Here is a 144,179-nt window from a genome sequence, read left to right on the forward strand (position 1 = left end):
ACCCCCTACTTAAAAAATTCGCTTCCATCGATAAAACTGGAGAACACAAAAATACGCTTCCAACGAAATTACCCCAGAACACAAAAAATTCGCTTGCAACGAAATCTCCTGAGAACACAAATATTCGCTTCCAAAGAAATCACCCCAGAGCACAAAAAATTCGCTTTCAACGAAATCTCCTGAGAACACAAATATTCGCTTCCAAAGAAATCGTCCCAGAGCACAAAAGATTCGCTTCCAACGAAATCACCCTAGAACGCAAAAATTCCCTTTCAATGAAATCACCCGAGAACACAAAAAATTCGCTTCCTACGAAATCACCCCAGAACACAAATGTTCCCTTCCAACGAAAGGACTCCAGAGCACAGAAAACACGATTCCAACGAAATGTCCCCCTATTTCATATATTTGCTTCCATCGAAATCACCCAAGAACACAAAAAATTCACTTCCAACGAAATTACCCCAGAAGACAAAAATTTCTTTTCAAACGAAACTTCCTGAGAACACAAATATTCGCTTCCAACGAACTCACCCCAGAGCACAAAAAACTTGCTTCCAAAGAAATCACCCTAGAATAAAAAGATTCGATTTCAACGATATCACCTGAGAACACAAAAAATTCGCTTCCAATGAAATTACCCCAGAACACAAAAAATTCGCCTGCAACGAAATCTTCTGAGAACACATATAATCGCTTCCAACGAAATCACCCCAGAACACAAAAAATTCGCTTCCAATGAAATGACTACAGATCACAGAAAACACGCTTCCAATGAAATGACCCCCTATTTCAATAATTTGCTTCCATTGAAAAAACCGGAGAACACAAAACATTAGCTTCCAACGAAATTACCCCAGAACACAAAAATTTCGCTTGCAACGAAATTTTCTGAGAACACAAATATTCGCTTCCAACGAAATCACTCCAGAACAAAAAAAATTCACTTCCAGCGAAATTACTCCAGAGCACAGAAAAGATGCTTTCAACAAAATGATCTCATACTTCAAAAATTTGCTTCCATCGAAATCACCAGAGAACACAAAAAATTCGCTTCCAATGAAATGACTCCAGAGCACAGAAAACACGCTTCCAACGAAATGACCCCCTACTTAAAAAATTCGCTTCCATCGAAAAAACCGGAGAACACAAAAATACGCTTCCAACGAAATTACCCCAGAACACAAAAAATTCGCTTCCAATGAAATGACTCAAGATCACAGAAAACACGCTTCCAAAGAAACGACCCCCTAATTCAAAAATTTGCTTCCATCGAAAAAACCGGAGAACATAAAAAATTCGCTTCCAAAGAAGTGACTCCAGAGCACAGAAAACACGCTTCCAATGAAATGACCCCAGAAAACGAAAATTAAACTTCCAACGAAATCACCCTAGAACACAAAAAATTCGCATCCAACGAAATGTCTCCAGAGCACAGAAAGCACGCTTCCAATGAAATGACCCCAGAAAACAAAAATTTCGCTTCCATCGTAATCACCGCAAAACACAAAAATTCACATCCAACGAAAAGACTCCAGAGCACAGAAAATATGCTTTCAACGAAATGACCCCCTATTTCAAAAATTTGCTTCATTCAAAAAAACCGGAGACACAAAGAATTCGCCTCCAACGAAATCACCCCAGAACACAAAAAATTTGCTTCCAAAAAATTACTCTAGAGAACGGAAAACACCCTACCTACGAAAGAAACCCATACTTCAAAAAAATTCGCTTCCAACAAAATCACCCCAGAACAAAATCTTTTCCTTTCAACGAGATCACCCCAGAGCACAAAAAATTCAATTACAACGAAATTACCCCAGAACACAAGAAACACTCTTCCAACAAAATCACCCCAGAGCACAAAAAATTCGTTTCCAACGAAATTACCCCAGAACACAAAAAATTCGCTTCCAACGAAATCACCCCAGAGCACAAAAAATTTGCTTCCAACGAAATGACTCCATAGCTAGAAAACACGCTTCGAACAAAATGACCCCCTACTTCAAACATTTGCTTCCATCGAAATCACCCGAGAACACAAAAAATTCGCTTCCAATGAAATCTCCCCAGAACATAAAACATTCGCTTCCAACGAAATGACTCCTGAGCACAGAAAACACGCTTCTAACGAAATCACCCCATACTTAAAAATATTCTCGTCCAACGAAATTATCCCAGAGCAGAAAACATTTGCTTCCAACGAAATCACCCCAGAGTACAAAAAATTCGCTTGCAACGAAATCACCCTAAAGCACAAAAAATTCGATATCAACGAAATTACCCCAGGATAGAAAAAATTTGCTTCTATCGTAGTCACCACAGAGCACGAAATATTCATTCCCAATGTAATCACACGAGAGCACAAAAAATTCACTTCCAACGAAATCACGCTAGAACACAAAAAATTAGCTTTTTCAACGAAATCACCCGAGAACACAAAAAATTCGCTTCCAATGAAATCACCCCAGAGCACAAAAAATTCGCTTGCAATGAAATCTCCTGAGAACATAAATGTTCGCTTCCAACGAAAGGACTCCAGAGCACAGAAAACACGCTTCCAACGAAATCACCCCAAAACACAAAACATTGTCTTCTAACGGAATTACATCAGAACACAAACATTCGCTTCCAAAGATATCATCCCAGAGCACAAAACATTCGCTTCCAACGAAATTACCCCAGAACACAAAAAATTCTTTTCAACAAAATCTCCTGAGAACACAAATATTCGCTTTCAAGGAAATCATCCCAGAGCACAAAAAAATTCGCTTTCTACGAAATCAACCTAGAACACAAAAAATTCCCTTTCAACGAAATCATCTGATAACACAAAAATTCATGTCCAGCGAAATTATCACAGAACAGAAAAAATTCTCTTCCAACGAAAATTAGCTTTCAATGAAATCACCCCAGAGCACAAAAAATTCCCTTCGAACGAAATGACTCCATCGAAAAACCGGAGAACATAAAAAATTCGCTTCCCACGAAATTACCCCAGAACACAAAAAATTCGCTTGCAACGAAATCTTCTGAGAACACATATATTTGCTTCCAACGAAATCACCCCAGAACATAAAAAATTCGCTTCCAATAAAATGACTCCAGAGCACAGAAAACACGCTTCCAACGAAATGACCCCCTAATTCCAAAATTTGCTTCCATCGAAAAAACCGGAGAACATAAAAAATTCGCTTCCAACGAAATGACTCCAGAGCACAGAAAACACGCTTCCAATGAAATGACCCCAGAAAACAAAAATTTCGTTTCCAACGAAATCACCCTAGCACATAAAAAATTCGCTTCCATTGAAATCACCGCAAAACACAAAAATTCACCTCCAATGAAAAGACTCCAAAGCACAGAAAACACGCTTCCAACGAAATGACCGCCTACTTGAAAAATTTTCTTCCATCGAAACAACCAGCGAACACAAAAAATTAGCTTCCAATGAAATTACACCAAAACACAGAAAATTAGCTTGCAACGAAATCTCCTGAGAACACAAATATTCGCTTCCGACGAAAACCGAAGAACACAAAAAATTCGCATCCAAAAAAATTAACCCAGAATAGAAAAAAATTACTTCCAACCGAATCAACCCAGAGCACAAAAAATTCCCTTCCAACAAAATCACCCAAGAACACAAATATTGGCTTCCAACGAAATTACCCCAGAACTGAATAAAATCACCTGAGTACGCATATATTTGCTAACAACGAAATTACCCCAGAACAGAAAAAATTTGCTTCCATCGAAATCACCCCAGAACACAAAAATTTCGCTTCCATCGAAATCACCCCAGAACACAAAACTTTGCTTCCAAAGAAATCACCCCAGAACACAAAAATTCGCTTCCAACAAAATCACCCCAGAACACAAAAAATTTGCTCCCAAAGAAATCACCGCAGAACACAAAAATTTCGCTTCCAACGAAATGACTCCAGAACACAGAAAAAACGCTACCAACGGAATCACTCGAGAACACAAATAATTCGCTTCCAACGAAATCATCCTAGAACACAAAAAATTCGCATCCAACGAAATGACTCCAGAGCACAGAAAACACACTTCCAATGAAATGACCCCAGAAAACAAAAATTTCGCTTCCATCGAAATCACCGCAAAACACAAAAATTCACATCGAACGAAAAGACTCCAGAACACAGAAAAAACGCTACCAACGAACTCACCCGAGAACACAAAAAATTTGCTTCCAACGAAATCATCCTAGAACACAAAAAATTCGCATCCAACGAAATGACTCCAGAGCACAGAAAACACGCTTCCAGTGAAATGACCCTAGAAAACAAAAATTTCGCTTCCATCGAAATCACCGAAAAACACAAAAATTCACGTCCAACCAAAAGACTCCAGAGCACGTAAAAAAACACGCTTCCAACGAAATGACCCCCTATTTCAAAAATTTGCTTCATTCGAAAAAACCGGAGACACAAAGAATTCGCCTTCCACGAAATCACCCCAGAACACAAAAAATTCGCTTCCAACGATATTACCCCAGAAGAAAAAAAAATTGCTTCCAACGAAATCTCCTAAGAACACAAATATTCGCTTCCAAAGAAATCACCCTTAGCACAAAAAATTTGCTTCCAAAGAAATCACCCCAGAGTACAAAAATTCCCTTCCAACAAAATCACCCAAGAACACAAATATTGGCTTCCAACGAAATCACCCCAGAACACAAAAAATTCGCTTCTAACGAAATCACCCTAGAACACAAAAATTCCCTTTCAAAGAAATCACCAGAGAACAAAAAAAAAATTCGCTTCCAACGAAATCACCCCAGAGAACAAAAATTTCGCTTCCAAAGAGTTGACTCCAGAGCACAGAAAACACGCTTCCAAAGAAATGATCCCCAACTTCAAAAATTTGCTTCCATTAAAAAGACAGGAGAACACAAAAAATTCTCTTCCAACAATATTACCCCAGAGACAAAAAAATTCTTTTCCAACGAAATCTCGTGAGAACACAAATATTCGCTTCCAAAGATATCATCCCAGAGAACAAAAAATTCGCTTCCAACGAAATTACCCCAGAGCACAAAACATTCGCTTCCAACGAAATCAACCCAGAATACAAAAAAATTCGCTTCCAAAGGAATAACCCAAGAACATAAAAAATTCGCTTCCAAAGAAATAATCCAAGAATATAAAAAATTCGCTTCGATCAAAATCACCCGAGAACACAAAAAATTCGATTCCAACGAAATTACCCCAGATTAAAAGAAATTCCTTCCAACGAAATCACCCCAGAGCACAAAAAAGTCGTTTCCAACGAAATGACTCCAGGGCACAGAAAGCACGCTTCCAACGAAATTACCCCGTACTTCAAAAATTTGTTTCCATCGAAATCACCTGAGAACACAAAAAATTCACTTCCAACGAAATCACCCCAGAACACAAAAAATTCGCTTGCAACGAAATCTCCTGAGAACACAAATATTCGCTTCCAGCGAAATCACACCAAAGCACAAAAAATTCGCATCCAACGAAATGACTCCAGAGCACAGAAAACACGCTTGCAACGAAAAGACCCCCTACCTCAAAAATTTGCTTCCTTCGAATAAACCGGAGAACACAAAAAATTCTCTTCCAACGAGATTACCCCAGAAGACAAAAAATTCTTTTCCAATGAGATCTCCTGAGAACACAAATATTCGCTTCCAAAGAAATCATCCCAGAGCACAAAAAAAATTCGCTTCCAACGAAAGCACCCGATAACACAAAAAATTCACGTCCAACGAAATTATCACAGAACAGAAAAAAATTTGCTTCCATCGAAATCACCCCAGAATAAAAAAAATTTGCTTCCAACGAAATGACGCTAGAACACAAAAAATTAGCTTTTTCAACGAAATCACCCGAAAACACAAAATTTCCTTTCAAAGAAATCACCCGAGAACACAAAAAATTCGCTTCCAATGAAATCACACCAGAACACAAAAAATTTGCTTGCAATGAAATCTCCTGAGAACACAAATATTCGCTTCCAACGAAATCGTCCCAGAGCACAAAAAATTCGCTTCCAACGAAATTACCCTAGAACACAAAAATTCCCTTTCAATGAAATCACCCAAGAACACAAAAAATTCGCTTCCAACGAAAACACCATAGAACAAAAAAAAATCGCTTCCATCGAATTCACCACAGAAGACAAAAATTCTCTTCCAATGATATTACCCCAGAAGACAAAAACTTCTTTTCAAACGAAATCTCGTGAGAACACAAATATTCGCTTCCAAAGATATCATCCCAGAGCACAAAAAATTCCCTTCGAACGAAATCACCCAAGAGCACGAAAAATTCGCTTCCAAAGAAATGACTCCAGAGCACAGAAAACACGCTTCCAATGATATGACCCCATACTTCAAAAATTTGCTTCCATCGAAATCACCCCTGAACACAAAAAATTCGCTGCCAACGAAATCACCCTAGAACACAAAACATTCCCTTTCAACGAAATCACCCGAGAACACAAAAAATTAGCTTCTAACGAAATGACTCCAGAGCACAGAAAATTCGCTTCCAACGAAAACACCCTAGAACACAAATAATTTCCTTTCAACAAAATCACCTGAGAACACAAAAAAGTCACGTCCAACGAAATTACCACAGAACAGAAAAAATTTGCTTCCATCGAAATCACCCGAGAACACAAAAAATTCTCTTCCAACGAAATCACGCTAGAACCCAAAAAATTAGCGTTCAATGAAATCACCCCTGAGCACAAAAAATTCTCTTCCAACGAAATGACTCCAGAGCACATAAAACACGAATCCAACGAAATGACCCCCTACTTAAAAAATTTGCTTCCATCGAAAAACCGGAGAACATAAAAAATTCGCTTACAACGAAATTACCCCAGAACATAAAAAAATCGCTTGCAACGAAATTTTCTGAGAACACAAATATTCGCTTCCAATGAAATCACACCAGAACACAAAAAATTCGCTTCCAACGAAATGACTCCAGAGCACAGAAAACACGCTTCCAACGAAATGACCCCCTACTTAAAAAATTCGCTTCCATCGAAAAAACCGGAGAACACAAAAATACGCTTCCAACGAAATTACCCCAGAACACAAAAAATTCGCTTGCAACGAAATCTCCTGAGAACACAAATATTCGCTTCCAAAGCAATCACCCCAGAGCACAAAAAATTCGCTTTCAACGAAATCTTCTGAGAACACATATATTCGCTTCCAAAGAAATCACCCCAGAACAGAAAAAATTCGCTTCCAATGAAATGACTCCAGATCACAGAAAACACGCTTCCAATGAAATGACCCCATATTTCAATAATTTGCTTCCATTGAAAAAACCGGAGAACACAAAAAATTAGCTTCCAACAAAATTACCCCAGAACACAAAAAATTCGCATCCAACGAAATTTTCTGAGAACACAAATATTTGCTTCCAACGAAATCACTCCAGAACAAAAAAAAATTCGCTTCCAGCGAAATTACTCCAGAGCACAGAAAATATGCTTTCAACAAAATGATCTCATACTTCAAAAATTTGCTTCCTTCGAAATCACCAGAGAACACAAAAAATTCGCTTCCAACGAAATGACTCCAGAGCACAGAAAACACGCTTCCAACGAAATGACCCCCTACTTAAAAAATTCGCTTCCATCGAAAAAACCGGAGAACACAAAAATACGCTTCCAACGAAATTACCCCAGAACACAAAAAATTCGCTTGCAACGAAATCTCCTGAGAACACAAATATTCGCTTCCAAAGCAATCACCCCAGAGCACAAAAAATTCGCTTTCAATGAAATCTTCTGAGAACACATATATTCGCTTCCAACGAAATCACCCCAGAACACAAAAAATTTGCTTCCAAAGAAATGAATCCAGATCACAGAAAACACGCTTCCAATGAAATGACCCCCTATTTCAATAATTTGCTTCCATTGAAAAAACCAGAGAACACAAAAAATTAGCTTCCTTCGAAATTACCCCAGAACACAAAAAATAGGCTTCCAACGAAATGAATCCAGAGCACAGAAAACAAGCTTCCAAAGAAATGATTTCATACTTCAAAAATTTGCTTCCTTTGAAATAATCTGAGAAGACAAAAAATTCGCTTCCAACGAAATTACCTCAGAAGACAAAAATTTCTTTTCCAACGAAATCTCCTGAGGACACAAATATTTGTTTCCAATGAAATCACCCCAGAGCACAAAAAACTCGTTTCCAATGAAATGATTCCAGGGCTCAGAAAACACGCTTCCAACGAAATGACCCCCTACTTCAAAAATTTGCTTCCATCGAATAAACCAGAGAACACAAAAAATTCTCTTCCAACGAGATTACCCCAGAAGACAAAAAATTCTTTTCCAACAAAATCTCCTGAGAACACAAATATTCGCTTCCAAAGAAACCATCCCAGAGCACAAAAAAATTCGCTTCCAACAAAAGCCCCCGATAACACAAAAAATTCACGTCCAACGAAATTATCACAGAACAGAAAAAAATTTGCTTCCATCGAAATCACCCCAGAATAAAAAAAATTTGCTTCCAATGAAATCACGCTACACCACAAAAAATTAGCTTTTTCAACGAAATCACCCGAAAACACAAAATTTGCTTTCAAAGAAATCACCCGAGAACACAAAAAATTCGTTTCCAATGAAATCACCCCAGAACACAAAAAATTCGCTTGCAATGAAATCTCCTGAGAACACAAATATTCTCTTCCAAAGAAATCATCCCAGAGCACAAAAGATTCGCTTCCAACGAAATCACCCTAGAACGCAAAAATTCCCTTTCAATGAAATCACCCGAGAACACAAAAAATTCGCTTCCTACAAAATCACCCCAGAACACAAAAAGTTCCCTTCCAACGAAAGGACTCCAGAGCACAGAAAACAAGGTTCCAACGAAATGACCCCCTACTTCAAAAATTTGCTTCCATCGAAAAACCGGAGAAGATAAAAAATTCGCTTCCAAAGAAATTACCGCAGAACACAAAAAATTCGCTTCCAACGAAATTTTCTGAGAACACAAATATTCGCTTCCAACGAAATCACTCCAGAACAAAAAAAATTCGCTTCCAGCGAAATTACTCCAGAGCACAGAAAACATGCTTTCAACAAAATGATCTCATACTTCAAAAATTTGCTTCCTTTGAAATCACCAGAGAACACAAAAAATTCGCTTCCAGCGAAATTACTCCAGAGCACAGAAAACATGCTTTCAACAAAATGATCTCATACTTCAAAAATTCGCTTCCATCGAAAAAACCAGAGAACACAAAAATAGGCTTCCAACGAAATAACCCCAGAACACAAAAAATTCGCTTTCAACGAAGTCTCCTGAGAACACAAATATTCGCTTCCAAAGCAATCACCCCAGAGCACAAAAAATTCGCTTTCAAAGAAATCACCCGAGAACACAAAAAATTCGCTTCCAACGAAATCACACCAGAACACAAAAAATTCGCTTGCAATGAAATCTCCAGAGAACACAAATATTCGCTTCCAACGAAATCGTCCCAGAGCACAAAAGATTCGCTTCCAACGAAATCACCCTAGAACACAAAAATTCCCTTTCAATGAAATCACCCGAGAACACAAAAAATTCGCTTCCTACGAAATCACCCCAGAACACAAAAAGTTCCCTTCCAACGAAAGGACTCCAGAGCACAGAAAATAAGCTTCCAACGAAATGATCCCCTACTTAAAAAATTTGCTTCCATCGAAAAACCGGAGATCATAAAAAATTCGCTTCCAAAGAAATTACCCCAGAACACAAAAAATTCGCTTGCAACGAAATTTTCTGAGAACACAAATATTCGCTTCCAACGAAATCACCCCAGAACAAAAAAATTCGCTTGCAACGAAATTTTCTGAGAACACAAATATTCGCTTCCAACGAAATCACCCCAGAACACAAAAAATTCGCTTCCAACGAAATTACTCCAGAGCACAGAAAACATGCTTTCAACAAAATGATCTCATACTTCAAAAATTTGCTTCCATCGAAATCACCAGAGAACACAAAAAATTCGCTACCAACGAAATGACTCCAGAGCACAGACAACACGCTTCAAACGAAATTACCCCCTACTTAAAAAATTCGCTTCCATCGATAAAACTGGAGAACACAAAAATACGCTTCCAACGAAATTACCCCAGAACACAAAAAATTCGCTTGCAACGAAATCTCCTGAGAACACAAATATTCGCTTCCAAAGAAATCACCCCAGAGCACAAAAAATTCGCTTTCAACGAAATCTCCTGAGAACACAAATATTCGCTTCCAAAGAAATCGTCCCAGAGCACAAAAGATTCGCTTCCAACGAAATCACCCTAAAACGCAAAAATTCCCTTTCAAAGAAATCACCCGAGAACACAAAAAATTCGCTTCCTACGAAATCACCCCAGAACACAAATGTTCCCTTCCAACGAAAGGACTCCAGAGCACAGAAAACACGATTCCAACGAAATGTCTCCCTATTTCATATATTTGCTTCCATCGAAATCACCCAAGAACACAAAAAATTCACTTCCAACGAAATTACCCCAGAAGACAAAAATTTCTTTTCAAACGAAACTTCCTGAGAACACAAATATTCGCTTCCAACGAACTCACCCCAGAGCACAAAAAACTTGCTTCCAAAGAAATCACCCTAGAATAAAAAGATTCGATTTCAACGATATCACCTGAGAACACAAAAAATTCGCTTCCAATGAAATTACCCCAGAACACAAAAAATTCGCCTGCAACGAAATCTTCTGAGAACACATATAATCGCTTCCAACGAAATCACCCCAGAACACAAAAAATTCGCTTCCAATGAAATGACTACAGATCACAGAAAACACGCTTCCAATGAAATGACCCCCTATTTCAATAATTTGCTTCCATTGAAAAAACCGGAGAACACAAAAAATTAGCTTCCAACGAAATTACCCCAGAACACAAAAAATTCGCTTGCAACGAAATTTTCTGAGAACACAAATATTCGCTTCCAACGAAATCACTCCAGAACAAAAAAAATTCGCTTCCAGCGAAATTACTCCAGAGCACAGAAAAGATGCTTTCAACAAAATGATCTCATACTTCAAAAATTTGCTTCCATCGAAATCACCAGAGAACACAAAAAATTCGCTTCCAATGAAATGACTCCAGAGCACAGAAAACACGCTTCCAACGAAATGACCCCCTACTTAAAAAATTCGCTTCCATCGAAAAAACCGGAGAACACAAAAATACGCTTCCAACGAAAATACCCCAGAACACAAAAAATTCGCTTGCAACGAAATCTCCTGAGAACACAAATATTCGCTTCCAAAGCAATCACCCCAGAGCACAAAAAATTCGCTTTCAACGAAATCTTCTGAGAACACATATATTCGCTTCCAACGAAATCACCCCAGAACACAAAAAATTCGCTTCCAATCAAATGACTCCAGATCACAGAAAACACGCTTCCAATGAAATGACCCCCTATTTCAATAATTTGCTTCCATTGACAAAACAAGAGAACACAAAAAATTAGCTTCCATCGAAATTACCCCAGAACACAAAAAATAGGCTTCCAACGAAATGAATCCAGAGCACAGAAAACAAGCTTCCAACGAAATGATCCCATACTTCAAAATTTGCTTCCATTGAAATAATCTGAGAACACAAAAAATTCGCTTCCAACGAAATTACCTCAGAAGACAAAAATTTCTTTTCCAACGAAATCTCCTGAGGACACAAATATTTGTTTCCAATGAAATCACCCCAGAGCACAAAAAACTCGTTTCCAACGAAATGATTCCAGGGCTCAGAAAACACGCTTCCAACGAAATGACCCCCTACTTCAAAAATTTGCTTCCATCGAATAAACCGGAGAACACAAAAAATTCTCTTCCAACGAGATTACCCCAGAAGACAAATAATTCTTTTCCAACGAAATCTCCTGAGAACACAAACATTCGTTTCCAAAGAAACCATCCCAGAGCACAAAAAAATTCGCCTCCAACAAAAGCCCCCGATAACACAAAAAATTCAAGTCCAAAGAAATTATCACAGAACAGAAAAAAATTTGCTTCCATCGAAATCACCCCAGAATAAAAAAAATTGCTTCCAACGAAATCACGCTACAACACAAAAAATTAGCTCTTTCAACGAAATCACCCGAAAACACAAAATTTCCTTTCAAAGAAATGACAAGAGAACACAAAAATTCGCTTCCAACGAAATCACCCCAGAGTACAAAAAATTCGCTTCCAACGATATGACCCCATACTTCAAAAATTTGCTTCCATCAAAATCACCCGAGAACAGAAAAAATTCGCTTCCAACGAAATCACCCCACAGCACAAAAAATTCGCTTCCTACGAAATGAATCCAGAGTACAGAAAACCCGCTTACAACGAAATGACCACCACTTCAAAAATTTTTTTCCATCGAAATCAACCCAGAACACAAAAAATTCGCTTCCAACGAATTTATCCCAGAACACAAAAAATTCTTTTCCAATGAAATCTCCTGAGAGCACAAATATTCGCTTCCAAAAATATCATCCCAGAGCATAAAAAATTCGCTTCCAACGAAATCACCGTAGAACATAAAATATTCGCTTCCATTGAAATCACCACAGAAGACAAAAAATTCGCTTCCAACCAAATCACCCCAGAGCAAAAAAATTCGCTGCCAACGAAATGACTCCAGAGCACCGAAAACACAGTCCCAACGAAATGACCGCCTACTTAAAAAATTTGCTTCCATCGAAAAACCCGTAGAATACAAAAAATTCGCTTCTGACGAAATTGACCCAAAACACAAAAAAATTGCTTCCAACGAAATCTCCTGGGAACACAAATATTCGCTTCCAAAGAAATCATCCCAAAACACAAAAAATTCCCTTTCAACGAAATCACTCGAGAACACAAAAAATTCACGTCCAACGAAATTACCACAGATCAGAAAATATTTGCTTAAATCGAAATAACCCCAGAACACAAAAAATTCGCTTCCAACGAAATCACGCTAGAACACAAAAAAATTAGCTTAAAATGAAATCACCCCAGAGCACAAAAAATTCCCTTCCAAGGAAATGACTCCAGAGCACATAAACCATGATTCCAACGAAATGACCCTCTACTTAAAAAATTTGCTGCCATCGAAAAACCGGAGAACATAAAAAATTCGCTTCCAAAGAAATTACCCCAGAACACAAAAAAATTCACTTGCAACGAAATTTTCTGAGAACACACATATTCGCTTTCAACGAAAGCACACCAGAACACAAAAAATTCGCTTCCAACGAAATGACTCCAGGGCACAGAAAACACGCTTACAATGAATTGACCCCATATTTGAAAAATTTGCTTCCATCGAAATCACCCGAGAACACAAAAAATTCGCTTCCAACGAAATTACCCCAGAACAGAATGAATTCGCTTCCAACGAAATCTCCTGGGAACACAAATATTCGCTTCCAAAGAAATCATCCTAGAGCACAAAAAAATTCGCTTCCCACGAAATCACACTAGAACACAAAAATTAGCTTTCAATGAAATCACCCGAGAACACAAAAAATTGGCTTCCAACAAAATCCCCCCAGAGCACAAAAAATTCCCTTCCAACGAAATGACTCCAGAGCACAGAAAACACGATCCCAACGAAATGACCCCCTACTTCAAAAATTTGCTTCTATCGAAAAACCAGAGAACATAAAAAAGTTGCTTCCAAAGAAATAACCCCAGAACACTAAAAATTTACTTGCAACGAAATTTCCTGAGAACACAAATATTCGCTTCCAACGAAATCACCCCAGAACACAAAAACTTCGCTTCCAACGAAATTACTCCTGAGCACAGAAAACACGCTTCCAACGAAATAACCCCTTACTTCAAAAATTTGCTACCATCGATATCACCCGAGAACACAAAAAATTCGCTTCCAACGAAATGACTCCAGAGCACAGAAAACACACTTCCAACGAAATGACCCCCTACTTAAAAAATTCGCTTCCATCGAAAAAACCGGAGAACACAAAAATACGCTTCCAACGAAATTACCCCAGAACACAAAAATTCACTTTCAACGAAATCACCCGAGAACACAAAAAATTCGCTTCCAACGAAATCACCCCAGAGCACAAAAAATCGCTTCCAACGAAAACACCCTAGAACATAAAAATTCGCTTCCATCGAAATCACTACAGAAGCCAAAAAACTCGCTTCCAACCAAATCACCCCAGAGCAGAAAAATATTCACTTCCAACGAAATCACCCTAGAACACAAAAAATTCGCTTCCAACAAAATCACCCCAGGGCACGAAAAATTCGCTTCCAAAGAAATCACTCCTGAGCACAGAAAACACGCTTCCAACGATATGACCCCATACTTCAAAAATTTGCTTCCATCGAAATCACCTGAGAACACAAAAAATTCTCTTTCAAAGATATTACCCCAGAAGACAAAAAATTCTGAGAACACAAATATTCTCTTCCAAAGATATCCTCCTAGAGCACAAAAAATTCGCTTCCAACAATAACACGCCAGAGCACAAAAAATTCGCTTCGAACGAAATGACTCCAGAGCACAGAAAACACGCTTCCAACAAAATGACCCCCTATTTCAAAAATTTGCTTCCATCGAAATCAACCGAGAACACAAAAAATTCTCTTCCAACGATATTACCCCAGAAGACAAAAAATTCTTTTCCAACAAAATCTCCTGAGAGCACAAATATTTGCTTCCAAAGATATCATTCAAGAGCACAAAAAATTCGCTTTGAACGAAATCACCCTAGAGTACGAAAAATTCACTTCCAAAGAAATGACTCCAGAGCACCAAAAACATGCTTCCAACGATATGACCCCATATTTCAAAAATTTGCTTCCATCGAAATCACCCGAGAACACAAAAATTTCGCTTCCAACGAAATTACCCAGAACACAAAAAATCGCTTCCGACGAAATTTCCTGGGAACACAATATCTGCTTCCAAAGAAATCATCACAGAGCACAAAAAAATTCGCTTCCAACGAAATCACCATAGAACACAAAATATTCCCTTTCAACGAAATCACCCGAGAACACAAAAAATTCACGTCCAACGAAATTACCACAGAACAGAAATAATTTGCTTCCATCGAAATCACCCCAGAACACAAAAAATTCGCTTCTAATGAAATCATGCTAGAACACAAAAATTAGCTTTCAATGAAATCACCCGAGAATACAAAAAATAGGCTTCCAACGAAATCACCCCAGAGCACGAAAAATTCCCTTCCAACGAAATGACTCCAGAGCACAGAAAACACGATTCCAACGAAATGACCCCCTACTTCAAAAACTTGCTTCCATCGAAAAACCGGAGAATATAAAAAATTCGCTTCCAACGAAATAACCCCAGAACACAAAAAATTTGCTTGCAACGAAATTATCCCAGAGCACAAAAAATTAGCTTCCAACGAAATTACCCCAGAGCACAGAAAACATGCTTCCAACGAAATGAACCCTTACTTCAAATATTTGCTTCCATCGAAATCACCCGAGAACACAAAAAATTCGCTTCCAACGAAATGACTCCAGAGCACAGAAAACACACTTCCAACGAAATGACCCCCTACTTAAAAAATTCGCTTCCATCGAAAAAACCGGAGAACACAAAAATATGCTTCCAACGAAATTACCCCAGAACACAAAAATTCCCTTTAAACGAAATCACACGAGAACAGAAAAAATTCGCTTCCAACTAAATCACCCCAGAGCACAAAAAATTCGCTTCCAACGAAATCACCCTAGAACATAAAAAATTCGCGTCCATCGAAATCACCACAGAAGACAAAAAATTCGCTTCCAACCAAATCACCCCAGAGCAGAAAAAACTTCACTTCCAAGGAAATCACCCTAGAACACAAAAAATTCCCTTTCAAATAAATCACCAAAGAACACAAAAAATACACGTCCAATGAAATTCCCACAGAACAGAAAAAATTTGCTTCCAACGAAATCAACCCAGAACACAAAAACTTCGCTTCCAACGAAACAACGCTAAAACACAAAAAATTAGCTTTCAAAGAAATCACCCGAGAAGACAAAAAATTGGCTTCCAACGAAATCACCCCAGAGCAAAAAAAATTCACTTCCAATGAAATGACTCCACAACACAGACAACATGCTTCCAATGAAATGACCCTAGAACACAAAAAAAATTGCTTCCAATGAAATCACCCTAGAACATAAAAAATTCCTTTTCAACGAAATCACACGAGAACACAAAAAATTCGCTTCCAACGAAATTACCCAAGAACACAACAAATTCGCTTGTAATGAAATCTCCCGAGAACACAAATATTCGATTCCAAGGAAATCACCCCAGAGCACAAAAAATTCACTTCCAAAGAAATGACTCCAGATCATAGAAAACACGCTTCCAACGAAATGACCTCGTACTTCAAAAATTTGCTACCATCGAAATCACCCCAGAACACAAAAAATTCGCTTCCAACAAAATCACCCCAGAACACAAAAAATTCGCTTCCATGAAATCACCCCAGAACACAAAAAATTCGCTTCCAACGAAATGATTCCAGAGCACAGAAAACACACTTCCAATGAAATGACCCCCTGCTTCAAAAATTTGCTTCCATCGAAAAAACCGGAGAAAACAAAATATTCGCTTCCAACGAAATTACCCGAGAACACAAAAAAATTCGCTTGCAACGAAATCTTCTGAGAACACGAATATTCGCTTCCAACGAAATCTCCCCAGAACACAAAAAATTTGCTTCCAACGAAATTGCTCCAAGGCACAGAAAAAACGCTTCCAATGAAATGATCCCTTACTTCAAAAATTTGCTTCAATCGAAATCACCCGAGAACACAAAAAATTCGATTCCAACCATAGCACCCCAGAGCACAAAAAATTTGCTTCCAACGAAATGACTCCAGAGCACAGAAAACACGCATACAAAGAAATGACCCCCTACATCAAAAATTTGCTTACATCGAAAAAACCGAACAACATAAAAAATTCTCTTCCAATGATATTACCCCAGAGGACAAAAAAATTCTTTTCCAACGAAATCTCCTGAGAACAAAAAAATCGCTTACAACGAAATCTCCTGGGAACACAAATATTCGCTTCCAAAGAAATCATCCCAGAGCACAAAAAATTCCCTTTCAATGAAATCACCTGAGAACACAAAAAATTCACGTCCAACGAAATTACCACAGAAGAGAAAATATTTGCTTCCATCGAAATAACCCCACAACACAAAAAATTCGCTTCCAACGAAATCACGCTAGAACCCCAAAAAATTCGCTTTCAATGAAATCACCCCAGAGCACAAAAAATTCCCTTCCAAGGAAATGACTCCAGAGCACATAAAACACGATTCCAACGAAATGACCCCCTACTTAAAAAATTTGCTGCCATCGAAAAACCGGAGAACATAAAAAATTCACTTCCAACAAAATTACCACAGAACACAAAAAATTCACTTGCAACGAAATTTTCTGAGAAAACAAATATTCGCTTCCAACGAAATCACCCCAGAACACAAAAAAATCCCTTCCAACGAAATGACTCCAGAGCACAGAAAACACGCTTCCAATGAAATGACCCCCTACTTAAAAAAATTCCCTTCCATCAAAAAAAACGAAGAACACAAAAATACGCTTCCAACGAAATTACCCCAGAACACAAAAAATTCGCTTGCAACGAAATCTCCTGAGAACACAAATATTTGCTTCCAACGAAATCACCCCAGAGCACAAAAAATTCGCTACCAAAGAAATGACTCCAGAGCACAGAAAACACGCTTCCAACGAAATGACCCTCTACTTAAAAAATTTGCTTCCATCGAAAAAACCGGAGAACACAAAAAATTCGCTTACAAAGAATTACCGCAGAACCCAAAAAATTCGATTGCAATGAAATGTCCTGAGAACTCAAATATTAGCTTCCAAAGAAATCACCCCAGAGCACAAAAATTTGCTTCCAAAGAAATGACTCCAAAGCATAGAAAACATGCTTCCAGGGAAATGACCCCATATTTCAAAAATTTGCTTCCATCGAAATCACTTGAGAATACAAAAAATTAGCTTCCAACGAAATTACCCCAGAACAAAATAAATTCGCTTGCAACGAAATCTCCTGAGAACACAGATATTTGCTTCCAAAGAAATCATCCCAGAGCAAAAAATTTCGCTTCCAACGAAATCACCCTAGAACACAAAAAATTCCCTTTCGATGAAATCACCCGAGAACAAAAAAATTCATTTCCAACGAAATCACCCTAGAACACAAAAAATTTCCTTTCAACGAAATCACACTAGAACACAAAAAATTCGCTTCCAACGAAATCACCCCAAAGCACAAAAAATTCCCTTCCAAAGATCTGACTCCAGAGCACAGAAAACAAGCTTCCAACGAAAAGTCCCCCTATTTCAAAAATTTGCTTCCATCGAAATGACCCCAGAACACAAAAAATTCGCTTCCAACGAAATTACACCAGAACACAAAAAATTTGCTTCCAACGAAATCACCCCAGAAAACAAAAAATTCGCTTCCAACGAAATGACTCCAGAGCACAGAAAACACGCTTCCAACGAAATGACCCCCTGCTTCAAAAATTTGCTTCCATCAAAAAAACCGAAGAAAACAAAAAATTCGCTTGCAACGAAATCATCTTAGAACACAAATATTCGCTTCCAACAAAATGACTCCAGAGCATAGAAAACACGCTTCGAACGAAATGATACCATACTTCAAAAATTTGCTTCCATTGAAATGACCCGAGAACACAAAATATTCACTTCCAACGAAATTACCCCAGAACACAAAAAATTTACATCCAACGAAATGACCCCAGAACACAAAAAATTGCTTCCAACGAAATTACCACAGAACACAAAAAATTTGCTTCCATGAAATCACCCCAAAACACAAAAAATTCGCTTCCAACGAAATGACTCCAGAGCATAGAAAACACACTTCCAACGAAATGACCCCATATTTCAAAAATTTGCTTCCATTGAAAAAACCGGAGAAAACAAAAAATTCGCTTCCAACGAAATCTTCTGAGAACACGAATAATCGCTTCCAACGAAATCACCCCATTACACAAAAAATTCGCTTTTAAACGGAATGACTCCAGAGCACAGAATACACGCTCCCAAAGAAATGATCCCATACTTCAAAAATTTGCTTCCATTGAAATCACCCGGGAACACAAAAAATTTGCTTCCAACGAAATGACCCCAGAACACCAAAAATTCCCTTTCAACGAAATCACAGGAGAACACAAAAAATTCACTTCCAACGAAATCACCACAGAGTACAAAAAATTCCCTTCCAACAAAATGACTCCATAGCACAGAAAACACGATTCCAACGAAATGACCCGAGAACACAAAAAATTCCCTTTCAACGAAATCACCCTAGAACACAAAAAATTCCCTTTCAACGAAATCACCCTAGAACACAAAAAATTCACTTACGACGAAATCACCCGAGAACACAAAAAATTCATGTCCAACTAAATCACCCTAGAACACAAAAAATTCCCTTTCAACGAAATCACACTAGAACACAAAAAATTCGCTTCCAACGAAATCACCCCAAAGCATAAAATATTCCCTTCCAAAGATATGACTCCAGAGCACAGAAAACAAGCTTCCAACGAAATGTCCCCCTACTTCAACAATTTGCTTCCTTCGAAATCCCCCGAGAAGACAAAAAATTCGTTTCCTACGAAATCACCCCAGAACACAAAAAATTTGCTTCCAAAGAAATCACACCAGAACACAAAAAATTCTCTTCCAACAAAATGACCCCAGAGACAAAAAAAATCGCTTCTATCGAAATTACCCCAGAACTCACAAAATTCGCTTCCAACGAAATCACTCCAGAGCACCAAAAATTCTCTTCCAACCAAGTGACTCCAGAGCACAGAAAACACGCTCCCAACGAAATGATCCCATACTTCAAAAATTTGCTTCCATCGAAATCACCCGAGAAAACAAAAAATTCGCTTCCAACGAAATTACGCCAGAACACAAAAAATTTGCTTGCAACACAATCTTCTGAGAACAATATATTCTCTTCCAACGAAATTACCCCAGAATACAAAAAATTAGCTTCCAACATAATGACTCCAGAGCAGAGAAAACACGGTTCCAACGAAATGACCCCATATTTCAAAAACTTGCTAACATAGAAATCACCCGAAAACACAAAAAATTCACTTCCAACGAAATTACCCCAGAACACAATAAATTTGCTTCCAACGATACCTCCTAAGAACACAAATATTTGCATCCAAGGAAATCATCCCAGAGCACAAAAAAAATCGCTTCCAATGAAATCACCCTGGAACACAAAAAATTCCCTTTCAACCAAATCACCCGACAACACAAAAAATTCACGTCCAACGAAATTACCACAGAACAGAAAAATTTTGCTTCCATCAAAATCACCCCTGAACACAAAAAATTCGCTGCCAACGAAATCACCCCAGAACATAAAAAATTAGCTTTAAAGGAAATCACCTGAGAACACAAAAAATTCGCTTCCAATGAAATCACACCAGAGCACAAAAAATTCGCTTCCAACGAACTGACTCCAGAGCACAGAAAACACGCTTCCGACGAAATGACCCCAGAACAAAAAAAATTCGCTTCCAACGAAATCTCCTGAGAACACAGATATTCGCTTCCAAAGAAATCATCCCAGAGCAAAAAAAAGTTCGATTCCAACGAAATCACCCTAGAACACAAAAAATTCCCTTTCGATGAAATCACCCGAGAACAAAAAAATTCATTTCCAACGAAATCACCCTAGAACACAAAAAATTTCCTTTCAACGAAATCACACTAGAACACAAAAAATTCGCTTCCAACGAAATCACCCCAAAGCACAAAAAATTCCCTTCCAAAGATCTGACTCCAAAGCACAGAAAACAAGCTTCCAACGAAAAGTCCCCCTATTTCAAAAATTTGCTTCCATCGAAATGACCCCAGAACACAAAAAATTGGCTTCCAACGAAATTACACCAGAACACAAAAAATTTGCTTCCAACGAAATCACCCCAGAAAACAAAAAATTCGCTTCCAACGAAATGACTCCAGAGCACAGAAAACATGCTTCCAACGAAATGACCCCCTGCTTCAAAAATTTGCTTCCATCAAAAAAACCGAAGAAAACAAAAAATTCAGGTCCAACAAAATTACCACAGAACAGAAAAAATTTGCTTCCATCGAAATCACCACAGAGCACAAAAAATTTGCTTCCAACAAAATCACCCTAGAACACAAAAAATTCCCTTTCAACGAAATCACACTAGAACACAAAAAATTCGCTTCCAAAGAAATCAGCCCAAAGCACAAAAAATTCCGTTCCAATGAAATTACTCCAAAGCATAGAAAACAAGCTTCCAGCGAAATGACCCCCTACTTCAAAAATTTGCTTCCATCGAAAAAACCTGAGAACACAAAAAATTCGCTTGCAACGAAATCATCTTAGAACACAAATATTCGCTTCCAACAAAAGGACTCCAGAGCATAGAAAACACGCTTCGAACGAAATGATACCATACTTCAAAAATTTGCTTCCATTGAAATGACCCGAGAACACAAAAAATTCACTTCCAACGAAATTACCCCAGAACACAAAAAATTTACATCCAACGAAATGACCCCAGAACACAAAAAATTGCTTCCAACGAAATTACCACAGAACACAAAAAATTTGCTTCCATGAAAGCACCCCAAAACACAAAAAATTCGCTTCCAACAAAATGACTCCAGAGCATAGAAAACACACTTCCAACGAAATGACCCCATATTTCAAAAATTTGCATCCATTGAAAAAACCGGAGAAAACAAAAAATTCGCTTCCAACAAAAACTTCTGAGAACACGAATATTCGCTTCCAACAAAATCACCCCAGAACACAAAAAATTTGCTTTTAAACGGAATGACTCCAGAGCACAGAATACACGCTCCCAAAGAAATGATCCCATACTTCAAAAATTTGCTTCCATTGAAATCACCCGGGAACACAAAAAATTTGCTTCCAACGAAATCACCCCAGAACACAAAAAATTAGTTTCCAACATAATGACTCCAGAACAGAGAAAACATGGTTCCAACGAAATGACCCCATATTTCAAAAATTTGCTTCCATCGAAATCACCCGAAAACACAAAAAATTCGCTTCCAACGAAATTACCCCAGAACACAATAAATTCGCTTAAAACAATCTCTCCTGAGAACACAAATATTTGCTTCCAAAGAAATCATCCCAGAGCACAAAAAAATTCGCTTCCAACGAAATCACCCTGGAACACAAAAATTCCCTTTCGACAAAATCACCCGAGAACACAAAAAATTAGCTTCCAACGAAATCACAGCAGAACACAAAAAATTCGCTTCCAATCAAATGACTCTAGAGCCCAGAAAACAGGCTTCCAAAGAAATGACCCCAGAACACCAAAAATTCCCTTTCAACGAAATCACAGGAGAACACAAAAAATTGACTTCCAACGAAATCACCACAGAGTACAAAAAATTCCCTTCCAACAAAATGACTCCATAGCACAGAAAACACGATTCCAACGAAATGACCCGAGAACACAAAAAATTCCCTTCCAAGGAAATGACTCCAGAGCACAGAAAACAAGCTTCCAACGAAATGTCCCCCTACTTCAAAAATTTGCTTCCTTCGAAATCCCCCGAGAAGACAAAAAATTCGCTTCCTACGAAATTACCCCAGAACACAAAAAATTTGCTCCCAACGAAATCACACCAGAACACAAAAAATTCTCTTCCAACAAAATGACCCCAGAGACAAAAAAATCGCTTCTATCGAAATTACCCCAGAACTCACAAAATTCGCTTCCAACGAAATCACTCCAGAGCACCAAAAATTCTCTTCCAACCAAGTGACTCCAGAGCACAGAAAACACGCTCCCAACGAAATGATCCCATACTTCAAAAATTTGCTTCCATCGAAATCACCCGAGAAAACAAAAAATTCGCTTCCAACGAAATTACGCCAGAACACAAAAAATTTGCTTGCAACACAATCTTCTGAGAACAATATATTCTCTTCCAACAAAATTACCCCAGAACACAAAAAATTAGCTTCCAACATAATGACTCCAGAGCAGAGAAAACACGGTTCCAACGAAATGACCCCATATTTCAAAAACTTGCTTACATAGAAATCACCCGAAAACACAAAAAATTCACTTCCAACGAAATTACCCCAGAACACAATAAATTTGCTTCCAACGATACCTCCTAAGAACACAAATATTTGCTTCCAAGGAAATCATCCCAGAGCACAAAAAAAATCGCTTCCAATGAAATCACCCTGGAACACAAAAAATTCCCTTTCAACCAAATCACCCGAGAACACAAAAAATTCACGTCCAACGAAATTACCACAGAACAGAAAAATTTTGCTTCCATCAAAATCACCCCTGAACACAAAAAATTCGCTGCCAACGAAATCACCCTAGAACATAAAAAATTAGCTTTAAAAGAAATCACCTGAGAACACAAAAAATTCGCTTCCAATGAAATCACACCAGAGCACAAAAAATTCGCTTCCAACGAACTGACTCCAGAGCACAGAAAACACGCTTCCGACGAAATGACCCCAGAACAAAAAAAATTCGCTTCCAACGAAATCACCGAGAACACGAAAAATTCCCTTTAAACGAAATCATCTGAGAACACAAAAAATATGCTTCCAACGAAATCACCCCAGAGCACAAAAAATTCCCTTCCAATGAAATGACTACAGAGCACTCCAGAAAACACGCTTCCAATGAAATGACCCCCTACTTCAAAAATTTGCTTCCATCGAAAAACCGAAGAACACAATAAATTCGCTTCCAACGATACCTCCTAAGAACACAAATATTTGCTTCCAAGGAAATCATCCCACAGCACAAAAAAAATCGCTTCCAATGAAATCACCCTGGAACACAAAACATTCCCTTTCAACCAAATCACCCGAGAACACAAAAAATTCACATCCAACGAAATTACCACGGAATAGAAAAAAATTGCTTCCATCGAAATCACCCCTGAACACAAAAATTTCGCTTCCAACGAAATCACCCTAGAACACAAAAAATTAGCTTTAAAGGAAATCACATGAGAACACAAAAATTTCGCTTTCAACGAAATTACCCCAGAACACAAAATATTCGCTTCCAACGAAATCTCCTGAGAACACAAATATTCGCTTCGAAAGAAATCATCCCAGAGCACAAAAAAAATTCGCTTCCAACGAAATCACCCTAGAACATAAAAATAATTCCCTTTCAAAGAAATCACCCGAGAACACAAAAAATTCGCTTCCAACGAAATCAACCCAGAGCACAAAAAATTCGCTTCCAACGAAATGACTCCAGAGCACTGAAAACACGCTTCCAACGAAATGACCTCCTACTACAAAAATTTACTTCCATCGAAAAAACCGGAGAACAGAAAAAATTCGATTGCAATGAAGTCTTCTGAGAACACAAATATTCACTTCCAACGAAATCTCCCCAGAACACAAAAAATTCGCTTCCAACGAAATGACTCCAGAGCACAGAAAAAACGCTTCGAACGAAATAATACCATACTTCAAAAATTTGTTTCCATTGAAATCACCCGAGAACAAAAAATATTCGCTTCCAACGAAATCACCCCAGAACACAAAAAATTGGCTTCCAACGAAATTACCCCAGAACACAAAAAATTCGCTTGCAAGGAAATCTTCTGAGAACACAAATATTTGCTTCCAAAGAAATCATCCCAGAGCACAAAAAAATTCGCTTCCAAGGAAATTACCCCAGAACACAAGAAAATCGCTTCCAACAAAATCACCCCAGAGCACAAAAAATTCGATTCCAACGAAATGACTCCAGAGCACAGAAAACACGCTTCCGAGGAAATGATCCAATACTTCAAAAATTGGCTTCCATCGAAATCACCCGAGAACACAAAAAATTCACTTCCAACGAAATTATCCCTGAACACAAAAAATGTGCTTCCAACGAAATCACCCCAGAGCACAAAAATTTTGCTTCCAACAAAGTGACTCCAGAGCACAGAAAACACGCTTCCAACGAAATGACTCTGTACTTCAAAAATTTGCTTCCATCGAAAAATCCTGAGAACACAAAAACTTCTCTTCCAACGAAATTACCCTAGAACATAAAAATTTCTCTTTCAAAGAAATTACCCAAGATCACAAAAATTCGCTTGCAATGAAATCTTCTGAGAACACATATATTCGCTTCCAACCAAATCACCCCAGAACAAAATAAAATTCGCTTCCAAAGAAATGCCTCTAGAGCACAGAAAACACTCTTCCAACGAAATGACCCCATATTTCAAAAATTTGCTTCCATTGAAATAATATAAGAGCACAGAAAATTCTCTTCCAAAGATATTACCCAAGAAGACAAAAAATTCTTTTCCCACGAAATCACCAAAGAACACAAAAAATTCGCTTCCAATGAAATCACCCTAGAACACAAAATATTCTCTTTTAAAGAAATCACCCGAGAACACAAAAAAAAGTGCTTCCAACGAAATCACCCCTGAGAACCAAAAATTCCCTTCCAAAGAAGTGACTCCAGAGCACAGAAAACAGGCTTCCAATGAAATGACCCCCTACTTCAAAAATTTGCTTCCATCAAAGAAAAAGGAGAACACAAAAAATTCACTTCCAACGATATTACCCCAGAAGAAAAAATTCTTTTCCAACGAAATCTCCTGAGAACACAAATATTCCCTTCCAAAGATATCATCCCAGAGCACAAAAAATTCGCTTCCAAAGAAATCATCCTAAAACATAAAAAATTCGCTTCCATCGAAATCACCACAGAAGACAAAAATTTCACTTCCAACAAAATCACTCCAGAGCACCAAAAATTCGCTTCCATCGAATTGACTCCAGAGCACAGAAAACACGCTTCCAACGAAATGACTCCCTACTTCAAAAATTTGCTTCCATCGAAAAATCCTGAGAGCACAAAAATTTCTATTCCAACGATATTACCCCAGAACACAAAAAATTAGCTTCCAACGAAATCACCTGAGAACAAAAATATTCGATTCCAAAGAAAACATTCAAGAGCACAAAAAATTCGCTTCCAACGAAATCACCCTCGAACACAAAAAATTCCCTTTCAACGAAATCACCCGAGAATACAAAAAATTCGCTTCCAACATAATCAACCCAGAGCACAAAAAATTCGCTTCCAACAAAATGATTCCAGAGCACAGAAAACACGCTTCCAATGAAATGACCCCAGAACACAAAAAATTCACTTTCAACCAAATCACCCTAGAAAATAAAATATTCGCTTCCATCGAAATCACCATAGAAGACAAAAAATTCGCTTCCAAGCAAATCACTCCTGAGCACAAAAAATTTGCTTTCAATGAAATCACCCTAGAACATAAAAAATTCCCTTTCAATGAAATTACCCCAGAACCCAAAAAATTAGCTTGCAATGAATTCTCCTGAGAACACAAATATTCGCTTCCAAAGAAAACATCCCAGAGCACAAAAAATTCGCTTCCAACGAAATCACCCCAGAACACCCAAAATTTCTTTTCAATGAAATCACCCCAGAACACAAAAAAATTCGCTTCCAACGAAATGACTCCAGAGCTCCGAAAATATGCTTCCAACGAAATGACCTCCTACTTCAAAAATTTACTTCCATCGAAAAAACCAGAGAACAGAAAAAATTCGCTTGCAACGAAATCTTCTGAGAACACAAATATTTGCTTCCAACGAAATCTCCCCAGAACACAAAATATTCGCTTCCAATGAAATCAGCACAGAACACAAAATATTCGCTTCCAACGAAATGACCTCCTACTTCAAAATTTACTTCCATCGAAAAAACCAGAGAACAGAAAAAATTTGCTTGCAACGAAATCTTCTGAGAACACAAATATTCGCTTCCAACGAAATCTCCCCAGAACACAAAATATTCGCTTCCAACGAAATCACCACAGAACACAAAAAATTTGCTTCCAACGAAATGACTCCAGAGCACAGAAAACACGCATCCAAGGAAATGATTCCATACTTCAAAAATTGGATTCCATCGAAATCACCTGAGAACAAAAAAAATTCACTTCCAACGAAATTATCCCAGAACACAGAACATGCGCTACCAACGAAATCACCCCAGAGCACAAAAAATTCGCTTCCAACGAAATGACTCCAGAGCACAGAAAACATGCTTCCAACGAAATGACTCCCTTCTTCAAAAATTTGCTTCCATCAAAAATCCTGAGAGCACAAATATTTCTATTCCAACGAAATTACACCAGAACACAAAAAATTCGCTTCCAACGAAATCTCCTGAGAACACAAATATTCACTTCCAAAGAAAACATCCCAGAGCACAAAAAATTCGCTTCCAACGAAATCACCCTCGAACACAAAAAATTCCCTTTCAACGAAATCACCCGAGAATACAAAAAGTTCGCTTCAAACATAATCAACCCAGAGCACAAAAAATTTGCTTCCAAAAAAATGACTCCAGAGCATAGAAAACACGCTTCCAATGAAATGACTCCAGAACACAAAAAATTTGCTTTCAACGAAATCACCCTAGAACATAAAAAATTCCCTTTCAATGAAATTAGCCCAGAACACAAAAAATTCGCTTCCAACGAAATCTCCTGAGAACACAAATATTCGCTTCCAAAGAAAACATCCCAGATCACAAAAAATTCGCTTCCAACGAAATCACCCCAGAACACCAAAAATACCCTTTCAACAAAATCACCCAAGAACACAAAAAATTCGCTTCCAACGAAATCAACCCAGAGCACAAAAAATTCGCTTCCAACGAAATGACTCCAGAGCTCCGAAAACATGCTTCCAACGAAATGACCTCCTACTTCAAAAATTTACTTCCATCGAAAAAACCGGAGAACAAAAAAAATTCGCTTGCAACGAAATCTACTGAGAACACAAATATTCGCTTCCAATGAAATCTCCCCAGAAAACAAAATATTCGCTTCCAACGAAATCACTCCAGAACACAAAAAATTCACTTCCAATGAAATGACCCCAGAACACAAAAAATTCCCTTTCAAGTAAATCACCCGAGAACACAAAAAATTCGCTTCCAACGAAATCACCCCAGAGGACAAAAAATTCGCTTCCAACGAAATGACTCCAGAGCACAGAAAACACGCTTCCAACGAAATGACCCCCTTTTTCAAAAATTTGTTTCCATCAAACAAACCGGAGAACACAAAAAATTCATTTCCAAAGAAATGACCCCAGAACACAAAAAAAATCCGCTTCCAATGAAATCTTTTGAGAACACAAATATTCACTTCTAAAGAAATCATCCCAGAGCACAAAAAAATTCGTTTCCAATAAAATCACCCTAGAACATAAAAAATTTCCTTTCAAAGAAATCACCCGAGAACACAAAAAATTCACGTCCAACGAAATTACCCTAGAACACAAAAATTTCGCTTCCAACAAAATCACCCCAGACCACAAAACATTCTCTTCCAACGAAATGACTCCAGAGCACAGAAAACACGCTTCCAAGGAAATGATCCCATACTTCAAATATTGGCTTCCATCAAAATCACCCCAGACCACAAAAAATTCACTTCCAACGAAATTATCCCAGAACACAGAAAATGCGCTACCAACGAAATCATATTAGAGCACAAAAAATTTGCTTCCAACGAAATGACTCCCTACTTCAAAAATTTGCATCCATCCAAAAGTCGTGAGAGCACAAAAATTTCTATTCCATCGAAATTACCCCAGAACACAACAAATTCGCTTCCAATGAAATCTCCTGAGACCAAAAATATTTGCTTCCAAAGAAAACATCCCAGAGCACAAAAAATTCGCTTCCAACAAAATGACTCCAGAGCACAGAAAACACGCTTCCAATGAAGTGACTCCAGAACACAAAAAATTCGCTTTCAACGAAATCACCCTAGAACATAAAAAATTCCCTTTCAATGAAATTACCCCAGAAGACAAAAATTTCGCTTGCAACAAAATCTCCTGAGTACACAAATATTCGCTTCCAAAGAAAACATCCCAGAGCACAAAAAATTCGCTTCCAACGAAATCACCCCAGAACACCAAAAATTCCCTTTCAACGAAATCACCCCAGAACACAAAAAATTTGCTTCCAACGAAATCAACCCAGAGCACAAAAAATTCGCTTCCAACGAAATGACTCCAGAGCTCCGAAAACATGCATCCAACAAAATGGCCTCCTACTTCAAAAATTTACTTCCATCGAAAAAACCGGAGAACAGAAAAATTTCGCTTGCAACGAAATCTTCTGAGAAGACCAATATTCGCTTCCATTGAAATCTCCCCAGAACACAAAATATTCGCTTCCAACGAAATCACCCCAGAACACAAAAAATTCCCTTTCAAGGAAATCACCCAAGGACACAAAAATTCACTTCCAACGAAATGACTCCAGAGCACAGAAAACACACTTCCAACGAAATGACCCACTCCTTCAAAAATTTGCTTCCATCAAAGAAACCGGAGAACACAAAAAATTCATTTCCAAAGAAATGACCCCAGAACACAAAAAAATTCGTTTCCAACGAAATCTTCTGAGAACACAAATACTCACTTCTAAAGAAATCATCCCAGAGCACAGAAAAATTCGCTTCCAACAAAATAACCCTAAATCATAAAAAAATTCCTTTCAAAGAAATCACCCGAGAACACAAAAAATTCACGTCCAACGAAATTACCCCAGAACACAAGAAATTCGCTTCCAACGAAATTACCCTAGAACACAAAAATTTTGCTTCCAACAAAATCACTCCAGACCACAAAAAATTCTCTTCCAAAGAAATGACTCCAGAGCACAGAAAACACGCTTCCAGGAAATGATCCCATACTTCAAAAATTGGCTTCCATTGAAATCACCCGAGAACACAAAAAATTCGCTTCCAATGAAATTATCCCAGAACACAGAAAATGCGCTACCAACGAAATCACCCCAGAGCACAAAAAATTCGCTTCCAACGAAATGACCCCAGAATACAAAAAATTCCCTTTCAAGGAAATCACCCGAGAACACAAATAATTCGCTTCCAAAATAATCAACCCAGAGCACAAAAAATTTGCTTCCAATGAAATCTTCTGAGAACACAAATATTCACTTCTAAAGAAATCATCCCAGAGCACAAAAAATTCGCTTCCAAAGAAATGACTCCAGAGCTCCGAAAACATGCTTCCAACGAAATGACCTCCTACTTCAAAAATTTACTTCCACCGAAAAAACCGGAAAACAGAAAAAATTCTCTTGCAACGAAATCTTCTGAGAACACAAATATTCGCTTCCAACGAAATCTCCCCAGAATACAAAAAATTCGCTTCCATCAAATTGAAACCAGAACACAAAAAAATTCGCTTCCAATGAAATCTTCTGAGAACACAAATATTCACTTCTAAAGAAATCATCCCAGAGCACAAAAAATTCGCTTCCAACAAAATCACCCTAGAACACAAAAAATTCCCTTTCAACGAAATCACCCGAGAATACAAAAAAATTCGCTTCCAACACAATCAACCCAGAGCATAAAAAATTCGCTTCCAACAAAATGACTCCAGAGCACAGAAAACACGCTTCCAATGAAATGACTCCAGAACACAAAAAATTTGCTTTCAACGAAATCACCATAGAACATAAAAAATTCGCTTCCATCGAAATCACCATAGAAGACAAAAAATTCGCTTCCAACCAAATCACTCCAGAGCACAAAACATTTGCTTCCAACGAAATCACCCTAGAACATAAAAAATTCCATTTCAATGAAATTACCCTAGAACACAAAAAATTCGCTTGCAACGAAATCTCCTGAGAACACAAATATTCGCATCCAAAGAAAACATCCCAGAGCACAAAAAATTCGCTTCCAACGAAATCACCCCAGAACACCAAAAATTCCCTTTCAACGAAATCACCCCAGAACACAAAAAATTCGCTTCTAACGAAATCACCCCAGAGAACAAAAAATTCGCTTCCAACGAAATCAACCCAGAGCACAAAAAATTCACGTCCAACGAAATGTCTCCAGAGCTCCGAAAACATGCTTCCAACGAAATGACCTCCTACTTCAAAAATTTACTTCCATCGATAAAACCGGAGAACAGAAAAAATTCGCTTGCAACAAAATCTTCTGAGAACACAAATATTCGCTTCCAACAAAATCTCCCCGGAACACAAAAAATTTGCTTCCAACGAAATGACCCCAGAACACATAAAATTCCCTTTCAAGGAAATCACCTGAGAACAAAAAAATTCGCTTCCAACGAAATCACCCCAGAGGACAAAAAATTCGCTTCCAACGAAATGACTCCAGAGCACAGAAAACACGCTTCCAACGAAATGACCCCTTCCTTCAAAAATTTGCTTCCATCAAACAAACCGGCGAACACAAAAAATTCATTTCCAAAGAAATGACCCCAGAACACAAAAAAATTCGCTTCCAACGAAATCTTCTGAGAACACAAATACTCACTTCTAAAGAAATCATCCCAGAGCACAAAAAAATTCGCTTCCAACAAAATAACCCTAGAATATAAAAAATTTCCTTTCAAAGAAATCACCCGAGAACACAAAAAATTCACGTCCAACGAAATTACCCCAGAACACAAGAAATTCGCTTCCAACGAAATTAACCTAGAACACAAAAATTTCGCTTCCAACAAAATCACCCCAAACCACAAAACATTCTCTTCCAACGAAATGACTCCAGAGCACAGAAAACACGCTTCCAAGGAAATGATCCCATACTTCAAAAATTGGCTTCCATCGAAATCACCCGAGAACACAAAAAATTCATTTCCAACGAAATTATCCCAGAACACAGAAAATGAGCTACCAACAAAATCACCCCAGAGCACAAAAAATTCACTTACAACAAAATGACTCCAGAGCACAGAAAACACGCTTCCAACAAAATGACTCCCTACTTCAAAAGTTTGCTTCCATCAAAAAATCCTGAGAGCACAAAAATTTCTATTCCATCGAAATTACTCCAGAACACAAAAAATTTGCTTCTAACGAAATCATTTGCTTCCAAAGAAAACATCCCAGAGCGAAAAAAATTCGCTTCCAACGAAATCACCCTCGAACAAAAAATTCCCTTTCAACGAAATCACCGAAAATACAAAAAATTCGCTTCCAACATAATCAACCCAGAGGACAAAAAATTTGCTTCCAAAAAAATGACTCCAGAGCACAGAAAACACGCTTCCAATGAAATGACTCCAGAACACAATAAATTTGCTTTCAACGAAATCACCCTAGAACATAAAAAATTCGCTTCCATCGAAATCACCATAGAAGACAAAAAATTCGCTTCCAACCAAATCACTCCAGAGCACAAAAAATTTGCTTCGAACGCAATCACCCTAGAACATAAAAAATTCCCTTTCAATGAAATTACCCCAGAACACAAAAAATTCGCTTCCAACGAAATCTCCTGAGAACACAAATATTCGCTTCCAAAAAAACATCCCAGAGCACAAAAAATTCACTTCCAACGAAATCACCCCAGAACACCAAAATTTCCCTTTCAAAGAAATCAACCCAGAGCAGAAAAAATTCGCTTCCAACGAAATTACTCCTGAGCTTCGAAAACATACTTCCAACCAAATGACCTCCTACTTCAAAAATTTACTTCCATCGAAAAAAACCGAGAACAGAAAAAATTCGCTTGCAACGAAATCTTCTGAGAACACAAATATTCACTTACAACAAAATCTCCCCAGAACACAAAATATTTACTTCCAACGAAATCACCCCAGAACACAAAAAATTCGCTTCCAACGAAATCAACCCAGAGCACAAAAAATTTGCTTCCAACGAAATTACTCCAGAGCTCCGAAAACATACTTCCAACCAAATGACCTCCTACTTCAAAAATTTACTTCCATCGAAAAAACCGGAGAACAGAAAAAATTTGCTTGCAACGAAATCTTCTGAGAACACAAATATTCACTTACAACGAAATCTCCCCAGAACACAAAATATTCGCTTCAAACGAAATCACTCCAGAACACAAAAAATTCGCTTCCAAAGAAATGACCTCCTACTTCAAAAATTTACTTCCATCGAAAAAACCGAGGAACAGCAAAAATTCGCTTGCTACGAAATCTTCTGAGAACACAAATATTCGCTTTCAACGAAATCTCCCCAGAACACAAAATATTCGCTTCCAACGAAATGACTCCAGAGCACAGAAAACACGCTTCAAACGAAATGATACCATACTTCAAAAATTTGTTTCCGTTGAAATCATCTGAGAACACAAAAAATTCGCTTCCAAAGAAATGACTCCAGAGCACAGAAAACTCGTTTCGAACGAAATGACCCCTTACTTCAAAAATTTGCTTCCATTGAAGAAACCGGAGAACACAAAAAATTCTCTTCCAACGCTATTACCCCAGAAGAGAAAAAATTCTTTTCCAACGAAATCTCCTGAGAACACAAATATTCGCTTCCAAAGATATCATCCCAGAGCACAAAAAATTCGCTTCCAACGAAATCACCCTAGAACACAAAAATTCCCTTTTAGAGAAATCACCCAAGAAAACAAAACATTCGCTTCCAACGAAATCACCCCAGAGCACAAAAAATTCGCTTCCAATGAAATGACTCCAGAGCACAGAAAACTCGTTTCGAACGAAATGACGCCTTACTTCAAATATTTGCTTCCATTGAAGAAACCGGGGAACACAAAAAATTCTCTTCCAAAGATATTACCCCAGAAGAGAAAAAATTCTTTTACAATGAAATCTCCTGAGAACACAAATATTCGCTTCCAAAGATATCATCCCAGAGCACAAAAAATTCCCTTCCAACGAAATCAACCTAGAACACAAAAATTCCCTTTTAGAGAAATCACCCTTGAACACAAAAAATTCCCTTTCAACGAAATCACCAGAGAACACAAAAAGTTTACGTCCAACGAATTTACCACAAAACTGAAAATATTTGCTTCCATTGAAATCAAAGCAGAACACAAAATATTTGATTCCACAGAAATCACCCTAGAACACAAAAAATTCCCTTTCAACGAAATCACCGGAGAACACAAAAAATTCGCTTCCAACGACATTACCCCAGAACACAAAAAATTCGCTTCCAACGAAATCACCCCAGAACACAAAAAATTTACTTCCAACGAAATGACTCCAAAACACAGAAAACACGCTTCCAACGAAATGACCCCCTACTTTAAAAATTTGCTTCCATCGAAAAATCCTGAGCACACAAAAATTTCTCTTCCAACGAAATTACCCCAGAACACAAAAAATTCGCTTCCAAAGAAATTTCCTGAGAACACAAATATTCGCTTCCAAAGAAAACATCCTGGAGCACAAAAAATTTGCTTCCAACGAAATCACCCCAGACACAAAAAATTCGCTTCCAACGAAACCAACCCAGAGCACAAAAAATTCGCTTCCAACGAAAAGACTCCAGAGCACAGAAAACATGCTTCCAACGAAATGACCACCTACTTCAAAAATTTACTCCCATTGATAAAAACGGAGAACACAAAAGTTCTCTTCCAACGATATTACCCCAGAACACAAAAAATTCACTTGCAATGAAATCTCCTGAGAACACCAATATTCGCTTCCAACGAAATCACCCCAGAGCACAAAAAATTCGCTTCCAACGAAATGACTCCAGAGCACAGAAAACACACTTCTAACGAAATGACCCCGTACTTCAAAAATTTGCTTCCATCGAAAAAACTGGAGAACACAAAAAATTCTCTTCCAATGATATTACCCCAGAAGACAAAAATTCTTTTCCAACGAAATCTCCTGAGAACACAAACATTCGCTTCCAAAGATATCATCCCAGAGCACAAAAAATTCGCTTCCAACGAAATCACCCTATACCACAAAAATTCCCTTCCAACGAAATCACCCGAGAACAAAAAAATTCGCTTCCAACGAAATCACCTCAGAACACAAAAAATTCGCATGCAACGTAATCTCCTGAGAACACAAATATTCGATTCCAACGAAATCACCCCAGAGCACAAAAAATTCGCATTCCAACGAAATGACTCGAGAGCACGGAAAACAAAATATCGTGAGAACACAAATATTTGCTTCAAAAGATATCATTCCAGAGTAGAAAAAATTCGCTTCCAACGAAATCACCCTAGAACATAAAAAATTCGCTTCCATCGAAATCACCAAAGAAGACAAAAAATTCGCTTCCAACCAAATCACCCCAGAGCACAAAAAATAAGCTTCGAACGAAATCAGCCTAGAACATAAAAAATTCACTTTCAACGAAATCACCCGAGAACACAAAAAATTCGCTTCCAACGAAATCACCCCAGAGCACAAAAAATTCCCTTCCAATGAAATGACTCCAGAGCACAGAAAACACACTTCCAATGAAATGACCCCAGAACACAAAAAATTCCCTTCCAACGAAATCACCCTACAACATAAAAAATCGCTTCCATCGAAATCACCACAGAAGACAAAAAAATTCGTTTGCAACAAAATCACCCCATAGCACAAAAAATTCGCTTCCAACGAAATCACCCCAGAACACAAAAAATTTGCTTCCAACGAAATGACCCCATACTTCAAAAATTCGCTTCCATCTAAATCACCCGAGAACACAAAAAATTCGCTTCCGAAGAAATCAACCCAGAGCACAAAAAATTCGCTTCCAACGAAATGACTCCAGGGCACAGAAAACAGGCTTCCAAAGAAATGACCCCCTACTTCAAAAATTTCTTTCCATCGAAATCACCTGAGAACACCAAAAATTCGCACCAACAAAATTAGCCCAGAAAACAAAAAATTAGCTTGCAACGAAATCTCCTGAGAACACAAATATTCGCTTCCAACGAAATCACCCCAGAGCACAAAAAATCACTTCCAACGAAAACACCATAGAACATAAAAAATTTGCTTCCATCGAAATCACCACAGAAGCCAAAAAATTCGCTTCCAACCAAATCACCCCAGAGCAGAAAAATATTCACTTCCAACGAAATCACCCTAGAACATAAAAAATTCGCTTTCAACGAAATCACCCGAGAACACAAAAAATTCGCTTCCAACAAAATCACCCCAGGGCAAGAAAAATTCGCTTCCAAAGAAATGATTCCAGAGCACAGAAAACACGCTTCCAACGATATGACCCCATACTTCAAAAATTTGCTTCCATCGAAATCACCTGAGAACACAAAAAATTCGCTTCCAACGAAATTAACCCTGAACACAAAAAATTTGCTTGCAACTAAATCACCCCAGAAGACAAAAAGCTCGCTTCCTACGAAATGACTCCCTAGCACAGAGAACACGCTTCCAATGAAATGACCCCCTACTTCAAATATTTGCTTCCACCGAAAAGACCGGAGAACACAAAAAATTCTCTTTCAAAGATATTACCCCAGAAGACAAAAAATTCTTTTCCAATGAAATCTCCTGAGAACACAAATATTCTCTTCCAAAGATATCCTCCTAGAGCACAAAAAATTCGCTTCCAACGAAAACACGCCAGAGCACAAAAAATTCGCTTCGAACGAAATGATTCCAGAGCACAGAAAACATGCTTCCAACGAAATGACCCCCTATTTCAAAAATTTGCTTCCATCGAAATCAACCGAGAACACAAAAAATTCTCTTCCAACGATATTACCCCAGAAGACAAAAAATTCTTTTCCAACAAAATCTCCTGAGAGCACACATATTCGCTTCCAAAGATATCATTCCAGAGCACAAAAAATTCGCTTCGAACGAAATCACCCTAGAGTACGAAAAATTCACTTCCAAAGAAATGACTCCAGAGCACTGAAAACATGCTTCCAACGATAAGACCCCATATTTCAAAAATTTGCTTCCATCGAAATCATCCGAGAACACAAAAATTTCGCTTCCAACGAAATTACCCCAGAACACAAAAAATTCGCTTGCAAAGAAGTCTCCTGAGAACACAAATATTCGCTTCCAAAGAAATAATCCCAGAGCACAAAAAATTCGCTTACAACGAAATCACCCTAGAACACAAAAAATCCCTTTCAACGAAATCACCTGATAACACAAAAAATTCACGTCCAACGAAATTACCACAGAAGAGAAAATATTTGCTTCCATCAAAATAACCCCACAACACAAAAAATTCGCTACCAAAGAAATCACGCTAGAACACAAAAGAGTTAGCTTTCAATGAAATCACCCCAGAGCACAAAAAATTCCCTTCCAACGAAATGACTCCAGAGCACATAAAACACGATTCCAACGAAATGACCCCCTACTTAAAAAATTTGTTGCCATCGAAAAACCGGAGAACATAAAAAATTCGCTTCCAACAAAATTACCACAGAACACAAAAAATTCGCTTGCAACGAAATTTTCTGAGAAAACAAATATTCGCTTCCAACGAAATCACCCCAGAACACAAAAAATTCCCTTCCAACGAAATGACTCCAGAGCACAGAAAACACGCTTCCTATGGAATGCCCCACTACTTAAAAAATTCGCTTCCATCAAAAAAACCGGAGAACACAAAAATACGCTTCCAACGAAATTACCCCAGAACACAAAAAATTCGCTTGCAATGAAATCTCCTGAGAACACAAATATTCGCTTCCAAAGAAATCACCCCAGAGCACAAAAAATTCGCTACCAAAGAAATGACTCCAGAGCACAGAAAACACGCTTCCAACGAAATGACCCTCTACTTAAAAAATTTGCTTCCATCGAAAAAACCGGAGAACACAAAAAATTCGCTTCCAAAGAAATTACCCCAGAACCCAAAAAATTCGCTTGCAACGAAATGTCCTGAGAACACAAATATTAGCTTCCAAAGAAATCACCCTAGAGCACAAAAAATTCGCTTCCAAAGAAATGACTCCAAAGCACAGAAAACATGCTTCCAGCGAAATGACCCCATATTTCAAAAATTTGCTTCCATTGAAATCACTTGAGAATACAAAAAATTAGCTTCCAACGAAATTACCCCAGAACAAAATAAATTCGCTTGCAACGAAATCTCCTGAGAACACAGATATTCGCTTCCAAAGAAATCATCCCAGAGCAAAAAAAAGTTCGCTTCCAACGAAATCACCCTAGAACACAAAAAATTCCCTTTCGATGAAAGCACCCGAGAACACAAAAAATTCATTTCCATCGAAATCACCCTAGAACACAAAAACTTCCCTTTCAACGAAATCACCTGAGATCACAAAAAATTCACGTCCAACGAAATTACCACAGAACAGAAAATATTTGTTTCCATCGAAATAACCCCACAACACAAAAAATTCGCTTCCAACGAAATCACGCTAGAACACAAAAAAGTTAGCTTTCAATGAAATCACCCCAGAGCACAAAAAATTCCCTTCCAACGAAATGCCTCCAGAGCACATAAAACACGAATCCAACGAAATGACCCCCTACTGAAAAAATTTGTTGCCATCGAAAAACCGGAGAACATAAAAAATTCGCTTCCAAAAAAATTACCACAGAACACAAAAAATTCGCATGCAACGAAATTTTCTGAGAAAACAAATATTCGCTTCCAACGAAATCACCCCAGAACACAAAAAATTCGCTTCCAAAGAAATGACTCCAAAGCACAGAAAACATGCTTCCAGCGAAATGACCCCATATTTCAAAAATTTGCTTCCAACGAAACCACTTGAGAATACAAAAAATTCGCTTCCAAAGAAATTACCCCAGAACAAAATAAATTCGCTTGCAACGAAATCTCCTGAGAACACAGATATTCGCTTCCAAAGAAATCATCCCAGAGCAAAAAAAAGTTCGCTTCCAACGAAATCACCCTAGAACACAAAAAATGCCCTTTCGATGAAATTACCCGAGAACACAAAAAATTCATGTCCAACGAAATCAACCTAGAACACAAAAAAATTTCCTTTCAACGAAATCACACTAGAACACAAAAAATTCGCTTCCAACGAAATCACCCCAAAAAACAAAAAATTCCCTTCCAACGATCTGACTCCAGAGCACAGAAAACAAGCTTCCAACGAAAAGTCCCCCTACTTCAAAAATTTGCTTCCATCGAAATGACCCCAGAACACAAAAAATTCGCTTCCAACGAAATTACACCAGAACACAAAAAATTTGCTTCCAATGAAATCACCCCAGAAAACCAAAAATTTGCTTCCAACGAAATGACTCCAGAGCACAGAAAACACGCTTCCAATGAAATGACCCCCTGCTTCAAAAATTTGCTTCCATCAAAAAAACCGAAGAAAACCAAAAATTCAGGTCCAACAAAATTACCACAGAACAGAAAAAATTTGCTTCCATCGAAATCACCACAGAGCACAAAAAATTTGCTTCCAACAAAATCACCCTAGAACACAAAAAATTCCCTTTCAACGAATTCACACTAGAACACAAAAAATTCGCTTCCAAAGAAATCAGCCCAAAGCACAAAAAAACGAAATTACCCAAGAACACAAAAAATTCTCTTCCAACGAAATGACCCCAGAAACAAAAAAATCGCTTCTATCAAATTACCCCAGAACTCACAAAATTTGCTTCCAACGAAATCACCCCAGAACACAAAAAATTCGTTTCCAACGAAATCACTCCAGAGCACCAAAAATTCTCTTCCAACCAAGTGACTCCAGAGCACAGAAAACACGCTTCCAACAAAATGACCCCATACTTCAAAAATTTGCTTCCATCGACAAAACCGGAGAACACAAAAAATTCGCTTCCAAAAAAATTTCCACAGAACACAAAAAATTCGCTTCCAACGAAATCACCAGAGAACACAAAAAATATGCTTCCAACGAAATGACTCCAGAGCACAGAAAACAGGCTTCCAAAGAGATGACCCCAGAACACAAAAAATTCCCTTTCAACGAAATCACCCGAGAACACAAAAAATTCACTTCCAACGATATCACCACAGAGTACAAAATATTCGCTTCCAACGAAATGACTCCAGAGCACAGAAAACATGCTTCCAACGAAATGACACACTATTTCAAAATTTGCTTCCATCGAAAAGACCAGAGAACACAAAAAATTCTCTTCCAAAGATATTACCCCAGAAGACAAAAAATTCTTTTCCAACAAAAACTCCTGAGCACACAAGTATTCGCTTCCAAAGATATCATCCCAGAGCACAAAAAATTCGCTTCAAACGAAATCACCCTAGAACGCAAAAATTCCCTTTCAACGAAATCACCCGAGAACACAAAAATTTCGCTTCCAACGAAATCACCCCAGAGCACAAAATATTCACTGCCATAGAAATGACTCCAGAGCACAGAAAACATGCTTCCAACAAAATGACCCTCTACTTAAAAAATTTGCTTCCATCGAAAAAACCGGAGAACACAAAAAATTCGCTTCCAACGAAATTACACCAGAACACAAAAAATTTGCTTGCAACGAAATATCCTGAGAACACAAATATTAGCTTCCAATCAAATCACCCCAGAGCACCAAAAATTCACTTCCAACGAAATCAACCCAGAACACAAAAAATTCGCTTCCTACGAAATGACTCCAGAGTACAGAAAGCACGCCCCCAACGAAATGACCCCCTGCTTCAAAAATTTGCTTCCTTCAAAAAAACAGGAGAAAACCAAAAATTCACATCCAACCAAATTACCACAGAACAGAAAAAAATTGCTTCTATGGAAATATCACCACAGAACACAAAAAATTCGCTTCCAACAAAATCACCCTAGAAGACAAAAAATTCCCTTTCAACGAAATCACACTAGAACACAAAAAATTCGCTTCCAACGAAATCAGCCCAAAGCACAAAAAATTCCCTTCCAACAAAATTACTCCAGAGCACAGAAAACGAGCTTCCAACAAAATGACCCCCTACTTCAAAAATTTTCTTCCATCGAAAAAACCGGAGAACACAAAAAATTTGCTTGCAACGAAATCGTCTGAGAACACAAATATTCGCTTCCAACGAAATGACTCCAGAGCACAGAAAACACGCTTCGAACGAAATGATACCATACTTCAAAAATTTGCTTCCATTGAAATGACCCGAGAACACAAAAAATTCCCTTCGAACGAAAATACCCCAGAACACAAAAAATTTGCTTCCAATGAAATGACCCCAGAACACAAAAAATTCACTTCCAACGAAATTACCCCAGAATACAAAAAATTTGCTTCAATGAAATCACCCCAGAACACAAAAAATTCGCTTCCAACGAAATGACTCCAGAGCACAGAAAACACGCTCCCAACGAAATGATCCCATACTTCAAATATTTGCTTCCATCGAAATCACCCGAGAACACAAAAAAATCGCTTCCAACGAAATTACGCCAGAACACAAAAAATTCGTTTGCAACAAAATCTTCTGAGAACAATATATTCGCTTCCAACGAAATCATCCCAGAACACAAAAAATTAGCTTCCAACATAATGACTCCAGAGCAGAGAAAACACGCTTTCAACGAAATGATCCCATACTTCAAAAATTTGCTTCCAACGAAATTACCCCAGAACGCAATAAATTCGCTTCCAACGATACCTCCTGAGAACACAAATATTTGCTTCCAAAGAAATCATCCCAGAGCACAAAAAAATTCGCTCCCAACGAAATGACTCCAGAGAACAGAAAACACGCTTCCAACGAAATGACCCCCTGCTTCAAAAATTTGCTTCCAGCAAAAAAACCAGAGAAAACAAAAAATTCACGTCCAACGAAATTACCACAGAACAGAAAAAATTTGCTTACATCGAAATCACCACAGAGCACAAAAAATTCCCTTCCAACGAAATGACTCCAAAGCACAGAAAACACGATTCTAATGAAATCACCCCCTACTTCGAAAAAACCGGAGAACACAAAAAATTCACTTCCATCGAAGTCACCCCATAACAGAGAAAATTCTCTTCCAACGAAATCACCCTAGAACACAAAAAATTCCCTTTCAACGAAATCACCTGAGAACACAAAAAATTCGCTTCCAACGAAATCACCCCAGAGCACAAAAAATTCCCTTCCAAAGAAATGACTCCAGAGCACAGAAAACACGCTTCCAACGAAATGACCCCAGAACACAAAAAATTCCCTTTCAACGGAATCACCCCAGAACACAAAAAATTCCCTTCCAACGAAATCACCCCAGAGCACAAAAAATTCGCTTGCAACGAAATCTCCTGAGAACACAAATATTCATTTCCAATGAAATCAACACAGAATACAAAATATTCGCTTCCATTGAAATCACCCCAGAACACAAAAAATTTGCTTCAAAAGAAATTACCCCTGAACACAAGAAATTCGCTTCCAACGAAATCACACCAAAGCACATAAATTAGCTTCCAACGAAATGTCCCCATACTTCGAAAATTTGCTTCCATCGAAATCACCTGAGAACACAAAATAATTTGCTTCCAACGAAATTACCCCAGAACACAAAACATTCGCTTCCAACGAAATCACCCCTGAACACAAAAAATTTCACTTCCAACGAGGTGACCCCCTACTTCAAAAATTTGCTTCCATCGAAAAAACCGGAGAACACAAAAAAAATCGCTTCCAACGAAAATACCCCAGAACACAAAAAATTTGCTTCCAATGAAATCAACTCAGAACACAAAAAATTTGCTTCCAAAGAAATGACTCCAGAGCAAAGAAAACACTCTTTCAACGAAATCACCCCATACTTCCAAAAAATTCCCTTTCAACGAAATTGCCCCAGAACACAAAAAATTCTCTTCCAAAAAACTCACCCCAGAACACAAAAAATTCGCGTCCAAAGAAATTACCCCAGAACAGAACAAATTCGCTTCCAAGGAAATCACCCCAGAACACAAAAAATTCGCTTCCAACGAAATGACTCCAGAGCACAGAAAACATGCTTCCAACGAAATGACCCCCTACATCAAAAATTTGCTTCCATCGAGAAAACCTGAGAACACAAAAAATACACTTCCAACGAAAATACCCTAGAACACAAAAAATTCGCCTCCACTGAAATCATCCCAGAACACAAAAAATTAGCTTCCAACGAAATCAACCCAGAACACAAAAAATTCGCTTCCAACGAAATCACCCTAGAAAACAAAACATTCCCTTTCAACGAAATCACCCGAGAACACAAAAAATTCGCTTCCAAAGAAATGACACCAGAGCACAGGAAACCCGCTTTGAACGAAATGATACCATATTTCAAAAATTTGCTTCCATCGAAATCATCCCAGAACACAAAAAATTCGCTTCCAACGAAATCACCACAGAGCACAAAAAATTTGCTTCCAACGAAATGACTCCAGAGCACAGAAAACACGCTTCCAACTAAATGACCCCAGACCACGAAAAATTCGCGGCCAACGAAATCACCCAAGAACACAAAATATTCGCTTCCAACGTAATTACCCCAGAACACAAAAAATTCGCTTCCAACGAAATCACCCTTGAACACAAAAAATTCCCTTTAAACGAAATCACCCGAGAACACATAAACTTCGCTTCCAACGAAATCACCCCAGAGCACAAAAAATTCCCTTCCAATGAAATGACTCCAGAGCACAGAAAACATGCTTCCAACGAAATGACCCCCTACTTCAAAAATTTGCTTCCATTGAAAAAACCGGAGAATACAAAAAATTCACTTCCATCGAAATCACCCCAAAACACAGAAAATTCTCTTCCAACGAATTGACCCCAGAACACAAAAAATTCCCTTTCAACAAAATCACCACAGAACACAAAAAATTTGTTTCCAACGAAATCACCCCAGAGCACAAAAAATTTGCTTCCAAAGAAATCACCCCAGAGCACCAAAAATTCCCTTCCAATGAAGTAACTCCAGAGCACAGAAAACACGCTTCCAACGAAATGACGCCAGAACACTAAAAATTCCCTTTCAACGAAATCACCCGAAGACGCAAAAAATTCGATTCCAACGAAATTACACCAGGACACAAAAAATTTGCTTCCAATAAAATCACCCCAGATCTCAAAAACTTCATTTCCAAAGAAATCACACCAGAACAGAGAAAAATTCGCTTCTAACAAAATGACTCCAAAGGACATAAAACCCGCTTCCAAGGATATTACCCCAGAAAACAAAAAATTCACTTCCAACTATATCACAACAGAACACAAAAAATTCGCTTCCAACAATATCACCCCAGAACACAAAAAATTCACTTCCAACGAAATCTCCTGAGAACACAAATATTCGCTTCAAAAGTAATCACCCCAGACCACAGAAAACACGTTTCCAACGAAATCACCCCAGACCACCAAAAATTCGCTTCCAACGAAATCACCCCAGAACACAAAAAATTCGCTTCCAAAGAAATGAATCCAGAGCACAGAAAACACACTTCCAACGAAATGACGCCAGAACACTAAAAATTCCCTTTCAACATAACCACCCGAGAACACAAAAAATTCGCTTCCAACGTAATTACCCCAGAAAACAAAAAATTTGCTTCCAAAGAAATCACCCCAGAGCACCAAAAATTCCCTTCCAATGAAGTAACTCCAGAGCACAGAAAACACGCTTCCAACGAAATGACCCCCTACTTTAAAAATTTGCTTTCATCGAAAAAACCGGAGAACACAAAAAATTCGCTTCCAACGAAATTACCCCAGAACACAAAAAAATTCGCTTGCAACGAAATCTTCTGAGAACACGTATATTCGCTTCCAACGAAATCACCCAAGAACACAAAAAATTCGCTTCCAACAAAATGACTCTAGAGCACAGAAAACACGCTTCCAACGAAATGATCCCATACTTCAAATATTTGCTTCCATCGAAAACACCCGAGAACACAAAAAATTCGCTTCCAACGAAATTACCCCAGAACACAAAAAATTTCCTTTCAAGTAAATCACCAAAGAACACAAAAAATTGGCTTCCAACGAAATCACCCGAGAACACAAAATATTCGCTTCCAACGCAATCGCCCCAGAGCACAAAAAATTAACTTCCAATGAAATTACTCCAGAGCACAGAAAACACGCTTCCAACAAAATGGCCCTCTACTTCAAAAATTTGCTTCCATCAAAATCACCCTAGAACACAAAAAATTTGCTTCCAACGAAATTACCCAAGAACACAAAAAATTCGCTTCCAAAGAAATATCCTGAGAACACAAATATTCGCTTCCAATGTAATCATCCCAGAGCACAAAAAAATTCGCTTCCAACGAAATCACCCTGGAACACAAAAAATTCGCTTCCAACTTAATGACTCCAGAGCACAGAAAACAAGCTTCGAACAAAATGATACCATACTTCAAAAATTTGCTTCCATCGAAATCAACCGAGAACACAAAAAATTCGCTTCCAACGAAATGACTCCTGAGCATAGAAAACACGCTACCAACGAAATGACCCCAGAACACAAAAAACTTGCTTCCATCAAATCACCCTAGAACACAAAAAGTTTGTTTCCAAAGAAATCACACCAGACCACAAAAAATTCGCTACCAACGAAATCACCCCAGATCACAAAAACTTCATTTCCAACGAAATCACACCAGAACAGAGAAAAATTCGCTTTTAACGAAATGACTCCAAAGGACATAAAACCCGCTTCCAACGAAATTACCCCAGATCACAAAAAATTCCCTTCCAATGAAATAACCCCAGAACACACACACAAAAAAAAATTCGCTTCCAATGAAATTACCCCAGAACACAAAACATTCTCTTACAACGAAAACATTCCAGAGCAAATAAAATGCGTTTCCAACAAAATCACACCAGAACAGAGAAAAATTCGCTTCCAATGAAATGACTACAAAGGACATAAAACCCTCTTCCAACAAAATTACCTCAGAACACCAAAAATTCGCTCCCACGGAAATCTCCCCAGAAAACAAAAAAATCGCTTCGATCGAAATCAACCCAGAACACAAAAAATTCGCTTCCATCAAAATGACTCCAGAGCACAGGAAACACGCTTCCAAATAAATCACCCCATACTTTAAAAAATTCGCTAACAACGATATCATCCCAGACCACAAAAAATTCGCATCCATCGAAATCACCCGAGAACACAAAAAATTCATTTCCAACGAAATCACCCCAGAGCACAGAAAACACGCTTCCAACGAAATCACCCCATACTTCAAAAAATTCGCTAACAACGAAATAAACCCAGACCACAAAAAATTCGCTTCCAACGAAATTACCCCAGAAAACAAAAAATTCACTTCCATCGAAATCACCAGAGGAACACAAAATATTCGCTTCCAACAAAATTACCCCAGAGCACAAAAAATTCGTTTTCAACGAAAACACCCTAGAACACGAAAAATTTGCTTCCAACGAAATCACCCGAGAATGCAAAAAATTTGCTTCCAAACAAATTACCCCAGAACACAAAAATTTGCTTCCAACGAAATCACCACAGAGGACAAAAAATTCGTTTCCAAAGAAATCACACCAGAACAGAGAAAAATTCGCTTCTAACGAAATGACTCCAAAGGACATAACACCTGCTTCCAAAGATATTAGCCCAGAACACAAAGAATTCGCTTCCAACAAAATCACCCCACAACACAAAAAAATTCACTTCGATCGAAATCAACCCAGAACATAAAAAGTTCGCTTCCAACAAAATTACCCCGATCACAAAAACATCATTTCCAAAAAAATCAACAAAGATCACAAAAAATTTGCTTCCATCGAAATCACCCGAGATCACAAAAAATTAGCTTACAAAGAAATCACGCGAGAACACAAAACATTCCCTTTCAACGAAATCACCCGAGAACACAAAAAATTCACTTCCAACAAAATCACCACAGAGAACAAAAAATTCGCTTCCACCGAATGCACCCTGGAACACAAAAAAAATCCCTTTCATGGTAATCACCCGAGAACACAAAAAATTCACTTCCAACAAAATCACCACAGAGAACAAAAAATTCGATTCAAACGAAATGACTCCAGAGCACAGAAAACACGCTTCCAACGAAGTGTCCCCCTACTTCAAAAATTTGCTACCATCGAAAAAACCGGAGAACACAAAAAATTCGCTTCCAATGAAATTACCTTAGAACACAAAAAATTCGCTTCCAACGAAATCACCCCAGAACACAAAAAAATTGCTTCCAACTAAATGACTCCAGAGCACAGAAAACAGGCTTCCAACGAAATGACCCCATATTTCAAAAATTTGCTTCCATTGAAATCACCCGAGAACACAAAAAATTCGCTTTGAACGAAATTACCCCAGAACACAAAATGTTCGCTTCCAACGAAATCTCCTGAGAACACAAATATTCGCTTTGAAAGAAATCATCCCAGAGCACAAAAAAATTCGCTTCCAAAGAAATCACCCTAGAACACAAATAATTCCCTTTCAAAGAAATCACCCGAGAACACAAAAAATTCGGTTACAACGAAATCAACCCAGAGCACAAAAAATTCGCTTGCAAGGAAATCTTCTGAGAAAACAAATATTCGCTTCCAAAGAAATCATCCCAGAGCCCAAAAAAATTCGCTTCCAAAAAAATCACCCTAGAACACAAAAAATTCACGTCCAACGAAATTACCCAAGAACACAAGAAAATCGCTTCCAACGAAATTACCAGAGAACACAAAAATTTAGCTTCCAACAAAATCACCCCAGAGCACAAAAAATTCGATTCCAACGAAATGACTCCAGAGCACAGAAAACACGCTTTCAAGGAAATGATCCAATACTTCAAAAATTGGCTTCCATCGAAATCACCCGAGAACACAAAAAATTCACTTCCAACGAAATTATCCCTGAACAGAAAAAAATGCGCCTCCAACGAAATCACCCCAGAGCACAAAAAATTTGCTTCGAACGAAGTGACGCCAGAGCACAGAAAACACGCTTCCAACGAAATGACTCCCTACTTCAAAAATTTGCTTCCATCGAAAAATCCTGAGAACACAAAAATTTCTATTCCAACGATATTACCCCAGAACAAAAAAAATTCGCTTCCAAAGAAATGCCTCTAGAGCACAGAAAACACTCTTCCAACGAAATGACCCCATATTTCAAAAATTTGCTTCCATTGAAATAATATAAGAACAAAGAAAATTCTCTTCCAAAGATATTACCCAAGAAGACAAAAAATTGTTTTCCCACAAAATCACCCGAGAACACAAAAAATTCGCTTCCAACGAAATCACCCTAGAACACAAAAAATCTCTTTAAAAGAAATCACCCGAGAACACAAAAAAATGTGCTTCCAACGAAATCACCCCTGAGCACCAAAAAATCCCTTCCAACGAAGTGACTCCAGAGCACAGAAAACACGCTTCCAACGAAATGACCCCCTACTTCAAAAATTTGCTTCCATCGAAGAAAAATAAGAACACAAAAATTCTCTTCCAACGATATTACACCAGAAGAAAAAATTCTTTTCCAACGAAATCCCTGAGAACACAAATATTCGCTTCCAAAGATATCATCCCAGAGCACAAAAAATTCGCTTCCAACGAAATCACCCTAAAACATAAAAAATTCGCTTCCATCGAAATCACCACAGAAGACAAAAATTTCGCTTCCAACAAAATCACCCCATAGCACGAAAAATTGTCTTCCAACGAAATGACTCCAGAGCACAGAAAACACGCTTACAAGGAAATGATCCCATACTTCAAAAATTGGCTTCCATCGAAATCACCCGAGAACACAAAAAATTCACTTCCAACGAAATTATCCCAGAACACAAAAAATGCGCTTCCAACGAAATAACCCCAGAGCAAAAAAAATTCGCTTCCAACGAAATCACCCTGGCACACAAAAATTCCCTTTCGACAAAATCACCCGAGAACACAAAAAATTAGCTTCCAACGAAATCACAGCAGAACACAAAAAATTCGCTTCCAATCAAATGACTCTAGAGCCCAGAAAACAGGCTTCCAACGAAATGACCCCAGAACACCAAAAATTCCCTTTCAACGAAATCACAGGAGAACACAAAAAATTGACTTCCAACGAAATCACCACAGAGTACAAAAAATTCCCTTCCAACAAAATGACTCCATAGCACAGAAAACACGATTCCAACGAAATGACCCGAGAACACAAAAAATTCCCTTCCAAGGAAATGACTCCAGAGCACAGAAAACAAGCTTCCAACGAAATGTCCCCCTACTTCAAAAATTTGCTTCCTTCGAAATCCCCCGAGAAGACAAAAAATTCGCTTCCTACGAAATTACCCCAGAACACAAAAAATTTGCTCCCAACGAAATCACACCAGAACACAAAAAATTCTCTTCCAACAAAATGACCCCAGAGACAAAAAAATCGCTTCTATCGAAATTACCCCAGAACTCACAAAATTCGCTTCCAACGAAATCACTCCAGAGCACCAAAAATTCTCTTCCAACCAAGTGACTCCAGAGCACAGAAAACACGCTCCCAACGAAATGATCCCATACTTCAAAAATTTGCTTCCATCGAAATCACCCGAGAAAACAAAAAATTCGCTTCCAACGAAATTACGCCAGAACACAAAAAATTTGCTTGCAACACAATCTTCTGAGAACAATATATTCTCTTCCAACAAAATTACCCCAGAACACAAAAAATTAGCTTCCAACATAATGACTCCAGAGCAGAGAAAACACGGTTCCAACGAAATGACCCCATATTTCAAAAACTTGCTTACATAGAAATCACCCGAAAACACAAAAAATTCACTTCCAACGAAATTACCCCAGAACACAATAAATTTGCTTCCAACGATACCTCCTAAGAACACAAATATTTGCTTCCAAGGAAATCATCCCAGAGCACAAAAAAAATCGCTTCCAATGAAATCACCCTGGAACACAAAAAATTCCCTTTCAACCAAATCACCCGAGAACACAAAAAATTCACGTCCAACGAAATTACCACAGAACAGAAAAATTTTGCTTCCATCAAAATCACCCCTGAACACAAAAAATTCGCTGCCAACGAAATCACCCTAGAACATAAAAAATTAGCTTTAAAAGAAATCACCTGAGAACACAAAAAATTCGCTTCCAATGAAATCACACCAGAGCACAAAAAATTCGCTTCCAACGAACTGACTCCAGAGCACAGAAAACACGCTTCCGACGAAATGACCCCAGAACAAAAAAAATTCGCTTCCAACGAAATCACCGAGAACACGAAAAATTCCCTTTAAACGAAATCATCTGAGAACACAAAAAATATGCTTCCAACGAAATCACCCCAGAGCACAAAAAATTCCCTTCCAATGAAATGACTACAGAGCACTCCAGAAAACACGCTTCCAATGAAATGACCCCCTACTTCAAAAATTTGCTTCCATCGAAAAACCGAAGAACACAATAAATTCGCTTCCAACGATACCTCCTAAGAACACAAATATTTGCTTCCAAGGAAATCATCCCAGAGCACAAAAAAAATCACTTCCAATGAAATCACCCTGGAACACAAAACATTCCCTTTCAACCAAATCACCCGAGAACACAAAAAATTCACATCCAACGAAATTACCACGGAATAGAAAAAAATTGCTTCCATCGAAATCACCCCTGAACACAAAAATTTCGCTTCCAACGAAATCACCCTAGAACACAAAAAATTAGCTTTAAAGGAAATCACATGAGAACACAAAAATTTCGCTTTCAACGAAATTACCCCAGAACACAAAATATTCGCTTCCAACGAAATCTCCTGAGAACACAAATATTCGCTTCGAAAGAAATCATCCCAGAGCACAAAAAAAATTCGCTTCCAACGAAATCACCCTAGAACATAAAAATAATTCCCTTTCAAAGAAATCACCCGAGAACACAAAAAATTCGCTTCCAACGAAATCAACCCAGAGCACAAAAAATTCGCTTCCAACGAAATGACTCCAGAGCACTGAAAACACGCTTCCAACGAAATGACCTCCTACTACAAAAATTTACTTCCATCGAAAAAACCGGAGAACAGAAAAAATTCGATTGCAATGAAGTCTTCTGAGAACACAAATATTCACTTCCAACGAAATCTCCCCAGAACACAAAAAATTCGCTTCCAACGAAATGACTCCAGAGCACAGAAAAAACGCTTCGAACGAAATAATACCATACTTCAAAAATTTGTTTCCATTGAAATCACCCGAGAACAAAAAATATTCGCTTCCAACGAAATCACCCCAGAACACAAAAAATTGGCTTCCAACGAAATTACCCCAGAACACAAAAAATTCGCTTGCAAGGAAATCTTCTGAGAACACAAATATTTGCTTCCAAAGAAATCATCCCAGAGCACAAAAAAATTCGCTTCCAAGGAAATTACCCCAGAACACAAGAAAATCGCTTCCAACAAAATCACCCCAGAGCACAAAAAATTCGATTCCAACGAAATGACTCCAGAGCACAGAAAACACGCTTCCGAGGAAATGATCCAATACTTCAAAAATTGGCTTCCATCGAAATCACCCGAGAACACAAAAAATTCACTTCCAACGAAATTATCCCTGAACACAAAAAATGTGCTTCCAACGAAATCACCCCAGAGCACAAAAATTTTGCTTCCAACAAAGTGACTCCAGAGCACAGAAAACACGCTTCCAACGAAATGACTCTGTACTTCAAAAATTTGCTTCCATCGAAAAATCCTGAGAACACAAAAACTTCTCTTCCAACGAAATTACCCTAGAACATAAAAATTTCTCTTTCAAAGAAATTACCCAAGATCACAAAAATTCGCTTGCAATGAAATCTTCTGAGAACACATATATTCGCTTCCAACCAAATCACCCCAGAACAAAATAAAATTCGCTTCCAAAGAAATGCCTCTAGAGCACAGAAAACACTCTTCCAACGAAATGACCCCATATTTCAAAAATTTGCTTCCATTGAAATAATATAAGAGCACAGAAAATTCTCTTCCAAAGATATTACCCAAGAAGACAAAAAATTCTTTTCCCACGAAATCACCAAAGAACACAAAAAATTCGCTTCCAATGAAATCACCCTAGAACACAAAATATTCTCTTTTAAAGAAATCACCCGAGAACACAAAAAAAAGTGCTTCCAACGAAATCACCCCTGAGAACCAAAAATTCCCTTCCAAAGAAGTGACTCCAGAGCACAGAAAACAGGCTTCCAATGAAATGACCCCCTACTTCAAAAATTTGCTTCCATCAAAGAAAAAGGAGAACACAAAAAATTCACTTCCAACGATATTACCCCAGAAGAAAAAATTCTTTTCCAACGAAATCTCCTGAGAACACAAATATTCCCTTCCAAAGATATCATCCCAGAGCACAAAAAATTCGCTTCCAAAGAAATCATCCTAAAACATAAAAAATTCGCTTCCATCGAAATCACCACAGAAGACAAAAATTTCACTTCCAACAAAATCACTCCAGAGCACCAAAAATTCGCTTCCATCGAATTGACTCCAGAGCACAGAAAACACGCTTCCAACGAAATGACTCCCTACTTCAAAAATTTGCTTCCATCGAAAAATCCTGAGAGCACAAAAATTTCTATTCCAACGATATTACCCCAGAACACAAAAAATTAGCTTCCAACGAAATCACCTGAGAACAAAAATATTCGATTCCAAAGAAAACATTCAAGAGCACAAAAAATTCGCTTCCAACGAAATCACCCTCGAACACAAAAAATTCCCTTTCAACGAAATCACCCGAGAATACAAAAAATTCGCTTCCAACATAATCAACCCAGAGCACAAAAAATTCGCTTCCAACAAAATGATTCCAGAGCACAGAAAACACGCTTCCAATGAAATGACCCCAGAACACAAAAAATTCACTTTCAACCAAATCACCCTAGAAAATAAAATATTCGCTTCCATCGAAATCACCATAGAAGACAAAAAATTCGCTTCCAAGCAAATCACTCCTGAGCACAAAAAATTTGCTTTCAATGAAATCACCCTAGAACATAAAAAATTCCCTTTCAATGAAATTACCCCAGAACCCAAAAAATTAGCTTGCAATGAATTCTCCTGAGAACACAAATATTCGCTTCCAAAGAAAACATCCCAGAGCACAAAAAATTCGCTTCCAATGAAATCACCCCAGAACACCCAAAATTTCTTTTCAATGAAATCACCCCAGAACACAAAAAAATTCGCTTCCAACGAAATGACTCCAGAGCTCCGAAAATATGCTTCCAACGAAATGACCTCCTACTTCAAAAATTTACTACCATCGAAAAAACCAGAGAACAGAAAAAATTCGCTTGCAACGAAATCTTCTGAGAACACAAATATTTGCTTCCAACGAAATCTCCCCAGAACACAAAATATTCGCTTCCAATGAAATCAGCACAGAACACAAAATATTCGCTTCCAACGAAATGACCTCCTACTTCAAAATTTACTTCCATCGAAAAAACCAGAGAACAGAAAAAATTTGCTTGCAACGAAATCTTCTGAGAACACAAATATTCGCTTCCAACGAAATCTCCCCAGAACACAAAATATTCGCTTCCAACGAAATCACCACAGAACACAAAAAATTTGCTTCCAACGAAATGACTCCAGAGCACAGAAAACATGCATCCAAGGAAATGATTCCATACTTCAAAAATTGGATTCCATCGAAATCACCTGAGAACAAAAAAAATTCACTTCCAACGAAATTATCCCAGAACACAGAACATGCGCTACCAACGAAATCACCCCAGAGCACAAAAAATTCGCTTCCAACGAAATGACTCCAGAGCACAGAAAACATGCTTCCAACGAAATGACTCCCTTCTTCAAAAATTTGCTTCCATCAAAAATCCTGAGAGCACAAATATTTCTATTCCAACGAAATTACACCAGAACACAAAAAATTCGCTTCCAACGAAATCTCCTGAGAACACAAATATTCACTTCCAAAGAAAACATCCCAGAGCACAAAAAATTCGCTTCCAACGAAATCACCCTCGAACACAAAAAATTCCCTTTCAACGAAATCACCCGAGAATACAAAAAGTTCGCTTCAAACATAATCAACCCAGAGCACAAAAAATTTGCTTCCAAAAAAATGACTCCAGAGCATAGAAAACACGCTTCCAATGAAATGACTCCAGAACACAAAAAATTTGCTTTCAACGAAATCACCCTAGAACATAAAAAATTCCCTTTCAATGAAATTAGCCCAGAACACAAAAAATTCGCTTCCAACGAAATCTCCTGAGAACACAAATATTCGCTTCCAAAGAAAACATCCCAGATCACAAAAAATTCGCTTCCAACGAAATCACCCCAGAACACCAAAAATACCCTTTCAACAAAATCACCCAAGAACACAAAAAATTCGCTTCCAACGAAATCAACCCAGAGCACAAAAAATTCGCTTCCAACGAAATGACTCCAGAGCTCCGAAAACATGCTTCCAACGAAATGACCTCCTACTTCAAAAATTTACTTCCATCGAAAACACCGGAGAACAAAAAAAATTCGCTTGCAACGAAATCTACTGAGAACACAAATATTCGCTTCCAATGAAATCTCCCCAGAAAACAAAATATTCGCTTCCAACGAAATCACTCCAGAACACAAAAAATTCACTTCCAACGAAATGACCCCAGAACACAAAAAATTCCCTTTCAAGTAAATCACCCGAGAACACAAAAAATTCGCTTCCAACGAAATCACCCCAGAGGACAAAAAATTCGCTTCCAACGAAATGACTCCAGAGCACAGAAAACACGCTTCCAACGAAATGACCCCCTTTTTCAAAAATTTGTTTCCATCAAACAAACCGGAGAACACAAAAAATTCATTTCCAAAGAAATGACCCCAGAACACAAAAAAAATCCGCTTCCAATGAAATCTTTTGAGAACACAAATATTCACTTCTAAAGAAATCATCCCAGAGCACAAAAAAATTCGTTTCCAATAAAATCACCCTAGAACATAAAAAATTTCCTTTCAAAGAAATCACCCGAGAACACAAAAAATTCACGTCCAACGAAATTACCCTAGAACACAAAAATTTCGCTTCCAACAAAATCACCCCAGACCACAAAACATTCTCTTCCAACGAAATGACTCCAGAGCACAGAAAACACGCTTCCAAGGAAATGATCCCATACTTCAAATATTGGCTTCCATCAAAATCACCCCAGACCACAAAAAATTCACTTCCAACGAAATTATCCCAGAACACAGAAAATGCGCTACCAACGAAATCATATTAGAGCACAAAAAATTTGCTTCCAACGAAATGACTCCCTACTTCAAAAATTTGCATCCATCCAAAAGTCGTGAGAGCACAAAAATTTCTATTCCATCGAAATTACCCCAGAACACAACAAATTCGCTTCCAATGAAATCTCCTGAGACCAAAAATATTTGCTTCCAAAGAAAACATCCCAGAGCACAAAAAATTCGCTTCCAACAAAATGACTCCAGAGCACAGAAAACACGCTTCCAATGAAGTGACTCCAGAACACAAAAAATTCGCTTTCAACGAAATCACCCTAGAACATAAAAAATTCCCTTTCAATGAAATTACCCCAGAAGACAAAAATTTCGCTTGCAACAAAATCTCCTGAATACACAAATATTCGCTTCCAAAGAAAACATCCCAGAGCACAAAAAATTCGCTTCCAACGAAATCACCCCAGAACACCAAAAATTCCCTTTCAACGAAATCACCCCAGAACACAAAAAATTTGCTTCCAACGAAATCTACCCAGAGCACAAAAAATTCGCTTCCAACGAAATGACTCCAGAGCTCCGAAAACATGCATCCAACAAAATGGCCTCCTACTTCAAAAATTTACTTCCATCGAAAAAACCGGAGAACAGAAAAATTTCGCTTGCAACGAAATCTTCTGAGAAGACCAATATTCGCTTCCATTGAAATCTCCCCAGAACACAAAATATTCGCTTCCAACGAAATCACCCCAGAACACAAAAAATTCCCTTTCAAGGAAATCACCCAAGGACACAAAAATTCACTTCCAACGAAATGACTCCAGAGCACAGAAAACACACTTCCAACGAAATGACCCACTCCTTCAAAAATTTGCTTCCATCAAAGAAACCGGAGAACACAAAAAATTCATTTCCAAAGAAATGACCCCAGAACACAAAAAAATTCGTTTCCAACGAAATCTTCTGAGAACACAAATACTCACTTCTAAAGAAATCATCCCAGAGCACAGAAAAATTCGCTTCCAACAAAATAACCCTAAATCATAAAAAAAATTCCTTTCAAAGAAATCACCCGAGAACACAAAAAATTCACGTCCAACGAAATTACCCCAGAACACAAGAAATTCGCTTCCAACGAAATTACCCTAGAACACAAAAATTTTGCTTCCAACAAAATCACTCCAGACCACAAAAAATTCTCTTCCAAAGAAATGACTCCAGAGCACAGAAAACACGCTTCCAGGAAATGATCCCATACTTCAAAAATTGGCTTCCATTGAAATCACCCGAGAACACAAAAAATTCGCTTCCAATGAAATTATCCCAGAACACAGAAAATGCGCTACCAACGAAATCACCCCAGAGCACAAAAAATTCGCTTCCAACGAAATGACCCCAGAATACAAAAAATTCCCTTTCAAGGAAATCACCCGAGAACACAAATAATTCGCTTCCAAAATAATCAACCCAGAGCACAAAAAATTTGCTTCCAATGAAATCTTCTGAGAACACAAATATTCACTTCTAAAGAAATCATCCCAGAGCACAAAAAATTCGCTTCCAAAGAAATGACTCCAGAGCTCCGAAAACATGCTTCCAACGAAATGACCTCCTACTTCAAAAATTTACTTCCACCGAAAAAACCGGAAAACAGAAAAAATTCTCTTGCAACGAAATCTTCTGAGAACACAAATATTCGCTTCCAACGAAATCTCCCCAGAATACAAAAAATTCGCTTCCATCAAATTGAAACCAGAACACAAAAAAATTCGCTTCCAATGAAATCTTCTGAGAACACAAATATTCACTTCTAAAGAAATCATCCCAGAGCACAAAAAATTCGCTTCCAACAAAATCACCCTAGAACACAAAAAATTCCCTTTCAACGAAATCACCCGAGAATACAAAAAAATTCGCTTCCAACACAATCAACCCAGAGCATAAAAAATTCGCTTCCAACAAAATGACTCCAGAGCACAGAAAACACGCTTCCAATGAAATGACTCCAGAACACAAAAAATTTGCTTTCAACGAAATCACCATAGAACATAAAAAATTCGCTTCCATCGAAATCACCATAGAAGACAAAAAATTCGCTTCCAACCAAATCACTCCAGAGCACAAAACATTTGCTTCCAACGAAATCACCCTAGAACATAAAAAATTCCATTTCAATGAAATTACCCTAGAACACAAAAAATTCGCTTGCAACGAAATCTCCTGAGAACACAAATATTCGCATCCAAAGAAAACATCCCAGAGCACAAAAAATTCGCTTCCAACGAAATCACCCCAGAACACCAAAAATTCCCTTTCAACGAAATCACCCCAGAACACAAAAAATTCGCTTCTAACGAAATCACCCCAGAGAACAAAAAATTCGCTTCCAACGAAATCAACCCAGAGCACAAAAAATTCACGTCCAACGAAATGTCTCCAGAGCTCCGAAAACATGCTTCCAACGAAATGACCTCCTACTTCAAAAATTTACTTCCATCGATAAAACCGGAGAACAGAAAAAATTCGCTTGCAACAAAATCTTCTGAGAACACAAATATTCGCTTCCAACAAAATCTCCCCGGAACACAAAAAATTTGCTTCCAACGAAATGACCCCAGAACACATAAAATTCCCTTTCAAGGAAATCACCTGAGAACAAAAAAATTCGCTTCCAACGAAATCACCCCAGAGGACAAAAAATTCGCTTCCAACGAAATGACTCCAGAGCACAGAAAACACGCTTCCAACGAAATGACCCCTTCCTTCAAAAATTTGCTTCCATCAAACAAACCGGCGAACACAAAAAATTCATTTCCAAAGAAATGACCCCAGAACACAAAAAAATTCGCTTCCAACGAAATCTTCTGAGAACACAAATACTCACTTCTAAAGAAATCATCCCAGAGCACAGAAAAATTCGCTTCCAACAAAATAACCCTAGAATATAAAAAATTTCCTTTCAAAGAAATCACCCGAGAACACAAAAAATTCACGTCCAACGAAATTACCCCAGAACACAAGAAATTCGCTTCCAACGAAATTAACCTAGAACACAAAAATTTCGCTTCCAACAAAATCACCCCAAACCACAAAACATTCTCTTCCAACGAAATGACTCCAGAGCACAGAAAACACGCTTCCAAGGAAATGATCCCATACTTCAAAAATTGGCTTCCATCGAAATCACCCGAGAACACAAAAAATTCATTTCCAACGAAATTATCCCAGAACACAGAAAATGAGCTACCAACAAAATCACCCCAGAGCACAAAAAATTCACTTACAACAAAATGACTCCAGAGCACAGAAAACACGCTTCCAACAAAATGACTCCCTACTTCAAAAGTTTGCTTCCATCAAAAAATCCTGAGAGCACAAAAATTTCTATTCCATCGAAATTACTCCAGAACACAAAAAATTTGCTTCTAACGAAATCATTTGCTTCCAAAGAAAACATCCCAGAGCGAAAAAAATTCGCTTCCAACGAAATCACCCTCGAACAAAAAATTCCCTTTCAACGAAATCACCGAAAATACAAAAAATTCGCTTCCAACATAATCAACCCAGAGGACAAAAAATTTGCTTCCAAAAAAATGACTCCAGAGCACAGAAAACACGCTTCCAATGAAATGACTCCAGAACACAATAAATTTGCTTTCAACGAAATCACCCTAGAACATAAAAAATTCGCTTCCATCGAAATCACCATAGAAGACAAAAAATTCGCTTCCAACCAAATCACTCCAGAGCACAAAAAATTTGCTTCGAACGCAATCACCCTAGAACATAAAAAATTCCCTTTCAATGAAATTACCCCAGAACACAAAAAATTCGCTTCCAACGAAATCTCCTGAGAACACAAATATTCGCTTCCAAAAAAACATCCCAGAGCACAAAAAATTCACTTCCAACGAAATCACCCCAGAACACCAAAATTTCCCTTTCAAAGAAATCAACCCAGAGCAGAAAAAATTCGCTTCCAACGAAATTACTCCTGAGCTTCGAAAACATACTTCCAACCAAATGACCTCCTACTTCAAAAATTTACTTCCATCGAAAAAAACCGAGAACAGAAAAAATTCGCTTGCAACGAAATCTTCTGAGAACACAAATATTCACTTACAACAAAATCTCCCCAGAACACAAAATATTTACTTCCAACGAAATCACCCCAGAACACAAAAAATTCGCTTCCAACGAAATCAACCCAGAGCACAAAAAATTTGCTTCCAACGAAATTACTCCAGAGCTCCGAAAACATACTTCCAACCAAATGACCTCCTACTTCAAAAATTTACTTCCATCGAAAAAACCGGAGAACAGAAAAAATTTGCTTGCAACGAAATCTTCTGAGAACACAAATATTCACTTACAACGAAATCTCCCCAGAACACAAAATATTCGCTTCAAACGAAATCACTCCAGAACACAAAAAATTCGCTTCCAAAGAAATGACCTCCTACTTCAAAAATTTACTTCCATCGAAAAAACCGAGGAACAGCAAAAATTCGCTTGCTACGAAATCTTCTGAGAACACAAATATTCGCTTTCAACGAAATCTCCCCAGAACACAAAATATTCGCTTCCAACGAAATGACTCCAGAGCACAGAAAACACGCTTCAAACGAAATGATACCATACTTCAAAAATTTGTTTCCGTTGAAATCATCTGAGAACACAAAAAATTCGCTTCCAAAGAAATGACTCCAGAGCACAGAAAACTCGTTTCGAACGAAATGACCCCTTACTTCAAAAATTTGCTTCCATTGAAGAAACCGGAGAACACAAAAAATTCTCTTCCAACGCTATTACCCCAGAAGAGAAAAAATTCTTTTCCAACGAAATCTCCTGAGAACACAAATATTCGCTTCCAAAGATATCATCCCAGAGCACAAAAAATTCGCTTCCAACGAAATCACCCTAGAACACAAAAATTCCCTTTTAGAGAAATCACCCAAGAAAACAAAACATTCGCTTCCAACGAAATCACCCCAGAGCACAAAAAATTCGCTTCCAATGAAATGACTCCAGAGCACAGAAAACTCGTTTCGAACGAAATGACGCCTTACTTCAAATATTTGCTTCCATTGAAGAAACCGGGGAACACAAAAAATTCTCTTCCAAAGATATTACCCCAGAAGAGAAAAAATTCTTTTACAATGAAATCTCCTGAGAACACAAATATTCGCTTCCAAAGATATCATCCCAGAGCACAAAAAATTCCCTTCCAACGAAATCAACCTAGAACACAAAAATTCCCTTTTAGAGAAATCACCCTTGAACACAAAAAATTCCCTTTCAACGAAATCACCAGAGAACACAAAAAGTTTACGTCCAACGAATTTACCACAAAACTGAAAATATTTGCTTCCATTGAAATCAAAGCAGAACACAAAATATTTGATTCCACAGAAATCACCCTAGAACACAAAAAATTCCCTTTCAACGAAATCACCGGAGAACACAAAAAATTCGCTTCCAACGACATTACCCCAGAACACAAAAAATTCGCTTCCAAAGAAATCACCCCAGAACACAAAAAATTTACTTCCAACGAAATGACTCCAAAACACAGAAAACACGCTTCCAACGAAATGACCCCCTACTTTAAAAATTTGCTTCCATCGAAAAATCCTGAGCACACAAAAATTTCTCTTCCAACGAAATTACCCCAGAACACAAAAAATTCGCTTCCAAAGAAATTTCCTGAGAACACAAATATTCGCTTCCAAAGAAAACATCCTGGAGCACAAAAAATTTGCTTCCAACGAAATCACCCCAGACACAAAAAATTCGCTTCCAACGAAACCAACCCAGAGCACAAAAAATTCGCTTCCAACGAAAAGACTCCAGAGCACAGAAAACATGCTTCCAATGAAATGACCACCTACTTCAAAAATTTACTCCCATTGATAAAAACAGAGAACACAAAAGTTCTCTTCCAACGATATTACCCCAGAACACAAAAAATTCACTTGCAACGAAATCTCCTGAGAACACCAATATTCGCTTCCAACGAAATCACCCCAGAGCACAAAAAATTCGCTTCCAACGAAATGACTCCAGAGCACAGAAAACACACTTCTAAGGAAATGACCCCGTACTTCAAAAATTTGCTTCCATCGAAAAAACTGGAGAACACAAAAAATTCTCTTCCAATGATATTACCCCAGAAGACAAAAATTCTTTTCCAACGAAATCTCCTGAGAACACAAACATTCGCTTCCAAAGATATCATCCCAGAGCACAAAAAATTCGCTTCCAACGAAATCACCCTATACCAGAAAAATTCCCTTCCAACGAAATCACCCGAGAACAAAAAAATTCGCTTCCAACGAAATCACCTCAGAACACAAAAAATTCGCATGCAACGTAATCTCCTGAGAACACAAATATTCGATTCCAACGAAATCACCCCAGAGCACAAAAAATTCGCATTCCAACGAAATGACTCGAGAGCACGGAAAACAAAATATCGTGAGAACACAAATATTTGCTTCAAAAGATATCATTCCAGAGTAGAAAAAATTCGCTTCCAACGAAATCACCCTAGAACATAAAAAATTCGCTTCCATCGAAATCACCAAAGAAGACAAAAAATTCGCTTCCAACCAAATCACCCCAGAGCACAAAAAATAAGCTTCGAACGAAATCAGCCTAGAACATAAAAAATTCACTTTCAACGAAATCACCCGAGAACACAAAAAATTCGCTTCCAACGAAATCACCCCAGAGCACAAAAAATTCCCTTCCAATGAAATGACTCCAGAGCACAGAAAACACACTTCCAATGAAATGACCCCAGAACACAAAAAATTCCCTTCCAACGAAATCACCCTACAACATAAAAAATCGCTTCCTTCGAAATCACCACAGAAGACAAAAAAATTCGTTTGCAACAAAATCACCCCATAGCACAAAAAATTCGCTTCCAACGAAATCACCCCAGAACACAAAAAATTTGCTTCCAACGAAATGACCCCATACTTCAAAAATTCGCTTCCATCTAAATCACCCGAGAACACAAAAAATTCGCTTCCGAAGAAATCAACCCAGAGCACAAAAAATTCGCTTCCAACGAAATGACTCCAGGGCACAGAAAACAGGCTTCCAAAGAAATGACCCCCTACTTCAAAAATTTCTTTCCATCGAAATCACCTGAGAACACCAAAAATTCGCACCAACAAAATTAGCCCAGAAAACAAAAAATTAGCTTGCAACGAAATCTCCTGAGAACACAAATATTCGCTTCCAACGAAATCACCCCAGAGCACAAAAAATCACTTCCAACGAAAACACCATAGAACATAAAAAATTTGCTTCCATCGAAATCACCACAGAAGCCAAAAAATTCGCTTCCAACCAAATCACCCCAGAGCAGAAAAATATTCACTTCCAACGAAATCACCCTAGAACATAAAAAATTCGCTTTCAACGAAATCACCCGAGAACACAAAAAATTCGCTTCCAACAAAATCACCCCAGGGCAAGAAAAATTCGCTTCCAAAGAAATGATTCCAGAGCACAGAAAACACGCTTCCAACGATATGACCCCATACTTCAAAAATTTGCTTCCATCGAAATCACCTGAGAACACAAAAAATTCGCTTCCAACGAAATTAACCCTGAACACAAAAAATTTGCTTGCAACTAAATCACCCCAGAAGACAAAAAGCTCGCTTCCTACGAAATGACTCCCTAGCACAGAGAACACGCTTCCAATGAAATGACCCCCTACTTCAAATATTTGCTTCCACCGAAAAGACCGGAGAACACAAAAAATTCTCTTTCAAAGATATTACCCCAGAAGACAAAAAATTCTTTTCCAATGAAATCTCCTGAGAACACAAATATTCTCTTCCAAAGATATCCTCCTAGAGCACAAAAAATTCGCTTCCAACGAAAACACGCCAGAGCACAAAAAATTCGCTTCGAACGAAATGATTCCAGAGCACAGAAAACATGCTTCCAACGAAATGACCCCCTATTTCAAAAATTTGCTTCCATCGAAATCAACCGAGAACACAAAAAATTCTCTTCCAACGATATTACCCCAGAAGACAAAAAATTCTTTTCCAACAAAATCTCCTGAGAGCACACATATTCGCTTCCAAAGATATCATTCCAGAGCACAAAAAATTCGCTTCGAACGAAATCACCCTAGAGTACGAAAAATTCACTTCCAAAGAAATGACTCCAGAGCACTGAAAACATGCTTCCAACGATAAGACCCCATATTTCAAAAATTTGCTTCCATCGAAATCATCCGAGAACACAAAAATTTCGCTTCCAACGAAATTACCCCAGAACACAAAAAATTCGCTTGCAAAGAAGTCTCCTGAGAACACAAATATTCGCTTCCAAAGAAATAATCCCAGAGCACAAAAAATTCGCTTACAACGAAATCACCCTAGAACACAAAAAATCCCTTTCAACGAAATCACCTGATAACACAAAAAATTCACGTCCAACGAAATTACCACAGAAGAGAAAATATTTGCTTCCATCGAAATAACCCCACAACACAAAAAATTCGCTACCAAAGAAATCACGCTAGAACACAAAAGAGTTAGCTTTCAATGAAATCACCCCAGAGCACAAAAAATTCCCTTCCAACGAAATGACTCCAGAGCACATAAAACACGATTCCAACGAAATGACCCCCTACTTAAAAAATTTGTTGCCATCGAAAAACCGGAGAACATAAAAAATTCGCTTCCAACAAAATTACCACAGAACACAAAAAATTCGCTTGCAACGAAATTTTCTGAGAAAACAAATATTCGCTTCCAACGAAATCACCCCAGAACACAAAAAATTCCCTTCCAACGAAATGACTCCAGAGCACAGAAAACACGCTTCCTATGGAATGCCCCACTACTTAAAAAATTCGCTTCCATCAAAAAAACCGGAGAACACAAAAATACGCTTCCAACGAAATTACCCCAGAACACAAAAAATTCGCTTGCAATGAAATCTCCTGAGAACACAAATATTCGCTTCCAAAGAAATCACCCCAGAGCACAAAAAATTCGCTACCAAAGAAATGACTCCAGAGCACAGAAAACACGCTTCCAACGAAATGACCCTCTACTTAAAAAATTTGCTTCCATCGAAAAAACCGGAGAACACAAAAAATTCGCTTCCAAAGAAATTACCCCAGAACCCAAAAAATTCGCTTGCAACGAAATGTCCTGAGAACACAAATATTAGCTTCCAAAGAAATCACCCTAGAGCACAAAAAATTCGCTTCCAAAGAAATGACTCCAAAGCACAGAAAACATGCTTCCAGCGAAATGACCCCATATTTCAAAAATTTGCTTCCATTGAAATCACTTGAGAATACAAAAAATTAGCTTCCAACGAAATTACCCCAGAACAAAATAAATTCGCTTGCAACGAAATCTCCTGAGAACACAGATATTCGCTTCCAAAGAAATCATCCCAGAGCAAAAAAAAGTTCGCTTCCAACGAAATCACCCTAGAACACAAAAAATTCCCTTTCGATGAAAGCACCCGAGAACACAAAAAATTCATTTCCATCGAAATCACCCTAGAACACAAAAACTTCCCTTTCAACGAAATCACCTGAGATCACAAAAAATTCACGTCCAACGAAATTACCACAGAACAGAAAATATTTGTTTCCATCGAAATAACCCCACAACACAAAAAATTCGCTTCCAACGAAATCACGCTAGAACACAAAAAAGTTAGCTTTCAATGAAATCACCCCAGAGCACAAAAAATTCCCTTCCAACGAAATGCCTCCAGAGCACATAAAACACGAATCCAACGAAATGACCCCCTACTTAAAAAATTTGTTGCCATCGAAAAACCGGAGAACATAAAAAATTCGCTTCCAAAAAAATTACCACAGAACACAAAAAATTCGCATGCAACGAAATTTTCTGAGAAAACAAATATTCGCTTCCAACGAAATCACCCCAGAACACAAAAAATTCCCTTCCAACGAAATGACTCAAGAGCACAGAAAACACGCTTCCTATGAAATGACCCTCTACTTAAAAAATTTGCTTCCATCGAAAAAACCGGAGAACACAAAAAATTCGCTTCCAAAGAAATTACCCCAGAACCCAAAAAATTCACTTGCAACGAAATGTCCTGAGAACACAAATATTAGCTTCCAAAGAAATCACCCCAGAGCACAAAAAATTCGCTTCCAAAGAAATGACTCCAAAGCACAGAAAACATGCTTCCAGCGAAATGACCCCATATTTCAAAAATTTGCTTCCAACGAAACCACTTGAGAATACAAAAAATTAGCTTCCAACGAAATTACCCCAGAACAAAATAAATTCGCTTGCAACGAAATCTCCTGAGAACACAGATATTCGCTTCCAAAGAAATCATCCCAGAGCAAAAAAAAGTTCGCTTCCAACGAAATCACCCTAGAACACAAAAAATGCCCTTTCGATGAAATTACCCGAGAACACAAAAAATTCATGTCCAACGAAATCAACCTAGAACACAAAAAAATTTCCTTTCAACGAAATCACACTAGAACACAAAAAATTCGCTTCCAACGAAATCACCCCAAAAAACAAAAAATTCCCTTCCAACGATCTGACTCCAGAGCACAGAAAACAAGCTTCCAACGAAAAGTCCCCCTACTTCAAAAATTTGCTTCCATCGAAATGACCCCAGAACACAAAAAATTCGCTTCCAACGAAATTACACCAGAACACAAAAAATTTGCTTCCAATGAAATCACCCCAGAAAACCAAAAATTTGCTTCCAACGAAATGACTCCAGAGCACAGAAAACACGCTTCCAATGAAATGACCCCCTGCTTCAAAAATTTGCTTCCATCAAAAAAACCGAAGAAAACCAAAAATTCAGGTCCAACAAAATTACCACAGAACAGAAAAAATTTGCTTCCATCGAAATCACCACAGAGCACAAAAAATTTGCTTCCAACAAAATCACCCTAGAACACAAAAAATTCCCTTTCAACGAATTCACACTAGAACACAAAAAATTCGCTTCCAAAGAAATCAGCCCAAAGCACAAAAAAACGAAATTACCCAAGAACACAAAAAATTCTCTTCCAACGAAATGACCCCAGAAACAAAAAAATCGCTTCTATCGAAATTACCCCAGAACTCACAAAATTTGCTTCCAACGAAATCACCCCAGAACACAAAAAATTCGTTTCCAACGAAATCACTCCAGAGCACCAAAAATTCTCTTCCAACCAAGTGACTCCAGAGCACAGAAAACACGCTTCCAACAAAATGACCCCATACTTCAAAAATTTGCTTCCATCGACAAAACCGGAGAACACAAAAAATTCGCTTCCAAAAAAATTTCCACAGAACACAAAAAATTCGCTTCCAACGAAATCACCAGAGAACACAAAAAATATGCTTCCAACGAAATGACTCCAGAGCACAGAAAACAGGCTTCCAAAGAGATGACCCCAGAACACAAAAAATTCCCTTTCAACGAAATCACCCGAGAACACAAAAAATTCACTTCCAACGATATCACCACAGAGTACAAAATATTCGCTTCCAACGAAATGACTCCAGAGCACAGAAAACATGCTTCCAACGAAATGACACACTATTTCAAAATTTGCTTCCATCGAAAAGACCAGAGAACACAAAAAATTCTCTTCCAAAGATATTACCCCAGAAGACAAAAAATACTTTTCCAACAAAAACTCCTGAGCACACAAGTATTCGCTTCCAAAGATATCATCCCAGAGCACAAAAAATTCGCTTCAAACGAAATCACCCTAGAACGCAAAAATTCCCTTTCAACGAAATCACCCGAGAACACAAAAATTTCGCTTCCAACGAAATCACCCCAGAGCACAAAATATTCACTGCCATAGAAATGACTCCAGAGCACAGAAAACATGCTTCCAACAAAATGACCCTCTACTTAAAAAATTTGCTTCCATCGAAAAAACCGGAGAACACAAAAAATTCGCTTCCAACGAAATTACACCAGAACACAAAAAATTTGCTTGCAACGAAATATCCTGAGAACACAAATATTAGCTTCCAATCAAATCACCCCAGAGCACCAAAAATTCGCTTCCAACGAAATCAACCCAGAACACAAAAAATTCGCTTCCTACGAAATGACTCCAGAGTACAGAAAGCACGCCCCCAACGAAATGACCCCCTGCTTCAAAAATTTGCTTCCTTCAAAAAAACAGGAGAAAACCAAAAATTCACATCCAACCAAATTACCACAGAACAGAAAAAAATTGCTTCTATGGAAATATCACCACAGAACACAAAAAATTCGCTTCCAACAAAATCACCCTAGAAGACAAAAAATTCCCTTTCAACGAAATCACACTAGAACACAAAAAATTCGCTTCCAACGAAATCAGCCCAAAGCACAAAAAAATCCCTTCCAACAAAATTACTCCAGAGCACAGAAAACGAGCTTCCAACGAAATGACCCCCTACTTCAAAAATTTTCTTCCATCGAAAAAACCGGAGAACACAAAAAATTCGCTTGCAACGAAATCGTCTGAGAACACAAATATTCGCTTCCAACGAAATGACTCCAGAGCACAGAAAACACGCTTCGAACGAAATGATACCATACTTCAAAAATTTGCTTCCATTGAAATGACCCGAGAACACAAAAAATTCCCTTCGAACGAAAATACCCCAGAACACAAAAAATTTGCTTCCAATGAAATGACCCCAGAACACAAAAAATTCACTTCCAACGAAATTACCCCAGAATACAAAAAATTTGCTTCAATGAAATCACCCCAGAACACAAAAAATTCGCTTCCAACGAAATGACTCCAGAGCACAGAAAACACGCTCCCAACGAAATGATCCCATACTTCAAATATTTGCTTCCATCGAAATCACCCGAGAACACAAAAAAATCGCTTCCAACGAAATTACGCCAGAACACAAAAAATTCGTTTGCAACAAAATCTTCTGAGAACAATATATTCGCTTCCAACGAAATCATCCCAGAACACAAAAAATTAGCTTCCAACATAATGACTCCAGAGCAGAGAAAACACGCTTTCAACGAAATGATCCCATACTTCAAAAATTTGCTTCCAACGAAATTACCCCAGAACGCAATAAATTCGCTTCCAACGATACCTCCTGAGAACACAAATATTTGCTTCCAAAGAAATCATCCCAGAGCACAAAAAAATTCGCTCCCAACGAAATGACTCCAGAGAACAGAAAACACGCTTCCAACGAAATGACCCCCTGCTTCAAAAATTTGCTTCCAGCAAAAAAACTAGAGAAAACAAAAAATTCACGTCCAACGAAATTACCACAGAACAGAAAAAATTTGCTTACATCGAAATCACCACAGAGCACAAAAAATTCCCTTCCAACGAAATGACTCCAAAGCACAGAAAACACGATTCTAATGAAATCACCCCCTACTTCGAAAAAACCGGAGAACACAAAAAATTCACTTCCATCGAAGTCACCCCATAACAGAGAAAATTCTCTTCCAACGAAATCACCCTAGAACACAAAAAATTCCCTTTCAACGAAATCACCTGAGAACACAAAAAATTCGCTTCCAACGAAATCACCCCAGAGCACAAAAAATTCCCTTCCAAAGAAATGACTCCAGAGCACAGAAAACACGCTTCCAACGAAATGACCCCAGAACACAAAAAATTCCCTTTCAACGGAATCACCCCAGAACACAAAAAATTCCCTTCCAACGAAATCACCCCAGAGCACAAAAAATTCGCTTGCAACGAAATCTCCTGAGAACACAAATATTCATTTCCAATGAAATCAACACAGAATACAAAATATTCGCTTCCATTGAAATCACCCCAGAACACAAAAAATTTGCTTCAAAAGAAATTACCCCTGAACACAAGAAATTCGCTTCCAACGAAATCACACCAAAGCACATAAATTAGCTTCCAACGAAATGTCCCCATACTTCGAAAATTTGCTTCCATCGAAATCACCTGAGAACACAAAATAATTTGCTTCCAACGAAATTACCCCAGAACACAAAACATTCGCTTCCAACGAAATCACCCCTGAACACAAAAAATTTCACTTCCAACGAGGTGACCCCCTACTTCAAAAATTTGCTTCCATCGAAAAAACCGGAGAACACAAAAAAAATCGCTTCCAACGAAAATACCCCAGAACACAAAAAATTTGCTTCCAATGAAATCAACTCAGAACACAAAAAATTTGCTTCCAAAGAAATGACTCCAGAGCAAAGAAAACACTCTTTCAACGAAATCACCCCATACTTCCAAAAAATTCCCTTTCAACGAAATTGCCCCAGAACACAAAAAATTCTCTTCCAAAAAACTCACCCCAGAACACAAAAAATTCGCGTCCAAAGAAATTACCCCAGAACAGAACAAATTCGCTTCCAAGGAAATCACCCCAGAACACAAAAAATTCGCTTCCAACGAAATGACTCCAGAGCACAGAAAACATGCTTCCAACGAAATGACCCCCTACATCAAAAATTTGCTTCCATCGAGAAAACCTGAGAACACAAAAAATACACTTCCAACGAAAATACCCTAGAACACAAAAAATTCGCCTCCACTGAAATCATCCCAGAACACAAAAAATTAGCTTCCAACGAAATCAACCCAGAACACAAAAAATTCGCTTCCAACGAAATCACCCTAGAAAACAAAACATTCCCTTTCAACGAAATCACCCGAGAACACAAAAAATTCGCTTCCAAAGAAATGACACCAGAGCACAGGAAACCCGCTTTGAATGAAATGATACCATATTTCAAAAATTTGCTTCCATCGAAATCATCCCAGAACACAAAAAATTCGCTTCCAACGAAATCACCACAGAGCACAAAAAATTTGCTTCCAACGAAATGACTCCAGAGCACAGAAAACACGCTTCCAACTAAATGACCCCAGACCACGAAAAATTCGCGGCCAACGAAATCACCCAAGAACACAAAATATTCGCTTCCAACGTAATTACCCCAGAACACAAAAAATTCGCTTCCAACGAAATCACCCTTGAACACAAAAAATTCCCTTTAAACGAAATCACCCGAGAACACATAAACTTCGCTTCCAACGAAATCACCCCAGAGCACAAAAAATTCCCTTCCAATGAAATGACTCCAGAGCACAGAAAACATGCTTCCAACGAAATGACCCCCTACTTCAAAAATTTGCTTCCATTGAAAAAACCGGAGAATACAAAAAATTCACTTCCATCGAAATCACCCCAAAACACAGAAAATTCTCTTCCAACGAATTGACCCCAGAACACAAAAAATTCCCTTTCAACAAAATCACCACAGAACACAAAAAATTTGTTTCCAACGAAATCACCCCAGAGCACAAAAAATTTGCTTCCAAAGAAATCACCCCAGAGCACCAAAAATTCCCTTCCAATGAAGTAACTCCAGAGCACAGAAAACACGCTTCCAACGAAATGACGCCAGAACACTAAAAATTCCCTTTCAACGAAATCACCCGAAGACGCAAAAAATTCGATTCCAACGAAATTACACCAGGACACAAAAAATTTGCTTCCAATAAAATCACCCCAGATCTCAAAAACTTCATTTCCAAAGAAATCACACCAGAACAGAGAAAAATTCGCTTCTAACAAAATGACTCCAAAGGACATAAAACCCGCTTCCAAGGATATTACCCCAGAAAACAAAAAATTCACTTCCAACTATATCACAACAGAACACAAAAAATTCGCTTCCAACAATATCACCCCAGAACACAAAAAATTCACTTCCAACGAAATCTCCTGAGAACACAAATATTCGCTTCAAAAGTAATCACCCCAGACCACAGAAAACACGTTTCCAACGAAATCACCCCAGACCACCAAAAATTCGCTTCCAACGAAATCACCCCAGAACACAAAAAATTCGCTTCCAAAGAAATGAATCCAGAGCACAGAAAACACACTTCCAACGAAATGACGCCAGAACACTAAAAATTCCCTTTCAACATAACCACCCGAGAACACAAAAAATTCGCTTCCAACGTAATTACCCCAGAAAACAAAAAATTTGCTTCCAAAGAAATCACCCCAGAGCACCAAAAATTCCCTTCCAATGAAGTAACTCCAGAGCACAGAAAACACGCTTCCAACGAAATGACCCCCTACTTTAAAAATTTGCTTTCATCGAAAAAACCGGAGAACACAAAAAATTCGCTTCCAACGAAATTACCCCAGAACACAAAAAAATTCGCTTGCAACGAAATCTTCTGAGAACACGTATATTCGCTTCCAACGAAATCACCCAAGAACACAAAAAATTCGCTTCCAACAAAATGACTCTAGAGCACAGAAAACACGCTTCCAACGAAATGATCCCATACTTCAAATATTTGCTTCCATCGAAAACACCCGAGAACACAAAAAATTCGCTTCCAACGAAATTACCCCAGAACACAAAAAATTTCCTTTCAAGTAAATCACCAAAGAACACAAAAAATTGGCTTCCAACGAAATCACCCGAGAACACAAAATATTCGCTTCCAACGCAATCGCCCCAGAGCACAAAAAATTAACTTCCAATGAAATTACTCCAGAGCACAGAAAACACGCTTCCAACAAAATGGCCCTCTACTTCAAAAATTTGCTTCCATCAAAATCACCATAGAACACAAAAAATTTGCTTCCAACGAAATTACCCAAGAACACAAAAAATTCGCTTCCAAAGAAATATCCTGAGAACACAAATATTCGCTTCCAATGTAATCATCCCAGAGCACAAAAAAATTCGCTTCCAACGAAATCACCCTGGAACACAAAAAATTCGCTTCCAACTTAATGACTCCAGAGCACAGAAAACAAGCTTCGAACAAAATGATACCATACTTCAAAAATTTGCTTCCATCGAAATCAACCGAGAACACAAAAAATTCGCTTCCAACGAAATGACTCCTGAGCATAGAAAACACGCTACCAACGAAATGACCCCAGAACACAAAAAACTTGCTTCCATCAAATCACCCTAGAACACAAAAAGTTTGTTTCCAAAGAAATCACACCAGACCACAAAAAATTCGCTACCAACGAAATCACCCCAGATCACAAAAACTTCATTTCCAACGAAATCACACCAGAACAGAGAAAAATTCGCTTTTAACGAAATGACTCCAAAGGACATAAAACCCGCTTCCAACGAAATTACCCCAGATCACAAAAAATTCCCTTCCAATGAAATAACCCCAGAACACACACACAAAAAAAAATTCGCTTCCAATGAAATTACCCCAGAACACAAAACATTCTCTTACAACGAAAACATTCCAGAGCAAATAAAATGCGTTTCCAACAAAATCACACCAGAACAGAGAAAAATTCGCTTCCAATGAAATGACTACAAAGGACATAAAACCCTCTTCCAACAAAATTACCCCAGAACACCAAAAATTCGCTCCCACGGAAATCTCCCCAGAAAACAAAAAAATCGCTTCGATCGAAATCAACCCAGAACACAAAAAATTCGCTTCCATCAAAATGACTCCAGAGCACAGGAAACACGCTTCCAAATAAATCACCCCATACTTTAAAAAATTCGCTAACAACGATATCATCCCAGACCACAAAAAATTCGCATCCATCGAAATCACCCGAGAACACAAAAAATTCATTTCCAACGAAATCACCCCAGAGCACAGAAAACACGCTTCCAACGAAATCACCCCATACTTCAAAAAATTCGCTAACAACGAAATAAACCCAGACCACAAAAAATTCGCTTCCAACGAAATTACCCCAGAAAACAAAAAATTCACTTCCATCGAAATCACCAGAGGAACACAAAATATTCGCTTCCAACAAAATTACCCCAGAGCACAAAAAATTCGTTTTCAACGAAAACACCCTAGAACACGAAAAATTTGCTTCCAACGAAATCACCCGAGAATGCAAAAAATTTGCTTCCAAACAAATTACCCCAGAACACAAAAATTTGCTTCCAACGAAATCACCACAGAGGACAAAAAATTCGTTTCCAAAGAAATCACACCAGAACAGAGAAAAATTCGCTTCTAACGAAATGACTCCAAAGGACATAACACCTGCTTCCAAAGACATTAGCCCAGAACACAAAGAATTCGCTTCCAACAAAATCACCCCACAACACAAAAAAATTCACTTCGATCGAAATCAACCCAGAACATAAAAAGTTCGCTTCCAACAAAATTACCCCGATCACAAAAACATCATTTCCAAAAAAATCAACAAAGATCACAAAAAATTTGCTTCCATCGAAATCACCCGAGATCACAAAAAATTAGCTTACAAAGAAATCACGCGAGAACACAAAACATTCCCTTTCAACGAAATCACCCGAGAACACAAAAAATTCACTTCCAACAAAATCACCACAGAGAACAAAAAATTCGCTTCCACCGAATGCACCCTGGAACACAAAAAAAATCCCTTTCATGGTAATCACCCGAGAACACAAAAAATTCACTTCCAACAAAATCACCACAGAGAACAAAAAATTCGATTCAAACGAAATGACTCCAGAGCACAGAAAACACGCTTCCAACGAAGTGTCCCCCTACTTCAAAAATTTGCTACCATCGAAAAAACCGGAGAACACAAAAAATTCGCTTCCAATGAAATTACCTTAGAACACAAAAAATTCGCTTCCAACGAAATCACCCCAGAACACAAAAAAATTGCTTCCAACTAAATGACTCCAGAGCACAGAAAACAGGCTTCCAACGAAATGACCCCATATTTCAAAAATTTGCTTCCATTGAAATCACCCGAGAACACAAAAAATTCGCTTTGAACGAAATTACCCCAGAACACAAAATGTTCGCTTCCAACGAAATCTCCTGAGAACACAAATATTCGCTTTGAAAGAAATCATCCCAGAGCACAAAAAAATTCGCTTCCAAAGAAATCACCCTAGAACACAAATAATTCCCTTTCAAAGAAATCACCCGAGAACACAAAAAATTCGGTTACAACGAAATCAACCCAGAGCACAAAAAATTCGCTTGCAAGGAAATCTTCTGAGAAAACAAATATTCGCTTCCAAAGAAATCATCCCAGAGCCCAAAAAAATTCGCTTCCAAAAAAATCACCCTAGAACACAAAAAATTCACGTCCAACGAAATTACCCAAGAACACAAGAAAATCGCTTCCAACGAAATTACCAGAGAACACAAAAATTTAGCTTCCAACAAAATCACCCCAGAGCACAAAAAATTCGATTCCAACGAAATGACTCCAGAGCACAGAAAACACGCTTTCAAGGAAATGATCCAATACTTCAAAAATTGGCTTCCATCGAAATCACCCGAGAACACAAAAAATTCACTTCCAACGAAATTATCCCTGAACAGAAAAAAATGCGCCTCCAACGAAATCACCCCAGAGCACAAAAAATTTGCTTCGAACGAAGTGACGCCAGAGCACAGAAAACACGCTTCCAACGAAATGACTCCCTACTTCAAAAATTTGCTTCCATCGAAAAATCCTGAGAACACAAAAATTTCTATTCCAACGATATTACCCCAGAACAAAAAAAATTCGCTTCCAAAGAAATGCCTCTAGAGCACAGAAAACACTCTTCCAACGAAATGACCCCATATTTCAAAAATTTGCTTCCATTGAAATAATATAAGAACAAAGAAAATTCTCTTCCAAAGATATTACCCAAGAAGACAAAAAATTGTTTTCCCACAAAATCACCCGAGAACACAAAAAATTCGCTTCCAACGAAATCACCCTAGAACACAAAAAATCTCTTTAAAAGAAATCACCCGAGAACACAAAAAAATGTGCTTCCAACGAAATCACCCCTGAGCACCAAAAAATCCCTTCCAACGAAGTGACTCCAGAGCACAGAAAACACGCTTCCAACGAAATGACCCCCTACTTCAAAAATTTGCTTCCATCGAAGAAAAATAAGAACACAAAAATTCTCTTCCAACGATATTACACCAGAAGAAAAAATTCTTTTCCAACGAAATCCCTGAGAACACAAATATTCGCTTCCAAAGATATCATCCCAGAGCACAAAAAATTCGCTTCCAACGAAATCACCCTAAAACATAAAAAATTCGCTTCCATCGAAATCACCACAGAAGACAAAAATTTCGCTTCCAACAAAATCACCCCATAGCACGAAAAATTGTCTTCCAACGAAATGACTCCAGAGCACAGAAAACACGCTTACAAGGAAATGATCCCATACTTCAAAAATTGGCTTCCATCGAAATCACCCGAGAACACAAAAAATTCACTTCCAACGAAATTATCCCAGAACACAAAAAATGCGCTTCCAACGAAATAACCCCAGAGCAAAAAAAATTCGCTTCCATCGAAATGACTCCAGAGCACAGAAAATACGCTTCCAATGAAATGACCCCAGAACACCAAAAATTCTTTCAATGAAATCACCCTAGAACATAAAAAATTCGCTTCCAACGAAATCACCCTAGAACATAAAAAATTCGCTTTCAATGAAATTACACCAGAACACAAAAAATTCCCTTTCAACGAAATCACCCGAGAACACAAATATTCGCTTCCAAAGATATCATCCCAGAGCACAAAAAATTCGCTTCCAACGAAATATCTCCAGAGCTCCGAAAACATGCTTCCAAAGAAATGACCTCCTACTTCCGTCAAAAACACGGGAGAACAGAAAAAATTCGCTTGCAACGTAATCTTCTGAGAACACAAATATTAGCTTCCAACGAAATCCAACTAGAACACAAAAAATTAGCTTGCAACGAAATCTCCTGAGAATACAAATATTTGCTTTCAACGAAATCACCCCAGAGCACAAAAAATTCGCTTCCAATGAAAAGACTTCAGAGCACAGAAAACATGCTTACAACGATATGACCCCCTACTTCAAAAATTTGCTTCCATGGAAAAAAACGGAGAACACAAAAAATTCTCTTCCAATCATATTACCCCAGAAGACAAAAAATTCTTTTCCAACGAAATCTCCTGAGAACACAAATATTCGCTTCCAAAGTAATCAATCCACACCACAGAAAACACGCTTCCAACGAAATCACCCCAGACCACCAAAAATTCGCTTCCAACGAAATCACCCCAGAACACAAAAAATTCGCTTCCAACAAAATCACCCCATAGCACGAAAAACTGTCTTCCAACGAAATGACTCCAGAGCACGGAAAACACGCTTACAAGGAAATGATCCCATACTTCAAAAATTGGCTTCCATCGAAATCACCCGAGAACACAAAAAATTCACTTCCAAGGAAATTATCCCAGAACACAAAAAATGCGCTTCCAACGAAATAACCCCAGAGCACAAAAAATTCGCTTCCATCGAAATGACTCCAGAGCACAGAAAATACGCTTCCAATGAAATGACCCCAGAACACCAAAAATTCTTTCAATGAAATCACCCTAGAACATAAAAAATTCGCTTCCAACGAAATCACCCTAGAACATAAAAAATTCGCTTTCAATGAAATTACACCAGAACACAAAAAATTCCCTTTCAACGAAATCACCCGAGAACACAAATATTCGCTTCCAAAGATATCATCCCAGAGCACAAAAAATTCGCTTCCAACGAAATATCTCCAGAGCTCCGAAAACATGCTTCCAAAGAAATGACCTCCTACTTCCGTCGAAAACACGGGAGAACAGAAAAAATTCGCTTGCAACGTAATCTTCTGAGAACACAAATATTCGCTTCCAACGAAATCAAACTAGAACACAAAAAATTAGCTTGCAACGAAATCTCCTGAGAATACAAATATTTGCTTTCAACGAAATCACCCCAGAGCACAAAAAATTCGCTTCCAACGAAATCACCCCAGAACACAAAAAATTCGCTTCCAACGAAATGTCCTGAGAACACAAAATGACTCCAGAGCACAGAAAACACGCTTCCAATGAAGTGACTCCAGAACACAAAACATTCACGTTCAAAAAAATCACCCTAGAACATAAAAAATTTAATTCCATCGAAATCACCATAGAAGACCAAAAAACTCCCTTCCAACCAAATCACTCCAGAGCACAAAATATTCGCTTCCAACAAAATCACCCCAGACCACAAAAAATTCTCTTCCAACGAAATGACTCCAGAGCACAGAAAACATGCTTCCAAGGAAATGATCCCATACTTCAAAAATTGGCTTCCATCAAAATCACGCGAGAACACAAAAAATTCACTTCCAACGAAATTATCCCAGAACAGAGAAAATGCGCTACCAACGAAATCACCCCAGAGCACAAAAAATTCGCTTCCAACGAAATGACTCCAGAGCACAGAAAACACGCTTCGAACAAAATGACTCCCTACTTCAAAACTTTGCTTCCATCGAAAAGTCCTGAGAGCACAAAAATTCTATTCATCGAAATTACCCTAGAACATGAAAAATTGGCTTCCAACGAAATCTCCTGAGAACAAAAATATTCGCTTCCAAAAAAAAAGCATCCCAGAGCACAAAAAATTCGCTTCCAATGAAATGACTCCCTACTTCAAAAATTTGCTTCCATCAAAAAGTCCTGAGAGCACAAAAATTTCTATTCCATCGAAATTACCCCAGAACACAAAAAATTTGCTTCCAACGAAATCTCTCCTGAGGACAAAAAATTCTAATGAAATGAATCCAGAGCACAGAAAACACGCTTCCAACGAAATGACCCCCTCCTTCAAAAATTTGCTTCCATCGAACAAACCAGAGAACACAAAAAATTCATTTCCAAAGAAATGACCCCAGAACACAAAAAAATTTGCTTCCAATGAAATCTTCTGAGAACACAAATATTCACTTCTAAAGTAATCATCCCAGAGCACAAAAAATTCACTTCCAACAACATCAACCTAGAACACAAAAAATTCTCTTTCAATGAAATCACCCGAGAATACAAAAAATTCGGTTCCAACATAATCAACCCAGAGCACAAAAAATTCACTTCCAACAAAATGACTCCAGAGCCCAGAAAACACGCTTCCAATGAAATGACCCCAGAACACAAAAAATTCGCTTTCAACGAAATCACCCTAGAACATAAAAAATTCCCTTTCAATAAAATTACCCCAGAACAGAAAAAATTCGCTTGCAACGAAATCTCCTGAGAACACAAATATTCACTTCCAAAGAAAACATCCCAGATCACAAAAAATTCGCTTCCAACGAAATCACCCCAGAACACAAAAAATTCGCTTCCAACGAAATCAACCCAGAGCACAAAAAATTTGCTTCCAACGAAATGACTCTGGAGCTCCGAAAACATGCTTCCAACGAAATGACCTCCTACTTCAAAAATTTACTTCCATCGAAAAAAACGGAGAACAGAAAAAATTCGCTTGCAACGAAATATTCTGAGAACACAAATATTCGCTTCCAACGAAATCTCCCCAGAACACAAAATATTCGCTTCCAACGAAATCTCCCCAGAACACAAAATATTCGCTTCCAACGAAATCACTCCAGAATACAAAAAATTCGCTTCCAACGAAATGACTCCCTACTTCAAAAATTTGCTTCCATCAAACAAACCGGAGAACACAAAAAATTCATTTTCAAAGAAATGACCCCAGAACACAAAAAAATCCGATTCCAACGAAATCTTTTGAAACACAAATATTCACTTCTAAAGAAATCATCCCAGAGCACAAAAAAATTCGTTTCCAATGAAATCACCCAAGAACATAAAAAATTTTTTTCAAAGGAATCACCCGAGAACACAAAAAATTCACGTCCAACGGAATTACCCTAGAACACGAAAATTTTGCTTCCAACAAAATCACCCCAGACCACAAAAAATTCTCTTCCAACGAAATGACTCCAGAGCACAGAAAACACGCTTCCAAGGAAATAATCCCATACTTCAAAAATTGGCTTCCATCGAAATTACACGAGAACACAAAAAATTCTCTTCCAACGAAATTATCCCAGAACACAGAAAATGCGCTACCAACGAAATCACCTCAGAGCACAAAAAATTCATTTCCAAGAAAATCACCCTAGAACATAAAAACTTTCCTTTCAAAGAAATCACCCGAGAACACAAAAAATTCATGTACAACGAAATTACCCCAGAACACAAGAAATTCGCTTCCAACGACATTACCCTAGAGCAGAAAAATTTCGCTTCCAACAAAATCACCCCAGACCACAAAAAATTCTCTTCCAACGAAATGACTCCAGACCACAGAAAACATGCTTCCAAGGAAATGATCCCATACTTCAAAAATTAGCTTCGATCGAAATCACCCGAGAACACAAAAAATTCACTTCCAACGAAATTATCCCAGAACACAAAAAATGCGCTACCAACGAAATCACATCAGAGCACAAAAAATTCGCTTCCAACGAAATGACTCCAGAGCACAGAAAACACGCTTCCAACAAAATGACTCCCTACTTCAAAACTTTGCTTCCATCGAAAAGTCCTGAGAGCACAAAAAATTCATTTCCAAAGAAATGACCCCAGAACACAAAAAAATCCGCTTCCAACGAAATCTTTTGAAACACAAATATTCACTTCCAAAGAAAACATCCCAGAGCACAAAAAATTTGCTTCCAACAAAATGACTCCACAGCACAGAAAACACGCTTCCAATGAAGTGACTCCAGAACACAAAAAATTTGCTTTCAACGACATCACCCTAGAACATAAAAAATTCGCTTCCATCGAAATCACCATAGAAGACAAAAATTTTGCTTCCAAACAAATCACTCCAGAGCACAACAAATTTGCTTCCAACGAAATCACCCTAGAACATAAAAAATTCCCTTTCAATGAAATTACCCTTGAACACAAAAAATTCGCTTGCAACGAAATCTCCTGAGAACACAAATATTCGCTTCCAAAGAAAATATCCCAGAGCACAAAAAATTCGCTTCCAACGAAATCACCCCAGAACACTAAAATTTCCCTTTCAACAAAATTACCCCAGAACACAAAAAATTCGCTTCCAACGAAATCACTCCAGAGGACAAAAAATTCGCTTCTAAAGAAATGACTCCAGAGCACAGAAAACACGCTTTCAACGAAATGACCCCTCCTTCAAAAATTTGCTTCCATCAAACAAACCAGAGAACACAAAAAATTCATTTCCAAAGAAATGACCCCAGAACACAAAAAAAATCGCTTCCAATGAAATCTTCTGAGAACACAAATATTCAGTTCTAAAGAAATCATCCCAGAGCCCAAAAAAATTCGCTTCCAACAAAATCACCCTAGAACACAAAAAATTCCCTTTCAACGAAATCACCTGAGAATACAAAAAATTCGCTTCCAACATAATCAACCCAGAGCACAAAAAATTCGCTTCCAACAAATTGACTCCAGAGCACAGAAAACACGCTTCCAATGAAATGACCCCAGAACACAAAAAATTTGCTTTCAACGAAATCACCCTAGAACATAAAATATTCGCTTCCATCGAAATCACCATAGAAGACAAAAAATTCGCTTCCAACCAAATCACTCCAGAGCACAAAAAATTGGCTTCCAATGAAATCACCCTAGAACATAAAAAATTCCCTTTCAATGAAATTACCCCAGAACACAAAAAATTCGCTTGCAACGAAATCTCCTGAGAACACAAATATTCGCATCCAAAGAAAACATCCCAGAGCACAAAAAAATTTGCTTCCAACGAAATCAACCCAGAGCACAAAAAATTCGCATCCAACGAAATGACTCCAGAGCTCCGAAAACATGCTTCCAACGAAATGACCTCCTACTTCAAAAATTTACTTCCATCGAAAAAACCGGAGAACAGAAAAAATTCGCTTGCAACGAAATCTTCTGAGAACACAAATATTCGCTTCCAACGAAATCTTTCCGGAACACAAAATATTCGCTTCCAACGAAATCTCCCCAGAAAACAAAAAATTCGCTTCCAAAGAAATGACTCCAGAGCACAGAAAACTCGTTTCTAACAAAATGACCGCTTACTTCAAAAATTAGCTTCCATTGAAGAAACCAGAGAACACAAAAAATTCTCTTACAACGAAATTACCCCAGAAGAGAAAAAATTCTTTTCCAACGAAATCTCCTGAAAACACAAATATTCGCTTCCAAAGATATCATCCCAGATCACAAAAAATTCGCTTCCAACGAAATCATCCCAGAACACCAAAAATTCCCTTTCAACGAAATCACCCCAGAACACAAAAAATTCGATTCCAACGAAATCAACCCAGAGCACAAAAAATTCGCTTCCAACGAAATGAATCCAGAGGTCTGAAAACATGCTTCCAATGAAATGACCTCCTACTTCAAAACGTTGCTTCCATCAAAAAGTCCTGAGAGCACAAAAATTTCTATTCCATCGAAATTACCCCAGAACACAAAAAATTCGCTTCCAACGAAATCTCCTGAGAACAAAAATATTCGCTTCCAAAGAAAACATCCCACAGCACAAAAAATTCGCTTCCAATGAAAGGAGTCCCTACTTCAAAAATTTGCTTCCATCGAAAAGTCCTGAGAGCACAAAAATTTCTATTCCATCGAAATTACCCCAGAATACAAAAAATTCGCTTGCAACGAAATCTCCTGAGAACACAAACATTCGCTTCCAAAGAAAACATCCCAGAGCACAAAAAATTCGCTTCCAACAAAATGAGTCCAGAGCACAGAAAACACGCTTCCAATGAAGTGACTCCAAAACACAAAAAATTCGCTTTCAACGAAATCACCCGAGAACATAAAAAATTCGCTTCCATCGAAATCACCATAGAAGACAAAAAACTCGCTTCCAACCAAATCACTCCAGAGCACAAAATATTCGCTTCCAACAAAATCACCCCAGACTACAAAAAATTCTCTTCCAACGAAATGACTCCAAGCACAGAAAACACGCTTCCAAGGAAATGATCCCATACTTCAAAAATTGGCATCCATCGAAATCACCCGAGAACACAAAAAATTCACTTCCAACGAAATTATCCCAGAACACAGAAAATGCGCTACCAACGAAATCACCCCAGAGCACAAAAAATTCGCTTACAACGAAATGACTCCAGAGCACAGAAAACACGCTTCCAACTAAATGACTCCCTACTTCAAAAATTTGCTTCCATCGAAAAATCCTGAGAGCATAAATATTTCTATTCCATCGAAATTACCCCAGAACACAAAAAATTCACTTCCAACGAAATCTACTGAGAACACGGAAATATTTGCTTCCAAAGAAAACATCACAGAGCACAAAAAATTCGCTTCCAACAAAATGACTCCAGAGCACAGAAAACACGCTTCCAATGAAATGACTCCAGAACACAAAAAATTCGCTTTCAACGAATTCACTCTAAAACATAAAAAATTCGCTTCCATCGAAATCACCATAGAAGACAAAAAATTCGCTTCCAACCAAACCACTCCAGAGCACAAAAAATTTGCTTCCAACGAAATCACCCTAGAACATAAAAAATTCCCTTTCAATGAAATTACCCCAAAATACAAAACATTCGCTTCCAACGAAATCTCCTGAGAACACAAATATTCGCTTCCAAAGAAAACATTGCAGAGCACAAAAATTTCACTTCCAACGAAATCACCCCAGAACACCAAAATTTCCCTTTCAACGAAATCACCCCAGAACACAAAAAATTCGCTTCCAAAGAAATCAACCCGGAGCACAAAAAATTCGCTTCCAACGAAATTACTCCAGAGCTCCGAAAACATGCTTCCAACGAAATGACCTCCTACTTCAAAAATTTACTTCCATCGAAAAAACCGGAGAACAGACAAAATTCGCTTGCAATGAAATCTTCTGAGAACACAAATATTCGCTTACAACGAAATCTCCCCAGAAAACAAAATATTCGCTTCCAACAAAATGACTCCAGAGCACAGAAAACACGCTTCGAACGAAATGATACCATACTTCAAAAATTTGTTTCTGTTGAAATCATCTGAGAACACAAAAAATTCCCTTCCAAAGAAATGACTCCAGAGCACAGAAAACTCGTTTCGAACGAAATGACCCCTTACTTCAAAAATTTGCTTCCATTGAAGAAACCGGAGAACACAAAAAATTCTCTTTCAACGATATTACCCCTAAAGAGAAAAAATTCTTTTCCAATGAAATCTTCTGAGAACACAAATATTCGCTTACAACGAAATCTCCCCAGAAAACAAAATATTCGCTTCCAACGAAATCACCCCAGAGCACAAAAAATTCGCTTCCAATGAAATGACTTCAGAGCAAAGAAAACACGCTTCCAACGATATGGCCCCCGACTTCAAAAATTTGTTTCCATCGAAAAAACCGGAGAACACAAAAAATTCTCTTCCAACCATATTACCCCAGAAGACAAAAAATTCTTGTCCAAAGAAATCTCCTGAGAACAAAAATATTCGCTTCCAACATAATCACCCTAGAACACAAAAAATTCCCTTTCAACGAAATCACCAGAGAACACAAAAAGATTATGTCCAACGAAATTACTACAGAACGGAAAATATTTGCTTCCATTGAAATCAAAGCAGAACACAAAATATTCGATTCCAAAGAAATCACCCTAGAACACAAAAAATTCCCTTTCAACGAAATCACCGGAGAACACAAAAAATTCGCTTCCAACGAAATGACTCCAGAGCACAGAAAACATGCTTCAAATGAAATGACCCCAGAACACAAAAAATTCCCTTCCAAGAAAATCACCCTAAAACATAAAACCCTCACTTCCTTTGAAATCACCACAGAAGACAAAAAATGCGCTTCCAACCAAATCACCCAAGAGCACAAAAAATTCGCTTCCAACGAAATCACCCTAGAACACAAAAAATTTGCTTGCAACGAAATTTCCTGAGAACACAAATATTCGCTTCCAATGAAATCAACCCAGAGCACAAAAAATTCGCTTCCAACAAAATGACTCCAGAGCACAGAAAACACGCTTCCAACGAAATGACCCCCTACTTCAAAAATTTGCTTCCATTAAAAAATCCTGAGACCGGAGAACACAAAAATTTCTCTTCCAACGAAATCACCCCAGAACACAAAAAATTTGCTTCCAACGAAATGACCCCATTCTTCAAAAATTTGCTTCCATCTAAATCACCTGAGAACACAAAAAATTCGCTTCCGAAGAAATCAAACCAGAGCACAAAAATTCGCTTCCAACGAAATCACCCCAGAGCACAAAAAATTTGGTTCCAACAAAATTACCCCAGAACACAAAAAATTCGCTTGCAACGAAATCTTCTCAGAACACATATATTCGCTTCCAAAGAAATCACCACAGAACACAAAAAATTCGCATCCAACAAAATGACTCCAGGGCACAGAAAACAGGCTTCCAACGAAATGACCCACTACTTCAAAAATTTGTTTCCATCGAAATCAACTGAGAACACCAAAAATTCGCACCAAAAAAATTAGCCCAAAAAACAAAAAATTTGCTTGCAACGAAATCTCCTGAGACACAAATATTCACTTCCAACAAAATCACCCCAGAGCACAAAATATTCGCTTCCAAAGAAATGACTCCAGAGCATAGAAAACACGCGTCCAACAAAATGACGCCATACTTCAAAAATTTGCTACCATCGAAATCACCCCAGAACACAAAAAATTTGCTTCCAACGAAATTTCCCCAGAAGACAAAAAATTCTTTTGCAACGAAATCTCCTGAGAAAACAAATATTCGTTCTCAAAGATATCATCCCAGAGCACAAAAATTTCTCTTCCAAAGAAATCACCCTACAACACATAAATTCCTTTTCATTGAAATCCCCCGAGAACACAAAAAATTCGCTTCCAAAGAAATCACCCCAGAACACAGAAAATTCGCTTGCAATGAAATCTCCTGAGAACACAAAAAATTCGCTTCCAACGAAATCACCCCAGAGCACAAAAAATTCGTTTCCAACGAAATGACTCCAGAGCCCAGAAAACACGCTTCGAATGAAATGACCCGAGAACACAAATTTTCCCTTCCAACGAAATCACCCTAGAACATAAAAAAATCGCTTCTATCGAAATCACCACAGAGACAAAAAATTCGCTTCCAACAAAATCACCCCAGAGCACAATAAATTCGCTTCCAACAAAATCACCCCAAAGCAGAAAAAATTTGCTTCCAAAGAAATGTCCGTATACTTCAAAAATTTGCTTCCATTGAAATCACATGAGGACACAAAAAATTCGCTTCCAAACCAATTACCCCACACCACAAAAAAGTCGCTTGCAACGAAATCTTCTGAGAACACAAATATTTGCTTCCATCGAACTCACCCCAGAACACAAAAAATTCGCTTCAAAAGAAATGACTCCAGAGCACAGAAAACACACTTCCAACGAAATGATCCCATACTTCAAAAATTTCCTACAATCGAAATCACCCCAGAACACAAAAAATTCGTTTCCAACGAAGTTACCCCAGAACACAAAAAATTTGCTTCCAACGAAGTTACCCCAGAACACAAAAAATTCGCTTCCAACAAAATGACTCTACAGCACAGAAAACACGCTTCCAACTAAATGACCCCCTATTTTAAAAATTTGCTTCCATCCAAAAAACCGGAGAACACAAAAAAATCTTCCAACAATATTGCCCCAGAAGACAAAAAATTCTTTTCCAACAAAATCTCCTGAGAACATAAATATTCGCTTCCAAAGATATCATCACAGAGTAGAAAAAAATTGCTTCCAACGAAATCACCCTAGAACACAAAAATTCCCTTTCAACGAAACCCCCGAGAACACAAAAAAATTTGCTTCCAACGAAATCACCCCAGAGCACAAAAAATTCGCTTCCAAAGATATGACTCCAGAGCACAGAAAGCACGCTTCCAATGAAATGACCGCTGAACACAAAAAATTCGCCTCCAACGAAATCACCCTAAAACATAAAAAATTCGCTTCCATCGAAATCACCACAGAAGACAAAAAATTCGCTTCCAACCAAATCACCCCAGAGCACAAAAAATTCGCTTAGAACGAAATCACCCCAGAGCACAAAAAATTCGCTTCCAACAAAATGACTCCAGAGCACAGAAAACACGCTTCCAAAGAAATGACCCCATATTTCAAAATTTGCTTCCATTGAAATCACCCAAGAACACAAAAAATTTGCATCCAAAGAAATTACCCCAGAACACAAAAAAATTCTCTTCCAACGAAATCTCCTGATAACACAAATATTCGCTTCCAAGGAAATCATCCCAGAGCACAAAAAAATTCGCTTCCAACAAAATTACCCTAGAACACAAAAAATTCGCTTTCAACGAAATCACCCGAGAACACTAAAAGTTCACTTCCAACAAAATTACCACAGAACAGAAAAAATTTTCTTCCATCGAAATCACCCCAGAACACAAAAAATTCACTTCCAAACCAATCACGCTAGAACACAAAAAATGAGCTATAAACGAAATCACCTGAGAACACAAAAAATTCGCTTACAACAAAATCACCACAGAGCACAAAATATTCGCTTCCAATGAAATGACTCCAAAGCACAGAAAACATGCTTCCAATGAAAGGAACCCAGAACACAAAAAATTCGCTTCGAACGAAGTTACCCCAGAACACAAAAATTCGCTTCCAACGAAATCACCCCAGAACACAAAAAATTAGCTTCCAACGAAATGACTCCATAGCACAGAAAACACGCTTCCAACGCAATGACCCCCTACTTCAAAAATTTGCTTCCATGGAAATACCGGAAAACACAAACAATTCTCTTCTAACGATATTACCCCAGAAGACAAAAAATTCTTTTCCAACGAAATCTACTGAGAACAAAAATATTCGCTTCCAAAGATAACATCCCAGAGCACAAAAAATTCGCTTCCAAAGAAAGCACCCTTGAACACAAAAATTCCCTTTCAACGAAACCCCCGAGAACACAAAAAAATTTGCTTCCAACGAAATCACCCCAGAGCACAAAAAATTCGCTTCCAAAGATATGACTCCAGAGCACAGAAAGCACGCTTCCAATGAAATGACCGCTGAACACAAAAAATTCGCCTCCAACGAAATCACCCTAAAACATAAAAAATTCGCTTCCATCGAAATCACCACAGAAGACAAAAAATTCGCTTCCAACCAAATCACCCCAGAGCACAAAAAATTCGCTTAGAACGAAATCACCCCAGAGCACAAAAAATTCGCTTCCAACAAAATGACTCCAGAGCACAGAAAACACGATTCCAAAGAAATGACCCCATATTTCAAAATTTGCTTCCATTGAAATCACCCAAGAACACAAAAAATTTGCATCCAAAGAAATTACCCCAGAACACAAAAAAATTCTCTTCCAACGAAATCTCCTGATAACACAAATATTCGCTTCCAAGGAAATCATCCCAGAGCACAAAAAAATTCGCTTCCAACAAAATTACCCTAGAACACAAAAAATTCGCTTTTAACGAAATCACCCGAGAACACTAAAAGTTCACTTCCAACAAAATTACCACAGAACAGAAAAAAATTTCTTCCATCGAAATCACCCCAGAACACAAAAAATTCACTTCCAAAGCAATCACGCTAGAACACAAAAAATGAGCTATAAACGAAATCACCTGAGAACACAAAAAATTCGCTTACAACAAAATCACCACAGAGCACAAAATATTCGCTTCCAATGAAATGACTCCAAAGCACAGAAAACATGCTTCCAATGAAAGGAACCCAGAACACAAAAAATTCGCTTCGAACGAACTTACCCCAGAACACAAAAATTCGCTTCCAACGAAATCACCCCAGAACACAAAAAATTCGCTTCCAACGAAATGACTCCATAGCACAGAAAACACGCTTCCAACGCAATGACCCCCTACTTCAAAAATTTGCTTCCATGGAAATACCGGAAAACACAAACAATTCTCTTCTAACGATATTACCCCAGAAGACAAAAAATTCTTTTCCAACGAAATCTACTGAGAACAAAAATATTCGCTTCCAAAGATATCATCCCAGAGCACAAAAAATTCGCTTCCAAAGAAAGCACCCTTGAACACAAAAATTCCCTTTCAACGAAATCACCCGAGAACAAAAAAAATACGCTTCCAACGAAATCACCCCAGAACACAAAAAATTCGCTTGCAACGAAATCTCCTGAGAACACAAATATTAGCTTCCAACGAAATACCCCAGAACACAAAAAATTCGCTTTCAATGAAATCACCACAGAACACAAAAAATTTGCTTCCAACGAAATGACTCCAGAGCACAGAAAACATGCTTCCAACGAAATGACCCCCTACTTCAAAAAATTGCTTCCATGGAAATACCGGAAAACAAAAAAATTCTCTTCTAATGATATTACCCCAGAAGACAAAAAATTCTTTTCCAACGAAATCTCCTGAGAACACAAATATTCGCTTCCAAAGATATCATCACAGAGCACAAAAAATTCGATTCCAAAGAAATCGCCCAAGAACAAAAAAATTCCCTTTCAAAAAAATCACCTGAGAACACTAAAAATTCGCTTCCAACGAAATCACCCTAAAACAGAAAAATACCCTTTCAACGAAATCACCCAAGAACACAAAAAATTCGCTTCCAACGAAATCACCGCAGAACACAAAAAATTCCCTCGCAACGAAATCTCCTGAGAACACAAATATTTGCTTCCAACGATATCACCCCAGAGTACAAAAAAATTTGCTTCCAATGAAATGACTCCAGAGCACACAAAACACGCTTCCAATGAAATGACCCCAGAACACAAAAAATTCCCTTCCAACGAAATCAACCTAGAATATAAAACACTCGCTGCCTTCGAAATCACCACAGAAGACAAAAAATTCACTTCCAACCAAATCACCCAAGAGCACAAAAAATTCCCTTCCAACGAAATCACCCTAGAACAAAAAAAAATCGATTTCAACGAAATCACCCGAGAACACAAAAAATTTGCTTCCAACGACATTACCCCAGAAGACAAAAAATTCTTTTCCAACGAAATCTCCTGAGAACACAAATATTAGTTTCTAAAGATATCATCCCAGTGCAAAAAAATCGCTTCCAACGAAATCACCCTAGAATGCAAAAATTCCCTTTCAAAGAAATCACGCGAGAACACAAAAAATTCGCTTCCAAAGAAATCACCCCAGAGCACAAAAAATTCGCTTCCAACGAAATGACTCCTGAGCACCGGAAACACGCTTCCAACGAAATGACCCCCTACTTCAAAAAATTGCTTCCATCGAAAAAACCGGAGAACACAAAAAATTCTCTTCCAACGACATTACCCCCAAGACAAAAAATTCTTTTCCAACGAAATCTCCTGAGAACACAAATATTCCCTTCCAAAGATATCATCCCAGAGCACAAAAAATTCGCTTCCAACGAAATCACCCAAGAACGCAAAAATTCCCTTTCAAACAAATCACGCGAGAAACACAAAAAATTCGCTTCCAAGGAAATTACTCAAGAACACAAAAAATTCGCTTGAAAAGAAATCTCCTGAGAACTCAAATATTCCCTTCCAACGAAATCACCCCAGAGTACAAAAAATTCACTTCCAACTAAATGACTCCAGATCACAGAAAACACGCTTCCAACGAAATGACCCACTACTTCAAAATATTGCTTCCATCGAAAAAAGTGGAGAACACAAAAAATTCTCTTCCAACGACATTATCCCAGAAGACCAAAAATTCTTTTCCAACGAAATCTCCTGAGAACACAAAAAATTCACTTGCAACGAAATCTCCTGAGAACACAAATATTCGCTTCCAACGAAATCACCCCAGAACACAAAATATTCGCTTCGAAAAAAATTACTCCAGAGCACAGAAAACAAGCTTCCAACGAAATGACCCACTACTTCAAAAAATTGCTTCCATTGATAAAACCGGAGAACACAAAAAATTCTCTTCCAATGACATTACCCCAGAAGGCAAAAAATTCTTTTCCAACGAAATCTCCTGAGAAAACAAATATTCACTTCCAAAGATATCATCCCAGAGCACAAAAAATTCGCTTCCAACAAAATCACCCTAGAACACAAAAATTCACTTGCAATGAAATCACCCGAGAATACAAAAAATTCACTTCCAACGGAATCAACCCAGAGCACAAAAATTCGCTTCCAACAAAATTATCCTAGAACACAAAATTTCCCTTTCAACGAAATGACCTGAGAACACAAAAAATTCGCTTCAAACGATATTACCCCAGAAGACAAAAAAATTGTTTTCAAACGAAATCTCATGAAAACACAAATATTCGCTTCCAAAGATATCATCCCAATGCACAAAAAATTTGATTCTAATGAAATGACTCCAGAGCACCAAAAACACGCTTCCAACGAAATAACCCCCATCTTCAAAAATTTTCTTCCATCCACAAAACCGGAGAACACAAAGAATTCTCTTCCAACGATATTACCCCAGAAGGCAAAAAATTCTTTTCCAATGAAATCTTCTGAGAAAACAAATATTCGCTTCCAAAGATATCATCCCAGAGCACAAAAAATTTGCTTCCAACGAAATCACCCTAGAACACTATAATTCCCTTTCAACAAAAGCACCCGAGAACACAAAAAATTCGCTTCCAAAGAAATCACCCCAGAACACAAAAAATTCGCTTCCAACGAAATCACCCCAGAGCACAAAAAATTCGTTTCCAAAGAAATGACTCCAGAGCACAGAAAACACGCTTCCAAGAAATGACCCACTACTTCAAAAAATTGCTTCAAGTGATAAAACCGGAGAACACAGAAAATTCTCTTCCAACGACATTACCCCAGAAGACAAAAAATTCTTTTCCAATGAAATCTCCTGAGAATATAAATATTCGCTTCCAAAGATATCATCCCAGAGCACAAAAAATTTGCTTCCAACGAAATCACCCCAGAGCACAAAAAATTCGCTTCCAACGAAATGACTCCAGAACACAGAAAACACGCTTCCAACGAAAGGACACCCTACTTCAAAAATTTGCTTCCATCGAAAAAAATGGAGAACACAAAAAATTCTCGTCCAAAGATATTACCCCAGAAGACAAAAAATTCTTTTCCAACGAAATCTCCTGAGAACACAAATATTAGTTTCTAAAGATAACATCCCAGTGCAAAAAAATCGCTTCCAACGAAATCACCCTACAATGCAAAAATTCCCTTTCAACGAAATTACTCGAGAACCCAAAAAATTCGCTTCCAACAATCTTACCCCAGAACACAAAAAATTCTTTTCCAACGAAATCTCCTGAGAACACAAATATTTGCTTCCAAAGATATCATCCCAGAGCACAAAAAATTCGCTTCCAACGAAATCACCGAAGAACGCAAAAATTCCCTTTTAAAGATATCACGCGAGAACACAAAAAATTCGCTTCCAAGGAAATTACTCCAGAACACAAAAAATTCGCTTGCAACGAAATCTCCTGAGAACACAAATATTTGATTCCAAAGAAATGAGCCCAAAGCAATAGAAATTTGATTCCAACGAAATGACTCCAGAGCACAGAAAACACGCTTCCAACGAAATGACCCACTACTTCAAAAATTTGCTTCCATCGAAAAAAACTGAGATCACAAAAAATTCTCTTCCTACGACATTACCCCAAAAGACAAAAAATTCTTTTCCAAAGAAATCTCCTGAGCACACAAATATTCGCTTCCAAAGATATCATCACAGAGCACAAAAAATTCGCTTCCAACGAAATCACCCAAGAACGCAAAAATTCCCTTTTGAAGAAATCACGCGAGAACACAAAAAATTGGCTTCCAAGGAAATTACTCCAGAACACAAAAAATTTGCTTGCAACGAAATCTCCTGAGAATACAAATATTCGCTTCCAAAGAAATGAGCCCAGAGCACCAGAAATTTGATTCCAACGAAATGACTCCAGAGCACAGAAAACACGCTTCCAACGAAATGACCCACTACTTCAAAAATTTGCTTCCATCGAAAAAACTGGAGAACACAAAAAATTCTCTTCCAACGAAATTACCCCAGAAGACCAAAAATTCTTTTCCAACGAAATCTCCTGAGAACACAAATATTCGCTTCCAATGATATCAGCCCAGAAAACAAAAAATTTGCTTCCAACGAAATCACCCCAGAGCACAGAAAATTCGCTTCCAACGAATTGACTCCAGAGCACAGAAAACATGCTTCCAATGAAATGACCCCCTACTTAAAAATTTTGCTTCCATCAAAAAACCAGAGAAAACAAAAAATTCTCTTCCAACGATACTACCTCAGAAGACAAAAAATACTTTTCCAACGAAAACTCCTGAGAAGACAAATATTCGCTTCCAACGATATCACCCCAGAGTACAAAAAATTCGCTTCCTACCAAATGACTCCAGATCACAAAAAACACGCTTCCAACGAAATGACCCACTACTTCAAAACATAGCTTCCATCGAAAAAAGTGGAGAACACAAAAAATTCTCTTCCAACGACATTACCCCAGAAGACCAAAAATTCTTTTTCAATGAAATTTCCTGAGAACACAAAAAATTCACTTGCAACGAAATCTCCTGAGAACACAAATATTCGCTTCCAACGAAATCACCCCAGAGAACAAAAAATTCGCTTCGAACAAAATGACTCCCGAGCACAGAAAACAAGCTTCCAACGAAATGACCCACTACTTCAAAAAATTGCTTCAATTGATAAAACCGGAGAACACAAAAAATTCTCTTCCAACGACATTACCCCAGAAGACAAAAAATTCTTTTCCAACGAAATCTCCTGAGAATATAAATATTCGCTTCCAAAGATATCATCCCAGAGCACAAAAAATTCGCTTCCAACGAAATCACCCCAGAGCACAAAAAATTCGCTTCCAACGAAATGACACCAGAACACAGAAAACACGCTTCCAACGAAAGGACACCCTACTTCAAAAATTTGCTTCCATCGAAAAAAATGGAGAACACAAAAAATTCACGTCCAAAGATATTACCCCAGAAGACAAAAAATTCTTTTCCAACGAAATCTCCTGAGAACACAAATATTAGTTTCTAAAGATAACATCCCAGTGCAAAAAAATCGCTTCCAACGAAATCACCCTAGAATGCAAAAATTCCCTTTCAACGAAATTACTCGAGAACCCAAAAAATTTGCTTCCAACAATCTTACCCCAGAACACAAAAAATTCTTTTCCAACGAAATCTCCTGAGAACACAAATATTTGCTTCCAAAGATATCATCCCAGAGCACAAAAAATTCGCTTCCAACGAAATCACCGAAGAACGCAAAAATTCACTTTTAAAGATATCACGCGAGAACACAAAAAATTCGCTTCCAAGGAAATTACTCCAGAACACAAAAAATTCGCTTGCAACGAAATCTCCTGAGAACACAAATATTTGATTCCAAAGAAATGAGCCCAAAGCACCAGAAATTTGATTCCAACGAAATGACTCCAGAGCACAGAAAACACGCTTCCAACGAAATGACCTACTACTTTAAAAATTTGCTTCCATCGAAAATACCGGAGAACAGAAAAAATTCTCTTCCAACGATACTACCCCAGAAGACAAAAAATACTTTTCCAAAGAAAACTCCTGAGAAGACAAATATTCGCTTCCAACGATATCACCCCAGAGTACAAAAAATTCGCTTCCAAACAAATGACTCCAGATCACAGAAAACACGCTTCCAATGAAATGACCCACTACTTCAAAACATTGCTTCAATTGATAAAACCGGAGAACACAAAAAATTCTCTTCCAACGACATTACCCCAGAAGACCAAAAATTCTTTTTCAATGAAATTTCCTGAGAACACAAAAAATTCACTTGCAACGAAATCTCCTGAGAACACAAATATTCGCTTCCAACGAAATCACCCCAGAGAACAAAAAATTCGCTTCGAACAAAATGAATCCCGAGCACAGAAAACAAGCTTCCAACGAAATGACCCACTACTTCAAAAAATTGCTTCAATTGATAAAACCGGAGAACACAAAAAATTCTCTTTCAACGACATTACCCCAGAAGACAAAAAATTCTTTTCCAAAGAAATCTCCTGAGAATATAAATATTCGCTTCCAAAGATATCATCCCAGAGCACAAAAAATTCGCTTCCAACGAAATCACCCCAGAGAACAAAAAATTCGCTTCCAACCAAATGACTCCAGATCACAGAAAACAAGCTTCCAACGAAATGACCCACTACTTCAAAAAATTGCTTCAATTGATAAAACCAGAGAACACAAAAAATTCTCTTCCAACGACATTACCCCAGAAGACAAAAAATTCTTTTCCAAAGAAATGTCCTGAGAACACAAAAAATTCACTTGCAACGAAATCACCCGAAAACACAAAAAATTCATTTCCAACGAAATCACACCAGAGCACAAAAAATTCGCTTCCAACGAAATGACTCCAGAGCACAGAAAACATGCTTCCAATGAAATGACCCCCTACTTCAAAAATTTGCTTCCATCGAAAAAACCGGAGAACACAAAAAATTCTCTTCCAAAGACATTACCCCAGAAGACAAAAAATTCTTTTCCAAAGAAATCTCCTGAGAACATAAATATTTGCTTCCAAAGATATCATCCCAGAGCACAAAAAAATCGCATCCAACGAAATCACCCTAGAACGCAAAAATTCCCTTTCAACGAAATCAGCCGTGAACACAAAAAATTCGCTTCCAACGAAATGACTCCAGAATACAAAAAATGCGCTTGCAATGAAATCTCCTGAGAACACAAATATTCGCTTCCAACGAAATCACCCGAGAGCACAAAAAATTAGCTTCCAACGAAATGACTCCAGAGCACAGAAAACACGCTTCCAAAGAAATGACCCCCTACTTCAAAAATTTGCTTCCATCGCAAAAAATGGAGAACACAAAAAATTCTCGTCCAACGATATTACCCCAGAAGACAAAAAATTCTTTTCCAACGAAATCTCCTGAGAATATAAATATTCGCTTCCAAAGATATCATCCCAGAGCAAAAAAAATTTGCTTCCGATGAAATCACCCCAGAGCACAAAAAATTCACTTCCAACGAAATGACTCCAGAACACAGAAAACACGCTTCCAACGAAATGACACCCTACTTCAAAAATTTGCTTCCATCGAAAAAAATGGAGAACACAAAAAATTCTCGTCCAAAGATATTACCCCAGAAGACAAAAAATTCTTTTCCAAGGAAATCTCCTGAGAATGTAAATATTCGCTTCCAAAGATATCATCACAGAGCACAAAAAATTCGCTTCCAACGAAATCACCCTAGAAGGCAAAAATTCACTTTCAACGACATCACCCGAGAACACAAAAAATTCGCTTCCAACGAAATCACCCCAGTGCACAAATAATTCGCTTCCAACGAAATCACTCCAGAGCACAGAAAACACGCTTCCAATGAAATGACCCCCTACTTAAAAAATTTGCTTTCATCGGAAAAACCGGAGAACAAAAAAATTCGGTTTCAACGAAATTACCCCACAACAGAAAAAATTCGCTTCCAACGAAATCACCCCAGAGAACAAAAAATTCGCTTCCAACTAAATGACTCCAGAGCACAGAAAACATGCTTCCAATGAAATGACGCCCTACTTCAAAAATTTGTTTCCATCGAAAAAACCGGAGAAAACAAAAAATTCTCTTCCAATGATATTAACCCAAAAGACAAAAAATTCTTTTCCAACGAAATCTCCTGAGAACACAAATATTCGCTTCCAATGATATCTTCGCAGAGCACAAAAAATTCGCTTCCAAGGAAATCACCCTAGAACACAAAAATTCCCTTTCAACGATATCACACGAGAACACAAAAAATTCGCTTCTAAAGAAATCACCCCAGAGCACAAAAAATTCGCTTTCAACGAAATGACTCCTGAGCACCGGAAATACGCTTCCAACGAAATGACCCCCTACTTCAAAAAATTGCTTCCATCGAAAAAACCGGAGAACACAAAAAATTCTCTTCCAACGACATTACCCCCGAAGACAAAAAATTCTTTTCCATTGAAATCTCCTTAGAACACAAATATTCGCTTCCAAAGATATCATCCCAGAGCACAAAAAATCATTTCAATGAAATCTCCCTAGAACGCAAAAATTCCCTTTCAACGAAATCACCCGATAACCCAAAAAATTCGCTTCCAACGAAATCACCCCAGAGCACAAAAAAATTGCTTCCAATGAAATCACCCTAGAACACAAAAACTCCCTTTCAACGAAATCACCCGAGAAAACAAAAAACTCGCTTCCAACAAAATTACACCAGAACACAAAAAATTCGCTTCCAAAGAAATTATCGCAGAACACAAAAAATTCGCTTCCAACGTAATGACTCCAGAGCACAGAATACACACTTCCAACGAAATGACCCCCTACTTCAAAAATTTGCTTCCATCGAAAAAACCGGAGAACACAAAAAATTCTCTTCCAATGATATTACCCCAGAAGGCAAAAAATTCTTTTCCAACGAAATCTCCTGAGAACAAAAATATTCGCTTCCAAAGATATCATCCCAGAGCACAATATATTCGCTTCCAACAAAATTACACTAGAACACAAAAATTCCCTTTCAACGAAATCACCCTGAGAACACAAAAATTCACTTTCAATGAAATCACCCGAGAATACAAAAAATTGACTTCCAACGGAATCATCCCAGAGCACAAAAATTCGCTTCCAACAAAATTATCCTAGAACACAAAATTTCCCTTTCAACGAAATGACCTGAGAACACAAAAAATTCGCTTCCAACGATATTACCCCAGAAGACAAAAAATTGTTTTCAAACGAAATCTCATGAGAACACAAATATTCGCTTCCAAAGATATCATCCCAAAGCACAAAAAATTCAATTCTAATGAAATGACTCCAGAGCACCAAAAACATGCTTCCAACGAAATAACCCCCATCTTCAAAAATTTGCTTCCATCGAAAAAACCGGAGAACACAAAGAATTCTCTTCCAACGATATTACCCCAGAAGGCAAAAAATTCTTTTCCAATGAAATCTTCTGAGAACACAAATATTCGCTTCCAACGAAATCACCCCAGAGCACAAAAAATTCGCTTCCACTGAAATCACCCTAGAACACAAAAACTCCCTTTCAACGAAATCACCCGAGAAACCAAAAACTCGCTTCCAACAAAATTACACCAGAACACAAAAAATTCGCTTTCAACGAAATTGTTCCAGAGCACAGAAAACATGCTTCCAAATAAATGACACGTTACTTCAAAATTTGTTTCCATCGAAAAAACCGGAGAACACAAATAATCTCTTCCAACGATATTACCCCAGAAGGCAAAAAATTCTTTTCCAACGAAATCTCCTGAGAACACAAATATTCGCTTCCAAAGATATCATCCCAGAGCAAAAAAATTCACTTCCTATGAAATCACCCTAGAACACAAAAATTCCCTTTCATGGAAATCACCCGAGAACACAAAAAATTTTCTTCCAAGGAAATTACTCTAGAACACAAAAAATTCACTTGCAACGAAATCTTCTGAGAACACAAATATTCGCTTCCAACGAAATCACCCCAGAGCACAAAAAATTTGCTTCCAACGAAAGGACTCCAGAGCACAGAAAACACGCTTCCAACAAAATGACCTCCTACCTCAAAAATTTGCTTCCATCGAAAAAACCAGAAAACACAAAAAATTCTCTTCCAACGATATTACCCCATAAGACAAAAAATTCTTTTCCAATGAAACCTCCTGAGAACACAGATATTCGCTTCCAAAGATATCATCCCAGAGGACAAAAAATTGGCTTCCAACGAAATCACCCTAAAACACAAAAATTCTCTATCATGGAAATCACCCGAGAACACAAAAAATTCGCTTCCAAAGAAATTATCGCAGAACACAAAAAATTCGCTTCCAACGTAATGACTCCAGAGCACAGAATACACACTTCTAACGAAATGACCCCCTACTTCAAAAATTTGCTTCCATCGAAAAAACCGGAGAACACAAAAAATTCTCTTCCAATGATATTACCCCAGAAGGCAAAAAATTCTTTTCCAACGAAATCTCCTGAGAACAAAAATATTCGCTTCCAAAGATAACATCCCAGAGCACAATATAATCGCTTCCAACAAAATTACACTAGAACACAAAAATTCCCTTTCAACGAAATCACCCTGAGAACACAAAAATTCACTTTCAATGAAATCACCCGAGAATACAAAAAATTGACTTCCAACGGAATCATCCCAGAGCACAAAAATTCGCTTCCAACAAAATTATCCTAGAACACAAAATTTCCCTTTCAACGAAATGACCTGAGAACACAAAAAATTCGCTTCCAACGATATTACCCCAGAAGACAAAAAATTGTTTTCAAACGAAATCTAATGAGAACACAAATATTCACTTCCAAAGATATCATCCCAAAGCACAAAAAATTCAATTCTAATGAAATGACTCCAGAGCACCAAAAACATGCTTCCAACGAAATAACCCCCATCTTCAAAAATTTGCTTCCATCGAAAAAACCGGAGAACACAAAGAATTCTCTTCCAACGATATTACCCCAGAAGGCAAAAAATTCTTTTCCAATGAAATCTTCTGAGAACACAAATATTCGCTTCCAAAGATATCATCCCAGAGCACAAAAAATTTGCTTCCAATGAAATCACCCTAGAACACAATAATTCCCTTTCAACAAAATCACCCGAGAACACAAAAAATTCGCTTCCAAAGAAATCACCACAGAGCACAAAAAATTCATTTCCAACGAAATGACTCCAGAGCACAGAAAACACGCTTCCAACGAAATGACCCCCTACTTCAAAAATTTGCTTCCATCGAAAAAAACGGAGAACACAAAAAATTCTCTTCCAACTATATTACCCCAGAAGACAAAAATTCTTTTCCAACGAAATCTCCCGAGAATATAAATATTCGCTTCCAAAGATATCATCCCAGAGCACAAAAAAATCGCTTCCAACGAAATCATCCCAGAGCACAAAAAATTTGCTTCCAAAGAAATGACTCCAGAACAAAGAAAACACGCTTCCAACGAAATGACACCCTACTTCAAAAATTTGCTTCCATCGAAAAAAATGGAGAACACAAAAAATTCTCGTCCAACGATATTGCCCCAGAAGACAAAAAATTCTTTTCCAACGAAATCTCCTGAGAACACAAATATTAGATTCTAAAGATAACATCCCAGTGCAAAAAAATCGCTTCCAACGAAATCACCCTAGAATGCAAAAATTCCCTTTCAACGAAATTACTCGAGAACCCAAAAAATTCGCTTCCAACGATCTTACCCCAGAACACAAAAAATTCTTTTCCAACGAAATCTCCTGAGAACACAAATATTTGCTTCCAAATATATCATCCCAGAGCACATAAAATTCGCTTCCAACGAAATCACCGAAGAACGCAAAAATTCCCTTTTAAAGATATCACGCGAGAACACAAAAAATTTGCTTCCAAGGAAATTACTCCAGAACACAAAAAATTCGCTTGCAACGAAATCTCCTGAGAACACAAATATTCGATTCCAAAGAAATGAGCGCAAAGCACCAGAAATTTGATTCCAACGAAATGACTCCAGAGCACAGAAAACACGCTTCCAACGAAATGACCCACTACTTCAAAAATTTGCTTCCATCGAAAAAACCGGAGAACACAAAAAAATCTCTTCCAACGGCATTACCCCCGAAGACCAAAAATTCTTTTCCAAAAAAATCTCCTGAGAACACAAAAAATTCACTTGCTACCAAATCACCCGAGAACACAAAAAATTCGCTTCCAACCAAATCACACCAGAGTACAAAAATTTACTTCCAATGAAATGACTCCAGAACACCGAAAACACGCTTCCAACGAAATGACACCCTACTTCAAAAATTTGCTTCCATCGAAAAAAACGGAGAAGACCAAAAATTCTCTTCCAATGATATTACCCCAGAGACAAAAAATTATTTTCCAACAAAATCTCCTGAGTACACAAATATTCGCTTCCATAGATATCATTCCAGAGCACAAAAAATTCGCTTCCAACGAAATCACCCTAGAACGCAAAAATTTCCTTTCAACGAAATCACCCGAGGACTCAAAAAATTCGCTTCCAACAAAATCACACCAGAGTACAAAAAATTTGCTTCCAATGAAATGACTCCAGACAACAGAAAACATGCTTCCAATGAAATGACACCCTTCTTCAAAAATTTGCTTCCATCGCAAAAACCGGAGAAGACAAAAAATTCTCTTCCAACGATATTACCCCAGAAGACAAAAAATTCTTTTCCAAGGAAATCTCCTGAAAACATAAATATTCACTTCCAAAGATATCATCCCAGAGCACAAAAAATTTGCTTACAACAAAATTACCCTAGAACACAAAAATTCCCTTTCAAAGAAACCACCCGAGAACCCAAAAAATTCGCTTCCAAAAAAATTACTCCAGAACAAAAAAAAATTCGCTTGCAACGAAATCTCCAGAGAACACAAATATTGCTTCCAAAGATATCATCCCAGAGCACAAAAAATCATTTCAATGAAATCTCCCTAGAACGCAAAAATTCCCTTTCAACGAAATCACCCGATAACCCAAAAAAAATTCGCTTCCAACGAAATCACCACAGAGCACAAAAAATTCGATTCCAACGAAATCACCCTAGAACACAAAAACTCCCTTTCAACGAAATCACCCGAGAAAACAAAAAATTCGCTTCCAACAAAATTACACCAGAATACAAAAAATTCGCTTTCAAAGAAATTGTTCCAGAGCACAGAAAACATGCTTCCAACTAAATGACACGTTACTTCAAAATTTGTTTCCATCGAAAAAACAGGAAAACAGAAAAAATTCTCTTCCAACGACATTACCCCAGAAGACAAAAAAATTCTTTTCCAACAAAATCTCCTGAGAACACCAATATTCGCTTCCAAAGATATCATCCCAGAGCACAAAAAATTCACTTCCAACAAAATTACACCAGAACACAAAAAATTCGCTGGCAACGAAATCTCCTGAGAACACAAATATTCGCTTCGAAAGAAATCAGCCCAGAGCACCAAAAATTCGCTTCCGACGAAATTATACCAGAGCACAGAAAACACGCTTAAAAAGAAATGACCCCCTACTTCAAAAATTTGCTTCGATTGAAAAAACTGGAGAACCCGAAAAATTCTCTTCCAACTATATTACCCCAGAAGACAAAAAATTCTTTTTCCAATGAAATCTCCTGAGAACACAAATATTCGCTTCCAAAGATATCATCCCAGAGCACAAAAAATTCGCTTCCAACGAAATCACCCTAGAACACAAAAATTCACTTTCAATGAAATCACCCGAGAATACAAAAATTTCACTTCCAACGGAATAATCCCAGAGCACAAAAATTCGCTTCCAACAAAATTATCCTAGAACACAAAATTTCCCTTTCAACGAAATGACCTGAGAACACAAAAAATTCGCTTCCAACGATATTACCCCAGAAGACAAAAAATTGTTTTCAAACAAAATCTCATGAGAACACAAATATTCGCTTCCAAAGATATCATCCCAAAGCACAAAAAATTCAATTCTAATGAAATGACTCCAGAGCACCAAAAACACGCTTCCAACGAAATAACCCCCATCTTCAAAAATTTGCTTCCATCGAAAAAACCAGAGAACACAAAGAATTCTCTTCCAACGATATTACCCCAGAAGGCAAAAAATTCATTTCCAATGATATCTTCTGAGAACACAAATATTCGCTTACAAAGATATCTTCCCAGAGCACAAAAAATTTGCTTCCAACGAAATCACCATAGAACACAATAATTCCCTTTCAACAAAATCACCCGAGAACACAAAAAATTCGCTTCCAAAGAATTCACCCCAGAACACAAATAATTCGCTTCCAACGAAATCACCCCAGAGCACAAAAAATTCGTTTCCAACGAAATGACTCCAGAGCACAGAAAACACGCTTCCAACGAAATGACCCCCTACTTCAAAAATTTGCTTCCATCGAAAAAAACGGAGAACACAAAAAAGTCTCGTCCAAAGATATTACCCCAGAAGACAAAAAATTCTTTTCCAACGAAATCTCCTGAGAACACAAATATTAGTTTCTAAATATAACATCCCAGTGCAAAAAAATCGCTTCCAACGAAATCACCCTAGAATGCAAAAATTCCCTTTCAACGAAATTACTTGAGAACCCAAAAAATTCGCTTCCAACGATCTTACCCCAGAACACAAAAAATTCTTTTCCAACGAAATCTCCTGAGAACACAAATATTTGCTTCCAAAGATATCATCCCAGAGCACAAAAAATTCGCTTCCAAAGAAATCACCCAAGAACGCAAAAATTCCCTTTCAAAGAAATCACGCGAGAACACAAAAAATTCGCTTCCAAGGAAATTACTCCAGAACACAAAAAATTTGCTTGCAACGAAATCTCCTGAGAACACAAATATTCGATTCCAAAGAAAGGAGCCCAGAGCACCAGAAATTTGATTCCAACGAAATGACTCCAGAGCACAGAAAACATGCTTCCAATGAAATGACCCCCTACTTAAAAATTAGCTTCCATCAAAAAACCAGAGAAAACAAAAAATTCTCATCCAACGATACTACCCCAGAAGACAAAAAATACTTTTCCAACGAAATCTCCTGAGAAGACAAATATTCGCTTCCAACGATATCACCCCAGAGTACAAAAAATTCGCTTCCAACCAAATGACTCCAGATCACAGAAAACACGCTTCCAACGAAATGACCCACTATTTCAAAATATTGCTTCCATCGAAAAAAGTGGAGAACACAAAAAATTCTCTTCCAACGACATTACCCCAGAAGACCAAAAATTCTTTTCCAAAGAAATCTCCTGAGAACACAAAAAATTCCCTTTCAACGAAATCACCGAGAACACAAAAAATTCGCTTCCAATGAAATGACACCAGAATAGAAAAAATTCGCTTGCAATGAAATCTCCTGAGAACACAAATATTCGCTTCCAACGAACTCACCCAAGAAAACAAAAAATTCGCTTCAAACAAAATGACTCCAGAGCACAGAAAACAAGCTTCCAACGAAATGACCCACTACTTCAAAAAATTGCTTCAATTGATAAAACCGGAGAACACAAAAAATTCTCTTCCAACGACATTACCCCAGAAGAAAAAAAATTCTTTTCCAAAGAAATCTCCTGAGAACACAAAAAAGTCACTTGCAACGAAATCACCCGAAAACACAAAAAATTCGTTTCCAACGAAATCACACCAGAGCACAAAAAATTCGCTTCCAACGAAATGACTCCAGAGCACAGAAAACATGCTTCCAATGAAATGACCCCCTACTTCAAAAATTTGCTTCCATCGAAAAAACCGGAGAACACAAAAAATTCTCTTCCAAAGACATTACCCCAGAAGACAAAAAATTCTTTTCCAAAGAAATCTCCTGAGAACATAAATATTTGCTTCCAAAGATATCATCCCAGAGCACAAAAAAATCGCTTCCAATGAAATCACCCTAGAACGCAAAAATTCCCTTTCAACGAAATCACCCGAGAACACAAAAAATTCGCTTCCAAAGAAATGACTCCAGAATACAAAAAAATTCGCTTGCAATGAAATCTCCTGAGAACACAAATATTCGCTTCCAACGAAATCACCCCAGAGCACAAAAAATTAGCTTCCAACGATATGACTCCAGAGCACAGAAAACACGCTTCCAAAGAAATGACCCCCTACTTCAAAAATTTGCTTCCATCGAAAAAAATGGAGAACACAAAAATTCTCGTCCAACGATATTACCCCAGAAGACAAAAAATTCTTTTCCAACGAAATCTCCTGAGAATATAAATCTTCGCTTCCAAAGATATCATCCCAGAGCACAAAAAATTCGCTTCCAATGAAATCACCCCAGAGCACAAAAAATTCGCTTCCAACGAAATGACTCCAGAACACAGAAAACACGCTTCCAACGAAATGACACCCTACTTCAAAAATTTGCTTCCATCGAAAAAAATGGAGATCACAAAAATTTCTCGTCCAACGATATTACCCCAGAAGACAAAAAATTCTTTTCCAAGGAAATCTCCTGAGAATATAAATATTCGCTTCCAAAGATATCTTCCCAGAGCAAAAAAAACTTGCTTACAACGAAATTACCCTAGAATGCAAAAATTCACTTTCAAAGAAACCACCCGAGAACCCAAAAAATTCGCTTCCAAAGAAATTACTCCAGAACAAAAAAAATTCGCTTGCAACAAAATCTCCAGAGAACACAAATATTCGCTTCCAAAGATATCATCCCAGAGCACAAAAAATCATTTCAGTGAAATCTCCCTATAACGCAAAAATTCCCTTTCAACGAAATCACCCGATAACCAAAAAATTCGCTTCCAAAGAAATCACCCTAGAGCACAAAAAATTCGCTCCAACGAAATCATCCTAGAACACAAAAACTCCCTTTCAACGAAATCACCCGAGAAAACAAAAAATTTGCTTCCAACAAAATTACACCAGAACACAAAAAATTCGCTTTCAACGAAATTGTTCCAGAGCACAGAAAACATGCTTCCAAATAAATGACACGTTACTTCAAAATTTGTTTCCATCGAAAAAACCGGAGAACACAAAAAATTCTCTTCCAACGACATTACCCCAGAACACAAAAAATTCTTTTCCAACAAAATCTCCTGAGAACACCAATATTCACTTCCAAAGATATCATCCCAGAGCACAAAAAATTCGCTTCCAACAAAACTACACCAGAACACAAAAAATTCGCTTGCAATGAAATCTCCTGAGAACACAAATATTCGCTTCCAAAGAAATCACCCCAGAGCACCAAAAATTCGCTTCCAACGAAATTATTCCAGAGCACAGAAAACATGCTTCGAACGAAATGACACGCTACTTCAAAATTTGTTTCCATCGAAAAAAACGGAGAACACAAAAAATTCTCTTCCAACGACATTACCCCAGAAGACAAAAAATTCTTTTCCAATGAAATCTCCTGAGAACACAAATATTCGCTTCCTAAGAAATCACACCAGAGCACAAAAAATTCATTTCCAAAGAAATGACTCCAGAGCACAGAAAACACACTTCCAACGAAATGACCCCCTACTTCAAAAATTTGCTTCCATCGAAAAAACCGGAGAACACAAAAAATTCTCTTCCAACGATCTTACCCCAGAAGACAAAAAATCCTTTCCAACGAAATCTCCTGAGAACACCAATATTCGCTTCCAAAGATATCATCCCAGAGCACAAAACATTCGCTTCCAACAAAATTACACCAGAACTCAAAAAATTGCTTGCAACGAAATCTCCTGAGAACACAAATATTCGCTTCCAAAGAAATCACCACAGAGCACCAAAAATTCGCTTCCAATGAAATGACTACAGAGCACAGAAAAGAGGCTGCCAACGAAATGACACCCTATTTCAAAATTTGCTTCCATCGAAAAAACCGGTGAACACAAAAAATTCTCTTCCAACGATATTACCCCAGAAAACAAAAAATTCTTTTCCAACGAAATATGCCGAGAACACGAATATTCGCTTCCAAATATATCATCCCAGAGCACATAGAATTCGCTTCAAACCAAATCACCCTAGAACACAATAATTCCCTTTCAAAGAAATAACCCGAGAACCCAAAAAATTCGCTTCCAAATAAATTACTCCAGAACACAAAAATTCGCTTGCAACGAAATCTCCAGAGAACACAAATATTCGCTTCCAACAAAATCACCCCAGAGCACAAAAAATTCGCTTCCAACGACATGACTCCGGAGCACAGAAAACACTCTTCCAAAAAAATGACCCCATAATTCAAAATTTGCTTCCATCGAAAAGACCGGAGAACACAAAAAATTCTCTTCTAACGATATTACCCCAGAAGACAAAAAATTCTTTTCCAATGAAATCTCCTGAGAACACAAATATTCCCTTCCAAGGATATCATCCCAGAGCACAAAAAATTCGCTTCCAATGAAATCACCCTAGAACACAAAAATTCCCTTTCAAAAAAATCACCCGAGAACACAAAAAATTCGTTTCCAACGAAATCACCCAAGAACGCAAAAATTCCCTTTTAAAGATATCACGCGAAAACACAAAAAATTCGCTTCCAAGGAAATTACTCCAGAACACAAAAAATTCGCTTGCAAAGAAATCTCCTGAGAACACAAATATTCGATTCCAAAGAAAGGAGCCCAGAGCACCAGAAATTTGATTCCAACGAAATGACTCCAGAGCACAGAAAACACGCTTCCAACGAAATGACCCACTTCAAAAATTTGCTTCCATCGAAAAAACCGGAGATCACAAAAAATTCTCTTCCTACGATATTACCCCAAAAGACAAAAATTTTTTTTCCAAAGAAATCTCCTGAGCACACAAATATTCGCTTCCAAAGATATCATCACAGAGCACAAAAAATTCGCTTCCAACGAAATCACCCAAGAACGCAAAAATTCCCTTTCAAAGAAATCACGCGAGAACAAAAAAAATTCGCTTCCAAGGAAATTACTCCAGAACACAAAAAATTTGCTTGCAACGAAATCTCCTGAGAACACAAATATTCGATTCCAAAGAAAGCAGCCCAGAGCACCAGAAATTTGATTCCAACGAAATGACTCCAGTGCACAGAAAACACGCTTCCAACGAAATGACCCACTTCAAAAATTTGCTTCCATCGACAAAACCGGAGATCACAAAAAATTCTCTTCCAACGACATTACCCCAGAAGACAAAAAATTCTTTTCCAACGAAATCTCCTGAGAACACATAGATTCGCTTCTAATGATATCAGCCCAGAGCACAAAAAATTTGCTTCCAATTAAATCACCCCAGAGCACAGAAAATTCGCTTCCAACGAAATGACTCCAGAGCACAGAAAACATGCTTCCAATGAAATGACCCCCTACTTAAAAATTAGCTTCCATCAAAAAACCAGAGAAAACAAAAAATTCTCATCCAACGATACTACCCCAGAAGACAAAAAATACTTTTCCAACGAAATCTCCTGAGAAGACAAATATTCGCTTCCAACGATATCACCCCAGAGTACAAAAAATTCGCTTCCAACCAAATGACTCCAGATCACAGAAAACACGCTTCCAACGAAATGACCCACTATTTCAAAATATTGCTTCCATCGAAAAAAGTGGAGAACACAAAAAATTCTCTTCCAACGACATTACCCCAGAAGACCAAAAATTCTTTTCCAAAGAAATCTCCTGAGAACATAAGAAATTCCCTTTCAACGAAATCACCGAGAACACAAAAAATTCGCTTCCAACGAAATGACACCAGAATACAAAAAATTCGCTTCCAACCAAATGACTCCAGATCACAGAAAACACGCTTCCAACGAAATGACCCACTATTTCAAAATATTGCTTCCATCGAAAAAAGTGGAGAACACAAAAAATTCTCTTCCAACGACATTACCCCAGAAGACCAAAAATTCTTTTCCAAAGAAATCTCCTGAGAACACAAGAAATTCCCTTTCAACGAAATCACCGAGAACACAAAAAATTCGCTTCCAACGAAATGACACCAGAATACAAAAAATTCGCTTCCAACGAAATGACTCCAGAGCACAGAAAACACGCTTCCAACGAAATGACCCCCTACTTAAAAATTTCGCTTCCCACGAAATTACCCCAGAACACAAAAAATTCGCTTGCAACGAAATCTTCTGAGAACACATATATTTGCTTCCAACGAAATCACCCCAGAACATAAAAAATTCGCTTCCAATAAAATGACTCCAGAGCACAGAAAACACGCTTCCAACGAAATGACCCCCTAATTCCAAAATTTGCTTCCATCGAAAAAACCGGAGAACATAAAAAATTCGCTTCCAACGAAATGACTCCATAGCACAGAAAACACGCTTCCAATGAAATGACCCCAGAAAACAAAAATTTCGCTTCCAACGAAATCACCCTAGCACATAAAAAATTCGCTTCCATTGAAATCACCGCAAAACACAAAAATTCACCTCCAATGAAAAGACTCCAAAGCACAGAAAACACGCTTCCAACGAAATGACCGCCTACTTGAAAAATTTTCTTCCATCGAAACAACCAGCGAACACAAAAAATTAGCTTCCAATGAAATTACACCAAAACACAGAAAATTAGCTTGCAACGAAATCTCCTGAGAACACAAATATTCGCTTCCGACGAAAACCGAAGAACACAAAAAATTCGCATCCAAAAAAATTAACCCAGAATAGAAAAAAATTACTTCCAACCGAATCAACCCAGAGCACAAAAAATTCCCTTCCAACAAAATCACCCAAGAACACAAATATTGGCTTCCAACGAAATTACCGCAGAACTGAATAAAATCACCTGAGTACGCATATATTTGCTAACAACGAAATTACCCCAGAACAGAAAAAATTTGCTTCCATCGAAATCACCCCAGAACACAAAAATTTCGCTTCCATCGAAATCACCCCAGAACACAAAACTTTGCTTACAAAGAAATCACCCCAGAACACAAAAATTCGCTTCCAACAAAATCACCCCAGAACACAAAAAATTTGCTCCCAAAGAAATCACCGCAGAACACAAAAATTTCGCTTCCAACGAAATGACTCCAGAACACAGAAAAAACGCTACCAACGGAATCACTCGAGAACACAAATAATTCGCTTCCAACGAAATCATCCTAGAACACAAAAAATTCGCATCCAACGAAATGACTCCAGAGCACAGAAAACACACTTCCAATGAAATGACCCCAGAAAACAAATATTTCGCTTCCATCGAAATCACCGCAAAACACAAAAATTCACATCGAACGAAAAGACTCCAGAACACAGAAAAAACGCTACCAACAAACTCACCCGAGAACACAAAAAATTTGCTTCCAACGAAATCATCCTAGAACACAAAAAATTCGCATCCAACGAAATGACTCCAGAGCACAGAAAACACGCTTCCAGTGAAATGACCCTAGAAAACAAAAATTTCGCTTCCATCGAAATCACCGAAAAACACAAAAATTCACGTCCAACGAAAAGACTCCAGAGCACGTAAAAAAACACGCTTCCAACGAAATGACCCCCTATTTCAAAAATTTGCTTCATTCGAAAAAACCGGAGACACAAAGAATTCGCCTTCCACGAAATCACCCCAGAACACAAAAAATTCGCTTCCAACGATATTACCCCAGAAGAAAAAAAAATTGCTTCCAACGAAATCTCCTAAGAACACAAATATTCGCTTCCAAAGAAATCACCCTTAGCACAAAAAATTTGCTTCCAAAGAAATCACCCCAGAGTACAAAAATTCCCTTCCAACAAAATCACCCAAGAACACAAATATTGGCTTCCAACGAAATCACCCCAGAACACAAAAAATTCGCTTCTAACGAAATCACCCTAGAACACAAAAATTCCCTTTCAAAGAAATCACCCGAGAACAAAAAAAAATTCGCTTCCAACGAAATCACCCCAGAGAACAAAAATTTCGCTTCCAAAGAGTTGACTCCAGAGCACAGAAAACACGCTTCCAAAGAAATGATCCCCTACTTCAAAAATTTGCTTCTATCGAAAAGACAGGAGAACACAAAAAATTCTCTTCCAACAATATTACCCCAGAGACAAAAAAATTCTTTTCCAACGAAATCTCGTGAGAACACAAATATTCGCTTCCAAAGATAATATCCCAGAGAACAAAAAATTCGCTTCCAACGAAATTACCCCAGAGCACAAAACATTCGCTTCCAATGAAATCAACCCAGAATACAAAAAAATTTGCTTCCAAAGAAATAATCCAAGAATATAAAAAATTCGCTTCGATCAAAATCACCCGAGAACACAAAAAATTCGATTCCAACGAAATTACCCCAGATTAAAAGAAATTCCTTCCAACGAAATCACCCCAGAGCACAAAAAAGTCGTTTCCAACGAAATGACTCCAGGGCACAGAAAGCACGCTTCCAACGAAATTACCCCCTACTTCAAAAATTTGTTTCCATCGAAATCACCTGAGAACACAAAAAATTCACTTCCAACGAAATCACCCCAGAACACAAAAAATTCGCTTGCAACGAAATCTCCTGAGAACACAAATATTCGCTTCCAGCAAAATCACACCAAAGCACAAAAAATTCGCATCCAACGAAATGACTCCAGAGCACAGAAAACATGCTTGCAACGAAATGACCCCCTACTTCAAAAATTTGCTTCCTTCGAATAAACCGGAGAACACAAAAAATTCTCTTCCAACGAGATTACCCCAGAAGACAAAAAATTCTTTTCCAATGAAATCTCCTGAGAACACAAATATTCGCTTCCAAAGTAATCATCCCAGAGCACAAAAAAAATTAGCTTCCAACGAAAGCACCCGATAACACAAAAAATTCATGTCCAACGAAATTATCACAGAACAGAAAAAAATTTGCTTCCATCAAAATCTCCCCAGAATAAAAAAAATTTGCTTCCAACGAAATGACGCTAGAACACAAAAAATTAGCTTTTTCAACGAAATCACCCGAAAACACAAAATTTCCTTTCAAAGAAATCACCCGAGAACACAAAAAATTCGCTTCCAATGAAATCACCCCAGAACACAAAAAATTTGCTTGCAATGAAATCTCCTGAGAACACAAATATTCGCTTCCAACGAAATCGTCCCAGAGCACAAAAAATTCGCTTCCAACGAAATTACCCTAGAACACAAAAATTCCCTTTCAATGAAATCACCCAAGAACACAAAAAATTCGCTTCCAACGAAAACACCATAGAACAAAAAAAAAAAAAAATCGCTTCCATCGAAATCACCACAGAAGACAAAAAATTCTCTTCCAATGATATTACCCCAGAAGACAAAAACTTCTTTTCCAACGAAATCTCGTGAGAACACAAATATTCGCTTCCAAAGATATCATCCCAGAGCACAAAAAATTCCCTTCGAACGAAATCACCCAAGAGCACGAAAAATTCGCTTCCAAAGAAATGACTCCAGAGCACAGAAAACACGCTTCCAATGATATGACCCCATACTTCAAAAATTTGCTTCCATCGAAATCACCCCTGAACACAAAAAATTCGCTGCCAACGAAATCACCCTAGAACACAAAACATTCCCTTTCAACGAAATCACCCGAGAACACAAAAAATTAGCTTCTAACGAAATGACTCCAGAGCACAGAAAATTCGCTTCCAACGAAATCACCCTAGAACACAAATAATTTCCTTTCAACAAAATCACCTGAGAACACAAAAAAGTCACGTCCAACGAAATTACCACAGAACAGAAAAAATTTGCTTCCATCGAAATCACCCGAGAACACAAAAAATTCTCTTCCAACGAAATCACGCTAAAACCCAAAAAATTAGCGTTCAATGAAATCACCCCTGAGCACAAAAAATTCTCTTCCAACGAAATGACTCCAGAGCACATAAAACACGAATCCAACGAAATGACCCCCTACTTAAAAAATTTGCTTCCATCGAAAAACCGGAGAACATAAAAAATTCGCTTACAACGAAATTACCCCAGAACATAAAAAAATCGCTTGCAACGAAATTTTCTGAGAACACAAATATTCGCTTCCAATGAAATCACACCAGAACACAAAAAATTCGCTTCCAACGAAATGACTCCAGAGCACAGAAAACACGCTTCCAACGAAATGACCCCCTACTTAAAAATTTCGCTTCCATCGAAAAAACCGGAGAACACAAAAATACGCTTCCAACGAAATTACCCCAGAACACAAAAAATTCGCTTGCAACGAAATCTCCTGAGAACACAAATATTCGCTTCCAAAGAAATCACCCCAGAACACAAAAATTCGCTTCCAACAAAATCACCCCAGAACACAAAAAATTTGCTCCCAAAGAAATCACCGCAGAACACAAAAATTTCGCTTCCAACGAAATGACTCCAGAACACAGAAAAAACGCTACCAACGGAATCACTCGAGAACACAAATAATTCGCTTCCAACGAAATCATCCTAGAACACAAAAAATTCGCATCCAACGAAATGACTCCAGAGCACAGAAAACACACTTCCAATGAAATGACCCCAGAAAACAAAAATTTCGCTTCCATCGAAATCACCGCAAAACACAAAAATTCACATCGAACGAAAAGACTCCAGAACACAGAAAAAACGCTACCAACGAACTCACCCGAGAACACAAAAAATTTGCTTCCAACGAAATCATCCTAGAACACAAAAAATTCGCATCCAACGAAATGACTCCAGAGCACAGAAAACACGCTTCCAGTGAAATGACCCTAGAAAACAAAAATTTCGCTTCCATCGAAATCACCGAAAAACACAAAAATTCACGTCCAACCAAAAGACTCCAGAGCACGTAAAAAAACACGCTTCCAACGAAATGACCCCCTATTTCAAAAATTTGCTTCATTCGAAAAAACCGGAGACACAAAGAATTCGCCTCCAACGAAATCACCCCAGAACACAAAAAATTTGCTTCCAAAAAATTACTCTAGAGAACGGAAAACACCCTACCTACGAAAGAAACCCATACTTCAAAAAAATTCGCTTCCAACAAAATCACCCCAGAACAAAATCTTTTCCTTTCAACGAGATCACCCCAGAGCACAAAAAATTCAATTACAACGAAATTACCCCAGAACACAAGAAACACTCTTCCAACAAAATCACCCCAGAGCACAAAAAATTCGTTTCCAACGAAATTACCCCAGAACACAAAAAATTCGCTTCCAACGAAATCACCCCAGAGCACAAAAAATTTGCTTCCAACGAAATGACTCCATAGCTAGAAAACACGCTTCGAACAAAATGACCCCCTACTTCAAACATTTGCTTCCATCGAAATCACCCGAGAACACAAAAAATTCGCTTCCAATGAAATCTCCCCAGAACATAAAACATTCGCTTCCAACGAAATGACTCCTGAGCACAGAAAACACGCTTCTAACGAAATCACCCCATACTTAAAAATATTCTCGTCCAACGAAATTATCCCAGAGCAGAAAACATTTGCTTCCAACGAAATCACCCCAGAGTACAAAAAATTCGCTTGCAACGAAATCACCCTAAAGCACAAAAAATTCGATATCAACGAAATTACCCCAGGATAGAAAAAATTTGCTTCTATCGTAGTCACCACAGAGCACGAAATATTCATTCCCAATGTAATCACACGAGAGCACAAAAAATTCACTTCCAACGAAATCACGCTAGAACACAAAAAATTAGCTTTTTCAACGAAATCACCCGAGAACACAAAAAATTCGCTTCCAATGAAATCACCCCAGAGCACAAAAAATTCGCTTGCAATGAAATCTCCTGAGAACATAAATGTTCGCTTCCAACGAAAGGACTCCAGAGCACAGAAAACACGCTTCCAACGAAATCACCCCAAAACACAAAACATTGTCTTCTAACGGAATTACATCAGAACACAAACATTCGCTTCCAAAGATATCATCCCAGAGCACAAAACATTCGCTTCCAACGAAATTACCCCAGAACACAAAAAATTCGCTTCCAACGATATTACCCCAGAAGAAAAAAAATTTGCTTCCAACGAAATCTCCTAAGAACACAAATATTCGCTTCCAAAGAAATCACCCTTAGCACAAAAAATTTGCTTCCAAAGAAATCACCCCAGAGTACAAAAATTCCCTTCCAACAAAATCACCCAAGAACACAAATATTGGCTTCCAACGAAATCACCCCAGAACACAAAAAATTCGCTTCTAACGAAATCACCCTAGAACACAAAAATTCCCTTTCAAAGAAATCACCAGAGAACAAAAAAAAATTCGCTTCCAACGAAATCACCCCAGAGAACAAAAATTTCGCTTCCAAAGAGTTGACTCCAGAGCACAGAAAACACGCTTCCAAAGAAATGATCCCCTACTTCAAAAATTTGCTTCCATTGAAAAGACAGGAGAACACAAAAAATTCTCTTCCAACAATATTACCCCAGAGACAAAAAAATTCTTTTCCAACGAAATCTCGTGAGAACACAAATATTCGCTTCCAAAGATATCATCCCAGAGAACAAAAAATTCGCTTCCAACGAAATTACCCCAGAGCACAAAACATTCGCTTCCAACGAAATCAACCCAGAATACAAAAAAATTCGCTTCCAAAGGAATAACCCAAGAATATAAAAAATTCGCTTCCAAAGAAATAATCCAAGAATATAAAAAATTCGCTTCGATCAAAATCACCCGAGAACACAAAAAATTCGATTCCAACGAAATTACCCCAGATTAAAAGAAATTCCTTCCAACGAAATCACCCCAGAGCACAAAAAAGTCGTTTCCAACGAAATGACTCCAGGGCACAGAAAGCACGCTTCCAACGAAATTACCCCGTACTTCAAAAATTTGTTTCCATCGAAATCACCTGAGAACACAAAAAATTCACTTCCAACGAAATCACCCCAGAACACAAAAAATTCGCTTGCAACGAAATCTCCTGAGAACACAAATATTCGCTTCCAGCGAAATCACACCAAAGCACAAAAAATTCGCATCCAACGAAATGACTCCAGAGCACAGAAAACACACTTGCAACGAAAAGACCCCCTACCTCAAAAATTTGCTTCCTTCGAATAAACCGGAGAACACAAAAAATTCTCTTCCAACGAGATTACCCCAGAAGACAAAAAATTCTTTTCCAATGAGATCTCCTGAGAACACAAATATTCGCTTCCAAAGAAATCATCCCAGAGCACAAAAAAACTTCGCTTCCAACGAAAGCACCCGATAACACAAAAAATTCACGTCCAACGAAATTATCACAGAACAGAAAAAAATTTGCTTCCATCGAAATCACCCCAGAATAAAAAAATTTGCTTCCAACGAAATGACGCTAGAACACAAAAAATTAGCTTTTTCAACGAAATCACCCGAAAACACAAAATTTCCTTTCAAAGAAATCACCCGAGAACACAAAAAATTCGCTTCCAATGAAATCACCCCAGAACACAAAAAATTTGCTTGCAATGAAATCTCCTGAGAACACAAATATTCGCTTCCAACGAAATCGTCCCAGAGCACAAAAAATTCGCTTCCAACGAAATTACCCTAGAACACAAAAATTCCCTTTCAATGAAATCACCCAAGAACACAAAAAATTCGCTTCCAACGAAAACACCATAGAACAAAAAAAAATCGCTTCCATCGAATTCACCACAGAAGACAAAAAATTCTCTTCCAATGATATTACCCCAGAAGACAAAAACTTCTTTTCAAACGAAATCTCGTGAGAACACAAATATTCGCTTCCAAAGATATCATCCCAGAGCACAAAAAATTCCCTTCGAACGAAATCACCCAAGAGCACGAAAAATTCGCTTCCAAAGAAATGACTCCAGAGCACAGAAAACACGCTTCCAATGATATGACTCCATACTTCAAAAATTTGCTTCCATCGAAATCACCCCTGAACACAAAAAATTCGCTGCCAACGAAATCACCCTAGAACACAAAACATTCCCTTTCAACGAAATCACCCGAGAACACAAAAAATTAGCTTCTAACGAAATGACTCCAGAGCACAGAAAATTCGCTTCCAACGAAATCACCCTAGAACACAAAAAATTTCCTTTCAACAAAATCACCTGAGAACACAAAAAAGTCACGTCCAACGAAATTACCACAGAACAGAAAAAATTTGCTTCCACCGAAATCACCCGAGAACACAAAAAATTCGCTTCCAATGAAATCACCCCAGAACACAAAAAATTTGCTTGCAATGAAATCTCCTGAGAACACAAATATTCGCTTCCAACGAAATCGTCCCAGAGCACAAAAAATTCGCTTCCAACGAAATTACCCTAGAACACAAAAATTCCCTTTCAATGAAATCACCCAAGAACACAAAAAATTCGCTTCCAACGAAAACACCATAGAAGAAAAAAAATCGCTTCCATCGAATTCACCACAGAAGACAAAAAATTCTCTTCCAATGATATTACCCCAGAAGACAAAAACTTCTTTTCAAACGAAATCTCGTGAGAACACAAATATTCGCTTCCAAAGATATCATCCCAGAGCACAAAAAATTCCCTTCGAACGAAATCACCCAAGAGCACGAAAAATTCGCTTCCAAAGAAATGACTCCAGAGCACAGAAAACACGCTTCCAATGATATGACCCCATACTTCAAAAATTTGCTTCCATCGAAATCACCCCTGAACACAAAAAATTCGCTGCCAACGAAATCACCCTAGAACACAAAACATTCCCTTTCAACGAAATCACCCGAGAACACAAAAAATTAGCTTCTAACGAAATGACTCCAGAGCACAGAAAATTCGCTTCCAACGAAATCACCCTAGAACACAAATAATTTCCTTTCAACAAAATCACCTGAGAACACAAAAAAGTCACGTCCAACGAAATTACCACAGAACAGAAAAAATTTGCTTCCATCGAAATCACCCGAGAACACAAAAAATTCTCTTCCAACGAAATCACGCTAAAACCCAAAAAATTAGCGTTCAATGAAATCACCCCTGAGCACAAAAAATTCTCTTCCAACGAAATGACTCCAGAGCACATAAAACACGAATCCAACGAAATGACCCCCTACTTAAAAAATTTGCTTCCATCGAAAAACCGGAGAACATAAAAAATTCGCTTACAACGAAATTACCCCAGAACATAAAAAAATCGCTTGCAACGAAATTTTCTGAGAACACAAATATTCGCTTCCAATGAAATCACACCAGAACACAAAAAATTCGCTTCCAACGAAATGACTCCAGAGCACAGAAAACACGCTTCCAACGAAATGACCCCCTACTTAAAAATTTCGCTTCCATCGAAAAAACCGGAGAACACAAAAATACGCTTCCAACGAAATTACCCCAGAACACAAAAAATTCGCTTGCAACGAAATCTCCTGAGAACACAAATATTCGCTTCCAAAGAAATCACCCCAGAACACAAAAATTCGCTTCCAACAAAATCACCCCAGAACACAAAAAATTTGCTCCCAAAGAAATCACCGCAGAACACAAAAATTTCGCTTCCAACGAAATGACTCCAGAACACAGAAAAAACGCTACCAACGGAATCACTCGAGAACACAAATAATTCGCTTCCAACGAAATCATCCTAGAACACAAAAAATTCGCATCCAACGAAATGACTCCAGAGCACAGAAAACACACTTCCAATGAAATGACCCCAGAAAACAAAAATTTCGCTTCCATCGAAATCACCGCAAAACACAAAAATTCACATCGAACGAAAAGACTCCAGAACACAGAAAAAACGCTACCAACGAACTCACCCGAGAACACAAAAAATTTGCTTCCAACGAAATCATCCTAGAACACAAAAAATTCGCATCCAACGAAATGACTCCAGAGCACAGAAAACACGCTTCCAGTGAAATGACCCTAGAAAACAAAAATTTTGCTTCCATCGAAATCACCGAAAAACACAAAAATTCACGTCCAACCAAAAGACTCCAGAGCACGTAAAAAAACACGCTTCCAACGAAATGACCCCCTATTTCAAAAATTTGCTTCATTCGAAAAAACCGGAGACACAAAGAATTCGCCTCCAACGAAATCACCCCAGAACACAAAAAATTTGCTTCCAAAAAATTACTCTAGAGAACGGAAAACACCCTACCTACGAAAGAAACCCATACTTCAAAAAAATTCGCTTCCAACAAAATCACCCCAGAACAAAATCTTTTCCTTTCAACGAGATCACCCCAGAGCACAAAAAATTCAATTACAACGAAATTACCCCAGAACACAAGAAACACTCTTCCAACAAAATCACCCCAGAGCACAAAAAATTCGTTTCCAACGAAATTACCCCAGAACACAAAAAATTCGCTTCCAACGAAATCACCCCAGAGCACAAAAAATTTGCTTCCAACGAAATGACTCCATAGCTAGAAAACACGCTTCGAACAAAATGACCCCCTACTTCAAACATTTGCTTCCATCGAAATCACCCGAGAACACAAAAAATTCGCTTCCAATGAAATCTCCCCAGAACATAAAACATTCGCTTCCAACGAAATGACTCCTGAGCACAGAAAACACGCTTCTAACGAAATCACCCCATACTTAAAAATATTCTCGTCCAACGAAATTATCCCAGAGCAGAAAACATTTGCTTCCAACGAAATCACCCCAGAGTACAAAAAATTCGCTTGCAACGAAATCACCCTAAAGCACAAAAAATTCGATATCAACGAAATTACCCCAGGATAGAAAAAATTTGCTTCTATCGTAGTCACCACAGAGCACGAAATATTCATTCCCAATGTAATCACACGAGAGCACAAAAAATTCACTTCCAACGAAATCACGCTAGAACACAAAAAATTAGCTTTTTCAACGAAATCACCCGAGAACACAAAAAATTCGCTTCCAATGAAATCACCCCAGAGCACAAAAAATTCGCTTGCAATGAAATCTCCTGAGAACATAAATGTTCGCTTCCAACGAAAGGACTCCAGAGCACAGAAAACACGCTTCCAACGAAATCACCCCAAAACACAAAACATTGTCTTCTAACGGAATTACATCAGAACACAAACATTCGCTTCCAAAGATATCATCCCAGAGCACAAAACATTCGCTTCCAACGAAATTACCCCAGAACACAAAAAATTCGCTTCCAACGATATTACCCCAGAAGAAAAAAAATTTGCTTCCAACGAAATCTCCTAAGAACACAAATATTCGCTTCCAAAGAAATCACCCTTAGCACAAAAAATTTGCTTCCAAAGAAATCACCCCAGAGTACAAAAATTCCCTTCCAACAAAATCACCCAAGAACACAAATATTGGCTTCCAACGAAATCACCCCAGAACACAAAAAATTCGCTTCTAACGAAATCACCCTAGAACACAAAAATTCCCTTTCAAAGAAATCACCAGAGAACAAAAAAAAATTCGCTTCCAACGAAATCACCCCAGAGAACAAAAATTTCGCTTCCAAAGAGTTGACTCCAGAGCACAGAAAACACGCTTCCAAAGAAATGATCCCCTACTTCAAAAATTTGCTTCCATTGAAAAGACAGGAGAACACAAAAAATTCTCTTCCAACAATATTACCCCAGAGACAAAAAAATTCTTTTCCAACGAAATCTCGTGAGAACACAAATATTCGCTTCCAAAGATATCATCCCAGAGAACAAAAAATTCGCTTCCAACGAAATTACCCCAGAGCACAAAACATTCGCTTCCAACGAAATCAACCCAGAATACAAAAAAATTCGCTTCCAAAGGAATAACCCAAGAATATAAAAAATTCGCTTCCAAAGAAATAATCCAAGAATATAAAAAATTCGCTTCGATCAAAATCACCCGAGAACACAAAAAATTCGATTCCAACGAAATTACCCCAGATTAAAAGAAATTCCTTCCAACGAAATCACCCCAGAGCACAAAAAAGTCGTTTCCAACGAAATGACTCCAGGGCACAGAAAGCACGCTTCCAACGAAATTACCCCGTACTTCAAAAATTTGTTTCCATCGAAATCACCTGAGAACACAAAAAATTCACTTCCAACGAAATCACCCCAGAACACAAAAAATTCGCTTGCAACGAAATCTCCTGAGAACACAAATATTCGCTTCCAGCGAAATCACACCAAAGCACAAAAAATTCGCATCCAACGAAATGACTCCAGAGCACAGAAAACACACTTGCAACGAAAAGACCCCCTACCTCAAAAATTTGCTTCCTTCGAATAAACCGGAGAACACAAAAAATTCTCTTCCAACGAGATTACCCCAGAAGACAAAAAATTCTTTTCCAATGAGATCTCCTGAGAACACAAATATTCGCTTCCAAAGAAATCATCCCAGAGCACAAAAAAACTTCGCTTCCAACGAAAGCACCCGATAACACAAAAAATTCACGTCCAACGAAATTATCACAGAACAGAAAAAAATTTGCTTCCATCGAAATCACCCCAGAATAAAAAAATTTGCTTCCAACGAAATGACGCTAGAACACAAAAAATTAGCTTTTTCAACGAAATCACCCGAAAACACAAAATTTCCTTTCAAAGAAATCACCCGAGAACACAAAAAATTCGCTTCCAATGAAATCACCCCAGAACACAAAAAATTTGCTTGCAATGAAATCTCCTGAGAACACAAATATTCGCTTCCAACGAAATCGTCCCAGAGCACAAAAAATTCGCTTCCAACGAAATTACCCTAGAACACAAAAATTCCCTTTCAATGAAATCACCCAAGAACACAAAAAATTCGCTTCCAACGAAAACACCATAGAACAAAAAAAAATCGCTTCCATCGAATTCACCACAGAAGACAAAAAATTCTCTTCCAATGATATTACCCCAGAAGACAAAAACTTCTTTTCAAACGAAATCTCGTGAGAACACAAATATTCGCTTCCAAAGATATCATCCCAGAGCACAAAAAATTCCCTTCGAACGAAATCACCCAAGAGCACGAAAAATTCGCTTCCAAAGAAATGACTCCAGAGCACAGAAAACACGCTTCCAATGATATGACCCCATACTTCAAAAATTTGCTTCCATCGAAATCACCCCTGAACACAAAAAATTCGCTGCCAACGAAATCACCCTAGAACACAAAACATTCCCTTTCAACGAAATCACCCGAGAACACAAAAAATTAGCTTCTAACGAAATGACTCCAGAGCACAGAAAATTCGCTTCCAACGAAATCACCCTAGAACACAAAAAATTTCCTTTCAACAAAATCACCTGAGAACACAAAAAAGTCACGTCCAACGAAATTACCACAGAACAGAAAAAATTTGCTTCCACCGAAATCACCCGAGAACACAAAAAATTCGCTTCCAATGAAATCACCCCAGAACACAAAAAATTTGCTTGCAATGAAATCTCCTGAGAACACAAATATTCGCTTCCAACGAAATCGTCCCAGAGCACAAAAAATTCGCTTCCAACGAAATTACCCTAGAACACAAAAATTCCCTTTCAATGAAATCACCCAAGAACACAAAAAATTCGCTTCCAACGAAAACACCATAGAAGAAAAAAAATCGCTTCCATCGAATTCACCACAGAAGACAAAAAATTCTCTTCCAATGATATTACCCCAGAAGACAAAAACTTCTTTTCAAACGAAATCTCGTGAGAACACAAATATTCGCTTCCAAAGATATCATCCCAGAGCACAAAAAATTCCCTTCGAACGAAATCACCGAAGAGCACGAAAAATTCGCTTCCAAAGAAATGACTCCAGAGCACAGAAAACACGCTTCCAATGATATGACCCCATACTTCAAAAATTTGCTTCCATCGAAATCACCCCTGAACACAAAAAATTCGCTGCCAACGAAATCACCCTAGAACACAAAACATTCCCTTTCAACGAAATCACCCGAGAACACAAAAAATTAGCTTCTAACGAAATGACTCCAGAGCACAGAAAATTCGCTTCCAACGAAATCACCCTAGAACACAAATAATTTCCTTTCAACAAAATCACCTGAGAACACAAAAAAGTCACGTCCAACGAAATTACCACAGAACAGAAAAAATTTGCTTCCATCGAAATCACCCGAGAACACAAAAAATTCTCTTCCAACGAAATCACGCTAAAACCCAAAAAATTAGCGTTCAATGAAATCACCCCTGAGCACAAAAAATTCTCTTCCAACGAAATGACTCCAGAGCACATAAAACACGAATCCAACGAAATGACCCCCTACTTAAAAAATTTGCTTCCATCGAAAAACCGGAGAACATAAAAAATTCGCTTACAACGAAATTACCCCAGAACATAAAAAAATCGCTTGCAACGAAATTTTCTGAGAACACAAATATTCGCTTCCAATGAAATCACACCAGAACACAAAAAATTCGCTTCCAACGAAATGACTCCAGAGCACAGAAAACACGCTTCCAACGAAATGACCCCCTACATAAAAAATTCGCTTCCATCGAAAAAACCGGAGAACACAAAAATACGCTTCCAACGAAATTACCCCAGAACACAAAAAATTCGCTTGCAACGAAATCTCCTGAGAACACAAATATTCGCTTCCAAAGAAATCACCCCAGAACACAAAAATTCGCTTCCAACAAAATCACCCCAGAACACAAAAAATTTGCTCCCAAAGAAATCACCGCAGAACACAAAAATTTCGCTTCCAACGAAATGACTCCAGAACACAGAAAAAACGCTACCAACGGAATCACTCGAGAACACAAATAATTCGCTTCCAACGAAATCATCCTAGAACACAAAAAATTCGCATCCAACGAAATGACTCCAGAGCACAGAAAACACACTTCCAATGAAATGACCCCAGAAAACAAAAATTTCGCTTCCATCGAAATCACCGCAAAACACAAAAATTCACATCGAACGAAAAGACTCCAGAACACAGAAAAAACGCTACCAACGAACTCACCCGAGAACACAAAAAATTTGCTTCCAACGAAATCATCCTAGAACACAAAAAATTCGCATCCAACGAAATGACTCCAGAGCACAGAAAACACGCTTCCAGTGAAATGACCCTAGAAAACAAAAATTTTGCTTCCATCGAAATCACCGAAAAACACAAAAATTCACGTCCAACCAAAAGACTCCAGAGCACGTAAAAAAACACGCTTCCAACGAAATGACCCCCTATTTCAAAAATTTGCTTCATTCGAAAAAACCGGAGACACAAAGAATTCGCCTCCAACGAAATCACCCCAGAACACAAAAAATTTGCTTCCAAAAAATTACTCTAGAGAACGGAAAACACCCTACCTACGAAAGAAACCCATACTTCAAAAAAATTCGCTTCCAACAAAATCACCCCAGAACAAAATCTTTTCCTTTCAACGAGATCACCCCAGAGCACAAAAAATTCAATTACAACGAAATTACCCCAGAACACAAGAAACACTCTTCCAACAAAATCACCCCAGAGCACAAAAAATTCGTTTCCAACGAAATTACCCCAGAACACAAAAAATTCGCTTCCAACGAAATCACCCCAGAGCACAAAAAATTTGCTTCCAACGAAATGACTCCATAGCTAGAAAACACGCTTCGAACAAAATGACCCCCTACTTCAAACATTTGCTTCCATCGAAATCACCCGAGAACACAAAAAATTCGCTTCCAATGAAATCTCCCCAGAACATAAAACATTCGCTTCCAACGAAATGACTCCTGAGCACAGAAAACACGCTTCTAACGAAATCACCCCATACTTAAAAATATTCTCGTCCAACGAAATTATCCCAGAGCAGAAAACATTTGCTTCCAACGAAATCACCCCAGAGTACAAAAAATTCGCTTGCAACGAAATCACCCTAAAGCACAAAAAATTCGATATCAACGAAATTACCCCAGGATAGAAAAAATTTGCTTCTATCGTAGTCACCACAGAGCACGAAATATTCATTCCCAATGTAATCACACGAGAGCACAAAAAATTCACTTCCAACGAAATCACGCTAGAACACAAAAAATTAGCTTTTTCAACGAAATCACCCGAGAACACAAAAAATTCGCTTCCAATGAAATCACCCCAGAGCACAAAAAATTCGCTTGCAATGAAATCTCCTGAGAACATAAATGTTCGCTTCCAACGAAAGGACTCCAGAGCACAGAAAACACGCTTCCAACGAAATCACCCCAAAACACAAAACATTGTCTTCTAACGGAATTACATCAGAACACAAACATTCGCTTCCAAAGATATCATCCCAGAGCACAAAACATTCGCTTCCAACGAAATTACCCCAGAACACAAAAAATTCGCTTCCAACGATATTACCCCAGAAGAAAAAAAATTTGCTTCCAACGAAATCTCCTAAGAACACAAATATTCGCTTCCAAAGAAATCACCCTTAGCACAAAAAATTTGCTTCCAAAGAAATCACCCCAGAGTACAAAAATTCCCTTCCAACAAAATCACCCAAGAACACAAATATTGGCTTCCAACGAAATCACCCCAGAACACAAAAAATTCGCTTCTAACGAAATCACCCTAGAACACAAAAATTCCCTTTCAAAGAAATCACCAGAGAACAAAAAAAAATTCGCTTCCAAAGAAATCACCCCAGAGAACAAAAATTTCGCTTCCAAAGAGTTGACTCCAGAGCACAGAAAACACGCTTCCAAAGAAATGATCCCCTACTTCAAAAATTTGCTTCCATTGAAAAGACAGGAGAACACAAAAAATTCTCTTCCAACAATATTACCCCAGAGACAAAAAAATTCTTTTCCAACGAAATCTCGTGAGAACACAAATATTCGCTTCCAAAGATATCATCCCAGAGAACAAAAAATTCGCTTCCAACGAAATTACCCCAGAGCACAAAACATTCGCTTCCAACGAAATCAACCCAGAATACAAAAAAATTCGCTTCCAAAGGAATAACCCAAGAATATAAAAAATTCGCTTCCAAAGAAATAATCCAAGAATATAAAAAATTCGCTTCGATCAAAATCACCCGAGAACACAAAAAATTCGATTCCAACGAAATTACCCCAGATTAAAAGAAATTCCTTCCAACGAAATCACCCCAGAGCACAAAAAAGTCGTTTCCAACGAAATGACTCCAGGGCACAGAAAGCACGCTTCCAACGAAATTACCCCGTACTTCAAAAATTTGTTTCCATCGAAATCACCTGAGAACACAAAAAATTCACTTCCAACGAAATCACCCCAGAACACAAAAAATTCGCTTGCAACGAAATCTCCTGAGAACACAAATATTCGCTTCCAGCGAAATCACACCAAAGCACAAAAAATTCGCATCCAACGAAATGACTCCAGAGCACAGAAAACACACTTGCAACGAAAAGACCCCCTACCTCAAAAATTTGCTTCCTTCGAATAAACCGGAGAACACAAAAAATTCTCTTCCAACGAGATTACCCCAGAAGACAAAAAATTCTTTTCCAATGAGATCTCCTGAGAACACAAATATTCGCTTCCAAAGAAATCATCCCAGAGCACAAAAAAACTTCGCTTCCAACGAAAGCACCCGATAACACAAAAAATTCACGTCCAACGAAATTATCACAGAACAGAAAAAAATTTGCTTCCATCGAAATCACCCCAGAATAAAAAAATTTGCTTCCAACGAAATGACGCTAGAACACAAAAAATTAGCTTTTTCAACGAAATCACCCGAAAACACAAAATTTCCTTTCAAAGAAATCACCCGAGAACACAAAAAATTCGCTTCCAATGAAATCACCCCAGAACACAAAAAATTTGCTTGCAATGAAATCTCCTGAGAACACAAATATTCGCTTCCAACGAAATCGTCCCAGAGCACAAAAAATTCGCTTCCAACGAAAACACCATAGAACAAAAAAAAATCGCTTCCATCGAATTCACCACAGAAGACAAAAAATTCTCTTCCAATGATATTACCCCAGAAGACAAAAACTTCTTTTCAAACGAAATCTCGTGAGAACACAAATATTCGCTTCCAAAGATATCATCCCAGAGCACAAAAAATTCCCTTCGAACGAAATCACCCAAGAGCACGAAAAATTCGCTTCCAAAGAAATGACTCCAGAGCACAGAAAACACGCTTCCAATGATATGACCCCATACTTCAAAAATTTGCTTCCATCGAAATCACCCCTGAACACAAAAAATTCGCTGCCAACGAAATCACCCTAGAACACAAAACATTCCCTTTCAACGAAATCACCCGAGAACACAAAAAATTAGCTTCTAACGAAATGACTCCAGAGCACAGAAAATTCGCTTCCAACGAAATCACCCTAGAACACAAATAATTTCCTTTCAACAAAATCACCTGAGAACACAAAAAAGTCACGTCCAACGAAATTACCACAGAACAGAAAAAATTTGCTTCCATCGAAATCACCCGAGAACACAAAAAATTCTCTTCCAACGAAATCACGCTAGAACCCAAAAAATTAGCGTTCAATGAAATCACCCCTGAGCACAAAAAATTCTCTTCCAACGAAATGACTCCAGAGCACATAAAACACGAATCCAACGAAATGACCCCCTACTTAAAAAATTTGCTTCCATCGAAAAACCGGAGAACATAAAAAATTCGCTTACAACGAAATTACCCCAGAACATAAAAAAATCGCTTGCAACGAAATTTTCTGAGAACACAAATATTCGCTTCCAATGAAATCACACCAGAACACAAAAAATTCGCTTCCAACGAAATGACTCCAGAGCACAGAAAACACGCTTCCAACGAAATGACCCCCTACATAAAAAATTCGCTTCCATCGAAAAAACCGGAGAACACAAAAATACGCTTCCAACGAAATTACCCCAGAACACAAAAAATTCGCTTGCAACGAAATCTCCTGAGAACACAAATATTCGCTTCCAAAGAAATCACCCCAGAGCACAAAAAATTCGCTTTCAATGAAATCTTCTGAGAACACATATATTCGCTTCCAACGAAATCACCCCAGAACACAAAAAATTTGCTTCCAAAGAAATGACTCCAGATCACAGAAAACACGCTTCCAATGAAATGACCCCCTATTTCAATAATTTGCTTCCATTGAAAAAACCAGAGAACACAAAAAATTAGCTTCCTTCGAAATTACCCCAGAACACAAAAAATAGGCTTCCAACGAAATGAATCCAGAGCACAGAAAACAAGCTTCCAACGAAATGATTTCATACTTCAAAAATTAGCTTCCTTTGAAATAATCTGAGAAGACAAAAAATTCGCTTCCAACAAAATTACCCCAGAACACAAAAAATTCGCTTCCAACGAAATTTTCTGAGAACACAAATATTTGCTTCCAACGAAATCACTCCAGAACAAAAAAAATTCGCTTCCAGCCAAATTACTCCAGAGCACAGAAAATATGCTTTCAACAAAATGATCTCATACTTCAAAAATTTGCTTCCTTCGAAATCACCAGAGAACACAAAAAATTCGCTTCCAACGAAATGACTCCAGAGCACAGAAAACAAGCTTCCAACGAAATGATTTCATACTTCAAAAATTTGCTTCCTTTGAAATAATCTGAGAAGACAAAAAATTCGCTTCCAACGAAATTACCTCAGAAGACAAAAATTTCTTTTCCAACGAAATCTCCTGAGGACACAAATATTTGTTTCCAATGAAATCACCCCAGAGCACAAAAAACTCGTTTCCAACGAAATGATTCCAGGGCTCAGAAAACACGCTTCCAACGAAATGACCCCCTACTTCAAAAATTTGCTTCCATCGAATAAACCAGAGAACACAAAAAATTCTCTTCCAACGAGATTACCCCAGAAGACAAAAATTCTTTTCCAACGAAATCTCCTGAGAACACAAATATTCGCTTCCAAAGAAACCATCCCAGAGCACAAAAAAATTCGCTTCCAACAAAAGCCCCCGATAACACAAAAAATTCACGTCCAAAGAAATTATCACAGAACAGAAAAAAATTTGCTTCCATCGAAATCACGCTACAACACAAAAAATTAGCTTTTTCAACGAAATCACCCGAAAACACAAAATTTGCTTTCAAAGAAATCACCCGAGAACACAAAAAATTCGTTTCCAATGAAATCACCCCAGAACACAAAAAATTCGCTTGCAATGAAATCTCCTGAGAACACAAATATTCGCTTCCAAAGAAATCGTCCCAGAGCACAAAAGATTCGCTTCCAACGAAATCACCCTAGAACGCAAAAATTCCCTTTCAATGAAATCACCCGAGAACACAAAAAATTCGCTTCCTACGAAATCACCCCAGAACACAAAAAGTTCCCTTCCAACGAAAGGACTCCAGAGCACAGAAAACAAGGTTCCAACGAAATGACCCCCTACTTCAAAAATTTGCTTCCATCGAAAAACCGGAGAAGATAAAAAATTCGCTTCCAACGAAATTACCCCAGAAGACAAAAAATTCGCTTCCAACGAAATTTTCTGAGAACACAAATATTCGCTTCCAACGAAATCACTCCAGAACAAAAAAAATTCGCTTCCAGCGAAATTACTCCAGAGCACAGAAAACATGCTTTCAACAAAATGATCTCATACTTCAAAAATTTGCTTCCTTTGAAATCACTAGAGAACACAAAAAATTCGCTTCCAGCGAAATTACTCCAGAGCACAGAAAACATGCTTTCAACAAAATGATCTCATACTTCAAAAATTCGCTTCCATCGAAAAAACCAGAGAACACAAAAATAGGCTTCCAACGAAATAACCCCAGAACACAAAAAATTCGCTTTCAACGAAGTCTCCTGAGAACACAAATATTCGCTTCCAAAGCAATCACCCCAGAGCACAAAAAATTCGCTTTCAAAGAAATCACCCGAGAACACAAAAAATTCGCTTCCAACGAAATCACACCAGAACACAAAAAATTCGCTTGCAATGAAATCTCCAGAGAACACAAATATTCGCTTCCAACGAAATCGTCCCAGAGCACAAAAGATTCGCTTCCAACGAAATCACCCTAGAACACAAAATTCCCTTTCAATGAAATCACCCGAGAACACAAAAAATGCGCTTCCTACGAAATCACCCCAGAACACAAAAAGTTCCCTTCCAACGAAAGGACTCCAGAGCACAGAAAATAAGCTTCCAACGAAATGATCCCCTACTTAAAAAATTTGCTTCCATCGAAAAACCGGAGATCATAAAAAATTCGCTTCCAAAGAAATTACCCCAGAACACAAATATTCGCTTCCAACGAAATCACCCCAGAACAAAAAAATTCGCTTGCAACGAAATTTTCTGAGAACACAAATATTCGCTTCCAACGAAATCACCCCAGAACACAAAAAATTCGCTTCCAACGAAATTACTCCAGAGCACAGAAAACATGCTTTCAACAAAATGATCTCATACTTCAAAAATTTGCTTCCATCGAAATCACCAGAGAACACAAAAAATTCGCTACCAACGAAATGACTCCAGAGCACAGACAACACGCTTCAAACGAAATTACCCCCTACTTAAAAAATTCGCTTCCATCGATAAAACTGGAGAACACAAAAATACGCTTCCAACGAAATTACCCCAGAACACAAAAAATTCGCTTGCAACGAAATCTCCTGAGAACACAAATATTCGCTTCCAAAGAAATCACCCCAGAGCACAAAAAATTCGCTTTCAACGAAATCTCCTGAGAACACAAATATTCGCTTCCAAAGAAATCGTCCCAGAGCACAAAAGATTCGCTTCCAACGAAATCACCCTAGAACGCAAAAATTCCCTTTCAATGAAATCACCCGAGAACACAAAAAATTCGCTTTCTACGAAATCACCCCAGAACACAAATGTTCCCTTCCAACGAAAGGACTCCAGAGCACAGAAAACACGATTCCAACGAAATGTCCCCCTATTTCATATATTTGCTTCCATCGAAATCACCCAAGAACACAAAAAATTCACTTCCAACGAAATTACCCCAGAAGACAAAAATTTCTTTTCAAACGAAACTTCCTGAGAACACAAATATTCGCTTCCAACGAACTCACCCCAGAGCACAAAAAACTTGCTTCCAAAGAAATCACCCTAGAATAAAAAGATTCGATTTCAACGATATCACCTGAGAACACAAAAAATTCGCTTCCAATGAAATTACCCCAGAACACAAAAAATTCGCCTGCAACGAAATCTTCTGAGAACACATATAATCGCTTCCAACGAAATCACCCAGAACACAAAAAATTCGCTTCCAATGAAATGACTACAGATCACAGAAAACACGCTTCCAATGAAATGACCCCCTATTTCAATAATTTGCTTCCATTGAAAAAACCGGAGAACACAAAAAATTAGCTTCCAACGAAATTACCCCAGAACACAAAAAAATCGCTTGCAACGAAATTTTCTGAGAACACAAATATTCGCTTCCAACGAAATCACTCCAGAACAAAAAAAATTCACTTCCAGCGAAATTACTCCAGAGCACAGAAAAGATGCTTTCAACAAAATGATCTCATACTTCAAAAATTTGCTTCCATCGAAATCACCAGAGAACACAAAAAATTCGCTTCCAATGAAATGACTCCAGAGCACAGAAAACACGCTTCCAACGAAATGACCCCCTACTTAAAAAATTCGCTTTCATCGAAAAAACCGGAGAACACAAAAATACGCTTCCAACGAAATTACCCCAGAACACAAAAAATTCGCTTCCAATGAAATGACTCAAGATCACAGAAAACACGCTTCCAAAGAAACGACCCCCTAATTCAAAAATTTGCTTCCATCGAAAAAACCGGAGAACATAAAAAATTCGCTTCCAAAGAAGTGACTCCAGAGCACAGAAAACACGCTTCCAATGAAATGACCCCAGAAAACGAAAATTAAACTTCCAACGAAATCACCCTAGAACACAAAAAATTCGCATCCAACGAAATGTCTCCAGAGCACAGAAAGCACGCTTCCAATGAAATGACCCCAGAAAACAAAAATTTCGCTTCCATCGTAATCACCGCAAAACACAAAAATTCACATCCAACGAAAAGACTCCAGAGCACAGAAAATATGCTTTCAACGAAATGACCCCCTATTTCAAAAATTTGCTTCATTCAAAAAAACCGGAGACACAAAGAATTCGCCTCCAACGAAATCACCCCAGAACACAAAAAATTTGCTTCCAAAAAATTACTCTAGAGAACGGAAAACACCCTACCTACGAAAGAAACCCATACTTCAAAAAAATTCGCTTCCAACAAAATCACCCCAGAACAAAATCTTTTCCTTTCAACGAGATCACCCCAGAGCACAAAAAATTCAATTACAACGAAATTACCCCAGAACACAAGAAACACTCTTCCAACAAAATCACCCCAGAGCACAAAAAATTCGTTTCCAACGAAATTACCCCAGAACACAAAAAATTCGCTTCCAACGAAATCACCCCAGAGCACAAAAAATTTGCTTCCAACGAAATGACTCCATAGCTAGAAAACACGCTTCGAACAAAATGACCCCCTACTTCAAACATTGCTTCCATCGAAATCACCCGAGAACACAAAAAATTCGCTTCCAATGAAATCTCCCCAGAACATAAAACATTCGCTTCCAACGAAATGACTCCTGAGCACAGAAAACACGCTTCTAACGAAATCACCCCATACTTAAAAATATTCTCGTCCAACGAAATTATCCCAGAGCAGAAAACATTTGCTTCCAACGAAATCACCCCAGAGTACAAAAAATTCGCTTGCAACGAAATCACCCTAAAGCACAAAAAATTCGATATCAACGAAATTACCCCAGGATAGAAAAAATTTGCTTCTATCGTAGTCACCACAGAGCACGAAATATTCATTCCCAATGTAATCACACGAGAGCACAAAAAATTCACTTCCAACGAAATCACGCTAGAACACAAAAAATTAGCTTTTTCAACGAAATCACCCGAGAACACAAAAAATTCGCTTCCAATGAAATCACCCCAGAGCACAAAAAATTCGCTTGCAATGAAATCTCCTGAGAACATAAATGTTCGCTTCCAACGAAAGGACTCCAGAGCACAGAAAACACGCTTCCAACGAAATCACCCCAAAACACAAAACATTGTCTTCTAACGGAATTACATCAGAACACAAACATTCGCTTCCAAAGATATCATCCCAGAGCACAAAACATTCGCTTCCAACGAAATTACCCCAGAACACAAAAAATTCGCTTCCAACGATATTACCCCAGAAGAAAAAAAATTTGCTTCCAACGAAATCTCCTAAGAACACAAATATTCGCTTCCAACGAAATCACCCCAGAGCACAAAAAATTTGCTTCCAACGAAATGACTCCATAGCTAGAAAACACGCTTCGAACAAAATGACCCCCTACTTCAAACATTTGCTTCCATCGAAATCACCCGAGAACACAAAAAATTCGCTTCCAATGAAATCTCCCCAGAACATAAAACATTCGCTTCCAACGAAATGACTCCTGAGCACAGAAAACACGCTTCTAACGAAATCACCCCATACTTAAAAATATTCTCGTCCAACGAAATTATCCCAGAGCAGAAAACATTTGCTTCCAACGAAATCACCCCAGAGTACAAAAAATTCGCTTGCAACGAAATCACCCTAAAGCACAAAAAATTCGATATCAACGAAATTACCCCAGGATAGAAAAAATTTGCTTCTATCGTAGTCACCACAGAGCACGAAATATTCATTCCCAATGTAATCACACGAGAGCACAAAAAATTCACTTCCAACGAAATCACGCTAGAACACAAAAAATTAGCTTTTTCAACGAAATCACCCGAGAACACAAAAAATTCGCTTCCAATGAAATCACCCCAGAGCACAAAAAATTCGCTTGCAATGAAATCTCCTGAGAACATAAATGTTCGCTTCCAACGAAAGGACTCCAGAGCACAGAAAACACGCTTCCAACGAAATCACCCCAAAACACAAAACATTGTCTTCTAACGGAATTACATCAGAACACAAACATTCGCTTCCAAAGATATCATCCCAGAGCACAAAACATTCGCTTCCAACGAAATTACCCCAGAACACAAAAAATTCTTTTCAACGAAATCTCCTGAGAACACAAATATTCGCTTTCAAGGAAATCATCCCAGAGCACAAAAAAATTCGCTTTCTACGAAATCAACCTAGAACACAAAAAATTCCCTTTCAACGAAATCATCTGATAACACAAAAATTCATGTCCAGCGAAATTATCACAGAACAGAAAAAATTCTCTTCCAACGAAAATTAGCTTTCAATGAAATCACCCCAGAGCACAAAAAATTCCCTTCGAACGAAATGACTCCATCGAAAAACCGGAGAACATAAAAAATTCGCTTCCCACGAAATTACCCCAGAACACAAAAAATTCGCTTGCAACGAAATCTTCTGAGAACACATATATTTGCTTCTAACGAAATCACCCCAGAACATAAAAAATTCGCTTCCAATAAAATGACTCCAGAGCACAGAAAACACGCTTCCAACGAAATGACCCCCTAATTCCAAAATTTGCTTCCATCGAAAAAACCGGAGAACATAAAAAATTCGCTTCCAACGAAATGACTCCAGAGCACAGAAAACACGCTTCCAATGAAATGACCCCAGAAAACAAAAATTTCGTTTCCAACGAAATCACCCTAGCACATAAAAAATTCGCTTCCATTGAAATCACCGCAAAACACAAAAATTCACCTCCAATGAAAAGACTCCAAAGCACAGAAAACACGCTTCCAACGAAATGACCGCCTACTTGAAAAATTTTCTTCCATCGAAACAACCAGCGAACACAAAAAATTAGCTTCCAATGAAATTACACCAAAACACAGAAAATTAGCTTGCAACGAAATCTCCTGAGAACACAAATATTCGCTTCCGACGAAAACCGAAGAACACAAAAAATTCGCATCCAAAAAAATTAACCCAGAATAGAAAAAAATTACTTCCAACCGAATCAACCCAGAGCACAAAAAATTCCCTTCCAACAAAATCACCCAAGAACACAAATATTGGCTTCCAACGAAATTACCCCAGAACTGAATAAAATCACCTGAGTACGCATATATTTGCTAACAACGAAATTACCCCAGAACAGAAAAAATTTGCTTCCATCGAAATCACCCCAGAACACAAAAATTTCGCTTCCATCGAAATCACCCCAGAACACAAAACTTTGCTTCCAAAGAAATCACCCCAGAACACAAAAATTCGCTTCCAACAAAATCACCCCAGAACACAAAAAATTTGCTCCCAAAGAAATCACCGCAGAACACAAAAATTTCGCTTCCAACGAAATGACTCCAGAACACAGAAAAAACGCTACCAACGGAATCACTCGAGAACACAAATAATTCGCTTCCAACGAAATCATCCTAGAACACAAAAAATTCGCATCCAACGAAATGACTCCAGAGCACAGAAAACACACTTCCAATGAAATGACCCCAGAAAACAAAAATTTCGCTTCCATCGAAATCACCGCAAAACACAAAAATTCACATCGAACGAAAAGACTCCAGAACACAGAAAAAACGCTACCAACGAACTCACCCGAGAACACAAAAAATTTGCTTCCAACGAAATCATCCTAGAACACAAAAAATTCGCATCCAACGAAATGACTCCAGAGCACAGAAAACACGCTTCCAGTGAAATGACCCTAGAAAACAAAAATTTCGCTTCCATCGAAATCACCGAAAAACACAAAAATTCACGTCCAACCAAAAGACTCCAGAGCACGTAAAAAAACACGCTTCCAACGAAATGACCCCCTATTTCAAAAATTTGCTTCATTCGAAAAAACCGGAGACACAAAGAATTCGCCTTCCACGAAATCACCCCAGAACACAAAAAATTCGCTTCCAACGATATTACCCCAGAAGAAAAAAAATTTGCTTCCAACGAAATCTCCTAAGAACACAAATATTCGCTTCCAAAGAAATCACCCTTAGCACAAAAAATTTGCTTCCAAAGAAATCACCCCAGAGTACAAAAATTCCCTTCCAACAAAATCACCCAAGAACACAAATATTGGCTTCCAACGAAATCACCCCAGAACACAAAAAATTCGCTTCTAACGAAATCACCCTAGAACACAAAAATTCCCTTTCAAAGAAATCACCAGAGAACAAAAAAAAATTCGCTTCCAACGAAATCACCCCAGAGAACAAAAATTTCGCTTCCAAAGAGTTGACTCCAGAGCACAGAAAACACGCTTCCAAAGAAATGATCCCCTACTTCAAAAATTTGCTTCCATTGAAAAGACAGGAGAACACAAAAAATTCTCTTCCAACAATATTACCCCAGAGACAAAAAAATTCTTTTCCAATGAAATCTCGTGAGAACACAAATATTCGCTTCCAAAGATATCATCCCAGAGAACAAAAAATTCGCTTCCAACGAAATTACCCCAGAGCACAAAACATTCGCTTCCAACGAAATCAACCCAGAATACAAAAAAATTCGCTTCCAAAGGAATAACCCAAGAATATAAAAAATTCGCTTCCAAAGAAATAATCCAAGAATATAAAAAATTCGCTTCGATCAAAATCACCCGAGAACACAAAAAATTCGATTCCAACGAAATTACCCCAGATTAAAAGAAATTCCTTCCAACGAAATCACCCCAGAGCACAAAAAAGTCGTTTCCAACGAAATGACTCCAGGGCACAGAAAGCACGCTTCCAACGAAATTACCCCGTACTTCAAAAATTTGTTTCCATCGAAATCACCTGAGAACACAAAAAATTCACTTCCAACGAAATCACCCCAGAACACAAAAAATTCGCTTGCAACGAAATCTCCTGAGAACACAAATATTCGCTTCCAGCGAAATCACACCAAAGCACAAAAAATTCGCATCCAACGAAATGACTCCAGAGCACAGAAAACACGCTTGCAACGAAAAGACCCCCTACCTCAAAAATTTGCTTCCTTCGAATAAACCGGAGAACACAAAAAATTCTCTTCCAACGAGATTACCCCAGAAGACAAAAAATTCTTTTCCAATGAGATCTCCTGAGAACACAAATATTCGCTTCCAAAGAAATCATCCCAGAGCACAAAAAAATTCGCTTCCAACGAAAGCACCCGATAACACAAAAAATTCACGTCCAACGAAATTATCACAGAACAGAAAAAAATTTGCTTCCATCGAAATCACCCCAGAATAAAAAAAATTTGCTTCCAACGAAATGACGCTAGAACACAAAAAATTAGCTTTTTCAATGAAATCACCCGAAAACACAAAATTTCCTTTCAAAGAAATCACCCGAGAACACAAAAAATTCGCTTCCAATGAAATCACCCCAGAACACAAAAAATTTGCTTGCAATGAAATCTCTGAGAACACAAATATTCGCTTCCAACGAAATCGTCCCAGAGCACAAAAAATTCGCTTCCAACGAAATTACCCTAGAACACAAAAATTCCCTTTCAATGAAATCACCCAAGAACACAAAAAATTCGCTTCCAACGAAAACACCATAGAACAAAAAAAAATCGCTTCCATCGAATTCACCATAGAAGACAAAAAATTCTCTTCCAATGATATTACCCCAGAAGACAAAAACTTCTTTTCAAACGAAATCTCATGAGAACACAAATATTCGCTTCCAAAGATATCATCCCAGAGCACAAAAAATTCCCTTCGAACGAAATCACCCAAGAGCACGAAAAATTCGCTTCCAAAGAAATGACTCCCGAGCACAGAAAACACGCTTCCAATGATATGACCCCATACTTCAAAAATTTGCTTCCATCGAAATCACCCCTGAACACAAAAAATTCGCTGCCAACGAAATCACCCTAGAACACAAAACATTCCCTTTCAACGAAATCACCCGAGAACACAAAAAATTAGCTTCTAACGAAATGACTCCAGAGCACAGAAAATTCGCTTCCAACGAAATCACCCTAGAACACAAATAATTTCCTTTCAACAAAATCACCTGAGAACACAAAAAAGTCACGTCCAACGAAATTACCACAGAACAGAAAAAATTTGCTTCCATCGAAATCACCCGAGAACACAAAAAATTCTCTTCCAACGAAATCACGCTAGAACCCAAAAAATTAGCGTTCAATGAAATCACCCCTGAGCACAAAAAATTCTCTTCCAACGAAATGACTCCAGAGCACATAAAACACGAATCCAACGAAATGACCCCCTACTTAAAAAATTTGCTTCCATCGAAAAACCGGAGAACATAAAAAATTCGCTTACAACGAAATTACCCCAGAACATAAAAAAATCGCTTGCAACGAAATTTTCTGAGAACACAAATATTCGTTTCCAATGAAATCACACCAGAACACAAAAAATTCGCTTCCAACGAAATGACTCCAGAGCACAGAAAACACGCTTGCAACGAAAAGACCCCCTACCTCAAAAATTTGCTTCCTTCGAATAAACCGGAGAACACAAAAAATTCTCTTCCAACGAGATTACCCCAGAAGACAAAAAATTCTTTTCCAATGAGATCTCCTGAGAACACAAATATTCGCTTCCAAAGAAATCATCCCAGAGCACAAAAAAAATTCGCTTCCAACGAAAGCACCCGATAACACAAAAAATTCACGTCCAACGAAATTATCACAGAACAGAAAAAAATTTGCTTCCATCGAAATCACCCCAGAATAAAAAAAATTTGCTTCCAACGAAATGACGCTAGAACACAAAAAATTAGCTTTTTCAATGAAATCACCCGAAAACACAAAATTTCCTTTCAAAGAAATCACCCGAGAACACAAAAAATTCGCTTCCAATGAAATCACCCCAGAACACAAAAAATTCGCTTGCAATGAAATCTCCTGAGAACACAAATATTCGCTTCCAACGAAATCGTCCCAGAGCACAAAAAATTCGCTTCCAACGAAATTACCCTAGAACACAAAAATTCCCTTTCAATGAAATCACCCAAGAACACAAAAAATTCGCTTCCAACGAAAACACCATAGAACAAAAAAAAATCGCTTCCATCGAATTCACCACAGAAGACAAAAAATTCTCTTCCAATGATATTACCCCAGAAGACAAAAACTTCTTTTCAAACGAAATCTCGTGAGAACACAAATATTCGCTTCCAAAGATATCATCCCAGAGCACAAAAAATTCCCTTCGAACGAAATCACCCAAGAGCACGAAAAATTCGCTTCCAAAGAAATGACTCCCGAGCACAGAAAACACGCTTCCAATGATATGACCCCATACTTCAAAAATTTGCTTCCATTGAAATCACCCCTGAACACAAAAAATTCGCTGCCAACGAAATCACCCTAGAACACAAAACATTCCCTTTCAACGAAATCACCCGAGAACACAAAAAATTAGCTTCTAACGAAATGACTCCAGAGCACAGAAAATTCGCTTCCAACGAAATCACCCTAGAACACAAATAATTTCCTTTCAACAAAATCACCTGAGAACACAAAAAAGTCACGTCCAACGAAATTACCACAGAACAGAAAAAATTTGCTTCCATCGAAATCACCCGAGAACACAAAAAATTCTCTTCCAACGAAATCACGCTAGAACCCAAAAAATTAGCGTTCAATGAAATCACCCCTGAGCACAAAAAATTCTCTTCCAACGAAATGACTCCAGAGCACATAAAACACGAATCCAACGAAATGACCCCCTACTTAAAAAATTTGCTTCCATCGAAAAACCGGAGAACATAAAAAATTCGCTTACAACGAAATTACCCCAGAACATAAAAAAATCGCTTGCAACGAAATTTTCTGAGAACACAAATATTCGTTTCCAATGAAATCACACCAGAACACAAAAAATTCGCTTCCAACGAAATGACTCCAGAGCACAGAAAACACGCTTCCAACGAAATGACCCCCTACTTAAAAAATTCGCTTCCATCGAAAAAACCGGAGAACACAAAAATACGCTTCCAACGAAATTACCCCAGAACACAAAAAATTCGCTTGCAACGAAATCTCCTGAGAACACAAATATTCGCTTCCAAAGAAATCACCCCAGAGCACAAAAAATTAGCTTTCAACGAAATCTTCTGAGAACACATATATTCGCTTCCAAAGAAATCACCCCAGAACAGAAAAAATTCGCTTCCAATGAAATGACTCCAGATCACAGAAAACACGCTTCCAATGAAATGACCCCCTATTTCAATAATTTGCTTCCATTGAAAAAACCGGAGAACACAAAAAATTAGCTTCCAACAAAATTACCCCAGAACACAAAAAATTCGCTTCCAACGAAATTTTCTGAGAACACAAATATTTGCTTCCAACGAAATCACTCCAGAACAAAAAAAAATTCGCTTCCAGCGAAATTACTCCAGAGCACAGAAAATATGCTTTCAACAAAATGATCTCATACTTCAAAAATTTGCTTCCTTCGAAATCACCAGAGAACACAAAAAATTCGCTTCCAACGAAATGACTCCAGAGCACAGAAAACACGCTTCCAACGAAATGACCCCCTACTTAAAAAATTCGCTTCCATCGAAAAAACCGGAGAACACAAAAATACGCTTCCAACGAAATTACCCCAGAACACAAAAAATTCGCTTGCAACGAAATCTCCTGAGAACACAAATATTCGCTTCCAAAGCAATCACCCCAGAGGACAAAAAATTCGCTTTCAATGAAATCTTCTGAGAACACATATATTCGCTTCCAACGAAATCACCCCAGAACACAAAAAATTTGCTTCCAAAGAAATGACTCCAGATCACAGAAAACACGCTTCCAATGAAATGACCCCCTATTTCAATAATTTGCTTCCATTGAAAAAACCAGAGAACACAAAAAATTAGCTTCCTTCGAAATTACCCCAGAACACAAAAAATAGGCTTCCAACGAAATGAATCCAGAGCACAGAAAACAAGCTTCCAACGAAATGATTTCATACTTCAAAAATTTGCTTCCTTTGAAATAATCTGAGAAGACAAAAAATTCGCTTCCAACGAAATTACCTCAGAAGACAAAAATTTCTTTTCCAACGAAATCTCCTGAGGACACAAATATTTGTTTCCAATGAAATCACCCCAGAGCACAAAAAACTCGTTTCCAACGAAATGATTCCAGGGCTCAGAAAACACGCTTCCAACGAAATGACCCCCTACTTCAAAAATTTGCTTCCATCGAATAAACCAGAGAACACAAAAAATTCTCTTCCAACGAGATTACCCCAGAAGACAAAAAATTCTTTTCCAACGAAATCTCCTGAGAACACAAATATTCGCTTCCAAAGAAACCATCCCAGAGCACAAAAAAATTCGCTTCCAACAAAAGCCCCCGATAACACAAAAAATTCACGTCCAAAGAAATTATCACAGAACAGAAAAAAATTTGCTTCCATCGAAATCACCCCAGAATAAAAAAAATTTGCTTCCAACGAAATCACGCTACAACACAAAAAATTAGCTTTTTCAACGAAATCACCCGAAAACACAAAATTTGCTTTCAAAGAAATCACCCGAGAACACAAAAAATTCGTTTCCAATGAAATCACCCCAGAACACAAAAAATTTGCTTGCAATGAAATCTCCTGAGAACACAAATATTCGCTTCCAAAGAAATCGTCCCAGAGCACAAAAGATTCGCTTCCAACGAAATCACCCTAGAACGCAAAAATTCCCTTTCAATGAAATCACCCGAGAACACAAAAAATTCGCTTCCTACGAAATCACCCCAGAACACAAAAAGTTCCCTTCCAACGAAAGGACTCCAGAGCACAGAAAACAAGGTTCCAACGAAATGACCCCCTACTTCAAAAATTTGCTTCCATTGAAAAACCGGAGAAGATAAAAAATTCGCTTCCAAAGAAATTACCCCAGAACACAAAAAATTAGCTTCCAACGAAATTTTCTGAGAACACAAATATTCGCTTCCAACGAAATCACTCCAGAACAAAAAAAATTCGCTTCCAGCGAAATTACTCCAGAGCACAGAAAACATGCTTTCAACAAAATGATCTCATACTTCAAAAATTTGCTTCCTTTGAAATCACCAGAGAACACAAAAAATTCGCTTCCAGCGAAATTACTCCAGAGCACAGAAAACATGCTTTCAACAAAATGATCTCATACTTCAAAAATTCGCTTCCATCGAAAAAACCAGAGAACACAAAAATAGGCTTCCAACGAAATAACCCCAGAACACAAAAAATTCGCTTTCAACGAAGTCTCCTGAGAACACAAATATTCGCTTCCAAAGCAATCACCCCAGAGCACAAAAAATTCGCTTTCAAAGAAATCACCCGAGAACACAAAAAATTCGCTTCCAACGAAATCACACCAGAACACAAAAAATTCGCTTGCAATGAAATCTCCAGAGAACACAAATATTCGCTTCCAACGAAATCGTCCCAGAGCACAAAAGATTCGCTTCCAACGAAATCACCCTAGAACACAAAAATTCCCTTTCAATGAAATCACCCGAGAACACAAAAAATGCGCTTCCTACGAAATCACCCCAGAACACAAAAAGTTCCCTTCCAACGAAAGGACTCCAGAGCACAGAAAATAAGCTTCCAACGAAATGATCCCCTACTTAAAAAATTTGCTTCCATCGAAAAACCGGAGATCATAAAAAATTCGCTTCCAAAGAAATTACCCCAGAACACAAAAAATTCGCTTGCAACGAAATTTTCTGAGAACACAAATATTCGCTTCCAACGAAATCACCCCAGAACAAAAAAATTCGCTTGCAACGAAATTTTCTGAGAACACAAATATTCGCTTCCAACGAAATCACCCCAGAACACAAAAAATTCGCTTCCAACGAAATTACTCCAGAGCACAGAAAACATGCTTTCAACAAAATGATCTCATACTTCAAAAATTTGCTTCCATCGAAATCACCAGAGAACACAAAAAATTCGCTACCAACGAAATGACTCCAGAGCACAGACAACACGCTTCAAACGAAATTACCCCCTACTTAAAAAATTCGCTTCCATCGATAAAACTGGAGAACACAAAAATACGCTTCCAACGAAATTACCCCAGAACACAAAAAATTCGCTTGCAACGAAATCTCCTGAGAACACAAATATTCGCTTCCAAAGAAATCACCCCAGAGCACAAAAAATTCGCTTTCAACGAAATCTCCTGAGAACACAAATATTCGCTTCCAAAGAAATCGTCCCAGAGCACAAAAGATTCGCTTCCAACGAAATCACCGTAGAACGCAAAAATTCCCTTTCAATGAAATCACCCGAGAACACAAAAAATTCGCTTCCTACGAAATCACCCCAGAACACAAATGTTCCCTTCCAACGAAAGGACTCCAGAGCACAGAAAACACGATTCCAACGAAATGTCCCCCTATTTCATATATTTGCTTCCATCGAAATCACCCAAGAACACAAAAAATTCACTTCCAACGAAATTACCCCAGAAGACAAAAATTTCTTTTCAAACGAAACTTCCTGAGAACACAAATATTCGCTTCCAACGAACTCACCCCAGAGCACAAAAAACTTGCTTCCAAAGAAATCACCCTAGAATAAAAAGATTCGATTTCAACGATATCACCTGAGAACACAAAAAATTCGCTTCCAATGAAATTACCCCAGAACACAAATAATTCGCCTGCAACGAAATCTTCTGAGAACACATATAATCGCTTCCAACGAAATCACCCCAAAACACAAAAAATTCGCTTCCAATGAAATGACTACAGATCACAGAAAACACGCTTCCAATGAAATGACCCCCTATTTCAATAATTTGCTTCCATTGAAAAAACCGGAGAACACAAAAAATTAGCTTCCAACGAAATTACCCCAGAACACAAAAAATTCGCTTGCAACGAAATTTTCTGAGAACACAAATATTCGCTTCCAACGAAATCACTCCAGAACAAAAAAAATTCACTTCCAGCGAAATTACTCCAGAGCACAGAAAAGATGCTTTCAACAAAATGATCTCATACTTCAAAAATTTGCTTCCATCGAAATCACCAGAGAACACAAAAAATTCGCTTCCAACGAAATGACTCCAGAGCACAGAAAACACGCTTCCAAAGAAACGACCCCCTAATTCAAAAATTTGCTTCCATCGAAAAAACCGGAGAACATAAAAAATTCGCTTCCAAAGAAGTGACTCCAGAGCACAGAAAACACGCTTCCAATGAAATGACCCCAGAAAACGAAAATTAAACTTCCAACGAAATCACCCTAGAACACAAAAAATTCGCATCCAACGAAATGTCTCCAGAGCACAGAAAGCACGCTTCCAATGAAATGACCCCAGAAAACAAAAATTTCGCTTCCATCGTAATCACCGCAAAACACAAAAATTCACATCCAACGAAAAGACTCCAGAGCACAGAAAATATGCTTTCAACGAAATGACCCCCTATTTCAAAAATTTGCTTCATTCAAAAAAACCGGAGACACAAAGAATTCGCCTCCAACGAAATCACCCCAGAACACAAAAAATTTGCTTCCAAAAAATTACTCTAGAGAACGGAAAACACCCTACCTACGAAAGAAACCCATACTTCAAAAAAATTCGCTTCCAACAAAATCACCCCAGAACAAAATCTTTTCCTTTCAACGAGATCACCCCAGAGCACAAAAAATTCAATTACAACGAAATTACCCCAGAACACAAGAAACACTCTTCCAACAAAATCACCCCAGAGCACAAAAAATTCGTTTCCAACGAAATTACCCCAGAACACAAAAAATTCGCTTCCAACGAAATCACCCCAGAGCACAAAAAATTTGCTTCCAACGAAATGACTCCATAGCTAGAAAACACGCTTCGAACAAAATGACCCCCTACTTCAAACATTTGCTTCCATCGAAATCACCCGAGAACACAAAAAATTCGCTTCCAATGAAATCTCCCCAGAACATAAAACATTCGTTTCCAACGAAATGACTCCTGAGCACAGAAAACACGCTTCTAACGAAATCACCCCATACTTAAAAATATTCTCGTCCAACGAAATTATCCCAGAGCAGAAAACATTTGCTTCCAACGAAATCACCCCAGAGTACAAAAAATTCGCTTGCAACGAAATCACCCTAAAGCACAAAAAATTCGATATCAACGAAATTACCCCAGGATAGAAAAAATTTGCTTCTATCGTAGTCACCACAGAGCACGAAATATTCATTCCCAATGTAATCACACGAGAGCACAAAAAATTCACTTCCAACGAAATCACGCTAGAACACAAAAAATTAGCTTTTTCAACGAAATCACCCGAGAACACAAAAAATTCGCTTCCAATGAAATCACCCCAGAGCACAAAAAATTCGCTTGCAATGAAATCTCCTGAGAACATAAATGTTCGCTTCCAACGAAAGGACTCCAGAGCACAGAAAACACGCTTCCAACGAAATCACCCCAAAACACAAAACATTGTCTTCTAACGGAATTACATCAGAACACAAACATTCGCTTCCAAAGATATCATCCCAGAGCACAAAACATTCGCTTCCAACGAAATTACCCCAGAACACAAAAAATTCTTTTCAACGAAATCTCCTGAGAACACAAATATTCGCTTTCAAGGAAATCATCCCAGAGCACAAAAAAATTCGCTTTCTACGAAATCAACCTAGAACACAAAAAATTCCCTTTCAACGAAATCATCTGATAACACAAAAATTCATGTCCAGCGAAATTATCACAGAACAGAAAAAATTCTCTTCCAACGAAAATTAGCTTTCAATGAAATCACCCCAGAGCACAAAAAATTCCCTTCGAACGAAATGACTCCATCGAAAAACCGGAGAACATAAAAAATTCGCTTCCCACGAAATTACCCCAGAACACAAAAAATTCGCTTGCAACGAAATCTTCTGAGAACACATA

The sequence above is a fragment of the Meriones unguiculatus genome, chromosome 5 (genome assembly GCF_030254825.1).
Source record: "Meriones unguiculatus strain TT.TT164.6M chromosome 5, Bangor_MerUng_6.1, whole genome shotgun sequence".
Classification (NCBI taxonomy): Eukaryota; Metazoa; Chordata; class Mammalia; order Rodentia; family Muridae; genus Meriones; species Meriones unguiculatus.